This window comes from Conger conger, chromosome 7, assembly GCF_963514075.1.
Source record: "Conger conger chromosome 7, fConCon1.1, whole genome shotgun sequence".
Classification (NCBI taxonomy): domain Eukaryota; kingdom Metazoa; phylum Chordata; class Actinopteri; order Anguilliformes; family Congridae; genus Conger; species Conger conger.
The window spans coordinates 39,439,772-39,583,950 of NC_083766.1; the positions used below are offsets into that span (position 1 = coordinate 39,439,772).

The 144,179-nt window shown below is 40.1% G+C and overlaps 1 protein-coding gene across 4 annotated transcripts; it reads right to left on the minus strand.

The window, feature by feature from the left end:
- Positions 1–41,284: 41,284 nt before the first annotated feature.
- nrip1b (nuclear receptor interacting protein 1b) lies at positions 41,285–108,499 on the minus strand. Of its 4 annotated transcripts, XM_061250133.1 has the most exons (3): positions 108,274–108,499; positions 78,586–78,653; positions 41,285–48,530 (listed from the first exon to the last, which is right to left on the minus strand). In XM_061250133.1, the coding sequence occupies exon 3, from the start codon at positions 48,140–48,142 to the stop codon at positions 44,801–44,803; it is 3,342 nt and encodes a 1,113-aa protein (XP_061106117.1). In that variant the 5' UTR covers positions 48,143–48,530; positions 78,586–78,653; positions 108,274–108,499; the 3' UTR covers positions 41,285–44,800. The 4 variants fall into 4 exon arrangements, with proteins under 4 accessions (XP_061106117.1, XP_061106116.1, XP_061106119.1 ...); XM_061250132.1 differs by lacking the exon at positions 78,586–78,653; XM_061250135.1 differs by lacking the exons at positions 78,586–78,653; positions 108,274–108,499 and adding an exon at positions 66,270–66,358.
- Between the last annotated feature and the right edge of the window lie 35,680 nt (positions 108,500–144,179).

A 144,179-nucleotide genomic window follows, 5' to 3' on the forward strand; every position in this document is an offset into this window, starting at 1 on the left:
TATATGTTTATTTTTTTGTGTGTGTTAGTATAAAAGAAGATTTCCACATTTTTAGAGACATTTTTGGATTTCATTTAAAAAAGTAATACATTACTGTAACCAATTGACTATTTTTTACATAAAAACTTGATCAAGGCTGTCTGAGATCAGAAGCAAGGAGCCAACCAAAGTCTGCAGAAGAACTGTGGCAAGTTCTCCAACATGCTTGGAACAACCTTCCTGCTGATTGTGTTATAGACCTGCAGGACAGCATTGGCTATCATAGAGAAGTGATGCAGTTTTAACACTGAAGGGTGGTCACAAAAAATATTGATTTGATTAAGTTTTTAACTATTCTGCCAAATTACTAAAATGTAATGTAAAATGTATAGTATGTTTATTTAGAACCTTTCATTGAATTATTTTTGAAAGAATCTTATCTGTACAGAATGTTATACAGGTGCCTAAGACTTGCACAGTCCTGTTGGTCAATGTGCGGTAGCAGTAAGAAAGGCCAATAGGATGCTAGGATACATAGCCAGGAGTATTGAGTATAAGTCCAAGGAAGTTATACTCACAGTATACAATACTCTTGTTGGACCACACTTGGAGTACTGTGTGCAGTTCTGGGGACGGCACTATAAGAAAGACTTTAAGGCACCGGAAAAGGTTCAGAGAAGGGCAACCAGATTGATTCCATGTATAAAAGATAAGAGTTACGAGGATAGACTCAGGATGCTTAACCTCTTTAATCTTAGTAAAATGAGGCTGAGGGGGGATTTGATTGAGACTTTTAAATTCACTAAAGGGATTATCAAAGTGAATTATAGGGATTTATTCATTACATTACATTACATTATTGGCATTTGGCAGACGCTCTTATCCAGAGCGACGTACAACAAAGTGCATATCCATAACCAGGGATAAGTTCGCTGAAAGACCCTAGAGGGAAGTACAATTTGAACTGCTACCTGTACAACAAAGATAAGGACGAGGGCCAATTCTTTTTTTTTTTTTTTTTTTTTTTTTTTAAACAAGAAACAAACATACAGAGCAAAAGTGACCAAAGTTAACTATCAAAACACTGCTTACCTAGCCAACTAAAAAATACCGATACACAAAGCAAGTCACAGAGACAACAATTAAGGTTCACAGGGAGGTAGGGAGGGATGGAGAGAGGTGCTGCTTGAAGAGGTGTGTCTTCAGCTTGCGTTTGAAGGTGGGGAGAGATTCTACAGTTCTGACCTCAACGGGGAGTTCGTTCCACCACCGTGGAGCCAGAACAGACAGCAGTCGTGAGCGTGAGGTGGAGGTTCAGAGAGGGGGAGGTGCCAAGCGGCTTGTGGAGGCTGAACGAAGAGGTCTGGCAGGGGTGTAGGGTCTGATGATTTTTTGTAGATAAGCTGGGGAAGACCCCTTAACTCTCTGGATGTCCTTCAGGCAAGCAGAGATACGGGCTGAAACCTGCGTATCAGACGGCGGGAACGAGACGAAGAGTTGGGTATCGTCCGCGTAGCAGTGATAGGATAGCCCATGTGCAGTGATCACAGGGCCAAGGGAGCGAGTGTAAAGAGAAAAAAGAAGCGGGCCTAGGACTTTGCCCTGGGGAACTCCTGTGGCGAGGGGCCGAGGTGTCGATACCGAACCAGCCCAGGCAACCTGGAAGGAGCGACCAGAGAGGTAGGACTCAATCCAGTCCAGGGCTGTGCCACAGATGCCCGTTGCTGACAGGGCAGACAGGAGGATGGAGTGATCCACAGTGTCGAAGGCAGCAGAGAGATCTAGAAGAATGAGGACAGAGGAGAGGGAGGCTGCTCGTGCGGCATGGAGTGACTCACTGACGGAGAGGAGTGCAGTCTCTGTCGAGTGGCCCGATCTGAAGCCAGACTGATGGGGGTCTAGCAGGTTGTTGTTAGGGTGAGTTTGGTTAGCAGAACGAGAGGGCACAAATGGAAATTGGCAAAGGAGAAATATTTTTTCACACAGTGAGTGGTCAATGTGTGGAATAGCTTGCCAGTACATGTAGTGGAAGCACTTGGGGGTTTCAAGACCAGGCTTGATACAGTGTTAGATTCTATTTTGCTTTTAGGCAAACTGGGGTAGGAAAAGGCTAGCTTTGCTGGGCTGAATGGTCTGTTCTTGCCATTACCTTATGTTATGTTATGTCATGTTAGGTTATTATTTCCACAGATGATAAGGAAGATGGTGAGGGAGGCCATAAGTAACCCAAGGATTGCAGTTTAAGAATTGTAGAGATTCATTGCGTCATCAAGTCTGAAAAAGAACCATAAAATGGTACCTCCATACCAACAAACTCTTTGGAAGGCTGGCACAAAGACAGCCCTTTCTGATGACAGTAAACAAAACCAAGGTCAGACAGTCCAGGCACTGAAGCCAGCAAACAGGAACAAGTTCAACACAGGATAAGCAGATACATCGTAACTAGACAGGCGTGGGTCAAAACCAGGAGATCAGTCAGAGGGAAAAGGCCAGAACAAAGATGGGGCTTAGAGGAGGAGAGGACCATGGGCTGTATGGAGGAACAGAAACAGGGCCAAGGAGCGAGGAGCAGCCAGGGAAACAGGCAGGTAATAGGAACAGGAGCGGGCAAGTGACAGGAACAAGACTGGGAACAGGCACAGGCACAAAGGCAGTGCACAAGACAATCTTGCAGGTATGAAAACACATTACATTACATTACATTAGGCAGATGCTCTTATCCAGAGCAATGTACAGTTGATTAGACTAAGCAGGAGAAAATCCGTCCCTGGAGCAATGCAAGGTTAAGGGCCTTGCTCAAGGGCCCAACCGCTGTGCGGATCTTATTGTGGCTACACCGGGATTAGAACCACTGACCTTGCGTGTCCCAGTCTTTTACCTTAACCACTACGCTACAGGCCGCCCCAGGCAGGTATGAATACACAACTAACAAGGAGACTCAGGTGAGTGCAATGAAACATGAGTGAACACATATCAGGTGTGGGGGTTGTGGTAATGAACAGGGGAAACTAAAACAGAACACAGAACTCATAGAATACATAGAATACATAGAAACGGGGAAATTAGGAAACAGCTAGGGGAACAAAGAGGCGCAGGACAGAAGCACCTATCTGCTGTCAAATCTGGGGGTGAGTCATTGATGTCTTGGAGATGTTTTTCTGCCAGTGATCCAGGGGCAATATTTAACATCAATGGCACAATGAATTAACAGAGTACTATGAAATCTTATCTGACCTACCTATGACCAAGCTGAGACTTGGTCATAGGTCGATTGTCCAGCAGGACAATGACTCTAAACATTCATCAAAATCTACACATACATTGTTAAGTAAAAACAACATCCATGTTCTGCAATGGCAAACTAGTCTCCTGACTTAAATCCCATCAAAAATCTCTGGTCTGAACTGAAGAGGGGGGTATCCAAATGATTTTTCAAAATGTATCACAAATTATAAGAAAGGACTCATGGCTGTCATCTTTTCCAGAGGTGTTGGCACAATGTATTAAACCAGGGGTGTCAAATTTGTGCTAATTGTGGAACCAGTTTTTTTGGGGAAGTACATTTTTTATGGTTCATTCATGAAGCACATTACTTTACTCATGTTGAAAAATAAAGCCTATATCAACAACTGTGCTATTTATTTTAGTTTACAGCACTTTTTGTGCATAATATACTTAATATATTATATTCAGCCTTCATGTTACTCACCAGACATAACAGAATAAGTTGAATATAACTGTGGAAAAAACAACCAACTGTAAGACAAAAGGGTCTCTCAATATATCACTATGAGATCTACAGGTCAAAAGGTTAACTGGGGTTGTTTTTGAAAGGATGGCTTTGAAAATACTAGCAGTATGACTGGGGTGACAGCTACTAGATTACACTTGATCTGCTGCAGTGAGGCTTTAGGAAAATTACTGGACTGCTCAGGTCAAGACAGGGTGAATCTGGTAAGACAAAGGTCACGACCCCAGAGGAGAGGGCGTGGAACTCTCAAGGGGGAAACCTTCAGGGTCAGTGACCACTGAAGAATTTTATTGGTGGCGAGAAAAGACAAAATCATGTTTTTAATCTTTTAGGGTTTTTAAATACCATTTACTCACTTTTTCAATAAAAAAAATTATTGGTGTAGAATATTAGCTGGTAATTTTGAAATGGGGTGCTGAGGCTTTTACATGTATCATTTCTCCATACATATTGATGTACATGCTGATGTAGAGTTATATGCACACATTTTGGGGTCCTAGAGGCTCAGGCAAAGCAGGGCCTAAATTCTCAGAAGGGTTCCAAATGGTTCCTCTGTGTCCCCAGAGGAAACCAATCTAGCTCAAGCTTTCACACTTTTACATTTTTACACCTGTCACAGAGGGCTCGTCAAAGAACTAAAATGGTTTGCCAATAAAGAAAAGCCAAATAATCATTTTTTCTGAGTGTATACTGAATATACTGTATCTTTTATGTTTTAACGGTCATTTTAATATATGGACTGCGAAATGTCTGTCATGACAAATGGCAGTTCCTCATGCTGTATTTTCACTGTGTTTAGAACAGCTACTCTTATCCATTAGAAGCACTGACTCTCATTGTTGCAATGCATCCTGTTTGAATCCTGCCAGTCCCAGTGCTGACTGTTGCTGGGACTCCCACAGGACAACTATCCATTGATCATAGATTCACCAACGGAGGGAGAGTTTCAGTCACTTTTCATTAATTACCATCCCAGTTGTGTAACAATGCCTCCCCTGCTTAACCAGGCACCTTTGGTCTACCTGCTCCAGCTACAAAATATGGGAAGTTGGAAGAAGCAGCATTTCTAATCATTTCTGTGCTTGTCTGTGCTTTGATGAATTGATTTTTAGGGGATTGGACAGGGCCTTTAAGAGGATAAAATAAATGAATAAAAAAATATGTCCACCAAAACGTAGATCCAAATAATTTGATCCAAATATAAACTTTTTTAACACATACATTTATGATAATCAATGTATTACAGATTCCACAGGCATATACAAGGCCCCTGTATATATTAGGCCCCTCTATTTATGTGAAAGCCTTACAAAAAGAAAAATATCCAAGGCACCAGTAGGCTTAAGTATTTTAGCACCAAGTTATGTATTCTCATATTTTAATTTACTCTCACTAAGCATTTCTTCTTAAATGTGGCAACTAATAAAAGCTACTCTCATACAGATGTGTGCAGATAAGAAAGTTCTGTTTATCTAGCACAAGCTCTGTGGGTAACTGGGTGATATGATAAGGTAGGAAGCACACCTGTGTGTTGTGGCTTGCAACTGAAATGCCCTCATTTGCTATTTGCAGAACAGCAGCTGTGACAGCAGAGAAGTGCCTCGATCTATAAACTATGACACAATTAAAATTATAGTAAGAGAGGATTGAAATAGCCAGTTTGAGTAAATGTAACAGGGATCTGAGTTCTGTCATGGTCACAAGCTCAAGGGATAGGAATTCCCTTCAGTAGATCCTTTTGAGGTTCCATCCTTCTGAGTGCCGATCCAATTTTCAGATTTGGATTTTAATTCAGTTTGTATGATTGCTGACTGAACCGTTTCCCCTCACTTAAAGTTCATGGTCATAAAAGAATATCAAGATGTTAAATACAAAGCCTCTACCATTTAAAAAGGTATTATTTCAGAATCACAGACAAACGGATAATTGTCAAGATTTAGCAAGTAACCCTGGTTTAAACCTGTGACTGATTAGTTCAATTTTCTCTGTTTTGCAAGTGACAGAAATTACGGGTTATTGGTAGTTCAAGTCTGATAGCCATCTATGGGATGGAGAAGTTCACAGCAGGAAGAAAGGTCAAATGAAGTTTAAGAAAAGAGAAGTCATTGGAAGATCAAATAAAGACTGAGCCCGGATGGGTGGGAGGGGGCTGTGTACAGTACCAAAAGTGCAAAAGTGCAGAGCTAAACAAACCCTCACTGTTCACCCGAGCACACACAGCCTCTGTTCTCAGCACTCAAACAAAACAAGTTTGGATATAACCTCCGCTCTGCCTTTGAACTCTCCAAGCCCCTCTCCTGAAAGCAAACGGTCGCAACATGTCTACATCATTCATGTCAGAACATTTCCTTGATCAGAGCCACAGTGCCTTGGAATACAATGGCCCTTCAGTTTGTGACTCACAGCAGTGCAGTAGTAGTAAACAGTTCATTGTTGATGTGGAAAAAATAAAATGGACGTGGAACCATGACAATTGTGAGATGAACCCACCTGCTGTTTGTAGATAACAGTCTGTTCTGTTAGAGTCAACAGCCTGTGAATAAGTGAATATGGTTGAAATGCAGCCGTGTTTTTTATTTATGATCAGCACCAACATGATCTTGCACCAATTTTTCATGTCCTGGAAATCGCAATAGCAACAGAGGTTATAGTTAGGGTTCAGGTTAAGACCGTGCTACCCACTGCACCATCCGTCCCACCCGTTTACTATTGAATACCACCAAAATATATATATATTTTTTAATCAACAGTATTTTTACTGGTTTTTAATGTCAGACACTGAATGGGGTCAACTTGATCCCAAATATAACAGGGGGGGTTAAAAAGTGTTGTTTTCAACGGGTTGCTGGTAAGGACCCAAAAGCAGATGCAGACCACAATCAGATTAAGCACTTCTCACTGGAGGCGTTTATTAGAGGCAGGCATGAACCAGTGAAGATGGCAGGGAATTGGGGGGCGAGCAGGCAGGCAAACTGGCTGGAATCAGCAGGACGGGGGGAGACAAGGCTGGGTATGGAGACAAACTGAATCGCTCACAAGAACTGACAGACGTGAAAAGGCGCTTGACTTGGAAAAAGAAACTTCAAGGTCTGGCAGGGAAGGGAGTGTGAGCTGGGACTAAATACTGAAATGGACAGGTGTAGGGAATCAAACTAATAACTATGTGTAAGTGAATGCTCTACATGTGCCAGTACTAATTGAATGAATGATTGAGGGGTGAGGAATGTGATGAAAACTGTGAGTGCTGAAAAAAAAACTGAAATCAGTGCTGATGGAATAAATGTGTTGCCGCGTGAGAAACAGGGTATCATCACACAAAGAAAACTGTCAGATTCGATTTTGGTCAAAAATGAGATAAGCACAGATTTGGAATCTTCAAATACTCGTCTATCTCGGCTTTAAATCCTTTACGCGTCACAAATATGAAAGAAATTTTAAAATATAAAATCTACCCAAGTCAGGTCGCATTTCCTTTTGGTCCTCCACATTCTACTTTACTGGTGCATCAACTGTAGCTTTGCAAAAATGGCGCATATGTTAATTTACCTTTCCTAAGCCCCGCCCACTATAGCAACCATGGTCAAAACATTCCTTCAAGATGGCGCTACCCATAACATAAACTAGAACACAGAGAAATGGCCACCAGGAGTTATACGTATACGCCAGAGATGTTCACCAGTCCTCAAGAGTCCAAATCAAGTCTCAAGTCCCTGGGCTACAGTCCAAGTCAAGTCACAAGTGTCCAGAATGATGCAGCCTAAACAACAGTATGGCTAAAGAAATTCATCACAATTCCTATGTTAATCGAAGATATAGAAACCAGAAGTGTAGAAGACATATTTTGTATATGGCATCAAGTGTGTGACAACTGAAGAATCAGTGTTATCGGGGGCATACAAAAAGATGGTTATTTTATTTTTTATTCGTATATCAATGAACTACCACGCATGAGCCAATGTTTTGGCTTTGCCAAAACGTCAGATAAAATAAATAATCATTCAATTTTTTTAGGAATCTGTGCGACTCATGTGACATAATGTAATCATTACCATGGGCCTGTAATATACAATGAGGGTCAAAAACAAAATAGGGGCCAGTTACATGGACACAGATTAAGCTTAATCCTAGACTAAATGCATCTTTGTATGGATCATCTCCAAGTAAATTTAGTCTAGGACAAGGCTTAATCTGTATCTGCGACTTAATTATAGCTTTATTTGCAAACAACGTTAAAAAGTGTTTGAATCACGTTGCAGTATAGCTTTATTAATATACTCTTCCTTTCAACTTTTTAAATGAAAGATTAAATAAATGCTTAACAGTTATAATTTTAAAAAAATCAAATGAGGCTAGATATTGTTTATGCAAGAAATCGGGAGATATTTCTTTGCTACATTTACATTATGCTATAGGAAAATCTTGAATCCTAAGGAATGCAATTAACCAATGCATAGTAAAATTATAAATAATTTAAAAACCGCATGCAACTACAGTACATGCCAAACTCAGGTTCTACAGTAGATTTTTGAGACGGGTGCATGGGGGTTGGACCCAAAATGCACGACTCAGAAACAATAATCGGATAAAGTCCGGTCTGGGCTTTATTCAGGATGAATCCCAGGAGCGTAGTCAAAACAAGTCCATACAAGCCAGACAAACAATAAACAAACAAAAAGCACGGTGCCGAGGGAAGAGGCAAACTCGTAGTCGGTAGATGTGCAGGGAGGTCCGGTAGCAGGAGAGCTGTCAGCGGGGCAGAAGTACAGGCGGACGGCAGGCAGGGTCGTAGTCGAGGGCGAAGCAGAAGATGATAACCAATCAACATAACAAGGTAAAATAATCGTAACTAAACATAACTAGACATGATAAAAAAATTAATCGTAACAAGAAACAAACTAAACAACATGACGAACCTAGACTAACATAATACATGATAAGACAATACGTGACTAAGACAAAATGAATAAACATAAAACACTGCAAGACAGACCTGAAACGTGACACTTTTAATGTTAAGGTCAATTACAAACAAGCTCTCGCAAAAATACAGTTCATATTTGTATGACACTGGAATACCAAACAATGTCCACACAACTAGTAGACAACGTCACCTAACAAGACATTCAAAATCACTCGCTGTCCTGCTTGTATATCAATCTTAAAGACCATACTGAAAGGTTTTTTTAAAAATAATTTTTATCCAATTTTTTTCCCTTTTTCTCCCAATTTGGTAGCCAATTGGACCCCATCTGATTCAATTAGAGTTAGTGTTAGATACACCGCCCACACCCCGTCCCTCGGCACCCGATGGGAGAGTGACACGCCTTCCTCAAGCCGTCTCACCTCCCAAGTCGTGACCATGATTCCGAGGCGCTCGAGGTGCTTGTTTTGTGTGGCGATCTACTAACCCTGCCAAGTCCCTCCCTCCCTCTGGAGCAGTGAGTTAATTATTGCTGCTCCACGTGAACCGACCAAACTTGGCTTTTGGCAGGACCGAGAATTGAACCCCGGTCCCCGGTGTGCAACTGCAGCAAACTGCAACCGCAAGTTGCAAGTTGCTGCACCCATTACATGGCCATTTTACTGAAAACAGCTGCGCAGTGTGAACTACTTGATAATGAAAATGTACAGGGCTTTTCAAGCCAACCTGAAGACATTGTTTTAACGTTACTGTAACTTACACTTGTGGTTCACTAGCTTGCATAGCTTTTCAATATCAACCATTTGAAATGCAAGCCAACATCGCTACAACTTTGAAGTCAACAAAATAAGAATATATATGCTGATTAAACGGTGACAGGAACATTATACTGAGTTTGAAACACGTAATTTGGCCAACACAACAGTTTAGCCAAGTAACGTTAATGCAACAGTGAACAGTGGTGGGATCAGTTTCGATGCTGGTAAACTGATTTACCTCTCCGTATGAGTTTTCAAATGTCTGTTGCAATTTCATGTGGTTGCTCCTGCATCTTTTATTTTAATTCTGGACATTTTGCTCGTGGCAATCATTTTGTTTGGCTTGATGAGACTGAATTATTTAAACTCAAAGACCACAACATGTGGAACTGCAATCTTAGTGAGCTATGCTGAAAGAAATACAGGTAGGGTTACTGAAAGGCGCATGGTGTGGTGCGTAAAACGATGCTGGGTGTGTTTTAACTAAGAATACCATATAAATAATTTTAAAATAATAATTCACGTCGTCATTTTCACGATGGCATTTATTGTTCACGAGTCCATTTTTGGAGTCCATTTTTGGAGTCCAAGTCGAGTCTGGAGTCTGTGTATGTGCGACTTAACTTGAGTCCGAGTCACTGACTCGAGTCTCCATCTCTGATATATGCGTGCATAGTTTCTGGTTTCTGGAACCACAAAATATTGTACTATTGAGGTAAATTCGTCAAATTTATCAAATTATTGTGATATTGATTTGAGGCCCAGCTCTAATTTACATTTTAGCCCATAACTCCTGAACCATTTTCCTTTCCTTAGCTTATGCCAAACAAAATGTATATTTCCGATTTAATTTGGTTCTGCCAAAATTTTCAGCCATTTCTTTTTTTTCAAAAACTAATTTTTTCTTCTATAAATTTAATTAAACTTTCACCAAATTAGATATGTATGTATTTATGGGATAAATTCCGATACAATTCATCACTTTTTTGACGTTCCAAACAATGAATTGTGTGTTGTGGGCATTGCCATTTTTTCTAATGCAGCTGTAACTCGTGAATCCTATATCGAGTCGAAATATGACCAAACTTGGCACGCATATGTACTCCATAATTTTGTGGACATATGCCAATTTTGGCATGGCATGGCCAATAGGTGGTGCTAAAAATAGCAATGAAGTAATGCCTATAACTCTTCAACCATTTGACCAATAAGGTTGAAATTTGGTATCTTTCATCTCTGTGCAAGTCTCCAACAGATACCTTTAAAACATGGCTGCCTTCATCCAATCTGGTATCAGCAGCCATTGCTTAGCAATGTCTAAGCATCATGAAACTTAGTGTATATGTTCATGTCTTGGCTTGACACCACTCTGTAAAATTCAGTATCAGTTAGGGGGCGCTATAGCAGCTATAGAAATTTAAATGACAGTATTATTAGTACTTATATTTAAATATTACTCTAAACCAAGACACTTATAGGTTTGAATCTCCTTTGGCAGAAGGTTGTCAATTCCCAGTGTTATAAATCAAAATAAAATGAAAAGCAAGAATCAATAAATCAAACAGGTGAAGACTTACATCTTTTGTTTTAAATGAGCAATTCAATGTTCAGGTTCACTAATTTCACTTTAATTGAAATGAAAAGGTTATTCATCACTGAATATATTATTCATAATATTTTTCTATTTTCCAAAAATGCAACTTTCATAAATTAATAATTATTTTATCACATTTGTTTGCCTTCTGCTGCAAACAGTCCACCTGTTTGGACAAGGCATAGGCAACTGTTGCAAAAAGACACAACTGGAAACATTATAAATAATGAAAGCAAAATTTAAAATTGGTGAAACAAGGAAATATCCATCAATGTTCCAAAGTTTTACTGTTATGTACGGTACGAGGACCCAGACGCAGACCAGGGGGTAATCCAAAAACGTAGTATTTTATTCCGAATTCGTAGCTAGGAGATCCAATACAAAGACAAAAACAGAAGGCAAAAGAACAGTTGAGAAAACAGGCAAAAAGGTCAAAAATCCAGAAAATCAATAGACGAAAGTACAAAAGGGCGAAGGCAAAAACCAAAGTCACTAAAACAAAGCAGAATGTCAAAAACCAGAAGGGTTCAGAAGGGCAAACAAAACAAGACGGTAAGGCAAGCTCGGAAATCAAAGGCGAAGGGATGTCTTTTGGAATCTCAAGCAATAGGCTTACAGGTAATTCGGCACTATGACCGACACTGGTTGAAACAGAGACTGAGGTTTAAATACATGAGGGAAGGTGACAATCTAGGTGGGGCTGGGGGAAAGGTGGGCTAAACAAATAGACAACAGGTGGGGAAACATAATAGGGTAATAACATAATAACAGGAGGGAGACGAAAACGCGGACTGGATGCACGTAACCAAACATACGGCTCCGGATTAGGGAGTAGACATTTGCATAGATTGAAGACATAATGATAGTCAGAGACAGGTGCGAACACTTCGCTGAAACTAAGCGAGTAATCAGGGATAGCATAGGGAGGCGGAGTTATAGAACAGTGCAGAAAAACTAAGAGATTGCGTTAGTGAATTAGTTACGTGAATACTTCTAAACTACCCAATAAAAGTGACTGTTAGTTAGTTAGTTAGACAGACAGTAAGTGTATTAATTGGATTAGTACTGTACAATAGTAAAATAGTAAAATAGTGCTTTACAACATTTAACTACCAAAAGAAGCAGGAAGTAAGAATCACGAGTTTGGAAGGAATGTTTGAAAACCCGAAGCTACCATAAACACCCGAATAGTGGACGCGCAGACAGGGGAGTGACTAGGCTGGTAAACATTCAGATGCAGACATAACAGGAGATGACAGATGAGAACTGTAATGGAAAACAATAACCAAGGATGTATGAAAAATGAATAAATAACAAGAATAAACCTAAATACACACAGGACAGATACAGAAACATTACATTTACGGATGACAGTCTATAATCCCTAGCCCCCAAAAGTGTCCAAATCTGTGACCTCTGAAACCTTATGTACCCCAATTATGTTGAACACTGACTTTGCTCCATCCAATAAACAACATTGACAAGTAAGAGTATCACACATCAGGTTCTGACTTAGCAGCAGAATATTATCGGTCAAGTTTGGTATTTGCTGACAATGCAGACATACACTGATCAGCCACAATATTAAAACCACCTGCTTAAACCAGTTTTTTCATGATTAAATGTATTAACATATTTAACATTATTTGGGAATAGATCCCATGCATTTTGAAATATGGTCTTAATTTTATTTAATGAGTTTTCAAGATGTCCATTTTAATTTAGAAATTGAAATTTTGAATGCAACTTCCGATTATCTGCTTATATAAGTACACATATAACATAATTAAATATTAAGGGTTTAATATTAAACAGTTTAAAGCATTTTGAATCATGAAAAATATGGTTTAATGTTGTGGCAGATTGTCTAAATGCACACACTGATCTCTCATTCGTGTTCATCTTAAAACTAGCTAGTAACTTTAAACTAGCTAAACTCATCTTAAAACTTTAACATTTGAAAATACAGAACCATGGAGACGAGCCATGCAAGGGTTACCGTACTATGTTGCAGATTTAAAAAATACTGTGTAAGTTTTTTGACAGTGCTACAGTTTCTGTTCTGGCTCTGCAGGCCAGCTTGTAGGGTTTGAAATGCCTAAGAACGGGCAGAATTACGTGGCTGATGGCATTTCCACTTGCATGATGGTGAGATCACCACAGGTTTGTCCATTTCTGGACTGGCAAAAAAAAATCTCACACCTCAGTGTGTAGAATCAGTGAATCTTGAATGTCATGTGATCAGATGCGCATCTTCTGATGGACTGTGAACATAGTGGCTTTTGCCAAAGAATGCAACTGGTGTTTAGGGGTTTCTGCCAACAAATCGTGTTTTTGAGGGATGTGTGGGATTTAGCAGTTTTTGAAGGACAAGTATTTTATATAATATTATCGTGTTATCGTTTGAGGAAAACCAGTGCATATAAGCTCAATCACAATGTAAAGAATGAGAGCAGCTGAAAGTAAATCCTAAATATAACATATAAGAAAAGAACAGCAGCCAGCAACTGCAACAGGAGTTTTCAGAAACATCTGTAATGCAGTGAAGAACGAATGTAATTGAATGAATAGTTCTTCCAACAATTCTCTATAAAAGCATGAAGCATGTTACAAAGTGCATTGATTGCATTAAATCACATGCACATACCACACGGAAAAGTAAACCTGGCGCACACCTCGCATCCGGGTCCCACGGGCTATATTAACATATAGGTGGAACCAAGGTTACCTGACGCACACCTAGCATCCGGGTCCCATGAGCTACATTACAAATAATGATGTTCATGATCAGTTTCACCTTTTATTGTAGACTAGTGTTAGAATATGGGTTGGGAAATGTAAGGGCAGCCTCAAGCTGTGTATGAAGGTGTTGGCTTTATATATAATTGGAATACTTTTTTGGGGAGGCCTGGTGTTTTGAAAAGAGAGGTATTCACCCCTCGTGGGAAGGTGCCACTCTTATGTCTAGTAATTTAGCATATAGTCTCAGAAATTCAATTTCCTGACAAACCAGAGCCAAGGCTAGGCAACAGACCTTCTGCCATACACAGATTTCTTTTTTTCTTTTTTTTTAGATATTTTTTAGGCCTTTTTCAGCTTTATTGGACAGTATATAGTATAGAGAGACAGGAAGAATGGGAGCAAGAGAGAGGGGAAGACATGCGACAAATGTCGGACGGTCGGATTCGAACCGCCGACGCCGCGGCTCGCAATGAGCATGCGGTCAGTGCTCTACAGGCTGCGCCACCGAGACACCCCTTACACAGATTTCTACTTGGTCCCAAGAACTGTTGCCCAGGACTGCAAATGCTTTTATTAATAAACTCCCAGGCTCATTTGTGCTCTGTGGGGATTTTCTTGGCTCCAGCCAGAATGCATACACAAATGCAAGCATTAACTCAATTGATCAGCTGACCAACAACATTAATTATGTACTTTGCAGAACCCTAGATATTATCCCACCTGTTAGGAAGAGGAAAGTCTGCCATAAGAAATTATCACCTTGGTACAATGGCCATACTCGTTCTTCTACCACCCCTTATAGAGGGTCTGCCCTTCCATCCACTCAACACTTGGGTGCAGAATCTTCAGAAGGGTGGCCTATCTGAACTCTTTGCTCCAATAGTTCTCATTGAGTTTAATAATAAGGGGGATGATAAGGGTTAGATTGACGCCTTGACTGTAACCAGTGGTATAATTAAGTAGCTTCCTTTTTTGTAGTATCTGTACTTTATTAAAGTATTTTAATTCTTTACTTTCACTCAGCTACATTTCAGAGTAAAATATCCTACTGTGGCATGAGGGTACACAGGAACAGTTGGCTAGTATATAAAGGCACTGAATAGTTGTAAAGGCACTGAATAGTTACATTACATTACATTAATGGCATTTAGATGCTCTTATCCAGAGCGACGTATGCTAAAGGCCAACCTAGTTATCACCAATAAGTAGCCAACTACACCACCCTGGGAATTTCACCCAGGGAAATCTCAGAAAACAGGCACACAGGCATGTGAATACTAAGAAACAGGAGACATGATTACCTCAACCAAAAGTATTTTTTATTAAGTATAGACAAAGGAAATGCTGGACAAGGAGATTAATTTAGTTTAGGGGGGGACTAAAAGGAGGCAAGCATGATTACATAGCTATATGGCAAATTCTTTCTTTATTACAAAAATAGTACCTCAAGTACAGCACAAAAATAGGTTTTTTATTAATAAGTTAGGACAAGTTTAAGATTTAGTTTCACTTCCCAGTCTACAGACACTATAGTTGGCCATACATATGACCACAAGGGAAATTAAATTCAGTAAAAAAATGTTTGTTAAACATACAAGTTAACTAGCTGATATTAGCTGTTGATATTTGTTTCTAAAGCTGGACAGGGATGTAACGTTACAAGCAATATTGTGACATCCGGGGGTATGAGCCGGCCAACCAGGGGGCTCCCAGTGAGCTACTCCCAGGTTGGTGAAATTTGTTAATTGACTAGCAAACGATGTCAGTGTTTAATAAAATCTGTGCATGTATGTTAAAAGTGCATGTTACCCTGTGTGGGGTTCGGGGGGCGGCTGGGGGGTTATCGGCCCAGCCCCCATAAAAACTTTGTCCGGTGTTGAAACCTCACTGCCTGATCACGTTTCCTGAGCAACAAAACCATTGAGCTTGAATTCATAGTCTGTCAGTTTCATTATGGAGCCCTACCATGCTACATTGATGTCAGAAGAGGGGATGAAATTGATTGAGGAGATTGAAGAATTTGTCATCAATACACAAGACCAAGATGTAAGTCGGGGACCCCAGCAGTTTGCCATCCCAGACTTGCCCTATGGAGCAAATGGACATAGGCGTCGCTAACGGGCACACTTAGATTGGCAATATACTCCGGGCCTTTGTCAAGGCCACATAGAATCGGCACCCCCGCCGCCGCAATCGACAACTCTTGCAGCTAAGGGTGACAGAAGTACAGCACCACCGGCTACCCCCTCGATTGAGACTGTGCAAGCGGTGCAGGACCTGTGACAGCATAGCTGCGACGGCCTTGACCCCAAACAGCAGCAGCTCTGCGCCCTTCTGAAGGTGTTTTTCGACATCGTCGTGGCCCGAGATGAGGACTGCACATGAACCTGCCTGGTCCAGCACCACATCGACACCCGCACTACAGCCCCCATCCGGCTACGCCCCTATCGGCTAGTGTCGTGAGCCCCGGACCCCGTGCCGAGCTCAGACCTCACGTTCCCACGAGCAGTACCCCACGAGGAGGTGTCTCGGGGACGAACTCTCTTTTCCTTTAAGTACTTTCAAACATCCTGGAGAACTGGTAAGTTCTACTGAACTTCCAGCCCAGTCTCGAAGTGAAGTGGTGAAGTGGTGTGATGCAACGCTGTTATATGCCTGTTGTATGGGATGTGCACTGATGTGTCCGGTAAACTATACTTCTCCTGCCAGTCAGAGGACCCGCTGCTTCTGTAGCGGTACGTGTACTTCCAGCAGTCTTCGAACACGTCGGGGGGTTTGCAGTGCAGCCACAGCATGTGCCTCTCCTCACTGACACTGAGGTTAGGGGGGGGAGGCTTCAGGTTCTTGCGTGGGTCCAGCAGGAAGGTGTTCTGTAGCGTGGAGGGACCCCGCGTCCCATCTGTTGGCCGCCAGGTGCAGTTCATGGCTCCAAGCATGTCGTCACCAGCTTTTCTGTACGATGAGGGATGCGCATGAACACCTCTTCGCTATCAGTCCTGTTGCCACAACTCTTGGGCTCTATATCCATATCCTGGAGTGGCGCACAGAGATAGCGCGCCACTCCAGCTTGATTATAGTTGTCCTGCGTTGCTCTCTCCTCAACAGCCCTTAGATATCTTGTTAAGCGAAATCCTAAGAGGCTTTTTTAACGTCTAAAAGCTCACTCCTTATATATCCTGAAAGTTGTATACAAGTGTACTTATTTTGGTAAGACATTCATCACTATCTCTTATGCAACTTTTTTAATGAGCCTATTCATCACTGTTATCTGTCTCACTGTCATAGTCTCTCCTTGACTCTCTCCACTTTGACATCATACAAGCCAGCAGTAAGTGCCTTCCACCAGCTCAATACATTCTTCAGGTGCTCTTTCTTGTGGCGCCTTAAGGAATCTACAAAGGACATCCAATTAATAGCCGAGTGTAATTCATCACCCAACTCCTCATACTCTTTCATTTCCCAATCGTCCACATTGTTTTCCTCATCTCTTTGCTTTAACCAGGCCTTATGCTCCTCCCCTGTAGGAGCAAGCCCACACTTCTCAACCAAGAATGTTATTATACATTCATGTTACGCATGGCCTCAGTCAGACCTTTAGCCTTGCTCCTTAGTACCCTAAATCTAAGTCCTCCGACTTCAGACTCCTCTGCTGACAAGTAGGGCTGCTCATTAGCTCTGAACCACATATTTTTCCTCTTACGGGCGTTCTTACTACCACCTCAATGGCGTGTGTGAGGGGTTAACAATGCATTCGTGCCCAACCCATCTTCCGTCAATCTCTTATCAGGCGGGCCTGGGCCTAGGGCCGGGTCCTTGACACTAGCACTAGCAAAGCAGCAGGCGACAGAGCAAAAGATACATGAGATGGCAGCAGCAGGCATCATCAAGCCCTAGGCAGCCCCAGCCATAACTTATTCACCTTTTAGTACCCATTGTACTGGATCTTAATATTCTGAAATGCCACCTGGTTACATTCTCCCCTGCATAAGTCACCGTCCTCGGTGACTAATTTGAGAACTGTCCCAAAAGAGACTACCAAAGTTCATGAAACATGAGAGGCTAAACCTGTGTTAACAGTAACTATACTACATACAGATTTGGGCAAGTTGTAGGGATTTGTGTGCAGTCCTGCAGTGGCTCTTGTGCTCCGCCGCACAGAATGAGGGGCACTGATTTCAACATCTACAGCCATTGGGTCCTCTGTTGTTAATGCCTCGACCCCTCAGTTCCTATAACAAATGAATTTATGTGTATAGGCTCAAATTCCAGATTATCTGTTTTTTTAATCTATTTTTTCTGGCTTACTTAACACATCATGGATACAGTTCTCAGAAACATCCTCGAGTACAACAAAATCAGGTTCATACATTTCATTAGAGATGTGTGTCTCCATCACCTTAGGATTACTACCCTCTGGACAATGTTCCCTCCTCACACATGGTTTTGCTATAGGAGGTGTACAAGGCCGCAATTCAGTCCAGTGTACCCTTTTGATAGGTCCGCCCTCTAAAGGCTCAACTGTATGTGTAGTTCCTTGAATATCAACCACCCTGTACACTATTGGCCTGAATCTTGTTCCTTCCTAGAGGCCTATGGCGCAAGTACACTGTCAGCCCTATGTTGACCTTAGGACAGAAAACCTTTTCGTTCAGCCTTGAGATCCTTTCAGAAGCCTTTTGCTCTGAATACTCTTTTGCTCGTGCGTGTGCTTGTCTAAGCCTTTCCTGATGAATGGACAACCAATCTACTCTTCTGTCATTTGGGGCAGTGTCTTGACCTAACAAGGCATCAACAGGTAGCCTTGGCTGAACCCCAAAGAGTAGGAAGTGTGGTGAATATCCTGTAGTGGAATGAGGGGTGACATTATATGCATAAACCAATTCAGGGAGGTGTTCAGTCCACTTCCTCTTCTTTTCAGGAGGGAGTGTGCATAAAAGTTCATGGAGGGTCCTATTGTAGCTCTCACATTGAGCATTGCCCTGGGGCCTATAAGGTGTGGTTTGAGTCTTTTTAACGCCATAAAGTTTGCACAACTCTGCAACGACTTCACTTTCAAAGTTTCTGCCTTGGTCTGAATGTAATCTCTCAGGTACCCCATATTTCATGAACCGTTCCTTCAATAAAACCTTAGCCGTGGTATCCGCTTTCTGGTCCTTGGTGGGGTAGGCCTGTGTAAACTTTGTGAACACATCGGTAACCACCAGTACATTCTCACACCCATTAGCTGATGGTTCTAATAAGGTGAAATCTACTGCTACCACCTCAAGGGGTCTAGAAGCCATAAAGGCCCTAACAGGGGGATGTATTTTCGGCTGCGGCATCTTGGTTAATATGCAACGTTGACATTTCTTTATCCAGTCCTCTGCATCCCTGTGCATACCAACCCAGAAACACCTTTGCTTCAGCAGACTAATGGTGCGCTCAATTCCCTGATGTCCCATTCTATCATGAATACTGTCCAATATTTGTTCCCGGAGACAACGAGGTAAGAGTAACTGCCAACACTGACCATTTCTGGGATCATCGACTACTCGATACAACAACCCATCTCTCACTTGAATCAGATTCCACTGTTTGAGAAGACGCTTTACAGGGGCTGTTAAAAGTAGTCTTTCTTTGTAGCTAGGTTTTCTTTGACAATCCCAAAACCTCCTAAACTCTTGGAGTGTTGTGTCACTGGATTGAAACTCTATGAATTGGCTCTGGGTGTAGCCTGGGAGAGTATAGGTATTGCCTTGCATATCTGTATTTACAGCCTCTCCAGATTCCAATGCACGGATTTGTCTCACCCTGCAACTGTGTAAACCTGCCACCACAAGATCTGGGTCCAACACCGCTCCTCTGTCCATCATATTACAAACTGCCACACAATTATCAAATTCCACATCCCCCTCGGTGTCAGGCTCCCCTGCAAACTCCTGCCTAGACAGGGCATCTGCGGCAGCATTACAAGAACCAGGCCTATATTTCACTTCAAAATCAAAAATGGATAGCTGTCCTACCCACCTTTGCTCTACTGCACCTAGTCTAGCTGACTTAAGATAACAGAGAGGGCTGTTATCCGTGAGGATCACAAACTTCACCCCCAGTAAGTAACTCCTAAATTTTTCAACTACGGCCCATTTTAAGGCGAGCAACTCCAACTTCATACTGCTGTAGTTGCGGTCATTCATTTCTGCATTACGCAACCGCCTACTAGCATAGGCTATGACACGCTTACGACCATCCTGCTGCTGATATAGCACTGCCCCTAATCCCTGCTGACGTGCATCAGTCTCTAATATAAACAGCAGTGTGAAATCAGCAAAACCCAATATGGGAGCAGAGGTCAGTTTTTCTTTCAGGTCATCAAAAGACTTTTGACAGTCATTGGTCCACAAAGCACTAAACTGAGGTGACGACCTTCGCCTGCCATCCTGGTGACAGTTGTTCACCAGATCATGCAGAGGGCCAGCAATTTTAGAAAACCCCTGAATAAATTTCCTATAGTAGCTGCAGAATCCTAAGAAGGACCGAAGATGTTTAACAGATGTGGGTGCAGGCCAATTTCTTACTGCAGCTACTTTGGTCGGATAAGTGCCAATGCCGTCAGCAGAGACCTGGTGTCCTAAGAACTGGACTTTGTCCTGCAAAAAGTTATATTTTTGTATCTTAACCTTCAAACCTGCTGCGGCTAACCTTGATAAGACAGTCTCTATTCTCTCCAGTTGCTGTTTGAAGGTCTGTGAAAACAGCAAGATGTCATCAAGGTAAACCAGAATGACTTGAAAAATGAGATCGCTCATGGTAGCCTGCATTAAACGTTGAAATACAGCAGGCCCATTACACACCCCAAACGGCATCCTAAGAAATTCAAATAAACCGAAAGGTGTGGTGAAAGCTGTCTTGTGCCGATCTCGTTCACTCACCTCCACCTGGTGGTACCCACTGGCCAGATCAATGGTTGTGAAAAACCGTGCCCCTCGTAAAGCATCAAAGCTTTCGTCAATCCTGGGCAATGGAAATGCATCTCGCCTAGTCTTTAAATTCACCTTTCTGTAATCAACACATAACCTTAAAGTGCCATTAGATTTGCAGACGACCACAATAGGAGAAGCATAAGCACTCGTGCTTTCTTGAATCACACACTTTTTAAGCAGTTTTGTGATGTGTTCTCTAACTTCACTGTACTGCGTCGGTGGAATTCTACGGTATGGCTGGGTCACTGGTATGTCATCTGTCAGATGAATTTCATGTTGTACTTTATCAGTGTAGCCCAAGTCATCATCATCAGAGGCAAAAACAGATGAATACTTCTCCAACAACCTTCCTAACCTAGCCTGTTGTTCCGGGGTACCCCCAATAGTCAACTGGTCTACAATAGATGCTCTTCCAGATGGCTGCACATCGGTGTGAATACTAATCTGCTCTAGGTCTGCCGAAATACGCACGAATTGTCCGCATTAACAATATTTGCAGGGGTAAGCAGGCCCACTCTGGTTCTAGGCCACAGCCAAATGTCCTCTGGTGACGTGTTAATGACTTGAACAGGAAATTCCTGGTTTCCAGACATCACCAGTGTTGGCAACACCAACAGGCCCCCAGGTAATGGTGTACTCACCGGCTCCAACAACTGAGGATATCTGTTGCCCCCTGACTTTGCAACGCCTCTAGCCATTACAGTAGCTACAGATAGGGCTGGTACATGAGCAAAGTCTCTCCCTGAGATACGGGCAAATTAAGTCTGAGGTACAATATCAACAGACTGCATTTTCTGAAAGGCCTCTCTCCAGTCAGAGTCTAGACGGCCGTTAAGTGTTGTGTCAAATTCAGCATGCGCAATTTGCCTACACCTGCTGATAATATTCATTCCAATCAGCCCCGGTGTGGTAGCTGAACTTGAGGAATCTTTTACAATTGGAAATCCACAATTGGGTAAAGTCATTCCCATAGCTTCCACATCTAGTTCCAGATAGCCTAAGTAAGGAATGTTCAAACCATTGGCTGCAGTAAGTTTTAACCACCCAGAAGTAGTCAGCATGTGCTGATCTTCCCCTGACAGAGTATGCTTAAAGTAGCTTTCAGTGATAGTGCTAACCTGGCTACCAGTGTCTAGAAGGCATGGTGTCGTTACCCCTTTGATTTTTTAATTCAACCACCGGACATTTTCCCACTGCACGTTCTAATAGTTTGCTCCGGCTATTTGTGTTCAATGAGCCATTTGTCACCCCTCGCATTACCTGACTCGTAGCAACCGAGGGAGTCAGTTTCCCTGAATGCTAACGTTAGTGGGTTGCTCGTTAGGCCTGCGGACACATGTCTTGGCCATGTGTCCCACCCCATTACACCTAAAACAGATAGGCTGTCCATCCTCTGTAAAGCGTGGCTGCATTCTGGGCTCTGAGGTCTTCTGTATACCTGCTGTGTCCTAGACATGGTCAGTTCTCTAATGGCTTCAGTGAGTTCAGATATAGCAGCATCTTGGTCCATTAGCTTCTTCTCTTGTCTAGATACTACTTCCAAAACCTCCTCCAAGGTAGAAGACGGGCCCTTACTAGCACCAACTACAGAACATAAAGGCTGGCTAGTGACCTCAGATGCTCTGGACTTAGTCACTCTGGGAGTGGCAGTATTCTCCTCCATTGCCCATAACTCTGCTTCTCTGCGGACATCCCTGATATCTGACTCAGGCTTCTCTCTTGCCAACTTTCTGAGTTCACGCTTTAGTGTTGAATCATACAAGCCCTCTACAAACTGGTCTCTCAGCAGAATCTTCTCATTAGGAACTAGATCTTGTGACTGTTTAACAGCAGCATGCAGAAGGCTGGATAGAGCATGGGAATAATCACTAAGTCTTTCACCTTCCGCCTGTTTGTGGTTGTAAAAAGACTGCGAGTTGGGTGGCACTACGTTTCTCCCCGAAGCCCTCCCGAAGACATGAAAACACTGTGTCAGGTTGTTTAGACTCATTCCCCACACACATTCTGACCTCTTCAAGTGCTGGGCCCATTAACAAAGATATAATTAAGTCAAATTCCTCATCAACTGTTTGGCCTCGGGCTCTTAAAGCCCTCTCCACCTCCTCGATGAACTGTTCAACAGCCCTCCCATCTTTGCTGTAATCACTACTAAAATTCTGAATTTGGCGCTCTCGTGGAATGTATTTGGACTGGCATCCCCTGTACCAGGTCCAGCACCTGCTCCACTATCTGGTGAACTCCGGCCAGGTTCATTTTCACTATCGTTGGTTATGCTTAAACTCTTACCAATCAAAAATAATAATAAAAAAATACTCAGTCCTTAAATGAAAATAAAATGTCCCAAATATTTAAGGATATAGCCTGAGGCAAAGTTCTGTGGGGTCTGCTGCACAGGGATCCACTCGATGACCGGCTCCAAGGCGTGGACGTCTGTGCAAGAACTGGCGTCTTGTCTTCTCCTCTCCGCACGGCACCTCCTGCGCTGTAGCTTCCCGAGCACGAAGACCGCCTCCTCTGTACGCAACACGCTCTCTCCCACAGCCCTGGAATCCTCTCGTGGAATGGAACGTCCAGCACAATCTTCACCACTGCCGTATGTATTGTTAGGATAGCTTATCGCAATGCATAAATCGGAAGAATTGAGACCCCACTCCTGGTACCAAAATGTGTAACCTGAGGGAATCACTACCACCACACAGGACACAAAACGTATCGGGGTTCTTTGTCTTTATTTTCCCATCGTTACATTTGACTGCCAATGAGGGCTAGCAGTATGAAGATGTATTGTAGCTTGTTTGCTAAAAGCGTTTTATATTCATACAATACGGCAGTGGGCTTGCCTAAAACCAATACCAAACAAAATGAACAAAATAATACATATCAATATCATGGTAACGACCACTGCATAAAAAAGTATAAGAACCCCCTTTCAGTTCATTCAATCCTTGGACCATGCACCCTTCTGCTTACTTCTCACATGAAGATATCAAATGAAAAAGACAGATTTCCCATGAGCACGGTAAACTAATAAATCACACAAGTAAGTATACACTCTAGAACAGGTACAGTGACTATCGCCTCCTTCTGGGTAAACAGTTAACTGAAACTCATCACTGCGCATTACATGAAATCAACACAGCAACAAAATGACAATCCATCCATCCATCCTTCCATCTGTATCTGAACCCGCTTATCCTGATCAGGGTCGCAGGGGGGCTGGAGTCTATCCCAGCATACATTGGGCGAAAGGATTCGAACCCAGGACCTCCTTGCTGTGAGGCGGCAGTGCTACCCACTGCACCATCCGTGCCGCCCAAAATGACGATGTAGGCCTTTTATATTAAATCAACAAAAATGCAAAAACTTGTGTGAACTTATTCACCTTTTAACAGAAACCTTAGAATCTTGACTTCCCAATGCATCTATTGGCACAAAATATCTTGTTATCTCTTTACTCATTAATATGTGAGTTTTACTCACCACAAATTCCGGCCCATCTCATTCATATTGAAACAAGGTGATAATTATTCTCTACTTTAAAGCACAATAAAATTACATACAGAGGCATAGGCTATTCACTTCTTTTGAGGTAAAGATTTTTCATCACGGAACACGTTTCATTACACAAATGACTGGACTTCAGCTTTTGCATATATTGTAGGAATGCAGAGATGACGAAGACGCAAACAACTCATCACGTACCGACACGGCCGAAGAGCAGTGTCATTTCGAACAGTGAAAGGATCCAGCTGAACTTCAAGAGTAAGTGCATTTCTTGTGTGTGTAGAGCACACACTTCTCCATCTTCGTTTGAATATTCAGTAACATGCGTGTTTGTAAATTCCCACACTCTAACCATTGCATCTCAAAATAATACATACGTGATGTGTAGTGGCGTATCCAAGATTCTAAAACTGGGTGTCCCCGCACAATCGATATTACTATACTGTATCTACGTTCGGGGAAATAGCAGAAACAAATAACTTGGCTAAACAGACCTACTCCAAGAGCAAGTGTATTTCTTACGATCATATTGGTAAATACATGTCCTATATTTCAACTTCTATCTGTGTTCGACTGAATATTCAGTAACACACGTTTGTAAGTTACCACTCTGTTCTGAATTTATGAATGATTCTAACCATTACATCTCAAAATAATACCTCTGCATTTTCGTCTTAGATGGAGGTTAGTCTGTAAAACTTTGTTTGTAGGCTATATGATGTAACTGTCACATTTCCAAACAATTTTTGCTTTTATTTTATTTTCAGAGATGAAGATGCAGAAGAAACACCATGTACACTATCAACTGAGGATCAACTCACAGAAGGTACCCAAGGAATCTGTCTGTGAATGGCATCTTAATTGTATGTAGTTTGTGTGGTGATTTAAATAAATGCTTCAATAAAAAAAGTATTTGTTTCTGTCTTCTAAATGGTTCTTTCCTGTGTTAGTTTATCATTGTTTATTATCATTATTCTTGTAATTTATTATTTTTCATATTCATGTCTGGTGTTCTGTTTATATTAATCTTTGCACTCGTCTTCCTCTGTGATGTCTGAGTCTGAATGTTTACTAGCCCAGTCACTCCCCTGTCTGCGTGCCCCACTATTCGGGTGTTTACGGTAGTTCTGGGGTTCAACCTTCCTTCCAATCTTGCATTCCTTACTTCCTTGCTTTCTCTCCATTTCATGTTTGTACATAGCACTAATATACTAATCCCAACTAACATAGAAGTTGTACAGTACTAATTATACTAACACACTAATATGTTTGTCAAACTAACAAACTAACATTCACTAGTTTTGGGTATTTGTAATTTAAATCACTTAACTAACTTACTAACGCATCTCTAGTTTCAATTCTGTTCTGTTACTCCGCCTCCCTATTCTATCACTGATTACTTGCTTAGTTTCAGCGAAGACACCGGTCTCTCCATGTCTCTACATCTTCTGATTCTGTGCTATTGTCTACTCCCTACTCCGGAGCCATTTGTATTACATGTGTGTCTTTGTGAATCCAGTCCGTGTTTTCGTTTCCCCCTCGTTATCGTTATAGGGCGGCCTGTAGCGTAGTGGTTAAGGTAAATGACTGGGACACACAAGGTCAGTGGTTCTAATCCTGGTGTAGCCACAATAAGATCCGCACAGCCGTTGGGCCCTTGAGCAAGGCCCTTAACCCTGAATTGCTCCAGGGGAGGATTGTCTCCTGCTTAGTGTAATCAATTGTACGTCGCTCTGGATAAGAGCGTCTGCCAAATGCCAATAATGTAAAATTGTGTTATCACCCTTTCATGCGTCTCACTTGATGTTTATTTGTTAGACCGCCCTCACTCCTCATTCCCCTGTGTATTTATACCTGTCCTTTTCAGTTTCACCCTGCTAGTTCATTTTGTCCTGTTTTTTGAGTCCAGAGCCCTTTTTTCCTTCCCCCCAGTTCTAGCCTCCTTATTCCCGAGCCTTGTTTCCTGAGCCTTGTTTTTTTTCCCGTGCCTTGTTTGTTTGCCCTTGCCGTGTTTCTGTTCTGTGTTTGACCCCTGCCTGCTTCCCTGGACTCTTCTTTGGTTGTTGTGGATATCTGTACCTCTGCCTTGTTGGACTGACCCCCTGGTTTTTGACCCTGGCCTGTTTTTTGACTCCACTCTGTCTGCCCCTGCTTTTGCTATTAAACCTGCCATTTCTTCTTCATCCCTGTCTGCTTTTGGTTCCTCTGTTCCCCCCGGCGTAACAGCTCTGTCTTTGTCTTAGAGCCAGGTGTGAAAAGCCAACTTACCTGGCAGGACTGCATACCACAAAAATATTTATTGAAGAAAGGCCATTAGCCTGTGTCAAATGGTGCCTAAAAAGTAGCAGTGACAATACTATGTTTTTGTAATTTCTTTTATATGTATAATTGGATATGCTACAATATTTTGTCATCTTTTGATACGCAGGACCTAGATGAACGCATTTCAGTGATCCAAAATGTTTGTTTCAATTGGTTAGTGCAAGTTTTTACAGCATTCCTGTACGTGTTCAAAACTACTGTTTACAATTTGTGTGATTCTAGAGAAATTTACAACAGACATATGATTCTGACCTGCCTACCATATTATTGTAGCTAAGTTTGTGCTGAAAACAAAGATATGAAACACTGTATATAAAGTTGATTAAAATGACACAAATGGCACAGTCACTAGTTTTCCTCATTTTGCCCTCATACCCCAGAGGATTAAACTTTGCTATCACTGCAAACCCGCTTCACCGGCTCACAGACAAAGGCGGCCAGTACAAGTGGGACGATGCCTGCGCCACGGCCTTTCCCCAGCTCTGCACTGGAAAATATGGAAAATACTGTCCTTACATGATGCAGAAAAGCTAGTTCATGCTTTTGTTACTTCAAGATTCAATTACTGTAATGGTCTTTTGTCTGGATGTGCAAATTCCTCTCTGAAAGTGCTCCAGCTAACTCTAAATTAAGCAGCTCATATGCTCACTAGAACAAGAAGATTTAAGCATATCAGACCAGGGTTAGCTTCACGTCACTGATTGCCGGTTAAATTCTGAATAGACTATAAGATACTGCTTCTTACCTTTAAAGCCTTACACGAACTTGCCCCTTTGCACTTAATGATTTACTTCTACCTTATATTGCCTCACAAGTGCTCTGTTGGCAGGGTGCAGGCCTCCCTGCGTGTAGATGACCCTATCTTTTGAGTATACAAGGCACTGATTATTGATTTCTGTTGTAATATCATTGTAAGAGCAAAGGACTTTTAGTGAGCAAGCTATCGCATGTGACATGCACTACGACCTGCCTGCATATGCGCGCAATTCGAAAAGTTTCCCAGAATTAATTGCTTCACATGGATTGTCTCAAACTGTATGGAACGGAAAGCTTGCTCCCTTTAACTGAAGAGATTACAAACTCTTACGGTGTTGTTGGTGCTGTTACGGTGTTCTTACGGTTGTCAATCTTTAATGAGTGTTTATGCTTTCATAGTAAGGTCTATAGGCTATGTTAAAACCAAGTCTACTCAGTTTCAGGAATAAACGCTACTTTTATTGCACAAACAACATCAGTCTTTGAGCCGTCTTTCAGTGGAGCTAGCTACACTGCGACATGGCTCAGGCAGTAAGAGCAGTCGTCTGGCAGTTGGAGGGTACACCGCTTTGGATAAAGGCGCTATATAAATTCCAACCATTTACCATTTAGCTAAAAGTACCATAGGTGGTAGAGCCTTTTCCTATTGTGCTCCTCTCCTGTGGAACATGCCTGTCCATGTTTGGGGTGCAGACACTATCACCTTATTTAAAGCTTGGCTCAAAACATATGTTTTTAGTCTGTCTTAAAGTTGCGGGGCAGGAGTGGGTGGCTAGCATAAGCTATAGAGTCTCTGGTGGACTTAGCGGTCAGGGCTGTCACTGGATCATAATTGGTAGCGCTGTGTTAAGCTTAACCAGTCATGGTCTGGTGACTGTCTCAAGCCTGCCCTCATGACTGTGTTGGCCCCTGCCTCTGTTTCCCTTAGCTATGCTGCTATAGCCTTATTCTGCTGGGGTTTTACTATTGCATGCAGGCACCCCTCTCTCTTGCCCTGCTTGAACCTGAACCATCTTTCTTTCCTCTTCTCCCTACTCTGGGCACCTCTTACATTTTAGTCATTTGGCAGACACTTTTAATCCAAAGCGACTTACAAGCGCATAGGTTCTACCACAAGTTACAGCATCACATCCACAACTAGAAAAATTCATAGGAAGTGCTATTTTAAACATATAGTCATCATAAGTGCAATTTTTTTTTGGGGGGGGGGGGGCGGGGGAATTCAGGAGGGAGGACTAAGGTAGAGATTGAAAAGGTGTGAACGTGTGAAGGCGTGAACGTGCAGCTCAAACGGCAGGTGCTTGTAGTGAGGGAACCATAAGGCGACCAGAGCTGGCAGACCGGAGTGGTCTAGCTGGGGAGTAGGGAGTGATCAAGGATTGTATGTAAGGTGGGGCAGTCCCCTTAGCAGCCTGAAATGCCAACACTAGGGCCTGGAATCGGATGCGTGCGGCAATAGGAAGCCAGTGGAGGCCAATAAGAAGCGGGGTGACGTGAGCCGACCTGGGCTGACTGGTGATCAGGCGGGCTGCAGCATTCTGGAGACTCTTGGGAAGGAGACTCATGTGGAAGTAACCTTAATACACAATCTGCCACGAGGATCTCTGACGTAGATCTCTGATAAGGGTGTTAGCTCCAACAGCGGTGTATTGAGACATAGTGCAATATGTGCAATAGCACATATATGTGCAACAGCTATGATGAAAACAATCCAATCCGGCCAATCTGTGTTGGAGATAAGGCTTGTTAAAGGAGTGTTGTCACAATTTTTGACTTGAGCTTATTTGGATAAAATGCTTAAATTATGTGTGTAGGTGTAATGGGTTACAGGTTACCAAGTACTAAACACCCTAACTAACGAATCAGCTAGGTGAATGTGCATGCCCGTGTCTGGTTTACTGATGCGCATATCAATAATTTCTGGGGGCCTATAAATAGGCTGCAGTAACTTAAGGTAAAGAAATGCCGTACCTGGTGGTGGTTCTTGTTCCTCCCTGTTCCAGTATGCAAGTTCCTGTCTGACTTCAAGGTATGTTGCAGTTTGCTCTGTTACTTGCAGCCACGTAATGTTCCATGTAAGCCTGATGAGAATTTTTATTGTAGGTCGCCATAGACGAGGTGGTGGAGCTTGAGACTCTGCACGCGCATAGCCTATTGAGGTATTTCTTTTAATCTTTTCATCATTTCGCTTCCTAGGTAATGTCATGGTTAAAATGCGCTATAATATTGCGTTTGCAAGAATGCGACATTGCAAGGGCACTAACAAATATTTTTCTGCCATTGTAGGATATTGCTGGCTGCTGTTTTGCCGACATTCAAAATTTGTGTTTATCGCATAGGCTCATTAAAGAGCTAAGGAACGTGGATAGCGGGGCTCCAGTTCTATTAATACGCCAGTAACTGGCTATGTGGAGCATTGGTGTTTTTAAACTGTGTTATACCAACCCTTTCCCTGGGGTTCTGTATTCATGTGTATTTTTATTATATCCTTATTCCTGATAAACCAACTGATCGAGTTGGGGCTTTGGGGCGGCTTACTGTTTGTGTCGCAGTGCGTGGTTTGGGATCTGGTTTGGCATGGAGGTTGCTACGGCGCCGTTGGAAGTGGTGCCGTTCTTTTCAGTGCGTGTTATAGCGTGTGTGTGTAGCAGTAGAATATTTGTTTCACTGTGTCCGTATCTCACTGATTTACAGTGCATGTGTATGTACGCCTGCTGGCACCTTCACAAGTGAGTGACCTTTTCGGTTCCACTTCCGGTAAGTCCTCCACCCTCCACGGACCCGTACCCGCACACACCCAGTAGCGCCCCTAGCGGCGGGGAAGACCTACCTAATTTGATCATTTTTCGGGATCCTGTGGGTTTTTGTGTGGGTTTTCTATTGTGTTTTCTTGGATTGTAGCGAATAAACTTTTATAAACTGTTATTATTGAATCCACGTCTCTGCTTGTTCATTTAGTTGAACACATCTGAGTGGGGATTGATCACCAATCCTCAATTCTTACAACTATTTCCTTGGGCATAATTCCCAAGGTGGCGTAATCGAGTGGTGTTATGCCACGTCACATAGGCATTTTTTAAATCATTGTCAGTGTAGCCATTTCCTAGATATGGGCCAAAACTTCTGAAAACAAACACATCCAGTGAGCTTTTCCAATTTTGACGAAGAAAAAGGAATTTACAGTCAATAATTGCATGAGAGAGACTGACAGCGAAGGATGAGGCAGCCGAAGCCAACAGTTTTCTAGCTGCTCTGACCGCTTATCATTAGCTATTTGAATGGGTACCTCATGGCGAACGACTGGGGAGAAGTGTAAGAGTTGTGCTGCCATCGTGTGTAGTCTCAGCACGTCAAAGATACCCTTCTCCCAATGGTCAATATTTAGGATTTCTGGACATAATGATAAGCTGTCAAAGCTGTTAGCTTCGTCCTCAACTATTGGACGCTGAGGGAACGATTGCAATGTAATTAATGACAGTGGCTCTGTCACATTCAATGGCTAGAGAATCGCCAAGGTTAATTTCTCGATGGTTGATGCGCATTCATTCCCATATAGTGAATTGATTTTAATGAGAAATGTAGTTGTTCTGCTTTTCTGTTTTTTCTTATTTAACTAAATTGGGCAGCTATTCACATCGGCTACATCATCACAGTTTGTAGTTTAGCTAGCTAGCTAAATTAGCTGGTTACAACTGAACCAGAGCATCATTGCTTAAGTTACATTAATTACATTAAATTACATTACATTACATTAATGGCATTTGGCAGACGCTCTTATCCAGAGCGACGTACAACAAAGTGCAAAGTGCATACACATTGCCAGGGATAAGTATGCTGAAATACCTTAGAGGGAAGTACAATTTCAACTGCTACCTGCACAACAAAGATAAGGACCAGGGCCTATTTGATAATTGTAATTATATATATATATTATTTATTTATTTATTAATACCGCAACACGCAAATATATGGACAAACCTCTTACCTAGCCAAACACCGCTTACCTTGCCAAACAAAACTATATCACAGGTATAGACAACAATTAAGGTTTACAGGGAGGTAGGGAGGGACAGGGAGAGGTGCAGCTTGAAGAGGTGCTTGAAGATAGCAAGAGATTCTACTGTTCTGACCTCCACAGGGAGTTCATTCCACCACTGTGGAGCCATAACAGACAGTAGTTGTGAGGTGGAAAGTGGGAGGTGGAAATTCAGAGAGCGGGAGGCGCCAGACGGCCTGTGGTGGTTGAACGAAGAGGTTTGGTAGGCGTTTTTTGTAGGTAAGCTGGGGCTGACCCCTTAACTGCTTGGAAGGCTAGCACCAATGTTTTGAATTTGATGCGAGGCATGATAGGCAGCCAGTGGAGAGAAGTAAGCAGGGGGGTAACATGCAAGTGTTTGGGAAGGTTGAAGACCAGACGAGCTGTTGCATTCTGGATAAGGGAACGAGTGTAAAGAGAGAAAAGAAGTGGGCCTTGGACTGCGCCCTGGGGAACTCCTGTGGCAAGGGGCCGAGGTGTCGATACTGTACCAGCCCAGGCAACCTGGGAGGAACGACCAGAGAGGTAGGAATCGATCCAGTTCAGGGCTGTGCCACAGATCCCCATTGCTGACAGGGAGGACAGGAGGATGGATTTGACTGAAAACATCATAGCTGTTAACATCAAATGTAAAGTGAGCGAGCAAAACACAACAGTAGACGGTCAGATTTATTGATGAAAGCGATGCCTGCAATGGAGCCGGAAGAATGACATAATGATGGCTGATTGCTGGCATTGATGGCTGCAATGGAGCTGTGCCTTAACTCGGCGAAGTCAGAGCTGGCCGTCATTTTCCTGGGAGTGTCATGTGATCGCCTGGATAGGTGGCCGTCCAAAAACCAGTCTAGTTTATTAATTCACACAGACACGGTTGGTTCTGTAGATTATCAATGAGAATGCTTAGCTACGGTTTAGCCCATTTTTAAAAGACTATGAGCATTACGGTGCCTACTGGCACCGTAGCCTTGATGTTCTGATAAAATGAACTCCGTATGAAACGTGATCCCATTGTAACATCCCCCAAGTTTTTTGGCTAGGCGAACGGGGAGCCTCCAGTGTTGCCATGTCCACGGTTGAAAAATTCACAGCCTGAAAATGGGAGTGAAAATGAAAAAAAATGTTAAAATAAGATCTCTTTTATCCATTTAAAACATCTAAATGGAACATTATATTTTGAGTAGATTATGGGATGGAAATTTGGCAGGACCTGGCAACCATGGGAGCCTCTCTTCTTGGCAATGCTTGCTCACCAACCCAATAACTCTAATGACTGTGTCTCCAAACACATATTTTCTAAATAAATGCTGTTATTGTCCCACTTTTTATTTTGTGGTAGTTACCCACATATGAGCCAATTCCTTCCATTTTCATAAAAACATGTTACGAGTCACATACGGGATCCATTTCAGCATACAGTGTAGACTAAGTGAAACGCTGACCAATCGGCCCATATTGTTTACAGTAAATTGAGTCTTAAAGGGTTTAAAAGCTGACTTGAAGCAGTTTTTTTGTGCAGACAGGGTAATATGATATGACATATATAGTGAGAAGATAAGATATTCATTAAATTTCAGAATTCTCTGGTTAGCAGAACACTACTAACACTTAGCTGGCAATGGCTTTGAACAGTGAGCTAGTAGTAGCTAACATTAGATCTAAACTCTCAACAGAAGATGTTGGTGTTGTATTGTCGTATTAACTTATAGTAAATGTTACTGTTACTGTGTGGAGGGGAAGCTGCTGCTAATGAGAGACTACAAACCAGGCTTGCTAATGCAGCTCAGCCAAAATTGTTCACGCAAACACACACACACACACACACACACACACACACACACTCACACAGTGTTTTATATAGACTGTCAGTCTATATCAGTTTTTAATTAGTGTTGAGGTTAACCAGATAAAGATTTAATAGAGATTTGCCTACATGACAGAGTGCAAAACTGAAGTAGTTGTGCTTCAGGTGCTGTTAGGAACATTGTGAGCTGACACAGTCTTTTAAACAATTGACATGAAGCCAAGTTTTTTTGTGTCTGGGATCGCCAATAAGCAATCATAATCATTAAAATAATCATATTAACTTCTGGTGGAAAAGTGTAAAGTCGAATTCCTTCCGACTTCATAAAAACTTGGTATGAGTCACATACCCAATCCCTTTCAGCATACAGTGACATGGTAACCCAGATAGCATGTGACTCCCGACCAGATCTGTGCCAGTACAGACTTCAGGCCAGAATCGGGGAAGGTCGGGCCTGGAGTTCATTGCTGCCTGGAAATGGTGATCCACTGTGACATTGTGGTGGGAAAGCCGTTGCTAACCAAAGACTACGAACCAGGCAGGCTTGTACACCTCAACCTGCATAACAGAGTGAAGAGGCGTTCGGACCATTGTAAGCTAATGGACTTCCGAACACAGTGCAGTTGTTTGTCGGTTTCTCTATAAATATTGATCCAGTTCACACCAATCAAAGTGTTTTAGTGTCTTGGGTAATCAATAAGCAACCACATTTATCGGGAGAAAAACTACCCATGAACATGGTGAGTTTACATTATGGGTAGCGCCATCTTGAAGGAATGTTTTGACTAGTGAACGAATGGATCTTTTCGACCGAACCTTTCAAATGAATGAACTGAGCCGAGTCTTCTCCATGAAAGATTTGTTTATTTGGCTCTCTCCCCAAGTGCTGAGATCTGCCCGCTCCACTTCCCTTGAGGGAACAAATGAAAGAGCCACTGAGCCGGTGAACCAGTTTGTGACGGAAAGGAGGCAGTGAACGAAAAGCTAAATGAGCCATTGAACGAGTGAACCAAATGAGCCATTGAACGAATGAACGAACAAGCCATGAGCTGGTGTTGAACTGAAAGTATAGCGCAGTTGAGTAATAAGACGTAAGGTTAATGCCGTCAGCAGGCATTCCACGGACCAGCTGAATAGTTAGGATATCACAGATAATATTTAGCTAAATCATGTTGTCTTTTAATTTTCTGTAATATAGTCAGCTAGGCTATGCAATAAAAGTGATGAATGGTTTTTCAAAGAACACAATGTACATTGTGTTGTTTGTAGGTAGTATTTTGTAACGTAGCTAGCTATGTGTAGGCTGTAATAATATATTTCAGGCAGTGTCTTAATTGCATTCAAGTTTAATTTTAGCTAATGTTACATTATATACAATGTAATTGTAGCTTCTGTAATTTAACTTTAACATCAATGTCTCATAGTTTACAATTTCTTAAGAAAATAAAAACGTTTATGAATGCTATTCATAGCTGATGTATCATTTGGTCTACTAAGCAGATGGCTTTTCTACAGTATTATCCATACTGCAAAGCATAATTAAACCAATCCAACCCAGAGTCGCTTACTGTCTGGGTGCAATCCAAAAAAATAAATATTGCGTTAGTTTTATTTTCCTTGGATTGATAAGCTAGGCTACAACTGGCATCAACAAATGCTGTCTAAAAGAGGGGTAATGATTATTATGTATCAATGTCTAATTGCTGCTATTTTATTACTCTCATATTCCACTGTTATTTATTTCACAATAAATGGTGGATTACATTTAAAGGGACACTGACTTAGTCATTTGTTGTTGTAACCAAATTAATTCATTTGTTTTCAGTGCATTATCTAAAAATACTGATTGATAAATACAGTGGTGTGAAAAAGTGTTTGCCCCCTTCCTGATTTCTTATTTTTTTGCATGTTTGTCACACTTAAATGTTTCAGATCAAACAAATTTAAATATTAGTCAAAGACAACACAAGTAAACACAAAATGCAGTTTTTAAATGAAGGTTTTTATTATTAAGGGAGAAAAAAAATCCAAACCTACATGGCCCTGTGTGAAAAAGTGATTGCCCCCTAAACCTAATAACTGGTTGGGCCACCCTTAGCAGCAACAACTGCAATCAAGCGTTTGCGATAACTTGCAATGAGTCTCTTACAGTGCTGTGGAGGAATTTTGGCCCACTCATCTTTGGAGAATTGTTGTAATTCAGCCACATTGGAGGGTTTTCGAGCATGAACCGCCTTTTTAAGGTCATGCCACAGCATCTCAATAGGATTCAGGTCAGGACGTTGACTAGGCCACTCCAAAGTCTTCATTTCGTTTTTCTTCAGCCATTCAGAGGTGGACTTGCTGGTGTGTTTTGGATCATTGTCCTGCTGCAGAACCCAAGTTCGTTTCAGCTTCAGGTCACGAACAGATGGCCGGACATTCTCCTTCAGGATTTTTTGGTAGACAGCAGAATTCATGGTTCCATTTATCACAGCAAGTCTTCCAGGTCCTGAAGCAGCAAAACAGCCCCAGACCATCACACTACCACCACCATATTTTACTGTTGGTATGAAATGCGGTGTTACTTTTACGCCAGATGTAATGGGACACACACCTTCCAAAAAGTTCAACTTTTGTCTCATCAGACCACAGAGTATTTTCCCAAAAGTCTTGGGGAACATCAAGATGTTTTCTGGCAAATTTGAGACAAGCCTTAATGTTCTTTTTGCTCAGCAGTGGTTTTCGTCCTGGAACTCTCTTTCTTATGGTGGAGTCATGAACACTGATCTTAACTGAGGCAAGTGAGGCCTGCAGTTCTTTGGATGTTGTTGTGGGGTCTTTTGTGACCTCTTGGATGAGTTGTCGCTGCGCTCTTGGGGTAATTTTGGTCGGCCGGCCACTCCTGGGAAGGTTCACCACTGTTCCATGTTTTCGCCATTTGTGGATAATGGCTCTCACTGTGGTTCACTGGAGTCCCAAAGCTTTAGAAATGGCTTTATAACCTTTTCCAGACTGATAGATCTCAATTACTTTCTCATTTGTTCCTGAATTTCTTTAGATCTCAGCATGATGTCTAGCTTTTGAGGATCATTTGATCTACTTCACTTTGTCAGGCAGGTCCTATTTAAGTGATTTCTTGATTGAACAGGTGTGGCAGTAATCAGGCCTGGGTGTGGCTAGAGAAATTGAACTCAGGTTTGATAAACCACAGTTAAGTTATGTTTTATCAGGGGGGGGCAATCACTTTTTCACACAGGGCCATGTAGATTAGGATTTTTTTCTCCCTTAATAATAAAAACCTTCATTTAAAAACTGCATTTTGTGTTTACTTGTGTTGTCTTTGACCAATTTAAATTTATTTGATGATCTGAAACATTTAAGTGTGACAAACATGCAAAAAAATAAGAAATCAGGAAGGGGGCAAACACTTTTTCACACCACTTGTATGTAATAAACCTTTTTAATTCATGGACTAGATCAATTTGGTCTAATGTCAGACAAATGATAATAGAGAACGCAGCAACAACGTTATAGAAAAAAAGGCATAGGCTATACTTTATTTAAATACAACAATTCATAATACGGCACTGTCATGATCTGTGTTTCCCTGTCTCTGTTTCCTCCATGTCCCAAGCCCTCCAAGTCCCTAGCGTTTTGCCTTTTGTTACCGTCTGTGCTTTCCATAGTGTTTCTGTTCATTCATTGTCATTCATTTGTGTCACCTGTTTTCACTTCATGATTGTTGTACAAACCTGATTCTCATTTCCCCTTGTTATCCGTCTTATATACACTCACCAAGCACTTTATTAAGAACATTTTTACTTTATTACACCTACTTATTCATGCGATTATCTAATCAGCCTATTGTGAGGCAGCAGTGCAATGCATACAATCATGTAGACCATGGGTCAGGAGCTTCAGTTAATGTTCACATCGACCATCAGAATGGGGAAAAATGTGATCTAACTTTGACTGTGGAATGATTGTTGGTGGCAGACAGGCTGGTTTCAGTATATCAGAAATTGCTGATCTCCTGGGATTTTCACACACACTAGTCTCTACAGTTTGCAAATAATGGTGCAAAAAACAAACAAAATAAATCCAGTGAGCAGCAGTTCTGCAGACAGAAATGCCTTGTTAATGAGAGACGTCAGAGGAGAATGGCCAGACTGGTCAAAGCTGACAGGAAGGTGACAGTAATGCAAATAACCACACATTACAATAGTAGTATGCAGAAGAGCATCTCTGAACACACAACACATCATAACTCTAAGTGGATAGGCTAAAGCAGTAGAAGTCTAAAACAAAAGTCTAATAAATACCCAATAAAGCGCTCACTGAGTATATAACCTTCATTAGAATTAACTGCTGCTTAATAAATAAAATTGGTCTTATTAACCTGACAGGGGTGTAATATTAGGAAGGACAGCTCCAGTAAGAGAGGTGGGGGTGTGGATGTTTATGTAGGAGAAAATCTTAATGTGCAGGAGATTCCAGAAATTGACCAACTCATGCCTAGTGAGGATATTTGGATTAAGCTTTTTGGGGAACTGGGTTTTAACAGTGTGTTACCGACCATCAGCCCCAGACAATAATATAAATACAATGCTCTTTAAAAATGTAAAACAAGCTTGTCAGGGAGGTGAGGCTATTATCATGGTAGATGTCCATCCATTATCTGAACCCGCTTATCCTGAACAGGGTCGCAGGGGGCTGGAGCCTATCCCAGCATACATTGGGCCAAAGGCAGGAATACACCCTGGACAGGTCGCCAGTCCATCACAGGGCACACACACCATTCACTCACACACTCATACCTATGGGCAATTTAGACTCTCCAATCAGCCTAACATGCATGTCTTTGGACTGTGGGAGGAAACCGGAGTACCCGGAGGAAACCCACGCAGACACGGGGAGAACATGCAAACTCCACACAGAGAGGCCCCGGCCGACAGGGATTCGAACCCAGGACCTCCTTGCTGTGAGGCGGCAGTGCTACCCACTGCACCATTCGTGCCGCCGTATGGCAGATATTAACTGGAATTAGTAATAGTGAATTTTGTAATATGCATGCTAAGGTAAAAAAAAAAAACTAAGGTTAATTATAAGGCTATTTGAAAAGCACATTGCACAAGTAGCAAAATGTAATCCCAAGCCTTTCCGTGTTGTAGTAGGAAAAGGGAAGTTAAAGAGAATAAGAATAACTAAGGAGAACTGTTGTATAAAAATAAAGATATTGCTGATGCAGAAATGACATTTAATAAAAAGCTCATTATCAAAATGAGGACAGTAGGAATTACAGAAACCATCTGAGTGGGTTTGGAACTGGTAATGGGCTAGAACACAAAGAGTAGTAGTAGGAGGGACCTTATCTGAGCAGGGTAGTGTGGGAAGTGGAATCCCACAGTGCTGATGCCACTGCTCTTTCTTAATTATTCTGCATGAAGGAATGGTCAAAAATCCCTCCAAATGTGTCCTCTAATGTTATTGCAAATTATAGGAAATGACTCATGGCTGCAATCTTTGCCAGAGGTGACAAATTAAAGCACAAATTAAACTATGCCAATAATTGTGGAACCAGTTTGGGGATTCAGTTGAATCATTAATAAACTACACTTCACTACATGTTGGAAAATAAGGCTCATGCCAATAACTATAATTTTTTTTACTTTACAACATTTTTTGTGTACATTTATCAAGGCTACCAATTATTATGGAGCCCATTGTACAGTTTCACTACCTACCTAAAAATGCACAGACGGTGCATGGTCTTCGAACTGTGCAATAGCGCAGCTTTGGATGTGAATAGCTAACACATTGGTTTTATAGTTATGGAATTAGTTAATATTTTAATATTTCGCAAGTTCTTGTTGCTAGTGCCATCATGTAGCAGTCAAGTTAGCTATTTTCTCTATTCTATGCACCTATATCAAGCATTAACAAAAGTAATGGAATTAACTAGGCTAAATGTATTTATTTATATAGCACCTTTCAAGCTGAGCACAAGGTGCTTTAACAAACAAATAAAAATCCAATAACAGCTAGTCTATATATTAAACAGAAGATAAAACAAATAAAAATAGCTTATCTATAGAAATATGTCATCAATTTAGTCTTTAAAGAAGACACGGACTCAGCTGTTCTAATGACCTAGGGGCTGTAACTGAAAAGGCACAATAACCCTTTTTCTTCAGCCTAGGCTCTTAATAACGTGGTTTGCTATGAGATTAAACCCACCTTGATTTTAGATTTTTCTCTCTCTCGGTGTAGTCTACTGTATGAAAGGGTATATGAAATTGCTGGATAATTTTTTGGATAAGGAAACCATGAAAATCTTAGCATCAGTTTTAATTCAGCTTCAGTTTGACTACGCATGTACTACATGATACAGTAACACCCCAATCTAAGAGGTTAATAAAACAAACAAGGAAAAAACAAAAACAGAGGAGAAATTCCAAAATACTCCCCAAAAAATGCAGTGCATCCAAGTAGCTCCCAAACCCAACCTGTCCGCAACTGAAAAACCCAGGCCTCTTTCATAGGCCAATAATGGCGGTAATTGGCCACAGCTAAATATGTGGGAATGTGGGTAGGTATGTATACAAGTATGCATGCATGTACAGTAAGGATGTGATGGTACAGGGTACCTTAGTCATCTGTGACTATCTTTGTCTGCCTTGTAAGAGGACAACGGAAATAAGTTATCTTTTAACTTTGTGTAAGCCTCAACATTTTTTAAATGAATATGTATTTGTATAATTGACATGAATCAAGTGCCTTCCATTTTTCTAGTACACATTTCCTTGATTTCTCAGACCTTGCTTCCTTTCTTTGTATCGGGTGGAGTTAGGAGCAAGGAAATGAAGCAAGGAAGTAGAAATAAGTGATTGGAATTATCCCTGGCACAGAGGGGTAACATTTTGTGAAACATTTGTAAAGATGCCTGTCACAAAGTAAAATATTCACTATTGTATAAGAAAGATTATTGAGTTTATGGGTCGTAGAGGCAAAAATGTCAAGCAAAGAAGTTTGACTGTTGTGGGATGAATGGGATGGCCAGGCTGAGAATTCGATTTTGGGACCTGATTATAACACATCCTAATGGTCTCCTCAAGGTCTTTTTTATGTCCAGGTTATGTGTGGCCTGTACTATCCATGTAAAATGTACGAATGAAGTTATTGTAACAAAACAGGATAATAATAATAATAATAATAATAATAATAATAATAATAATAATAATAATTTGATGGCAGTAGGTGAGATATAATGGGGAACACAATTGTAGTTCCTGGACCCGTACACAAAAAACGCTGCTTCCACCCCCTCTTGACTTGCTTTGCTGATGTGACCCAGTAGAGAAAGACGAGCATCACTCTGCTCTATTTTTTCCCTGTGTGGACGTCAAGTCATAGCCAGTGTAGCAGCAGGAATTAAGGTCACAACTTAAAGCTTGATTGCAAATGTAGGTCAGCTGAAAGCTTCATTGTTGGTTTCAAGTCAAACCTTCTACTGCCTGCTGCCTTTCTGCATTGAAATTTAAAGGACTATAATCAGTTCACTCAGAACCTACTGGCTCAGGTTAATTTTTGACTGACAGGAATTGGGGCCTACATATGAACAGTCCCTGTTCTCAACAAAGACAACAGACATGTCTCTAGTTTTACAGGATTGCAGAAATTAATGGAACAGGTTCGATCATATCTCACCATACAAGAGTAATTATATAATTAGGCATTAATTAAAAATGAGCATTTTAGAAATAACAATATATTCAAACAATACAGTGCCCTCCAAAATTATGGTAGAGTGACATTAAAAACAGCATATACACACTCAAAATGCCTTAAGTACATATGTATGGCAATTACATATAAACAAATTTCATTCTCTTGTTAACATACTAATGGAGGGCAGTGTATATACATGACAATATACATATACAGTATGAGACATTATTTGATGAGAAACCAAGAGGAACTTTATTTATGAATTGATATTATCCATTTTTTATAAATGATATAAGGGTTTATGACATCTAAACGGGTAAATGCAAACAGTAAATTAATACAACCAAATACATATCATGTTTTGTTTTGTTTTATGCTTGAAAATGTTGTCCTGTCTACTGAATCAAAATATCACTGTCAGTGAGGAGACGATGAATAGAGAGGAATGAGAGGGTGGAAAGGAAACATTTATTCAAACTGAGCATTTTAGTACTTTATTTCAAATCTGTGCAGGTGAACATCAAAAATGAAAAACATAAAAAAAATGTTTCAAGTTGCCGCATGTAAAGATCTGACCCTAGATTAGATTTTGAAGCCTAATGCATGACAACTCACTACGCTGCCCAATTCTTCCTGAATTTGCACTGTACTAAATGTACCATACGCAAACTGGTAAGTCTCATTTCATGCTGATAAAAAGAATAATAAAAACAGATATCCAATGCACATTTGCTTTCAGAGTTTAAATATTTGCCCATCAGTCTATAATTCAATTTTAGCAACTATTCACATTTTAAGTAATGAGCGCTCTGTGATAAAAGACCTATGTTAAGACTTTTACATTTTCCTCACATCCAGAATTGATACACATGGTCTTCCCATGCATTTGCATGCAACAGGCAGCAGTGTAGAGCATTAGACGTAACACAACATGTTGCCGAACAAAGATTATCATAAGCTTACAACATGTAGACACATGCAAAAAAGAGCATTTCATCCTCTGTCATGGTATGTACATTATTACACAATTTACATTGGTTTAGGGAATCAAAAACTATTACATTATGTTTTTCTTAAACAATACAAAATAGCTATCTTTCATAAGGAAAGTACTATTTACACAAATATATGTATATATATAATTTATCTTTTTTAAAACCACTCTAAACATTATTTAATATAAAGAACATTTACAAATAATATAGAAAAAACAATAACATCACAATTAAGACTTTATTGAACCAAGTCAGGCAAATTCAGGTGTCATACAAAATGTTGCCACTTGCTTGTTTTTGATTTGCCAGTGTACTCATTCATAGCGATATCATTTTACTCCTATACGAAGAGGATCAGATCTGGGCTACATACAGATTGCTTTACATACAGATATTACCTTTCATATTGTCTTAATGAAGAGTGAATAACATGATGCTACATAGTGTACCTCACAAGCCCTTTCACATATGGCATTCAAATTCTAGCCTATTGCCTTCTTAGGTACCAAGTTAGGTAGGGGAAAAAAGTCAGTTGGGGGAAAAAAGTGTGATAAATTTGTTCGGTTTCACATTGTGCTATCCATTTGCAAGGTTCAAATGAACATTTTTCTGATGTGCAAATACATGCAAGTGTCATTTTCTTCATCAGAGAAAATCCTCTTCAAATTCATTTAATGAGATTTATGAAGAACATCTGCAAATATTTGCATGTCAAAGAACAAATGTTAAATAAACTCAGGACACAGGTTCCATATTACACTACATTTCCCAACATGCAATTATGTAGCTCAGAACTGCAAACATTCTACAAGTTTATTGTGTAAGGAGGACTGCCAAGGCTCAGAAACAAAGGAATTACAGCTAAAACATGCGTTGTGCATGCCATCTACACATGCTATGGTCACATTACAACCCCGCTGTCTGTGAAAGTGTAGTAGTGTGCAATTAACTATGAATGTCCTTTCTTGTACCTTTATTATTTATCAGCGATAAATGTGTATTCTTATAACAAGTATTCTTGAAATTACTGAATTCAACAGTAAAATACTAGAATTGTAAATGGAACTGTGGGAGTGTGTTCAGCACCCTGTCTTTTTCATTAGAGAGTTATCAGAGAATCTCAAATGCACCTCACCACTGACCTTGAGAAGTGCAGACTACAGCAGTTCCAGTTCAAAATATGTTTGCAGCACAATTCATTTGCACATCCACCTTTCCATTGGGATTCAAATGCATTTGATTAAGTGTAGTTTCACTATGGATGCAGTATCTGACAGTGAAAGTGCATTCAGATGCTGTTAGTACATTTGAAAGAGCTCACAGGGAAAAGGCTAGAGTTTGAATGCCATAGATTTTGCCCAAGTGCCCTAGTGAGCACAAATGAAGGTGCATTCAAATTAGATGGTGAATGAGCTCTCTAGGTTTTAATCCTACAAGCCCGTTACCCATGGTATCTATTCTACATTGTCTTGAATGCCATTTTATAACCTGGGCCATGTGGAAATGTCACTGTGTGTTTGGAAAACAATTCTTCACAATACAGCCAACAAAATAATAATTTAAATGCATTTCTAAAGCAAAAGGTCACAACACTGATATACAAGATATCTCATGACATGCCATTAAAACACCTTACAACACCAAGAGGTTATTTATAAACTAAATTAAATGTTTGTGCTGTGTGCAAGAGGACTGTTAAACCAATATTTAATAATGCTTAATTCAAACATTGCTGAATATTAATAAATGGTCAACTCTGTCCCTTGATTGCCATTGACACTGATTGTATCTCTGACCTTGTCGAAGTCAAGAATGAGCAGTCCATTCATTGAATGCTGGGCTTCGCAGGTCTTATATTTATCATTCATTTTGCAACAGACTGACTCATGGGGTGGTTTCAAATAGACTGAAACTCTACAACTTATGGAAAGTGGTACCTGGAGCTTTTCAAATTCACTTCAAAAGCTCAAGCTCTGGACTTCACCTCCTGTTATGCTCTTTGTGAGATGTTTTGTGACTCTGGTAAGTAGAAACATTTGAATTCTGACTGGACACGTTGATGACATTGAAAGTCTGCATACAAAGCAGCCCCTCTATACTGTCCATTCCAGGGCTACATGCTGTTCACTGGTTTCAATGACAGTGAGGAGAAATCAATGGTCCATGCATGATCTTTCTGGGCAGTGGACATTATTGAAGTATTGAAAAAACAGATGCAGACTACATCCATATATTGTCAGGGTTAAATGGCTTGAAATGTTGGCCTTATCACAGTGATTCTGCTATGCATAGTATATACATGAGTCTCTCATATGGATGTGGTATTAATGATTTGCTGTCCCTCCCATTGCCTGACCTGTATGAGTTTGAAATGGTTTTGAACTACTACTGAATATGTCTCTCAGACTGTAAATGTGAAAACATGAAATACAAAGTAAAATGACTTCACAACTGCCTTTATGGTATATGTATTTATGTATTTGGTCTGAACCTCTTCCAATAACTGTATTAGACACAATTTGAAAAGCAAGGAGACATCTACCTATATTGAAACATTACTGGAATGATTTACTTGATGTGGCAGCATGACGCAGTTGAAGTAACATGTGGAAGTGTAAAGTTTAGGTGATCCTGACCAAATCTGGGGAAATATATATTTTTTAAATCCTCAAAGGCATTAAGATTTCATACAGTTTCAGTTCAGACAAACTTAACCTTTAAAGATAAGACATAAGCCAGACAAATACTAACAGATTACGTACAAAAGTAAACCATTTTTTTTAATACAAAATACACTTTGGGTTCCCAATGTCCAAGTCATCATTATTTCATTATCTCCATGCCTGAACTAGTTACTTCTTTGAAAACAAAACACAAAGTAATAAAATCAGTAAACTTCATAAAACATACACAAACTGCAAAGAATGAAACAGTCTGGAAAAGGCGTTCCCTTGTCTTCATATTTAACAAAACTATAATTTTTCCAGAGACCCATTTACTTGCTCGCCATCACGGCCATGTGACTTGTTCTGCAATGGGGAGTGATGTTTCCAGCTCAATCTGTGGTCAACATCCCCCCTGTCACCCACAGACTCCTCTTTCACCTTTATCCCACAGAGCTCTGTGTCACCCTGCTCTCTGGCCTCTTTTCGCATGTGAGAATAACCTTTCTGGAGCATGTAGTATAAGATGGGGTTGGACTTAGTCAGGCGTGGAGAGTCAGGGTAGGAGTCCTGTTTCTCTGCACCACTGATCAGCCACTGGATGGGCCCCTCAGTCTCTCTTTTGACAGGGATCAGATTCAGTTTTGGAGACTCCTGACATGCTACATGGGAACCCCAGGATGACCCTGTCATGCTGGTGCTTGCCAGGGCTGTGGTCACTGTTCTGAATTGGGCAGGAACCACTCCTAGGGCACCAGGGTTCCACTGAGAGTTCATGAGCTCAGGATTGTAGTCTGACTTCTTTGTGGCATTCCCATTTGCTTGGTATTTAGCCTGTATGGTGGAAGGACTGGTGGAGGTTCTTGGATGGGAGAGGTCCTTGAGGCAGTTGTCAGATAGGAGGAGCTGCTTCAGAACATTGAACCCCCGCCCATCTTGCGGAGGGGATGTGCTCTGGGGATGCCTGATAGGAGCATGGGCCTCTGGAGGGCTCATTGGCTTTCTTTGCTCAGGTGTCCCGGGGATGGAAAAACTGTCAGTGGCATCCTGATGAGTAGGTCTGTCCACTGTTCGCAGAAAAGGGTCACTGATCAAGTGATCCTCCAGTCCCACACAGAGCTTCCTCTTTTTTGGAACAGATGGACCCTGGTACTCCCCTCGCTCTTCCTTCATGTTACTGACATGTAAATCCATCAGTGTGTCAGCTTGGAAGTTCCTTGGCCGGTGCTTTAAAAGCTGGCTGAGGAGACCATCTTTTGGGACACCTTCTGTAGAAGAGGGCTCTGCTTTTACATCTCTCAAGGGAAGAGACATAGGTCTGAGTCTTACATGTTCCCTGTGCTCAATTTGACATTGTTCTGCCTCTTCATAACTGTTGGACAGATGACCTTCCTCTCTGGGTTCAGTCTTGATCTTAAGGTCCAACAAAGGTCCACTGGGAGTATCACAGACTAGCAATTTGTCAGCCTGCTTTTCTAAAGAGCCCTTAGCTGCTTTTCCATTCTGCTTGGCACTGGGTTTGTCTTTATGACTGGCAGTCCCCAAAAGAAGCTGCAGTACTGTGCGTCTCTCCAGAAGATTCTCAATCTCAGATGCGAGAGGTGGTGACTCAGACACAAATGGAACACAGCTGACATGGGATCCCTCTAAAACTGGGGTTCTGTTGCGTTGGATTGGAGCAGTGAGTCTTTCCAGCAATGTCATGGGCTTTTCCTGAAGTTCAAGGCTATGCCTTTTGCTTGGGGAAATTAGGGCTTTTGGTGGAGGGGAAGGAGATGTGTTTTGTAATCCACATTGCGCTAGGTTCTGTAGTAGTTTACTGGCGCTAAACGCAGGCTCTTGAACATTTTCACCTGAGCAGGACTTTGATTTGCACAGATCCAGTGGGCTAGACTGGACATGAGCAGAGGCATACAAACTGTATGGAGATGCAGTACCATTTATGTCCTGTCCATGGGACAATGAAGGCAAGGGAAGATGAGTAGTCAGCCCAACTGAAGGACTCTGCATCCTAGTTTCCTTACACACAGCAGTTGGGGTCAGTCGACCTGCAGGTGCGCTATTAGGTTTAGTGGTTATGTCATGCCGTAAATCTGGATTATCTGCAGTTTGGTTTACCTTCTCATTATTTTTGTGATCCAGAAGCAACTGCATGAGGGTGACCTCATGATGGGATTTTATGTCTGGGCTGTTCTTGAGCTCTCTGGACTCAATCAGCTGCAACCCTGGAGTCTCCGGCTTCCACTTGTTTATCAGAGACTCTGTAAGTTTGTCCAGAGACGAAGTGGAGGACATTGGCACCGAGCCACGGATTCGGCTCTTCACAGAGAGATCAATTGGAGAGCAGCTTGAGTAAGAGCTCTCAGCATCGCTGCTGTCTTTGTTGAGGCTGTTCTCATGGTTGGAGTATTCACTGTCAGACAGCAGGGGTGATCCATGGCTGGGGAACACACTGTAGTCTTCATCCAGGTGACCACTGCCGTTGATTGGCTTCTGTGGATTGTGGTTGTTCAGAAGGAGCAAGAGCAAGCTGCTGCAGTTCTGAGAGGGCCTGTTATGTTTGTCAAATGGCCGTTTTTCCCTGAAAGGATGTGGACTCCGTGGGGAGCTGACTGCCCTGCTCTGTCCTGGAATGGGGGTCGGGCTTTGTTTACTGGAGTCTAATGCAGGTGGCAGGAGTGTTCCCTTTTGTGCATTTAAGGAGCTTAACATGTCTGGGGCCATCTGAGGCTGGCCTATGTTGGGCAGGTTCTTATCCTGTGTTTTCTGTGTGGCAATAGCTGCCAGCCTCTCGCTGGCAGATCGGGCAGATAATTGTGCTTTTAAGGCCTGCTCTCGAGAATACTGCTGCAGATGAGCTTCACTAGAGAGCAACAGGGCCAGTTGACTGCAAGCCACACTGGGCTTTGGGGAGGGAGTTGGGCTGGACCTGATCTTTACCAGATTGGCAACAGCTTTTAGCCGTGCTGCACAAGAGTCAGAGGCAGCTGGTTCGCCGGTGGTCTGCGTTGCATGGGAGGACTCGGAGAGCCTCTCTTGGCTGGGCTGCCGATGGTGAGGCACACTGTTATGGTTCTGCAGCTTGCTTTTCTTCATCAAGCCCTTTAGGCGACTGGAAGCAGTCTCATAGCATTGGAGGGCCTCCTTGTTAGCCAGGGGGCTCTCTTTGACCTGGGCATCCTGCTCCTTCACGTTCTGCGTGATCTGCTTTGACATCGCCACACTCTGCAGTCGTGAGCTGAATGACTGGAGCAGGGATGCTAGCATGGTGCTTTCGCCCTGAGGTGAGCCATCTAGGGCTTCAGTGTGGTGATCGCTACTTTGGCCATTGAGATTCCCTGCAGGTGCCGGTCCCCTCTGGCTCTCGGGCTCATTCCAGGCTTCGGAGTGAAGCAGCCTGGCCTTTCTAAGGTGCTGTGTGGCTCCACTGGGAAGTAAACGCCTGCTCTCCTGTTTAGTGCCATGATTTTGCTGCTGGTAAGCCCTTACATCCTTGTTGCCCTGTTCTCGGTTGCTATGTTCTGCCTCAGATCTCCTTGTTGCTGTGGCCCCTGGCCCCCCTGCCACTGGATGCATTAGTAAACCTTCCAGATAAGTTAAAACAACAGAATCCTGGTGCGTCTCAGAGCCAGGCTCTTCCCCATGAGTCATGTTCAATTTCAGGCTCCGTTCTATGGTTTTTTAAGGTTTCTTGAAGAAATATGTCAATGCTCAATGGTAAAATTTACCTTCAATTGTAATAAATGAAAATCGGAATGGGGTCTCCAGTATTACAGATGCCACAGATTCATTTGATGTAGAAACTCAGGCATAAGTAATGCCTTTAGAGGGCTATCCAGCTGGTATTCCTAGGTGCCAGCAAAACCTAGATGGACCTAGGACTTATTCCAGCAGCCAATGAGGAGTCAGAAGGATTACACCTAGGCCCTGGTTGATGCACTGGGATGGTGAATGTTTGGTATATCCGTTTGGAGGCTGTGGAGGCTGTGGGTGCAGATTTTCAGCTCTTTCCCAACCTCAGGCAGGGGCAGATGGGATCCTAAAAATACAAGAAAAGTGAAGATTTAGTCACAGACTTCTAAAAGAGACCATAACTTTTATTCCTGCTTCACTTGCTCATGTGACAAGCATATTTAAGATGAGAATGTTCCATTTAAATACTATATAAACATATTATCAACAGTTCCAACATAATTTAATCAGATTTCCATGATTAAATTATAAGAAACATACTAAAAGCATTTTGGCAAATATAGATTTTCATTCTGTGTAAGGTGGTAGTCACTTTAATGTAAGCATTTACATTTACTTTATGAGAGCAATGAAACAAATTGACTTCAAGAAAATACCAAAAATGCTTGTTTAAGGGAAAGTGAGTACCAGCTCCTGATTGGGGGGGCCACTCACAGAATTTAAGGTGGCAGCTTTTTATTCAGGTAACAGTGAGTTTTTGCTCTGTACTCCAAACACACTGGATTTGAAGTGAACCAATGAATATGAGGTTACAGTGAATATTTTTAGCACTGACTTGAAGGTATTTACATCCGTATTAGGTGGTCCATGTAGGAATTCCAGTGTTTACTTTAGGCTATGCGTTAGGGAATAATGTTAGTGAATTCAGTGCAAGACTATGCAAAATATTGGGTCTTTCAAGCAACACCAATGGGGTTTATTAGAGGTAAACAAGGCAATAACTTAATGGAAATGCAACTTATTAGACAATGCATATAATTTAACATTACAGATTTCCCAACTTGACCACTGGGCTATGATTTATGATGGTAGAAAATAGTCTATTGCTAAAGCCAAGAACAAAGTTTAGCCATAGGCTACTAGCTAAAATCCACCTGTTACTGCCTTGATGTTCACAGTACAACAATACATTTAGTTTTGCTGATTTGCTTATTTCATATGCAAAGGGCAAGGCCCACAAATGCAAGTCTCACACAAAACTGTCACCTCCCATTTGTCATAAGCATACCAGTCAGGGCTACATCAGGGAAAGGATTTTCTACAAGTTTTGATTTAGTTTAGATTTATCTTAAGCTTCAAGTGAAGAGACTGTTCAAATGTGTTGGATGTACATTGCACTGTGCTTTTCAGTTTTCCTCAACCTTAATATAACTCTACAACATATACCTTTTTCCTTAAAAATGTATAGTCAAATTAATAATGGACACCTACAGAACAAGCACTCCTACAAAGCCAACTCCAGATATCAAAACTCTTAGCATGTATTTAAAGAAACAGGCTGTAGAATGAAATAAAAATGTGTTTACTGTGTTGCCTATTACATCAACATGATAGGCACATGGTTTCCTTTTAGGGCACCATAATTCTCACCATGTGAAAAGCAATAATACTTTTGAAACAATTACATGACATTAAGACTGACAGCAATTATTGCATCACTGTCTAGAAATATTCAAATAAACATTATCTGCAGCTATTGAAAAGAATTGCATTTACTGAAGTCTATACATCAAAAGCTAAAATAGCAATGGATTCATGGTTATCCACTAGCCATGACACTGCACCAGACTGTTGAATCAATGAAGATAAATTAAATCATAAGGATGATAACTACATCTGTGGAGCAGTGATGGCAGCTCTTGAAGCACAGCTAATAAAAAGCACAGCCCTGCGCTGCCTGGATGTCGCTGTACAGGAAAGGCATGTTTTGCGTCACATTGTGTGGCAGTTTCTGCAGATAAAAGTGCTATCAGGTCAAGCGCCCTCTGCCACAGCTCCTGCTCTGCAACCTGCACTTCTCTAAGGCCATGTCAAGATGCAAGCAGACAGCAAACCGGTGGAGTGTGCCTTCAGCTTCAGTGAAAAAGAATCAGTTAACAAAGGCCAGTGTTGCATTCATTACTATTCTGCTCAGTATATAAAAACTGCTCCTTTATTAATAATGATATGTTCATATATAAAATAAATACAGGTTATTAGATATGAAACATTGACAGAACATACAGTGGCTATTTGCAGCACTAAAACAGGATGACAATATGTGTTAAAAAATCCAGAATGACAAGTGTACAGATACAGGTACAGAATGACAATGGGTTCTAGAATTATTGGCACCCTTGATAAATATACCTAAAAAATACTGTAAACTAAAAAATAATAGTTACTGACATAAGCTTTACTTTCCAACATGTGTAAAGTATTGTGCTTTATTAGTGATTGAACAGAATCAAGCAAAGTAAATAAAAAATATAATTCCCCAAAAACAGTTTTCACAACTATTGGCTCCACTGGATAAATACTTTGTGCAAATGGTCTTTGACCATTCCACCATGCAGAACTTTTCAGAATCATTGATATCTTTGGGTTTGAGCTTATGGACCTCCCTCTTCAGTTCAGACCACAGGTTTTTGACAGGATATAAGTCTGGAGACTGAGATGGCCACTGCAAATGTTATTTTCACTTAACCATTTCTGTCTGGATTTTGATGTATGTTTGACTCATTGTCCGGCAAGACAATCTACCTATGACCAAGTCTCAGCTTCCTAGCACAGGCAACAAGGTTTTCCAAATTTCCTGGTACTTTGTGGATTTCATTATTCCGTTGATTTTAAATAGTGCCCCATGACCACTGGCATCTCCAAAACCTCTATGACCCACCTCCATATTGACAGTAGGTATGATGTATTGTATGCATTCCTCTTTTGTCCCATGTGGATGGTGTGTCTGGCCAAAACATTCCATTTTGGTGTCATCTTCCCATAGCACTCTCTTCCAGTCATAATTCCAATGATGTTTGGCAAACTCCAGATGCTTGTTTTGGTTATTGTGCTCAGTAAGGGCTGTCTTTTTGCCACCATTCCAAAGAGTGCATTGGTATGGAGGTGCTATTTTATGGTTCTTTTTGAGACTTGGTGACCCCCAGATGCAACCAATCTCTGATATTCTTAAACTGAACCTTTATGGCCCCTCTCACCATCTTCCTCACGTCTGAGGGGACAACATGCACTTGCCTCCCCTCTCTGGCAACCATTTCATATTTTTTAAATTTTGTATTATTGCCCATACAGTGCTAAATGGTATATTTAACCGGTTATGTATTTTTTGTACCCATTACCAGACTTGGGACAGTCAATTACCATCTGTCTCTTCTGAATTTACAGTTCTTTGGCATTTCCCATGCTGATGGATGACGAGATTTTGCATGTTTGTTACCTTTTTATACTCTAGTGAAACGGTAAGTCATGGAATGTCACAATTTAGTTCCTTTCGACTGAGATTAACTAAATTATATATAATTTTATTGACTATTTCACTTTGTTTCGTTTTAATTGTTCGGTGTACCAATAATCTTGCCACCAATGGTTTTAAAAAAAGAGATTACTTAACAAAAATAAAAAATAAAAGTATATAGTTCTCTGGAGCCCAATGTATATGTGAGGGTGATATAGATATCTTCACCTGCCTACAAGACCACAACCTTTAAGTAGAAATAATTTAATTGTCTGAATAATATGCAAATGTAGAGGGGAACCAAAACAGGTTGTCAACTTTCAAGGGGAAAAGGTGAAAAACAGTAAACAATTCTGGAAAAACAGATACACAATAATCTTATTTACACTTATCCTTGTGGCCTTGTATTCCTGATAGGTCTTAAAGAATTTTTCCAGAACCTGTTAAGGAAATCAGTGGGTCTAATTGGTCATAAAGCTTCAGCTTCAATGAAAAAAAAAAAACTTTAAAAGGGTAATTCTGAAAATTCTTTCTCAAGATCAGCTAAGACTCAATCTCATAGGGAGCCTGGCTCTGAGGTACAGTTTCAAAGAATGCAAATGAGAATTGACTTGCAAGGGCCTCTCCCCAGTCACTGAGACAGTCTGATCCAAGTGCTGAATGTGTCCAATGGTCATCTCAGAAGTGGCTGTCACCGGCCAACATCGACCTTTGCCATAGCTGACATTGGCTTGGAGGGACAGGTGCCCTGTCAGGCCATAGCTTCATGGGGTAAGGATGTACACCTCAAAGTGCCACCCTACCATCACACACAATGCCAGTGCTAGAAGTTGCCAGAAATGGGACCCATTTAAAGGCTTCATTGCCAAGGCCACATCCTTATAGATCAGTTAAATCTGACCTGTAGAATCCCTGGCCATAATGGCCTAATGTTTAAGCTCTGCATGGCCTTTGTTTAGTCCTTTGCAACTATCATGTCTGTTCTTTAAATATTACACACTAGGCTTGACTACTTGATTTCGGCAAATGGTGACATTGCATACCATAAAAAAAAGACTGTGTCTGCGTCTGTGCAATTTTTGTGCAACATCCATTTTTCCAGGGGAATTATTTTTGGTCAATTGTTTTTTATATAATACATACCCACAGTGAAAGTGTGGCAGATTGTTATTAACGCAGATCCACGCGATGGCATGTGCTGTTTCAAATGGTACATGATAGGGCATGAAACTCAAAAATATATTAAAAAGTTACAATGTAACAGCTTCATTCAGACTTACCATAAGCCTCAGTTTGAGCATGCTGTATAAATAAATATCTTGTTTAATTAGGTTTCATGACATTTAAATTTAATTAAAGATATAACAATAATATCTAAGCCAGTATTTACGTTTAGTTTTCTTGCTGTTTCCTTCCACTAAGCAGCATTTCTCTGCTATGCCCACTGAGTATGTACTTTATATCAGTTTGATGTCCTTTGGGGTGGTTCAATATATACAATATATACATATCCTTTAAAAACTTTTAGAAAATGGTTATCTCAAAAACCAAAAAAATCAGTGAGCACAACAACAACTACAACAGCTATGAAATATTACTTCAGACATAGGAACATCCCCTTTTCTGCTTATAAATATAGCAGTGGACCGATATGGGTTTTCTAATGGCTGATGCTGATGCCTATATCCAGAGAGCAGGGTGGCCAATGGACGATATAATGCAGATATATTGATTTTTGCTTTTGCCTAATAACATTTTTAAAAACAACAAATTTTATCATAACAAATGACACAAAACATTTTAGCATTCAATGAAATACAGCCATCTGTAATTAATAAAAAAACAATATACAAGGTCAATATTCTGATTAAAAACTAAGGAATCTCATGAGTAATTCCACTATTCCATGCACATTACAATGTAATATAAATGGTTATCTTATCCAGTAACAGCTTGTATTAGATGACATTTTCATAAACTGAGATAGAAAAATACATATCACAGTCTGTATTTGGGTTAAAAACAAAGAAATGTCATGTATAGTTCCCTCCACATCTTATCCAGTAACCGGTTGTATTAGATGGCAGTGGCGTACCGTGCAGTAGAACTAGGGTATTCAGTAACATTACCTTTCAACGTAAGTTTCGGTTTACTTTGCCTGATTAACGATTAAGTAGATCAATTAAAGCCATTTTGCACCAGTGTGATAAATTTAATGTCATAAAATTGGCTAAGGTTAAGAAGTGCAACTGGCTAAGATGCAGCGGACTTGCGGTTGTAGTTCGTTGCAGTTGCACACCGGGACTGGGGTTCGATTCCCGGTCCTGCCAAAAGGGACTTGGCAGGGTTAGTGGATCGCTGCACACAACAGCACCCCGGGCATCTCGGAATCACTTGAAGAAGGTGTGTTGTGCTCCTTCAGGCGGTATATCCCCCAGCTAACACTAATTGGATTAAATAGGGTACAATTGGCTACCAAATTGGGAGAAAAATGTAAAAATCAGAAATAAATTTATAATAAATAAATTGCACTAAACTTTCTGTAACGACATGTAAAGCTATGCTAATGCGGCATTTGCCATCATTATCATCATTATTGAACACTGCAGTAAGGCTATTTCTTTGTCATTAGAATTTATTCATTGTTAGGCTATAGGCTACCTATTGCTATTGATTAATATAACGTAATGGGCTGTAGCTTTCAGAATGGGACTGGCGTTTAAACCCATTTTCAAAAAACATTTCCACCGAGCCAATATCGACATACATCGTAGTCGTAGAACTCCTTTGTTGTACAAAAACATATTAAATTAATTGCTTTGGCCAGCATAATTAGCCTAATTATTATCTGACCTTTATACATTGTCTCTTATGGGTTAAAATTAAGAATTGTATTAAGATGTATTTCTGAGTTGTATTAAATGACCTTGACGCACAACTGAAACAAATGGTTGAATGCTAAATAGGGTAGTAGTAATATGTCAAAAGTAATCTTTTAAATGAGCAGGGTTCAGTGTTTTTGAAAAAAAAGCAATGTCATGCAACATCATTATTCTATGAACATAAAAATTACAATATAAAAACGTGGTGGTCGACGGTGACTGAGGAATCGCTGGCGAACATTTAGCCACTAGCAAAAGTGTGCATCTTTGGATTCAATTCATTTACCTGTGGATAGCAGAATTTATGGCCGGTCACTCTACTTAAATTATTTGCAAATTCACAGGGGCCACTTCAGGCAGGAAAAAAATGTATTCCCCGAAACCAACATGAATATCACATAAATTAACGTATTGTAGACAAAAATATGTATCTGATGTGATATACTGTGAGCATTGTTTTAGTGACTTTTATACTCGCATTTTCCTAGTGTTCCATCAATGATAAGAGTCAATTAAGTGTTTCATTTGAGATTTATTAGTATTCTCACATAGTAGCAGTTAGTTGTTGTAAGTTTGACCACCACTGCTGTGAAGTAAAAAGTGTATTTTTGAGTTCACATGCACAGACAGCAGTCTACATTCTCCAGGTCCATTTTGGCCTCCCTAGCATTAGCTAACCACATACGCTGTTAGGAATCCAGCCGACTTTCCCTCAGAAGATCAATAGAATGTTAATTGAGGAGAATCTCTTTCAGTAACAGTAACAGCTAACGTTACCTTGCAAAGCAAATGAGGACGCAAGGCGTCAACTTTGAAAATACACTGTTGGAATAATCAAGTATGCTGCGCAAAAGCTTATATTTAGCTGCTTAGCAAGCTCTCAAATGTTATGTTATATCAGCTTGCATTGGGTAACATTAATTTCCAACCAGGAATCACATTCTCACTAAAAGACCGGAATTAATCGAATTATACATATAATAGACATTGTATAGCTTAGCTATGATACTAAAAATGGGCAATCAAATACAAAGCTTTGAAAGTTTATAATAGGCTTCAGTCCTACCATTTTTTCTCCAGCACATAAGTGCATCATTCTGACCAGGTGTTTAGTATCGCTGCGGACTTTCCTCTAGACGCGGTAACGTTGATTTTTAAATTGCTCATTTGAACAGCAAGGGTTAGGGCTTGAGCCAGTTTGTTTGTCTGTTACCTGTTAATCACTTCTACTGGTTGCATACCTATAGAGTGATTGAACATTTGTCTTAAATAGCTTAAATAGCTGTGGAATTTATCAGTAGATTAGCTGTGATTTCATATTGCTTGTGAGCAATTGTAGGCCATTTAAATAGGCGTGTCAGAGCGTCGCTCCGTCCCAGTTTGTGATGTTATGTTTCACCCCATCCCAGTCTGCTCTCTCCCTCGAAGACCCCCTCTGCGACGTGGGCCTCCACGGCGTCGGAACCCCTCGAACCTCAGCTACCCCCCGCTGACCCCTTGTGAGGACTTTGCTGTCACAGGGGGACAATGGAACTGCCAGTCTGCCACTCGGAAGGCTGACTTCATCCCTGCGTATGCCTCCCTCCAGTCCCTACAATTCCTTGCCCTCACAGAGACCTGGATCACACCTGGCAACACCGCCACTCCCGCTGCCCTCTCATCCTCCTTCTCCTTCTCGCACACTCCCCGGCCTTCCGGCCGTGGCGGTGGTACTGGTCTTTTAATTTCCCCCTTGTGGAAATTCTCTGTTCTCCCCCTCTCTGACCTGTCCATATCCACTTTTGAATTCCATTCTGTTGCAGTATCTTACCCTACTAACCTTTTCATTGCAGTTATCTACCGTCCTCCAGGGCCCCTGGGAAACTTCCTTGATGAGCTAGACACCCTTCTCAGCTCCTTCCCTGAGGATGGCACCCCACTGATTCTCCTTGGAGACTTCAACATCCACCTAGAAGCCTCCCAGGCTGCTGCCTTCCCACCGCTAATCCACTCCTTCGGCCTCTCCCTGCAACACTCTCCTCCAACCCACAAGGCGGGCAATGTCCTAGACCTTGTCTTTGTGAGGAACTGCTCATGCTCCGATTTAACGGTTACCCCTCTGCACACATCTGATCACCACTTCATCTCATTCTCCCTCCCTCTTCCTCCCCATCCTCCTCCCCCTCCTCCCACCCACACTTCCTCAGCCTGCCGTAACCTCCGCTCCCTCTTACCCTCTTCCTTCGCCAGCACCGTCATCGCCTCACTCCCCCCTCTTGAATCCTTCTTCAAACTCCCCACTAACTCTGCATCTGCCACCCTCCTTTCATCTCTCTCCTCCGCCTTTGACTCTCTCTGTCCGCCTGTCTCAAAGCCACCTCGCACATCCCCTCCCAGTCCTTGGATATCTGACACTCTCTGTACCTCCAGGGCCAGCCTCCGCGCAGCGGAGAGGAAGTGGGGGAAATCCAGAGACGCTTCAGACCTCACGACTTACCAGTCTCTCCTGGTGGCATTCTCTTCCGCTGTCACTGCCGCCAAAGCAAAATACTTTCAAACACAAATTCAGAACTCCGGTTCTAACCCCCGGAAACTTTTCTCTATTTTCTCCTCTCTCCTCAATGCACCGCCTCCTCCTCCTCAGTCCTCCTTTGCTGCTGATGACTTTGCTGATTTCTTCGATGAGAAGGTCACAGTCATCCGCAGATCCTTTACAACCACCGCCCCCCTCACTGTGCCCATCCCGCCCTCTAGGCCCATCCCTTCCTTTTCCACTTTCTCCCCCCTTACAGACTCTGATGTTTCTCAACTCCTGCTCTGCCACCGCCCTACAACCTGTGCCCTTGACCCTATCCCCTCTTCTCTTCTCCAAACTATCACACCTGACATTCTCCCATTTGTCACCTCCCTTGTCAACTCCTCCCTGTCTTCCGGCTGTTTTCCGGCATCCTCCAAGAGGGCCCACATCACTCCGCTGCTAAAAAAGCCTACTCTGGATCCCTCCATCATCCAGAACTACCGCCCAGTATCTCTTCTTCCTTTCCTTTCTAAAACTATAGAACGAGCCACTTCTACTCAACTTTCTTCTTTCTTTTCTAACAACAACCTGCTAGACCCCCATCAGTCTGGCTTCAGATCGGGCCACTCGACAGAGACTGCGCTCCTCTCCGTCAGTGAGTCACTCCATGCCGCACGAGCAGCCTCCCTCTCCTCTGTCCTCATTCTTCTAGATCTCTCTGCTGCCTTCGACACTGTGGATCACTCCATCCTCCTGTCTGCCCTATCAGCAACGGGCATCTGTGGCACAGCCCTGGACTGGATTGAGTCCTACCTCTCTGGTCGCTCCTTCCAGGTTGCCTGGGCTGGTTCGGTATCGACTCCTCTGCCCCTCGCCACAGGAGTTCCCCAGGGCTCAGTCCTAGGCCCGCTTCTTTTTTCTCTTTACACTCGCTCCCTTGGCCCTGTGATCACTGCACATGGGCTATCCTACCACTGCTACGTGGACGATACCCAACTCTTCGTCTCGTTCCCGCTGTCTGATACGCAGGTTTCAGCCCGTATCTCTGCTTGCCTGAGGGACATCCAGAGCTGGATGGACAACCACCATCTAAAGCTCAACCCAGGCAAGACTGAAATGATATTCATCCCTGCTAAAACCTCTCCCCATCTGCATCTCTCCATTTCCCTCGGGGATACCACACTCACGCCGTCACCCAGTGCAAGGAACCTCGGCGTGGTGATAGACAGCAGACTGTCCCTCTCCGAGAACATTGTGGCGGTGACCCGGTCATGCAGGTTCTTCCTATACAACATACGGAGAATCCGCCCCTTTCTCACCCCCTACTTGACCCAGCTCCTGGTCCAAGCGATGGTTCTGTCCCGCCTGGACTACTGCAATTCCCACTTGGCTGGCCTCCCAGCATCTGCCATCAGACCCCTCCAACTCATCCAGAATGCAGCAGCTCGTCTGGTCTTCAACCTTCCCAAATACTCATACGTCACCCCCCTGCTTACTTCCCTCCACTGGCTGCCTGTCATGGCTCACATCAAATTCACATCTAGCCTTCCAAGCAGTTAAAGGGTCTTCCCCAGCTTATCTACAAAAAATCATCAGACCCTACACCCCTGCCAGACCTCTTCGTTCAGCCTCCACAAGCCGCTTGGCACCTCCCCCTCTCCGAACCTCCACATCACGCTCACGACTACTGTCTGTTCTGGCTCCACGGTGGTGGAACGAACTCCCCGTTGAGGTCAGAACTGTAGAATCTCTCCCCACCTTCAAGCGCAAGCTGAAGACACACCTCTTCAAGCAGCACCTCTCCCCATCCCTCCTTACCTCCCTGTGAACCTTAATTGTTGTCTCTGTGACTTGCTTTGTGTATCGGTATTTTTAGTTCCTAGGTAAGCAGTGTTTGGATAGTTACTTTGGTCACTTTTGCTCTGTTTCTTTGTTCTCAAAAAAAAAAAAAAAAAAAAAAAAAAAAAAAAGGGCCCTCGTCCTTATCTTTGTTGTACAGGTAGCAGTTGAAATTGTACTTCCCTCTAGGGTCTTTCAGCGAACTTATCCCTGGTTATGGGTATGCACTTTGTTGTACGTCGCTGGATAAGACCGTCTGCCAAATGCCAATAATGTAATGTAATGTAACATGGCAGCACATTTCCAACTGTTCTGTCTGCAGAACGGCCAATGCTGATGATCTCAAAATGCCAGACATCGGCCCGATTAATCGGTGCATCAGTCGACCACTCTATAAAAGGTACCCTATGTTCCAGTAATAGCTTGGTGTTGCTGTGAACAGTGTTTCAAAAGGGGAAATGACCATCAAGACTTACATTGCAATATTAGGGTGCAGGCTTTGCTCATGCATTACATCCCTCATGGCAAATCCCATTATTCACAAGCAAAGCACTATAAGACCTGACATGTGAAAACAGAAAATATGTGGCTATTACAAATTCCTGTGGTGCAAATACTGAAAATGAACTGTCTGTGGTCTAAATCTGTCCTTTGGATGTAGATTGCTTTTGAGCCTCTGTGCTGCTGGTAATTACACATCTTTAAAACACTAAGGAAAACATCTGAGGGAATTTAAAATTATTTTACAGACCAGTGGTCGAAAAAGAAGTAGCATCACTACAAGAATACACCATGTACTGCTACAAGTGTCCTTCCTTTGAGCAACTCCATAATAGAAGGTCCTAAAAATGATCAGAAGCTGTTAGACACTCCAGAATGAATAGCAGAGAGAAAAGGGATGATTCACATGAAAAAGGGGACCAGATACAAATGGCAGGGATTTCATATCCAAAGCCAATCTTCCAACGCTCACATGAAAGGTACAAGATGAATTGCCCCCCAAAAAATAGATAATAAATTACCTCCATTGTCCAGGAATTGTAATCCATTTAAGCTATTTAAAATGCATGATAAAAAAATGAAAAAGCTACAGGACCCACAGTTAAAGTCAAGGTCATTCATGCAGGCTTTCGACTGGATGCAACAGCTGGCGTCCATACAAAGCTCTTGGTCTTAATAAAAAGTGACAAACCTGCCCTTGCTGTGTGTATTGCTAATATCCGAAAATTCTTGCTTAGCAGATGTGTCCAGTGCATTAATGGTGCGTCAAGGTTAGAGTTTAAAGGAGAGACAAGGGCTAACATTATTAGATCACATAATCTATATACAGGTTTCAGCATTACTGTACAGACTGACAAGTCACAATGCATTATGACCATACAGTCAATGCATAGCTTATATTTTCATTACTACAAGTTGAAAGGCAGAACATATGACTAAAAAAACAACAAAAATATAATTCAGTGTCATCAGATATCAAGTACAATTTTTTAAACTCACAAGCACATATATATATATGCACACACACACACACACACACACACACATAAAATCAAGGCCCAAGCACTTCCGCTGCACTGATCATTACACCAACTGATTGCGACTACAAACTCAACATAAGGGCACATCAACATGACCTACATTCCCATAACTGAACCTGCCAGTGCCTACACTTCTGGAGCAAAGGTTCCAGAAGCCTTACATAATGGTGGAGCATTCCACTCCTGTCTATCCCAACAACATAATGTCATCTCCACCTCATCAGAGGCAGAACTGTGGGCACATAACGATCAGGTACCTCCCTAGAACCTTGTTAGAGGACGATGGGTTTGAACTTCAAGGCGGAGTGCTCTTTCAGGCCATCTGAAAAGGCCGCAGGAGAGAGTCTCCTAACTGTGCGATTGAGGCCCTTGACAGGCTGATCCCACTTTCTTGCCTGCTGTTCATTCAATTTTCAGCCAGAGCACATTGGGGAGTAAGAGACTGATAGATGTGAACAGCTTACTCATTTCACCAATACAGAGACTAACAGATGAGGAATTGCTTAACTTACATAAGGCAACATGACTTTGCACTTTCCAAATGTCCTCTAGAATGTCTCAGAACATTAGGATCTAGCCGGTTAGGAAGATGCGCCAAATGTAACTATAAGTTAGTGCTTGTCATAAATATTTGTGCGGTTTTGTAAAAACCACCCAGAACTCTTTTCCTGAAAATTCTTGAGAGAATAATGTAAATGGACTAGAGCACATGATACATGATACTCCTTTGTAATCTGAGGCCAAGGGCGAGTGTACTCATGTTCTGAGTTTCCTTTTGGCTCTAACAGTTGAGCTGAACAGTTAACTGAAACATCTTCACCGGTACTAACCCTCCATTTATGAAGCTTTATATTTTGGCCTGTTTCTGAAAAACATTTGAGCATTGCAACACAAATGATTTGATTTTGACAAGTCTGTGTATTTCTTCCATTACACAATATCCTGATGCACAGCGTCAATGAGTTTAACAAAAGTAAAAACAAAAAACATCAGTTTACAAGCTATTCTTAACAATCTAAACAAGGTTAGGATATTCTATTTTAGCTTAGTTCCATGCATTCCCACAATTACTACCTCAATGGCATAGCATTTATGAATTTATGAACATAGCATAAACTGAATACATTCACAGCAATGCTACAGCTTATAGCAGATAAATACAGCAAACACTGAGAACCCCATTAGCTTTAAATCAGGGATGTCAAACTCCAGTCCTGGAGGGCCGCAGTGTCTGCTGGTATTTGTGGTTTCCCTTCAACCAGCAGCCAATTAAGTCCTTGAGAACAAGGTGGGTGGTCTCTTTAGCCAATGAAAGACTTGGAAATTAATCTCTCATGCTGACGCACACCAAAAACCAGCAGACACTGCAGCCCTCCAGGACTGGAGTTTGACATCTGTGCTTTAAATGGTTAATTCTGGCTATAGCCTGCTTGCTATAGATTTACTAGTAATCACATATGTCATAGCCATGTTAAATCAATATGGATGAATTGAATGAAAAATGGATATTTAAAAAATAAAATGACCACATTGGAAAGAAAATAGAAGTTCATGTAAGCTCATGTAACAACCATGGCAAAAGAATAATCTCAGAAAGTGTGTCTAACTCGATAATGCCTACTGGGAAACATGTAGAAAACCCCCATCTTAGTAACACACAGAAAGCACATTACAATTGGCCTTTGTTCACCCTCTTTCATAGAATGGGTCATCACAGTCTTTGAATGATACTAAAAAGCACCTAGACACATAAACACCCAAGCTATTCTAAGATAACTAATTATTTAGTTGTATGTACCAAGCAATCCCACATTTAAATACTTAGGGCCAGATTTACGTACACAAAGCTTGCAGCACAAAATGCGGCCTGAGGATGGCGTGTTGGTGCGGTCGCAGTCTGCCTGAAATGAACATCTTATTTATGAAGGCTACAGCTCATTAAGCAATCAGCAAATGGGTCTGCCTACAAACCACATTTTGGAAAGAGATCTTAAACAGTGCAGTTAAAACAGGTGTTAAGTGCATTGAGTATCTTCACTGTGCGTGGCGATATCAATGTATCGGCTGCCATGTAAAACCATATCCAGTGCAGGACAAAATGTGGACATATTCCAGCTGTGGCGGCTATTTTCTTTTGAATGAAATGTGAGATGTAACTGTTGCCAAGGTAGAATGGGAACATTGAGTGGGAGGTACCAGTACATCTTTTATTTCTCCCAGAAGCGTAATTATTTGTATGTCTGTGTGTTTGTCACAGAAGTTGCATGGGTCCTTTAATTCCCCGCTTCTTTTCTGCGATTGTTTTGGAAGATAACTAATGCAAGCTCCTTCTGAGATGGACAAAAGCGATTCAAAGCAGCATATCAATGCATTTAGCTTACTCATATTTTTTTACTCACGGCAACACTGATTTTTTTAAACCTCAGTTACTGTCACTACGGTTGAGCACGTTATTTCAGTCACTTACCAACGCTGTGTATGAGATATTGGTGAATTTAATCAATTATTTTGTAAATAGACAAACACCCAGCCTGAATTATTGCTTGGCTGCGATCATTAATTAATATTGATTATTAATAATCTGTTTGATGATTTTGTGCTGTTTGATGCATGTTTCCTGGGCACAATGCGTCATATGTGCGCCTGAAAATCGACGCAAAGGCATAGTAAATCTGGCCCAAAGTGAAGCTTTCCAAGCAAAGACATTGTTATATCGTATAATAATATGTGAATTATAAAGTAAACTACTATTCATTTTTTAATTCTAAAAGGGAGTTTCAGAAAAGAACATGGACTACTTAAGAAAAGAGTAAAATATTATTATAGAGCAGCAATGTAAGATATTTATGTCACTTTCTTACTGTGGTATGAATCAGTGCAAGAAACTTGTAAATTTAGGCAATTAGTATTTTTCAAAATTTGAAAATGTTTTACTGACAAAAAAGGAATGCTTCTGGTTAGTGAAACACCAAGCTACATAATATGCTACAGTGTTAAACTAAATCACTAGAACTATCAAACACTGAACACATAAAAACTGCAAATGCAGGATGAGACCTTAGCTTTGTCTAATGAAATGTCCCCTTTTTAATATCTTTGAGAGCATCCTTTAAACCAAACTGACATTATTAATTGAATCTCTTTAATCAATTATATGCACTTAACCGACTAAAAGATAAAACGATTAAGTATAACCTTTCAGAGGAAACTTTGCATAGTATCATTCCAGTTGGCAGTTCTGTCCTGGAGCACAAGCCAACAAACCCCACAGGACATCACAACCCAATGACCTGCGTTCCTCCGCCTCAGGCAGTACCGTGCACAAATGCAGACACCAGGGTGACCGCGTCTGCTCACAAGCTTATGCAGGACACTGGTCCATAGTACTGTGTGTCACAGCTCAAAACCCTGAAAACCTGTCTGCACCAAAGTCAAACCAGAGGTCTCACAAAAAGTCCCCTGCCCCCCAAAACCCCCTGTTTGCAGTCTGGGTAGGTTGCAGGATGTGTGGCCACTCAGGGCCATGGTTTATTTTATTTCCACGAAAAAAGTTTCCGCAGAAGATATAGAAGCGAATGTAAAAATGTATTCTTGAAAAGGGCTGAATTTAGCTACTGCGCCTGACATACCAGTCCAAAATATATTGTACTTTCTCTCTGGTTCCTTAGATTAACATTCCACATAAATAAGTACTTCCTATGACAGTATAACTACAATGTCATAAAACGGAAGTTGCTCAAAGATCATGCTGATTAAGTGAACTAAAGAAGAGATGGAAGATCTACTTTTCCAGAGGTATTCTGAGAATGTTCATGTCCAGGTCAGCTTTTGCCCCTAAGTACAGCTCACCCTCATGATATTGTATAAATAGCACTGCGATGAGGAGCAAAATTTACAATCCTGGCTCTGCTTTCACTGCCACCATCCACATAGTTTAGAAGATTGCAGAATGAGATAACTACATTTCACAGCTCCACAAGCGGTGAGGACAAAGCCTGAATATTCCTTCATAAAGCATCCCTTTAAAAAATTATTACATTTTTAATATGTATATACAGTATATCATGAAACTTATGACAAAATAATTGATCCATTAAATAGGTTGCACTAAGTTACATTAAACATACATTTTTGCAATGGTAATTAGAATAAATCTGTGAATTCCTTTCGCAAGAGCACGAAAGTAGAAGCAGAAGATGCCATGAGGGCCAGTTACATAAACCTTCCATGTTTTCTGCACGTAATGCGAACACAGAGACCCAATGTGCAGCCTTACCTTTTTTTCTCCTGAGCTGAGATGCCAAGTGCAGGTACAGTGTGGTAATCAATTTGCTCTACAGGCAGGAATGCTCCACTGGAATACTAATGTGGCTCTCTGTCTCTCTCTCACTCCCTCCTCCCTCTCTCCTATAGTTTGACACCCCTCCGTGCCCCAGTCGTGAACAATGCGAGGGGAGGGCGGACTGTCTTCTGCCCAGATAACTGCTGCCACTAATCAAGTCTACGTGTATCAGGGCATGGGATTAGAGAGCTCATGCAGCTTGACTCAGACAGTGAAAAGCAGCTACACACAACAAGGTCAACAGTAAACCTTCAGTAACCCAGCCATCCTTCTTTCTTTCTCTCTCTCTCTCGCACACTCCCTCTTGCTGTCTCTCTATGTGTTTCTTTCACTCCCTCTCCCTCATACTCCTTCACTCACTCTCAATCTCTCTCGGTCAACACACACAGACATGTGCACATACACACACGCAAACACACACAAACACTGGAGTGAACTAATTCATCAGATTTTAATCAGAATTTACTGCTGATGGATGTGTAGCTTCAGGGAATTAAACAGCCTCCTAGAAGAATAAAACCAGTGAGGTCGCACAGGGGGTAGATGGTCATAAAACCAAAATAAATATTGGGAGATCATGACAAAACAAAACAAAGGACGTCACTAAGTACTTTTCCTTGCCCTGTCACATTAATACTGTACTTTGTTATTTTATTTAGCAAAGACGATGTTCATCAGAATTAATGCACCAGAGGAATATAGGAAATTCAGGAAATATAGGAAATTGTCTTGCTACTGCCCTTCTTGTCAATTACTGGAATGGTCAAACTGCTGATACAACACAAATGAGAAAGATATAATTATATAATTCTCATGATGACAGTGGTTGAACATTCTTTTATGTCTTACAAATGCTTAATTTAAAAGACTGCTTTTTAATGCTCTACTTGTTTGTGTGAGACAATCACATTACCACCGGGTCTTTTCTCTAACGTTTCTTAGCACCTCTTTCATGTTCATTTGTTGCAGTTTTTCTTACACTTGCCTGAGGTACCGTGAAGTAAAATTCCATGTTCACATATTAGCTGCCATGACAGTCAGGCAAAAGTGTGGCACTTTCAGCACAGAATTTGCACCGCATGTTTTGTTATGTACCCAACAAGTCTAATTACTTGCACAATCTGACCATTTTTCAAGTAGCATGATTAAAGGAGCCTGGAAGAGCTAATGCATTACCTACAGAACTAGTTAGCTGCTTGAACAGACCAGAATCCAGGCTAGGACAGCAGAGGGAAAAAAACACAGCCAAATGAAAAATAACTTTAAAACAGCACACTTACAACTAATTCCCTCTGCTTCTGCTGACTATGGCTGAACTGTAGCCTGAATACAGACAGGAGTGTGGAACTGTAACAAAACACCCGGGGGAGAAAAAAAGGTTGGAGATTGTGCCAACAGCTCTACCCTTGACATACTGACATCAGGCTACTGTCATGTGACACTTTGTCATCTGCCACCTGGCAGAATCCCCACCTTCTCACGACCTCATCCTGCAGTGACCTGCACTGCTGAGCTTGTGCGAGGCCCCTCCCACCCCTCTGTGGGAAGGTCGAGCAGGTCACCGTGTCCTCATCTGTAATCCTCTGCCATTCGTCAGCAGCCGGGCTAAAGGAGGCAGGCTCACTACACGGGGAGAATGCCCAATTAGGCAGCTGTCACACAAAGCAGACGCTGCAGAGCCATCCCTTGTTGAACGGAACAGCAGCTGCGGATGCCAATTACGCCAACGTTTGGGGGAGTGGGGGGGGGGGGGGCTTCCACCAACCTAGACAGTAGAGCTTGCAAGAAGGCTAATGTTACAGTTTTTGCATTTGTCTTGTTTGAAAATGAACAGCTGATTGAAAATTAAAACCTTTTGCTGAGCGTTGAAAACAAAACTGTCAAGTTAATAAAGAATGGCCTCTCCGAGCTGACTAACAGGAACAGGAGCACTGCTCCATTGTAGTCTTTATCCCCTGTTTTCACCCACAGTGTCTCTCTGCTGTCTGGGGCCCAGAAAGAACTGCCTATAAAGTTCCAGAATTAGACAAGTTTAATCAGAGATAAATGAGACCCTGGAAGGCAGAAGGTGCTGACTTTGGGCAGAATAATCTCGCCATTCTTAATTAAATGACTGAGGAAAAGCCAGTGCATTAAAAAAAGGAGTACGCCTGGGTTTCCTGGCTTTTCCCCAGATGAGGAAAGCAGTTAATAAGAAAACCTCACACAGCCCTCTTTGCTGTGATCAGCGCAAACGTGCGACAGAGAGCCGCAGAGGAATTTTCAAGGAAACTCAAAGGAGGTGGACCACAAGTACACAGAGCGGTAGCCGTCAGCCTTGTGACAAGGGCAGACGCTGGGGTAATTCATAATACACTCATTCAGCTCTTTCTGCTAACTGGAGCCTCATACTCCAACCGAACGTGGTTGACCTGAAACTGATGAAGACACAGAAATCAGGCTAGTGTCTTTAGGAATTTCACACCCCCCCCATGTTTTATAAATCTTTGCTAATTTATTAAGAATCTAAAACTGAAATTTACATACAGTCCCCTCCAAAAGTAATGCAACAGCAAGGTCAATTCCTTTGTTTTTGCTATAGACTGACGACAATTGAGTTTGAGGTCAAATTATGTACATATTTCCAAGTATTTTTATCTGGATTTGTAAAACAGCTTAGAACATATCACCTTTTGTATCAGACTAACCAATTTTTAGGTGAGAAAAAGTATTGGAACATGTGAATGACTGGTGTTTCTTGTTGCCCAGATGTGTCCTGTTAAGATTGATTGGTTAAACAATAAATAGTTCTGAATGTCTACTCTTCATTTTAGCCTTGGGTTTTGCCAGTGAAGACTGCATTTGTGTTTGAAAAGATGAACTAAAATGAAAACCAGAGAGCTGTCTTTTGGAGAAAAGCAAGCCATTTGGGGCTTAGAAATTGATCAGAGCCATTGCAAAAGCATTGGGGATAGCTTGTGCAACAACTTGGAATGTCCTAAAGAAGAAAAAAACCATGGCATACTGCACAACAGACATCGAACAGGTCGACGAAGGAAAATAACAGCAGTTGATGACAGAAATATTGGGAGCGCTTTGAAGAAAAACCCCAAAACATCAGTTAGTGACATCACAAACAATCTCCACAGGGCAGGGATGAAGGTATCTCAATCAACCGTTCGAAGAAGAGAGCAGCAATATAGAGGCAGCAAACAACTCATCAGTAGTAAGAATCTGAAGGCGAGATAACAATTTGCAAAGAAATACTGAGATGAGCCACAAAAGTTTTATGGACTGATTAGACCAATAATAACCTCTACTAAAGAGAAGATTAAAGGGAAACCTCCCCCTCCCCTGAAACAAATGCTACAAAACATTAAGTGTTATTTACTTTCATTTACTTAAATACTATCTGTTCCAATACTTTTACTCACCTAAAAATCGGGTGGTCTGAAGGTGATATGTTCTAAGTTGTTTAACAGAGCTAGATAACAATTCCAGGAAATAAAAGCTGAGATTCAGATCAGTCATGTACATTGACCTCAAACTCAATTGTCAATGTATAGCAAAAACAAAGGAATTGACCTTGCTATTCCAATACTTTTTGAAGGGACTGTAAGTATTCAGGCCCTTTGCTGTGGCACTCCATATTGTGTTCAGGTGCCTCTCTGTAGACCTCTGCGATAAACTTGTGGCAAGGAACAGAATCCATTTCTCAAGCTTTGAGTGTTCCTAGGACCAAAATGGCCTCAATAATTGTGAAATGGAAGAAGTTTGAAACCACCAGGACTCGTCGTAGAGTTGGCCATCGAGTCAAACTGAGTAACCCGGCAAGAAGATCCTTGGTCAGGGAGTTGACCAAGAATCTAATGATTATAAAATAACTTGAACATAACAGAGCATAACATAAGGTAACTGGGAGAACAGGCCATTCAGCCCAGCAATGCTCACCTTTTCCGACCCCTAAGTGTACCTACTGCTTGGTTTGCTTAAAAGCTATATTGTATCCAGCTAGCGTCATATCAAGCCTGGTCTTGAAAACCCCCAGTGTTTCTGCCTCCACTATATGTCCTGGCAGGCTATTCCACACATTCACCACTCGCTGTGTAAATAAATACTTCCTAATATCTGTATTGCCAATTTCCGAACTCACACTGAAGCATTGCCTATAATTCACTTTCTTTATCCCTTTAATGAATTTAAAAGCCTCAATCAAATCCCCCCTAAGTTTCCTTTTACTAAGCTTAAAGAGATGAAACATCTTAAGTCTATCCTCGTAACTTATCTTTTATACATGAAATCAATCTGGGTGCCCTTCATGGAACCTTTTCCAGTGCTTATAATGCGGTCCCCAGAACTGCATAGAGTACTCCAAGTGTGGTCTAACAAGACTATTTCATAAGGTGAATATAACCTTAAGACTTATGCTCAATACTCCTGGCTATATATCCTAGCATCCTGTTGGCCTTTTTTACTGCTATCGCACACTCACTAGAACCTGAAAGGCTTTGGTCAACTATTACGCCCAAGTCTTTTGTACCCCCCATAAAGTAATCCTGCCTTATATTTTAATTTCCCATGTGTAGAACTTTACATTTACTTGTTTATTTAATTTCATTTGCCAGGTTTCTGCCCACTTCTGGATTCCTTTTAAGTCTTCCTGGATTGCTTTAGTAGATTTGAAACTGTTAAAAAAAGCTTAACCTCCCAGTTTTGCATCATCTGCAAACATTCTTTCAATGCCTCTGTCAAGGTCATTTATGTAAATGAGGAAGAGCAATGGCCCCAGCACCGATCCCTGTGGGACTCCACTTTCCACAATACCCTGCTCGGACAAGGCCCCTGCTACAACTACTCTTTGTGTTCTGTCCCATAGCCAGTTCTGCTATGCTTTTTGGAAAAATCTAGATATACAATATCATAAGCCCTGCTATCATCAAAACATTTGGTAGCTTCCTCCAAGGATGCCAAAAGGTTTGTTAGGCATGACCTACTCTTACGAAAACCATGCTGGCTATTTGCTTCCAAGAGGGTGAACCCCCCCAAAGTGCAGCCGAGAGCTTAACGAAGGAAAAAAAGGGGGGAAATTCTCTAGATGGAAGCCACTCGTGAGTAAAAGTTTGCCAAATGGCATTTAAAGGAATCTGAGAGCATGAGGAAAAAGATTCTCTGGTCTGATGATCCAAAAAATGAACTCTGTGGGCAGAACTCACAGCACTATATATGGCAAACACCAAACACCAGGCATTGTTCATCACCTGGATTAATACCATCCCTACGGTGAAGCATGGTGGTGGCAGCATCATGCTATAGGGGTGCCTCTCAGCGGCAGGGACAGGGAAACTGGTCAGAATTGAGGGAAGGATGAATGCAGCTAAATACAGAGAGACCCTTTAATAAAACCTGCTCCAGAGTGCAGACGACCTCAGACTCGGGTGACGTTCACCTTTCAGCACAACAATGACCCGAAGCCTACAGCCAGGACAACGCTGGACTGGGAGTCAAGTCTCTGACTGTCCTTGAGTGGCCCAGACTTAAACCCCATAGAACATCTCTGGAGAGACCTGAAGTTCACAATGTATAATGCTCCCATTCTTGTTGAGACTTACCCAAGACTCAAAGCTGTAATTGCTGCCAAAGGGGCTTGAATCTGAATAATTATGTACATGAGAGATTTCTTTTCTTTTTTATACAGTGGCAAAAGATTCTTTATTGAGTGTAGATTGATCAGCAAAAGTGGCAATTTTATCCATTTAACATTACATCTACAATAGAGTATGAGTATTCATTACAATTTAATGAAGCTAGGTAAGCCATTCACATTCCACAAGGGTACAGACACAGGGCCCAACAAGGGCTTAAACATGCAACCTTATGATAGCCTTTAAGCCTACCCCCTTAAACTATACTGCACTTCTGCTTTCATCCTATCAAGATGACAGAATGGGTACAAAATGATCATTGTGAACAGATAAAATTTTACAGGGCAAGAGAATGAATTATTTACTTGGGTGGATTAATTGTTTGTCTCAGCCAACAATATGTATCAAAGGTCACAGAGGTCCACCCAGTCTTTAAATCTAGATTTTAGGGAAGTAATATCTCAACTTGCATTGCAAGAGGAGCAATGGGGATTTATTCTGCAAATCCTGTCTGAGCAGAAAGTTGAGTTGAGACTGAAAATAGATACGTTTGACAGCTAGGGCTAGTATTTTCTCTCACAGCACAGAAACACCATGAATAATCCAACATTTCTCCACCATCAACTCTCCTGACCCAACTATTTTGTAGAGCTGTTACATTAATTACCTGAAATAACTTTTGCCTGTGAAGAAAAACTGCAAATACCAACCAAAGATACAACTTAGTTTGTGCGATGGCCAAAACAGAGATTACAGACAGAAAAAAATGAATGCACTTTCAGCAGTCACATAATAATATAATCCTGAGCAGTGAATCTGATGAAAACAGCAGAACTAGGTATTGTTACGTCGGTAAAAAAATGTGTAGCAGCCAGACAGCCCACTGAGCCAGTTGTACTTTGGTCATCTACCTCTCTCGCTCTCATTTCAATTCAATGTGCTTTATTGGCAGGAAATACATAGGTAAATATTCCAAAGCAAACATGAAACATACAAGTATATAACAGCATGTAAAAGTAAAACATGAACAATGAAGTCAAGTTATAATAATTAAAATAATAACCAACAAAAACAACAACAATAATAAGAGATTAATAGGATCTGTCATTGTCTTCATGGTCACTCACTATCTCTCAGGCTATGGCAGGCAGAAAAGTATTGCGCTGCCAGGGTTACGCATCTCCCTTCCTCTCCTAGGAGGATGGGGAGTTTCTCACCAGGGAGATTGGGCAAACCGCTGCAATTTTACTGAAGAATGTTTCAGTTTCCTATTTTTACAGTGTACTAGAAAGTGAATCTCGGTCTCCTCTTTGTTGGCACTGTGAGCACAGCCTTTCCTCTTTGGGGAGCCAGGTCTGCCTGTGCAGACTGGTCTTTATGGCCAAACTGTGCTCACTGAGCCTGTACATTATCAATAGTATCCTACTTTTCTTTCTTTTTTTTTGACTGTGGTTAGGAAATCTGCCTAAATGTATTATCTTTTTAGGGCCAATTAAGTTAGGTTTGGGTTTGAGTTTTTCAATCGTTGTGATATAATTTAGTTTACGATAATGTCCTTTTTCCATGTTTTGGTGGAGTCGTCTTCAGGATGATTGGTGTTCATAGGTGTTACTGCAGTAAGCCTCAGGACCGACTGACTGACAGGACTTCTCTATGCTCAGCTCTTGCCTTTTTATGGCTTTGTAATGGTAAGTGCTGGGGTCGATGTGGCCAAAACTTAATTGCTTTTTTCAATGTTCATTAGTAGTGGATATTGGCCTAATTCAGCCCTGCATGCATTATTGGATGTTTTTCTTTGTACATATAGCATCATTTTTATAGAATTCTGCATGCAGGGATTCAGTTAGGTGTTTTCTCCATTTTTGCAACATTATTGTATTTTTGTACAATACGTTCAATTACAGTTTTAAAGACCTGTAGCCAAATTTTAATTGGAACGTCAAATTGTATTCCCCTTTTAATGGCATAAAAAGCCCTTCTGGCTTCCACAGCAAAGTTAAAACTTCAAGATGAACTAATTGTGAGGCCTCAATAAGTATAATTTGTGCAATGTTCAATTTAGTTTGATCCTAAATTAAATTAGTATTTATTTCCCTGAGATCTGGGTCCTTTCAGAAAAATCTCTCTCTCTCTCTCTCTCTCTCTCTCTCTCTCTCTCTCTCTCTCTCTCTCTGTCTCTCTCTCTCTCTCTCTCTCTCTCTCTCTCGCTCGCTCTCGCTCTCGCTCTCGCTCTCTCTCTCTCAATGATGGTGATGAATTTCACAGCATCTCTGTTCCCCCCTTCCTCTCCCCGTTGTTGCTGAATGTCACGGGGCGAGCGCGTGTGACCTTGAGCGCATCACTGGCACAGCCAGAGCCGCTCTGCCTGCAGGCATCCTTGAACTGGATCTGCAAGACAAAAACCTTCACACCCGCCTGATAGACATCTCTCAAATTATTATTATTTTTTTTTTAATCTGCACTGCTCTTATCTGTACCCCAGTGGGGGGAGGAGGAAATTATCAGGATGCTGTATCCTTAACCTTTCTACTGTCTGGCCAGTACATTCTTAACCTCCTCGCGAAGTCATTTGCAATTTTAGGAGTGACGTGGCTTTAGCCCCAGCTCCATAGAACTCCACGAATCTGGTTGACATCATTAATGGAATTTTGGCGATACACTGGGTTACAGTTCATTTTAAATACTACTGAAAGGAAATCATGAGATTCACAATGTTTGAAGCTGGCTAAATCACTGACAGGCCATGCAAAATGCTTTGAGCCCAATGAGCCTTTATGGTGTGAGAATTAAGAAAGGTCCAGAATATTATGCTTTCCCCCCAAAATTTGAGAAATATGGCATTTATTAATGTCAACGAATGCCTATTCCTTCAAATATACAGTATACAAGTAGTATACTAAATAAAATCAGTTTGATTTAGTTACTTTGCAAAAGTGATGTTTTATGATGTGACTTGTGAGACTGGTTTCATCAGTGCCTATTTGGGGTAATCAAGGAGGTGGGGGTTGCACTATGTTCATAAGAACACTTACTGATTAGTGACAGGGTAGGCCCGACACTAATCACTAATCAATAACAATGAAAAGTAATTTTCTGTTTGCTCACTGCCATTTTCATGTTGAAACTGCAGCACTGCACTAATCAATGTGATGCTGTTGATAAAGAATTACCCCTAAATGTGCAAATGACACATTTAGTAAATTATGTTTTGGTTAAACTCAGGTTTTACAGCCAAAGGTTTTACAGCCAAAGCATTCAATTAATCATTCTTAGCATTTGTAATGGATTTGCAGAGTACATTTCTGACTGTTATTTGCATTCCCGATCGGGGTAGTTTACAGATGCGCTGAAACTTTTGTTGTGCATATTGCCAGTGTGCCAGAGTCCCCTAGCCCTGCTCAAGACTGTAATGTTATCACATGTCGGTTACCAGCCCCCCTGTGACCAGCAGCTCCTATCGTGCTCACAAGAGTGCTTTACTCCTCAAAGGAGAGAGCATTTCACCAGAACAGGAAGAGGAACTTTTTAAAAATTCTCACATCAGCTACAGATGTGTCTCCAAAGGTGTTATGCCTATGGAAATAGCAGTTGGAGACAAGGTCTCTTGAGCCAGTCTTCATTTGCAGATTCTGGTGGCTGCCATTATGTGCGCCCTCCTGTATTAACACTGACAGATATTTCATGTCCCAGTATGCTATGCTCTCTCTGTAGGCTATATTCCCAAAGGGTGTTCCATTTGTCAAAAGATAGGAGTGTGATAAGAGCACGGAATGGATGTCAGACATTTAATTCAAGAAATAGCCATGATTTCTACGTTTCAGTTCAATACTAACCAGTTGTAATTGCACCTAACCCCATATTTCTACCCTTCTCCTCCCTTCTAGACAGGCATATCAAGTCAATTGCTTTAATACATAGAGCGAAATAAATACACTTAAGTCACCATGATCAACACACATGCACAAACTGAGCCATTCAGTTTCACAATCAGTTTGTAAGGAACAAACCTTAGTCAGTGAACCCAACCTACATCTTCTGCAAAGCTTGCAGACTGGGCCAGCCAGTAACTTCATTAGTCTTAATTTAGCCTGCAAAATTTAAATAGGGTTTGCTCCTGATGCCAAAGGATGTCAGATAAAGGATTAGGTTGCACACAGCATATAAAGTGAACACCTGTCAGGGACCCTGATAAGCAGCAGAGGAGCTTTCAGAGTAGAGGTGAAGGTTTCAGAACAAGGTCAGAACACTGAGCTCTGGTCCTCCTTCAGACAGTGAGAGGCGCGAGAGGCATGCAAGGTATCCATTCAAACAGATATGAAAGTAAAAAATGCTGAAAAGTACTGAAGGGTGGAGAATATCTTTATTATGACTTATTAAGTATGTATTTTTAATAGGATTTCAGTCTGGATACTGAGATGGCCGTTGTATTGCATGGTTGTTGTTTACTTATCCATTTCTGTGTGGATTTTGATGTATGCTTGGAGTCATTGTACTGCTGGACAATCTACTTATGACTCAGCTTCTGAGCAGAGGCAACCAGATATTCTCCCAAGATTTCCTAGTACTTTGTTGAATTAATTGTGCCATTAGTATCAAATGCTGCCCCTGGACCACTGGCAGAAAAACATCTCCAAAACATCAATGACCCACCGCCATATTTGACAGTAGGTAGATGTGCTTGTCCTTATAAGCATTCCATTTTACCACCAAACAAGTTTATGGTGAGTATGGTCAAAACATTGAATTTTGGTTTCACTTGACCTAAGCACTCTTCCAGTCATAATTCCAATGAGGTTTGGCAAACTCAAGATGCTTGGTTTTGTTTATTGTGCTCAGCTGTCACAATCTCTGCAATTCTTAAACTGTGATCCTAGGGTTATTTATCGCCTCCATCTTCCTTACTGTCTGTGGGGATAATATGCACTTGGAACCTTTTCCTGGCAAGTTTGCAACAATTACATATGTTTACACCTTTTTATTATTACAGTGCTAAGTGGTATGCTTAACCATTTATGTATGTTTTTGTACCCATTACCAGACTTGTGATGGTCAATAAACATCTATGTCTTCTGAATTGAGAGTTCTTTGGCTTTTCCCATGCTGATGGTTGACAAAGGGATTTTGCATTCTTGTTACTTCATTTTTATACTCTAGTGAAACAGGAAGTGATGACAAAATGATGCAATACAGTTCCTTTAGACTGAGACGAACTAAATTAAAGTACAATTTTATTTGATTTTATTTAGAATAATTGTTAGTGGTGCCAAACATTCTGGCACATTCTGAAATGACTAAATGAAAAACATTGAAACATGAGAGTAAATGTTTTGAAATAAAAGTATATAGTTTTCCCTTATGTTTGAACAGAAAATATGCATCATTATCAATGTTGTATGTTTGAACACAAGATATACATCATTATCAATGTTGTTTATTATATGCAGCCCTTTTCTCCATTTTTATGAAGGGTGCCAATAAGTGCCCACTGTATATTCAATCATTTCATTTGTTACATTTCACAATATGCTTTTGTATTAACCATTTGAATAATTTAGAATTATGCATGTCAATAGTAAAACCAATCATGTATCTGTACTTTTCAATTATAAGAAGCACGGACTGCCCCTGCTCTTTAGTTCGGCTTTGTCCAGTTTTTATAGTGGAAATGGGGAATGGGGAAATGATTGTTGGGGTCAAACAGGGTGGTTTGAGTATCTCAGAAACGGCTGATCTCCTGGGATTTTCACACACACTAGTCTCTAGAGTTTGCAAAGAATGATGCAAAAAAACAAAAAAAACAGCAATTCTGCAGATAGAAATGCCTTGTTAATGACAGACGTCAGAGGAAAGTGTTCAAAGCTGACAGGAAAGTGACAGGAATGCAAATAACCACACATTACAACAGTGGCATGCAGGAGAGCATCTCTGAACACACAACACATCATAACTCTAAGTGGATAGGCTACAGCAGTAGAAGTCTAGAAAATAAGTCTAATAAAATACCTAATAAAGTGGTCTGTGAGTGTATATCCGGTTACCATAGTGATTGAAAATTGCAGGCAGAAAAAAAGAATGAATGCAAAAAACATCTATTATAAAATGAAGTCATAACTAGGTAAAACTATCCATTAATCCATCCATAATAATTAAGTGATTACAGTTAATCTTGGAATACATTCTACACAGTACATTTCGAGATTGGTCCCAGATGAGTCATACTGCCAATAGCATGGGAAGAATCTGCAAATCTTAATCATGCTCTCTATCCATTTATGCGACTTTAAAAATGCAGTATGGGTATTGTCACAGTGAATGGGCATTCCTTGCAACTACCACACTACTATACACAAATACATTGTTTTGTACAACAGGAACAAGGACCCCCAGAAACCAAACATTGGTCATATAGATGTGGTTATCAGAGGCTGGAAGCTTAATGTTGGCTTGGAGGCACAAACAAAATGCCAGGGAGATTAGCCAAATAAACTGAATTTATTAATGCCACAACACTGTAGTAATTTCACTGAGAAACATTACTGAATAATTTTTTGTTATTATTCAGCTGGCTGGAAGATGTAAATCAAGGAACTATTCACACACACACACTTCTTGTATTAAAACCCAGGACCGGTATGTATAAAACTTAGGTCTCAGAAGTGCATCAGAATTCTGATTTTGATCTAAAAGTAAGAACAAGTACAATTGTATTCTTGTATTAATGTCATACAAGAAATTCTTGTATTAATGTCATCTTTTCAAAGATCGGATACTATAATTAGTAAATAAAAGTTTTGTATTACATTAGAGAAGAATACAGAATCATGAGTGGAGGCACGAGAGCACATTCCTAATTGTTCCTGTTTAAAATTGTAAGGTGGCACAACATTTTGTGACAAGAAAGAAGCAGCCCCTTGTATTTGTCAACATATCTTCCTTTTTAATATAACTTGAATGGAGGCATGAGCAAATTGCAGTTCATGCAACAGGACGTTCTATGAAGACTTGCAGATTCCTGGGTGCCATCATTTAGTTCCACTTTATAGCAGCTGAGCGTGCTGTGAATTGCTGTGAACTCATATCAGCACCTAAGAATGGCTCTTACTCCGCTAAAAATGGTCTTTTTGGTCTGTTATGCATAGTACTGAGGTCCTACTTTTTGGTGAGAATTTTTTAACACCTAATTCAAAGTTTGAGACCATTCTTAGGAGTAATTTTGAGCGGCTTTATACATACGCCCCCTGATTAGCAGACCAGGTTTAAGGAGCTACAAAATACCTTTTTGCAGGGATATTTTAACAGAAGGAATGCAATGTTATGGCTGAAGTGGCTGAAGTGTGGAGACTTAAGGCACACATTTTTCCCATTTCACTACAGAGAAGACATCTTGCACGTACTGCTGCCTATCTGTTCAGCTGAACTTGACATTTTTTGTGAAACTGAGCATCAAAAATATCTACATCAAGCAGAAGCAAGAACAGCCATATGAGAAGAGAAAACAGAGCAACCTCCGGAAGAAGGACTATCACCCTAACCCACTCTACAGGCCAAAGTGTGACAGGAGTTAGGGGAGGGAGACCTTTCAGCACAGCATGGGGCAGCTAATCTACAGCTCATTTACAGCTTACTTTCTACAATAAGACAAGCCTTTCACAAGGTGGAGGCCTTTCACGCTGACCCCATTCCGTGTCACTATGTGTCACGACAGGACCCCACACAATGCGCCCCCACCCTTCAAACCCGCCACAACCCCCGCTACGCAATCAAGTCACAAACAGCTCTCCCACCTGCCCCCGCGAACTGTGAGAAAAATAGGTCACCCTGACCCACTTTCCGGAGAGTTCTGCTGAGTCTGATCAAGCAGTTCTAAAGAGACTAACTTCATTAACCCCACATATGAAAGAGCACCACTATAATGGCTTCAAAAATTGTCAAAATCCTTATCAGTGATCTGGCGTGTAAGCAGCACCCACCTTAACTGAATACCACCCCAAGCCATGGCTGGTGGGCCAAAATTTCACAGGGGTTCATGCTTGCCCTTCCTTATTCAGTTTGAAGGTGATTACATCTGCTGATTTTATGTTTTTAACATCATATGAAAATCCTTGACAGCTTCTTCATTTTTGCAGGACCAGCCTACATTTCACTTTGTCTCTTACTGACTGACATACCTTGTTGAAATATGAGAAGGCCTATGCTGTATGTATGACGAAGGTTCTGGTACTGAAGATTCAGAAACCTGTAACAAGATGACAGAACAAACAGAGTCGCTGAGTCGGCTTACACTTCAAATGCTAGCAATTCATAAAACAGTGGAGATAGCAGTACAAAATATCAGTGTCTCAGCACTCTTTTAATTTGAACAAAATGCTTCTATTTATGAATAGCTGGAAGTTTTTCCGGTAGCCCACAGGTAGAATGTGGAAAAATGTTCTAGCTATTAAGTTTGCTGTTGCAAACCTTAGCTAGCAAGCTTGCTAACTATTAGATTGTATCTAAGATATCATTTAATATCATGTTAGCTAATTGTTATCTTCTGTAATATGCTAGTTTGGATTCCATGGTGCCTGGGCAGCTATAGCTTTCTTAGTTTCTTTCTAAAGTTAGCTTAGTTGGCTACCACCTAGGTTAGGCAAATAGCTATCTAGCTACCTCTGCTCGTTGAAAAAACTAAAATTCTGTTGTAGCAATAAATATTATGTGTATTTTATATTGAATGTTACAGCTGATGGAACAATCATGATCTTACAACAGTGATACAGTTTCTGGTTTGATCACATGAGACTGAAAAAGCAAATAAAATAAAAAAATCTATTCATGCAGTTCAGTGCATTTCATTAAGAACTAATATATTATTTAAGTACACCAACAGCTGAAATGTGAATGTTTGGACCCAACGGTAGTGCTTTTGTTATTTGGCGCTTCTGCCTTGGCAGATTTTTAGTTTTTTCCCCACATTAATGTCCACCAGGCATATGTGAGCTTCTGGTGCATTTTAATATGTTAAATTAATCCCTAATAAATGGCTTTATTCTTAAGCATTTTGTTAATGTTACCACATTATCTTTTAGTAGTGCTTATTATTTCATAGTGCATAGCTAGAGCTATGCAAGTCCATCATCAAATAAATGGATGAAAAGGGGTTAGGAGCTATAGTAGCATGCTATTGTTCTACTAATTAGCAGCAAATGTGATGGTTGGGGCTAAGCAGTTGTTACCTAAAATTCTCCTTTACTCTGGGGAGGGGAGATAATTTTTTTCAAGAGTAGGCTATTTGGGACACACCCTATCCCAATGCCAGTAATTTGTGTGCCGCCGTGAGAACGGGTGTGGGAATGGGGGGTTCGCGTCATCGCTTTTGCACCGCTGATATTTTTGCTATTCTGTTTCCAAAAAGTAATACTGTATTCATGAAAAGTCATGAAAGGAGGCAGCAGTATGTGCTACATTGCAAACAATTAGCCTACCTAAAAAAGTAACATATTTAAATGGATCAGAAAAACATCTTCATGTGTATCTTCAAAGTATCTTCATGTTTCAAGTTTGTCAACATAAAGAAAAGCAGGTTAAAAGCACGTTATTATTTGCTTTAGCCTATCTTACCAAATGGTTTGTTCATCAATTAACAACTTTGACCACAGTCTTTAATTTTATCAGCTCAATCGTAATGTCACTGGACATGTTTGTTTTGAGAACAGGCAGAGGGTCAGTCAACATGTCAGTGAGCCTTTTTCAATCATGGGAAGGGTTTTACAATGGTCTTGTAAGATTTTTTAACACAAACATCTTACCTATTGTACTTTTAACACTCTTGTCACATTGTAGGTTATCTACTGTTCTATGGTGCAGAAATTTACGATAATTGAATTGCAAACAATGAAAGAAAATGGTTGAAATGGTAGGCCAAGGCAAATTAAGTCCATCACACCGGCAAGGGTGGGCTCACAACAACGGTGAAGTAGAGCGCTCACATTTGCCACCTGGTGTTGGTTGCGTGAAAAGCAAACCCTAAATCACTGTGGATAATGGCCAATCTTGCTACAAATGATTGTTCTGCCTGTTAAAGGCCGAAAAGCAATGTGACTGCCCGTATGAACCAATTAAAATTTTACAGCAGAAGCAAACCACCAAATGAAATATGAAACCACTGTAGGAAAGACCAGTGTTCTGCAACCTCTGTTCTTCCAGCACCTAGCAGTACAGATTCATTCATTACCTCAGCAAAACAAATCATCTCTAACTCGCCCTTATTTCACAAACATTCCTACATCTTTTAGTAGCCTATTGAGATGGAAATGCTTGAATGATGGAAGTGCATTTGCAACCTCCTTAGCTACATCAGGGTCCAGCTAAACTAGGCTCGCCTGGTCCTGTTTCTTGAAGCATCTGCATATTTGTTTTGTGGTTTCACTATGTCTGCTTTTTATATGAGAACACACGTAGCTGTTGTTGAGTGCTTCACAATTTATTTTCTCTACCACATGCTAATTCGTTTTCACAAGACAAGTTAATGGTCAGATATTGATCTTCCCCCATATCCACAAAAGTGTGATGTGTCTTCAAAGGGATGGCAGCTGTTATTTCAGTTACAGGCATACTTTCATGCATGGCAGCGAGGGCCACTGAATGAATCCTAGGCGTCATTAGAAATAGAAATGACCAAGGGAATAAAAATAGACTTTCGCAAACTGGGAGACTCACATGTGCTGCACAGGGTACTTGCATCTGGTAATCTGTTGTCTGCATACTGGCAACCCCTACAAACCACAGCATGGACCTCAATATGATGTTCAGTTTGGGGTAAATAAGTCAGATCTGAATTCACAGCTAATGATAAGTATTCCTTTGATTATGATCAGCTCCACAGATCAGAGATAAAATCAGTGTCTTTCAAGTTCACTGGGTCTCATTTACCTTTCTTAAATTTTTCTTAAAAAAGTAACGTGGAATCATGAATAACCCAGGCAAATCAGAGGATGAATCCAGTGACTGTTAAGCCCTCCAAACGCTGACAAAATTCAAGTGCCGGCTTCAAAGTGTTAAACCAGCAGGCACTGCGTTGCTTACTGCCATTACCAGGGTTTTTAGAGCATGACAGAGCTGACCAATGTGGCAACAACAAGCCTTTCAAAGCGAATCCCTAACCCCAAGTGGCTAAATAGTGAACTCCAATGCCTGCTTGCCAAAATAACTTGAACTTGTATGTGAATGGTGAAAGCCCCAAAAGTGGAAATATAAGGTCAATAAATGTTTTCATACAAAGATTGCAGTTTGACTAGTTAGTCTCATCCCATCTAATCTCTCCCCGAGACAGATTTTTTAAAATAACTGCGGCAATATTCCTAAATTTGGGTTAATTTCAGCGCATGCAATGTGGCTTCTCACATTATATGATCACATAAGAAACACCCACCCTGGCTGCTTGGCACAGAGTGCTTCTGTGGTAACTCTGTTTTACTCTGTTTCACTGTTTTGTAAAGTCCAAACATCACATCTTCACATCTACGATTATTTGATGTTATCAAAATATTATTTGGCTAATAGTAACTCACGTATATTCACGTAGTCTACAATAAACTTGAGATTAACCCAGCATGTATTAGATAGCTTTGGTTTATTTGCTTTTGCCTTAAGTAGATTTATGAATGCCGACTTGGCACTAACACCATGGCATTTTCGTGTCAGGCAAGGGTTTGTTTTTAGCTTTACTACAGTATGTAGCAGTAACTAGCTATAACCTCCTTGGTTTATGTCATGGTCGGGAAGTACTCCGTACATAAATCAACAAATTACTTCTCAATTAACTAAAACATTCTCAAACAGCTACTGACTTCAGGACACCAGTTACAACACTGCTTTAAGCTAATAGCAGTACACTCTAAGTAATAATAATGCTGTACTAATACTGTAGGGAACCTGATTCCAAATAATTATGTACTATGAAACAAAATATTACAACAGTAACAGGATTGCTCGCTAGAAAACAAGTAGCAAGGAAAATAAACTAGCTTGAGGAATACATTTTAGGTTGTAGTTTTGTATGTATAGCCCATAAGCTTGATACCTCACAATTTTGTTCTTATCTCCATAATACTTTTTTACAGTGGGGTGCAAAGATTTGGGTACCCCTAGTTTAAATGTCTGTTACAATGAATGTGAACGAATGTGAACGAAAGCAAACCTGAACACTAAATGGTAAGCGTTAAATATTTCTGCAAATATTAAGGCAAGATTGCTTTTTATTTTCATTTGTTAACTGTCAGAAAGAATGACCTCAACACAAAATTAAGCTTTTGAAGTATGCAAAAGAAACCATTGAGAAGCCTGAAGCCTTTGGAACAATGTGCTTTGCCTGACAAAACCAAAATGGAATTTTTTGGCCACCACCAAAGAAGGTATGTTTGGAGAAAAGCCTTTGTGCCTTGCCAACTCTGAAGCATGGATCCATTATGCTGTGTGGCAGCTGGGAACACAGTGCGAGAAATTCAAGAAATTCTAGAGGCTAATGTTCAATGGTCAGTCCAGACATTGAAGTCGAAGAGAAGTTTGGCATTCCAGCAAGACAGTGATCCAAAGGTTTGAAGGCTGAAGGTTGGAATGGCCACCACAGTCCACAACTTGAATATTATTACAAATCTGTGGAGAGATTTCAAACATGCAAGGAGGCCGAAGAATATTTCTGAGCAATAGGAGTTTTGCCAGGAAGAATGAGGAAAAATTCCAAAAGCGAGAATTGAAAGACTCTTAGCTGGCTACAAGAAGCATTTACAACCTGTTATAGTTGCCCGAGGAGGAGTTACAAAGTACTAACTGACAGGGTTCTCAAACTTTTGCATAGTGCCTTTTTTATTAATTTGATTTTTTAAATAAAAAGTCATCTTGCTTTCAAGTTTGAAAAATGTGTCATGTTAAGCGTCGTACAATTTAGAGGTCCGGGTCACTTCTGTTCACTTAGATATGAATTGTAAAAGGCTTTTTGACCAGGGGTGGCCAAATCTATACACACTATTGTATCTATCCTTATTTTATTGAAAGGGTGGGGAGATAAACTACTTAAACAGATTGTTAGACTTCAGTGAACAGTTATTGTGTGAATAAATAATGAAATTAACTGTCACTTTTTAGAGAGTAAGGATCACTCTGATCAGCCAGTTCCACAGACAGCAGTAGGTCAGTCAGACTTGCAGCAACCTCCATCATCTACCTCACAATATGATCTACAGACACAGCCAGTAAAATAATATCTTCATCTGAAGCGCTTCCAGTGCTACACGAGTACTTCATGGAGGCTATGAGGCAGAAAACCTTGCACTGAAATTACACACAAGCTGAAGTTTGCTCAACCTTATCTAAATTAGAGGAAGACAGATTAAAGGGGAATGGAAGTCCATTCAAGCACAGTTGGCTTCATGACAGAGAAATGACATTTTCAGAAGACACAGGTAACCAGAACCAGTAGCTGTCCATTTTTTGTAATGTAGTTAATCAGCTTCATTAGTGTTAGACCAGTACAGTCCTCTCAGAAAGTAATGGAACAGATAAAGTACTTTTTTCTGAACAAAATCCCAGAGAGTAGAGGCTATTTAGAAAGCAATTTCTTTTTACTTTCCAGAAGAAAATAGTTTAAAAATAATTCAAGTATAGCCTACCACTTTAGGATGCAGATGTTATTATAAATTGTATTGCTTCTGCAGCCTATCTGCACTATCAGAGGAAATTTGTGAGAGGTATGTAGTTGTCGCAGGTTTATTTGTGATTCTCAAGTGACACATTGTGGAGTGAAAATCCTTGCAAATCGCGTTCTTGAAACTAGCCCCAGAAAGGTTTCTTTCTTTTTCAGGACATTCCAAGTTGTTGTACAAGCTATCCCCAATGATTTACCCTCTTTTCTAAGCTTCAAAGTGGCTTGCTTTACTCCCAAAGACAGCTCTCTGGTCATCATGTTGGTTTATCTTTTCTAACACAAAGTCTTCACAGGCAAAACCCAAAGCTAAGACTAAGAGAAGACATTCAGAACTATTTATTGTTTAACCAATCAATCTAACAGGACAAATCTGGGCCACAGGAAACACCTGTAAGTCACATGTTCCAATACTTCTGCTCACCTACAAATTGGGTGGTCTGATACAAAAGGCGACATGTTCTAAGTTGTTTAACAAACCTAGATAGATAAATAAATAAATAAATAAATAAAAGCTGAAATTCGGATCTGTCATCTGACGTATATCTTTGACCTCAAATTCAATTGTCTTCAGTCTATTGAAAAAACAAAGGAATTGATCTTGCTTTTCTCATACTTTTGGAGGGGACTGTATTAAGGACGTTCAAGACTTCTGTGATGTGATGAGGGATTTGGATTCACACATTGGTCCAGGTGGGGCATATGGAGAAGACAACATGGGAAATTTTGTGTGAGCAATTAGATCTAGAGGAAGGCATGGCAGAGTGGAGAAACTTCAAGTACATGCTGGCCAAGCGGGAAGTGCCTGCAGGTATTTTTAAAGGGGTAGGAATCTCACCTGCTGGTTATATCCTAAAACATATTGTCCTGGAGCAAGCTGTTCTCAAGATCAACTTCTCCATCCTTGTTGCTATGGCCACCATATGCTTGTGCCAGCCTTTGTCCAATGCTGTAGTTGAGAAGGGAGGAAGTGCCATAAAGCGGATAAAGACGAGAATGAGAAGTCAACTGAATAATGACATGTTGTCTACTCTGATGCATGTATCTTTGAATGGCCCAGTCATTAGATCTGCTCAGAGCCAAAACCTCATAAATGAAGCTGCACCTGGAGAGAAGCCCATGTCAGAAATCTCCCACAAGCCAAAAGGTTTCCCAGAGTCAGTGGAAGTGACCATACCGATGTCAATATCAAGAAAATGGTCAGTACTGGAGTGCAAGTCAACCTCTTTGGCAAGTTGACAATATGAGGTTTATTATTGGAAGAATAAACCCCTTGAGACTGAACATCTCGTTTTCAAGGGGGTCCTTAAAACAAATATACAGAAAATAGCAAAACAAAGGTACACTCACACATACATGGAAAAAAAGAAAAAGAAAAGCTCTCCCAGGCCGAGCCACTCCCTCACCCACTAAGAAATGTCAAAATACATACAGAAGTAATACATGCAATAAATGTACACATACCCATAGAAAACTATAAACATGCATTTACATGCAACTACATATTTAAGAATTATTTTCAATGTCTGAAGTATATTTAGAAGTAGGAGCAGTAGTTTTTTGAAGGTAAATAGAAAGAGACGCCTTAAAGAAATGAAAGGAGGTAATAGATATAAGCAAACTGGGCAGGTTGTTCCAGTCAGATTGAGCTTTAAATTTAAAGTAACGTCGTCCAATTTCTTAAGAAATTCTAGAAACTAAGAAAAAAGGATATTCGGTATGCCTTAGATTGTACTATGACCTATAGGGAGTTAAAAATTGTTTTCAGTAATCAGAATAATGAAAGAAAATACATTTAAAAATAAATGGCAACCAGTGAAAATGTCTTCTTGAGCTAGGTGTTAGCTAACCAATTTAGCGGCTCATACATAAAGCAATGATGGGTTCTATAATGACACCTCAAAACATATCTACAGAGACTATTGTAAACTACATTGAGAAGATGAAGATTTGTTTCTGAGGTGTTCTGACAGACAATTTCTGCATCGTCAAGTATTGGTAATATCACCTGTAATTATGTTCCTGACATGAAGCAATTGATAGAGCGATATAATATTCTCAGGCTGCAATTTATTTTCTTTATCTGAGTCAATATGGGGCCTAAAAGAAAGTTGAGAATCCAACCAGAGACCCAGATTCCTCCACTTTCTCGAGTGGTGTCCCATCAAAGAAATGAACGGACCAATTATTACAAAAAATTAAATCTAGTTCCAAACAACATGCTATTAGACTTCTTCCTATTCAGCAGAATTCTGACCAATTTTGAAAGGCATCAAAATCAGCCTGTAATGTACACTGAAAAGAATTTGAAGAATACAATGTAGTGAGGATATGAATTGAACCAAAGTGAAGAGTATTTTGAGAGGCCAATAGAATAAAGTTTATCAAGGAGGATTTAGGGATCAGCCATATCAAAAGCCTTACTAAGCTCTATAAATATTGCGCCTGTAGGCATATTGTTGTCCAATGACGAGGATACATCATTGGTCAATTTTAAAAGAGCAGTGGTTGTAGAGACGTTAGGTCTGAAACCAGATTGGTATGGAGATAAGATGTGAAAATCATTAACATATTGAGATAGTTGGTTTCACTTTTCAAATACTTTTGCTGTACTCTTAATAATGGAAATAGGTCTATAGTTATTAAGTTCAAGAGGATCACCACCTTTATGGTAAATGGTAAATGGTAGGCATTTATATAGCGCCTTTATCCAAAGCGCTGTACAATTGATGCTTCTCATTCACCCATTCATACACACACTTGCACACCGACGGAGCATTTGGGGGTTAGGTGTCTTGCTCAGGGACACTTCGACACAGCCCAAGCGGGGGATTGAACTGGCAACCCTCCAACTGCCAGACGACTCCTCTTGCTGCCTGAGCCATGTCGCCCCTAGAGATGTTATGCTAGAGATGTTCCAATACCATTTTCCCTCCTTGATACCGATTCCGATATTTGAACTAGCATATTGGCCGATACTGAGTACCGATCCAATACCTGTGCATTAAAAACTGGAGTACTGACTAATTTTATTTAATTTTAATTTTTTATTTTGGGCTATCTCAATATTTAAATGTCAACACTGTAAGTCAGATAATGGCCTAATTGCCAAATTAAAGATTTACATTTACATTGACATTGTGCAGTGTAACCTCACAGTTGCAGAAGTTGTTAAATCCCTGTAGTTTACTTCCCTCTTCCCTATGGCTTCTGAATGATAGACTTCATTGGCATGAAATCTGTAAATACGCTGCTGTTAAGAACTTTGTTAGAAAATGTAGTGGTCACCCAATATTTGTCTATTTTACCACAGGCGACTGGTCTAATGATTTTATGCCAATACAGGTCTCTACAATTTGAGATATTTCCATGTAACGGTAAAGTTTGCCAATGCATTTAAATGGCACAGGACAATCATGGTGGTGAGTTTAACGTGGTCCCTATATTTACTTTCAATATCTGATGGATAAATAGCCTAATGATAATGTATTGCTTTATTTATTTTTATGTAGATACCGCATAGTGGAAAGCGGTGTTCAGTTTGCCGGTAGTTTGAATTTGCGTGTCAACAAATAAACACAGATGAAGAAACGCCATACTATAAGCCATAAGTGAACAAACAGCTACAGATTTAAAACACACAGAAATTATTTGATAACTATAGTATTTTAGCATTCAATTCAAGTGGAAAGCTACGTTCTGTTTGCCGGTAGTTTGAATTGGCGTGTCAATAAATAAACATGGATTTTCTGTGAAACTTAAGAAATGACATATGTTACAATAAGCCATAAGTAAACCAACAGCTACAGAAATTCTTTGATAACTATAATACTGTAGCACTCAATTCCCAGTGCTAGAATTGCTATAATACGCCTGATGGTGATCGCACATTTATTTTAAACTGAGCTTACCATTTCAGTTTCAGAAAAAAATTATCGCCTATTGGTTAGCAATTTTTTGTAAACATTTACAACTCAGTTCCCCTTTGCCTTGATGAACCTGAAGAAATTCTTGTTTCTTCTTCTTAATTATAACTCTGTTCACTGCTGGTAATTCAAATCACGTTCAGGAAAGAAAGAGTACTCGAAATTCAAGGGCGCAAGACAAGTTCAGCTCTTTATTTGTGGTTCCAGGTAATCTGTACATTCTCCCGAGCTTTCTCCACAATCTTACACAATCCTTACTGGGAATGCCACAGTTTATATGCATTTAGAGATATTCAATTAATTATCAGAGTAGGGAAAATCAAAGGAATGTGAGCTGCAGACAAAGGAAAAATGTTGGCTGAAGGTATTAGCGATCACAGAGGGATCATTAACAACTTCATTATTAACTCTAATATGAGTAGTATGGCTTTTGGTTCTGTTCCAAAACTGTTATTAGGTAAACAGTCTTTGTAATAGTTAGATTTAGCGTTTTTTGTTTTGGTTGTATGTGTATTCTTTAAATGTTTATATGCATTCCAATCAGCAGGATCCTTTGTCGAGCGATATTTTTTCCAGGCCTTATCTCTGTTTAAAGAGACTTATAAGATCACCTCAATTGTTGTCCAGGGGGCATGTTTATCTGTAACTTTAATAAACTCAGTGTAAAAGAGATTCCACGCATCATCAGCAAAAGGTATCAGATGAAACCTGTCCCAATTTATCCTGAATAAAAAGTTAGAGGATTAATATTTTTACATTGTCTTATCTTAATGCATTGTGATGGAAGACAAGGTACTTTCATCTTCCAAACACAAAAAATAATGGAGTGGTCACTGAAACAGTCAGATAATACCCCAGATTTTATAATTCTATCAGGATGGGTGACACAAATCCAATCTAAAAACGATTTAGACCTGTGATCAACTCTGGTAGGTTTACTTACTTAGTTAATCATAGACAAAATATTTGCATTTGGAGGTCTGTAAATACTTCCTATAGTTAATTGCTTATTTTCATAAAAAATCATTTTAACAAAGATACATTCAACAGGTCTGTCCAATGTTCCCTCAGCCCTATATCCCCTCAGCCCCCTCAAGTGTCAAAATATTTAGTCATAGTTTTTGTCATCATGAATTCATTTTTATTTAGTTCTCTCGTTTTCGTCAGTGAAAAAATGTTGTTGACAACAAAATCCATTTTTAACACGGTCTTTATGTTGGGTCAATTTGAGAAAATTGTGATTACCTATTTTCACATCAACTGTATTAATGGGGGAAACAAGGTGGGTAAACTCTGTCGAGTGCCACTACACGCCTGGGTGGAGGTACTGATCTGAGGGCTGAGGGGACATAGGGCTGAGGGAACATAGGCAATGTCCCCATTAAAAATACATAGGATTCTCTTTTTGTATAACATGCTCTGAAAACAAATTTGATTAAATATATGTAGCCAGTCCTCCTCCAGCAACCCTATTAGAGATATTACTATTCAGCCATGTCTCTGAGAGTGTAATTACACATGGATTATTATAAACAAGCCAATCTCTAGAGAGATCAATTTTAGAGAACTTTAACGGTATTACAGTTTTTTTACAATCACTTCGATGCTAATCTCACGAGCATGTGCTCAATTTTCAAAACCTTAGAAACAACACTCAAAATGCTAAGCACTTGTAATACAGCCGGTTCGCCTGTTCAAAACATGCATTGTGCATTCATATACTTGATACATGGTTGGTTATTCTTGTGGTTCTAAATAAAGGGAATAGTGGAATAGTGGAAACGGTTGAAGAATCATTGAACAAAGAATACTGTAAAAAATATATAATTACAAAATACTGTGGGTTTGTTTCACAGTTTTTGTTTACAATTGCAAACAAGAATTTTTTGATACAGTTTACTTTAGAACTTTTCACACAGTTGGCACGAAAGCACTGTATGTGGACCAAACCTAATTATTTTTCATTGCTTTTACAAGATATCAGGCTGAACCACCAAAATCTATACATTTCTACAGTCCAATTTGCACATCACTGACAGAAAATAGTGCATCTACTGTAATGTCACTGGTTGTTAGTGTTTTTTTAGATCATTGTTCTATGACTGACAAAATAAATCCAGTCCTTTTCCTTTGAGACATGTTTGCAGTGGTTTGGCAGTTTTGGTGCATTTTGTGAATGAAATGAGCTGTTGTGCGAAGCTGCTTGCTGGTTCAGAGAGTTGTATGAAGAGTTTTGAAAACGTGAAGTGTTAGCAATCGTTAAAAAAAACTGTAATATAGCAACAAAATTATTGATACAGAGTGGGAAAGAAATCTTCAACTGCAGTGAAAGACACTGTCCTCTACCATGTAACCCCCCACTACCACCTCTAAGACAAGGCCACCTCTCTGAAGGAGTACTAGTCGTCTGCCATTCCATTGACCACCACTACCTCCTCTTCCTCCTCCTCTCACTGGTTGATCTCTATTCTAACATGGATCATCTATCTGCTACTGCACCTGCTGCACCGCCTATATGACCGCCACTGCGGAGTATGGTAATCACGGTTTAAATATTAACATGGCCATCGCTAAACTCACCCATGTTTTCACGTGTTTAACATTTCGAAGAACCGAGAACTATGCTCTGATGGCAATCTTAGACCTTAACCGAGTATCTTGCTAATCTGAACCACAGCCTGGAAAAGGTTATGGAATGTCACATTATAGAAAGCGTATCCAGCATCCAGCATTCCGCAAATCGAACCCACAAAGTATAGTGAATGCTTTTTGTTTTTGTTTGTTTGTTTGGCTCTAATATGCAGCTTTCATTGGCAAGTCATGAGGCTGCTGTAGCCTACATAATTCACAATTACGATTTACAGTGGGCTCAACAATGATTGGCACCCCTGACAGAAAATGAACAAACAATACAAAAAACAAACTCGAAATACCAACATGTGATAAATACTGTGCTATATACATGTTTCAATGGAACCAACAAAAATCATTTACTGATTTAATTAAAAATCAATTTCCTCCAAATCAATGTTTCACAATTATTATATATATATAGATTATTGTAAATAACACCTACCAAAATTAAACCAGGTATTAAATTCCACTTATTTAAGTTTATCTATGTGTTAAGGAACTGTATTGAGTGATTACATCACTTCCTGTTTCACTAGGGTATAAAAATGAGGTAACACACATGCAATATCCCTTTGTCATCCAACACCATGAAGAAAACAAAAGAATTGGCAGTTCAAAAGAGGCAGATGGTCGTAGACCTTCATAAACGTGGTAATGGCTACAAGAAAATTCACAAACGATTGAATATACCACTGAGCACTGTCAGAGCAATTATAAAAAAGTTCAAAATATATGGAACTGTTGAAAATCTCATGGGTAGAGGACGCAACTGCATCTTGCCCCCCAGGATACTGAGGAGAATGGTGAGAGAAGCAACAAAATCCCCAAGGATCACAGTGAAAGAATTGCAGGCCTTGGTGGCATCTTGGGGTCACCAGGTTTCAAAAAGCACCATCAGACGCCACCTCCATAACCACAGCCTCATTGGAAGGGTTGCCAGAAGAAAGCCTTTTCTGACCACAAGACACAGAAGAAAGCGCTTGGAGTTTGCCAAACGTCATTTACATTATGACTGGAACAAGTTTCTCTGGTCAGATGAGACCAAAATTGAACGTTGAACAGCATCGGTATGTTTGGGGTAGGAACAGAGATGCATACAAGGAGAAGCACCTCATAACCACAGTGAAATATGGTGGTGGGTCAGTCATGTTTTGGGGCTGTTTTAATTCCAGAGGTCCAGGGACACATCGACACAGCCTGGGCAGGGGATCGAACCGGCAACCCTCCGACTGCCAGACGACTGCTCTTACTGCCTGAGCCATGTCGCACTAAGTACTAGGTGAAGGGTGCCAATAATTCTGAAACCTTGATTTTGTTGAAATTTATTTTTTATTAAATGATTGTTATGATTTTGGTTGTTTCCATTGAAACATTAATAAAGTACAGTATTTGGCACATGTTGGTGTATTACCTTATATAATTATATATATATTATTCTTTTTTTTTTTAAGCCTGTTTGTGCATTGCTGGGGAGGGGTGCCAATAATTCTTGAGCCCACTGTAACTAGCTACGGAACGGCCGTAGCCATCACTTATCTTCCAGTTTAGTTTAATCGGAAATATTCAAAAGCAACAGTCCTCCTATCATTGGCATTATTTCTCCCAGTTCGGATACTTACCAGCATTGTTAGACATTCATGGAATGCATGGGGAAAGCCTAATCCTAAACCTAATCAATATAATCCTGTTTAAAAATGAATTGGGCTTGTTCATACATCATAGCATTACTGTTCATTTGGGACAAATTCCAACAATGTGACTGTTTAGTAGCCTACATTATAATTCACATCTGAAATAATAATTGCACAATTCAATTAGGTTTATGTAAAACGGTCCAGACACATGGACGTAAACAATTTCTGTGGCTCCATCCATTACTTATCACAAGCCTGTTTTTGAGACCTGTCGGTGTAGTTTTCAGCGCAGCATGTTTATGCAAATGATAGAGACTTGCAGTCGGGAGAAGGGGACCCATTTATTGCTACTCTGTATCTTGCGATAGTCTTTTGTGAGAAGTGCTATACAAATAAAATTTTTATTTAACATGGGCTTGAATTCCAACAAATTAGCTAGTTGTCCACTAAGCACATGAGATGAAGAGACCCGGCAGTGATGCAAACTTTCCAATTGTTTTCCAAATTTGTCCACACATCTACATTGCCAATTGATCCCTCTGATACACTTCCGGTGAGTGCACCTGTTTGTGGTAGTCGAAGTGCATGAAATTCATGAAATCGGGTGGAGAGCTGCATTCCACTCAGGAAAATGTTGATATCATGTCATGCTTTAATCTAATATGCAAAAAAAAATCTTTTGCTTTCAAGGCAAAAGCCCTGTTGCCATTATGGGAAACATAATACATTTTCCTTTGTCCATCAAGCGTGTGCCAATCTGGTTTTTCGCACTCCCAGGTGCAAAGTAGACTACAAAGTTTACTTTGGGTATTGCATTCCGTAAAAGCCAGCTGATTACTGTATGTTTTCATTTTCTTAATGCTGTTCGCATGGAGTTGTAAGGCTGTTCATGTATGCATGTCCTGAAGCATGTGTACATGAACAGCCTTACAACTCCACCCAGCCAATTATCCTTAGCCTCAGGGACTTACTACATCTTATTTTGCTTTCGCATGGTCTATCGTAGCCATCATCCAGAATGTGGACTGCTCGTGCAAGTTTCCTTTAAAAGACATACAGTACTGTGCAAAAGTTTTAGGCAGGTGTGAAATGCTGTAAAGTAAGACTGCTTTCAAAAATAGAAATGTTAAGTTTATTTTTTATCAACTAACAAAATGTAAAGTGAAAAATGTACACTTTGCCTTCAAACCAGCATCAATTCTTCTAGGTACACTTGCAAAAATCAGGGATTTTGTAGGCATATAGTCAGGGGTGTGATTAACCAAACATGAGCTAATGATCATCAATTTAATATGTAGGTTGAAACACAATCCTTAACTGAAACAGAAATAGCTGTTAAAACTGGGTGAGGAACAGCCAAACTCTGCTTCCAAGGTGAGGTGGCTGAAGACAGTTTAATGTCAGAGGTCATACACCATGGCAAGACTAAGCACAGCAACAAGACACAAGGTAGTTATACTGCATCAGCAAGGTCTCTCCCAGGCAGAAATTTCAAGGCAGACAGGGGTTTCCAGATGTGCTGTCCAAGCTCTGTTGAAGAAGCACAAAGGAACGGGCGACGTTGAGGACCGTAAACGCAGTGGTCGGCCAAGGAAACTGCAGCAGATGAAAGACACATCATGCTTACTTCCCTTTGAAATCGGAAGATGTCCAGCAGTGCCATCAGCTCAGAATTTGCAGAAAACAGTGGGACTCAGGTACACCCATGTACTATGCGGAGAAGTCTGGTTAGAAGTGGTCTTCATGGAAGAATTGTGGCCAAAAAGCCATACCTCTGACGTGGAAACAAGGCCAAGCGACTCAATTGTGCACAAAAACACAGTTCTCTGGACTGATGAGTCAAAATGTGAAATATTTGGCTGTAGCAGAAGGCATTTTGTTCGTTGCATTTCTGCAAACATCATCATCATCGAGTCTGTCTGGGATTACATGAAGAGACAGAAGCATTTCAGGCTGCCTAAATCCACAGAAGAACTGTGGCTAGTTCTCCAACATGTTTGGAACAACCTACCTGCCGAGTTCCTTCAAAGACTGTGTGCATATTGATTTGATTTAGATTTTTCTTCTGTTCATTCACTTCTTCTGTTCATGCATTTTGTTAATTGATCAAAATAAACTATTAACATTGCTATTTTTGAAAACATTCTTATTTGACAGCATTTTTTCCACACTTGCCTAAAACTTTTGCTCAGTACTGTACATTTTTGTACGTTGTACACTGGCACGCTTGTACACTAGCATGGTTCAGTATCATGTCAGTCAAGATCAAGAAACTCCTGCCTGATTTTCACCTGAACAGCCAATAGTTTGTCTGGGCTGGTCTGACACTTGTAGGGACACACTTTTTACCGCAATTTCAAAATTCATTCATTCATTGTTGGTATGGATATCAGCGTTTGCTTAATTTTAGTTCAGTGAGTGTGAAGTTAATGCACAAGGCACAAGGCACGAGGCTTTCAACAGGTCATTTTACTGCAACCGGCCAGTGGTCTGATTTTGCAAGGCTGCATGAGCTCTAACTTGTTTACTGCTTATGAAAAAGTGTTTGCCCCCTTCCTGATTTTTTATTTATTTTATTTATTTATTTTTTTTGTTTTGCATGTTTGTCACACATAATGTTTCAGATCATCAAACAAATTTAAATATTAGTCAAAGACAACACAAGTAAACACAAAATGCAGTTTTTTAAATGAAGGTTTTTATTATTAAGGGAGAAAAAAAATCCAAACCTACATGGCCCTGTGTGAAAAAGTGATTGCCCCCCCTGTTAAAACATAACTTAATTGTTCAATTTCTCTAGCCACACCCAGGCCTGATTACTGCCACACCTGTTCTCAATCAAGAAATCACTTAAATAGGACCTGCCTGACAAAGTGAAGTCGACCAAATGATCCTCAAAAGCTAGACATCATGCTGAGATCTAAAGAAATTCAGGAACAAATGAGAAAGAAAGTAATTGAGATCTATCAGTCTGGAACTCCAGGGACTCCAGCGAACCACAGTGAGAGCCATTATCCACAAATGGCGAAAACATGGAACAGTGGTGAACTTTCCCAGGAGTGGCCGGCCGACCAAAATTACCCCAAGAGCGCAGCGACGACTCATCCAAGAGGTCACAAAAGACCCCACAACAACATCCAAAGAACTGCAGGCCTCACTTGCCTCAGTTAAGGTCAGTGTTCATGACTCCACCATAAGAAAGAGACTGGGCAAAAATGGCCTGCATGGCAGAGTTCCAAGACAAAAACCACTGCTGAGCAAAAAGAACATTAAGGCTCGTCTCAATTTTGCCAGAAAACATCTTGATGATCCCCAAGACTTTTGGGAAAATACTCTGTGGTCTGACGAGACAAAAGTTGAACTTTTTGGAAGGTGTGTGTCCCATTACATCTGGCGTAAAAGTAACACCGCATTTCAGAAAAAGAACATCATACCAACAGTAAAATATGGTGGTGGTAGTGTGATGGTCTGGGGCTGTTTTGCTGCTTCAGGACCTGGAAGACTTGCTGTGATAAATGGAACCATGAATTCTGCTGTCTTCCAAAAAATCCTGAAGGAGAATGTCCGGCCATCTGTTCGTGACCTCAAGCTGAAACAAACTTGGGTTCTGCAGCAGGACAATGATCCAAAACACACCAGCAAGTCCACCTCTGAATGGCTGAAGAAAAACAAAATGAAGACTTTGGAGTGGCCTAGTCAAAGTCCTGACCTGAATCCTATTGAGATGCTGTGGCATGACCTTAAAAAGGCGGTTCATGCTTGAAAACCCTCCAATGTGGCTGAATTACAACAATTCTGCAAAGATGAGTGGGCCAAAATTCCTCCACAGCGCTGTAAGAGACTCATTGCAAGTTATCGCAAACGCTTGATTGCAGTTGTTGCTGCTAAGGGTGGCCCAACCAGTTATTAGGTTTAGGGGGCAATCACTTTTTCACACAGGGCCATGTAGGTTAGGATTTTTTTTTCTCCCTTAATAATAAAAACCTTCATTTAAAATTTGTGTTTACTTGTGTTGTCTTTGACTAATATTTCAATTTGTTTGATCTGTAACAATTAAGTGTGACAAACATGCAAAAAATAAGAAATCAGGAAGGGGGCAAACACTTTTTCACACCACTGTGTATATATATATATATATATATAAATTGAACTTGCAGTGCTGTATCAACCTATATCCATTAAACATAATTCTCTTGCCTCAATGTTTATCAAACACATATCAGCTGATTTTTGGGGGATTCTTTGAGGATAATTCAGTGAGCTTCTGCATCCTATGTACACTGTCTCGCTGTTTCATAATATGCTGGTGGATTGCCAGTGTCCCAAGAAAAAAAGAAAAACATAGAAAAAACACCAGTTTTCCAGACGTGGGCATGTCTAATTGCTAATTGCCATGTAAGGCAGTCGGGTGGATTTCACTGTAGTCGTGGACTGCAACCTTTTCTGCATTTGCAACCAAGTGCAGTGGATCACATTGTAGTTTTGAAAACCACAGAATGCAAGCAAGTAATGTTCATGGACATGTCAAGGTCCTGAAAACCTTGCATCTAAAATGTTTCCAATGAGTGCTGGGTTATGAGAATTTAAAAAAATTCACAATTCACCATTGTGTGACTTGCACCTATGTATTGGGAGACCAGAGAAACCGGGGTTTCGCACAGGCATAGGGCATTAAGACAAGTACATAGTCAATGCAACTGCACCCCCAAATGAAACATTATATCCAGATACAAACTGGGGCAGAATTTTAGCTGTTCACTACTTGGATAAAAAATTTGGATACCTGAAGCGTAAAACAAAATATAACAATGAAATTTGTTTAAATGGTTATTTCAATTGGCCTACCTTCATTTCAAGTTAATCAGTAAACTTAATAAAACATTCAAAACATAAATGGAACAGGGATTAATATAAGTGAAACAAAATCACTGTGGCTCCAAACGTCCAGTTCAGCCACTTAATTCCATCCAAAATGCCAAGTGGAACGATGCTGTCAAGGCAATATGATCTGGTATTTTTGTATTCAGAACACCAGGGAAGGGCTGTTGAGTACTGCCAACACAACATAGCTAATAGGGTTATATGATATCTACAGTGTAATCTGTGATAGAGGCTGGCATATCACCACGTTGCTTACAGGTAGAATAAAAACTTGATGGGAGCTCTCTGGCATAGAATTAGATGAGAGGATGAACCAACCTAACTAGATCACTGCACTTTAAAAAAATGACACTGGTTTTCAGTTCAGATGCTATCACAACCACACTGATAAGGTCAGGCCACAAATACATACAGGGGGCTTAGAAAACGCTACGTCAAACCTGGATGCCTGAGCCAACCTCATATGTGAAAAGAGCATGATATACACATTGTTGCCCCTTCCAATTGCACACGTGTCACAGAAACCTGCTTTCTGAAAACCATGCAGTCTTAACTTCCACGGAATGATAAGAAACCATATTTTAAAAGCCTTTATCTGCTTACACATCCATTTCCTATGGTTCTGAAACCTTCCACATGTCTCAGGTTAACCTCAGGTCTCTGAACATTTAGCCATTCCGTGTCAACTGAAATGAAGTGCACCACAGCCTCTCTTCAATTTCTGATTTTTTTTTCGTATGGCGGAAGGGGATGATGAGGAATTGAAATCCTGAAAATTTGAGCTTCACATGCTGCTTCATTTTTGTGCTAGAGCCTTGTAAAATTTTGGGGGCCAACTCTAAACTAAAAAGTGCCAACTGCTTTGTTGTTTATGCTGCATTGTAGACCTGTGTTTGCTATTCTTTTTTGCTGCTCTTTTGCAGTGATGTGTGGGTTCTTCTGAGCATTTCTTACCATGTTTCAGGCTGAAATCCTTCTTGGTCTTCCAGAACTTACCTTGACTTCAACTATTCCATTAATCTTCCATTTTCTAATAATGTTTCGGACAGCGGAAATAGATAGTTTGAAACATTGAGAGAGTTTTTGTAGCCTTTCCTTCTTCGTGGAAATTGCATTGCATTTGGATACTTTAGAAGGCATTTATAATTTATAAATTATCAACATTCAGCAACAATCTTGCTTTAATGTTTATCCCTGTGCCATTTAGAGTTCAGTTTTGCTTTCGATCACATACAGATTAATTGTAACAGACATTTAAACCAGATGTGCCCAAATCTTTGCACCCCACTGTATGGTGGTTGGAGTGCTGCTTAACATCAGTCTCGATGATCTGATCAAGGTCAGGTTGTTATTTCAAGACCAGAAAAAGACCTGCTCTTACAATTGCCAGTGGTAACTAAAGATCGTATTTGGTTTTCTGGGGCCAAGATGTATTTCTCTTCAGCATTCGGCCAAGGGCTCCCAGATAGGCCGCATGGCCGACAATATTTAGCCAAACAGGAAAAGCTCATTGAGATGAAAAAAAGTGATTGCACTGCTCTGCTGATGGATATGAAATCCAGGGAGCATACCTTGGTTCAAACAAGGGAGAGCACTACTGCTACTCAAAGGCTAATTCAAGGGCAAAGGGAAGCTTTAACATTGCTGCTACTTCTCTGTCAGTATATAGCATACAATATTCACTTTTTATCCTGTCATTTCATGCAAAGATCTGCATCCTAATATCTGGCCTAAAAGTCATGTCTGTGTACAAGTTGCTCCCTACTTTCTGAGGAAATCCAGAAATATTATTTTGTATTAATTGCCTTTATTGGTTGCTAAGCTTTTCCTGAGGTCAGACCTATACAACAAACTTGTTCAGTGTTTTGAGCACTCCTTTCTTGTTTTTACACTTTACACTTTCCAATGTTAACATTGAGCAGATATTTTGGCTATGCTAAGTGCCTGGACTGAATCCCTGGAGTGTAATCCTACACTACATGTACACTTGAGCTTGAAAGATCCCATGTTGCCCGGAGACAGCCAAGGACTCTGATCAGGCCTTGCCTTCTTCCATTCGTCAGCACTGTGATTCAACAAGCTGTGTACCTTACGCACCTCTGTCAGAGTATTTTTAAGTTTTACAAGAGCAAGACATTTATTTCAGTCAAAAACAACCCATCATTATTGTATTTTGTATAGTGAAATATACAATTACATTGTCACAAAGAGAATAGGAGAAAACAATGAAAAGAAATGTAGATTATCCCCTGACCTCTTATCAAGTGATCCAGTAAGACTAACAAGTCCTTAAAATATCCAATGGCACAGTTTAGTCTATATATGGAATTTAGGACATTTGCTGCTTTTAGAAGAGAAATATGTATAAATGTAAAATAAACATAATAAAACTTACACCAGTATCTTCCACGCACTATCTAAAGTAAATCCCTTCCAATCATTGAAAAGGGCTCACTGACATGTTAACTCACCCTCTGCCTGCGTTTATAGTCAAATTTATAGTTAAATTTGGGTTTCAAAATATACAGTTGACGGATCGACACTCTGTACCAAAACATTGTATAGCTGCATAATAATTCAAGCTCAATGGTTGAAAATTGGTTCTAATTGCCACAGGCAATGGCATGGGGGTTTCAACGGGGGTTTCAGCCAATGGGAGTCTCAACATCAGCGCATTCATAGAGAATGGGGAGGGATAAACAGTGTTGTGGTTTGAGGGTGTTTGTTGCTGCAATTCCTCTCTTGACCGTTTGAAAGTCTGAAATTACTTATTGTACCTTTAATAATGAGTGTCATGGTAAGAAATTAGCAACTAATTAAAAAACTTTCCACAAACCTCTGCTGAAATAATACATACAATACCTCACAAGTCCCATGTTACATTTCAAGCTCTAAACTCTAAACAAGCTCAAATACAGAATATGGGTTTATAGAATGGTCAGTGCTGTAGTATGATGGTTACCTCTGACAACTGTGGTATTATATGTGAGACACTGGGGTGATTTTGTTGAATGAATCTGCTTAGAGTGAATGAAGTTTGTGAAATGTGTCGAGAGACCATAGCACCAGCTTATGCGACAAACTCCGATGGTTCTGTGATCACATAAAGACATGAGTGTAGAGGTAAAAGAAGTAGCAAAAGTAGTCCCATAGTGAACATTGTCTCTTGGTTGGCAGGATAGTGCACGGTTTCTTGTGGATTAAAAGCATTTAGTGTTCTCATTGGTGGAACATGCAGTCAAGAGGTTAGGCTTTTGTGTCAGGCCTCTATCATCATTTTCTATTCTAGATAAATGATCAAGTCTTTAGGCTACAAGAGCTTGGTCTCTTGGTGCTTCATGCAACTATCAACCCCCCCCCCCCAAAAAAATCAATCCAGTTTTCTCCTGTGCAGGTATTATCTGAAACAAACAGCTCCCAATGACTCAGAGAATCAGATTTCTTGAACTGCACAGACAAATAAAGGGATTTTCCCTGCAATTATTCAACATACATAAATAAACAAGGCTACATGTCCCCTCCATCTGACTGTCACCTCGGTTTAGGACGGCCGACTTTGAGAAGTTGTTTGGCGACATTGTTTTCAGAGCACAGAAAGCTTCCTTGCACTCTGATCAGGCAAAACTAAAGTGGATTTTTGGAAATCCTGGGTGATATCAGCAGGACCTTGCTGGGCAAAAAGTTGTTATTGTTTATTAAGAAAAATAGCTTCTTATTCACATCTTAAAACTATTTTTAAAACATACAAAACTATAATTTACTCAGAAACATCATCTACTATATAGTGTTAGGTTGAGTACTCTTACATTGTTGTTATGAGAAAGTTAATTTCTCAATTAATGTTTCAGAATAACATTAATTGAATGCATGTTGTCTGTGAAGAAGGCATGATGCAATAAGCAACTATTGAACAGGAACATGTACCGAAACAGAACTGAATGCAGGCCACTCCTATATTAATAGGATGGAGTTGGCAAAAATATACAGAAGGCTGCTAGAGGCTGGCTATGAGAATTGTTGAGAATTTAAAAAATCCCAGAATCAGCTGGTTTTACCCACAGTTATTTTTTTATAAATTGTAAATGGAATACACCTACGTGGAAATAAAAAAAGAAAAAATTGCCGATATAATTCCAATGCACATACTGCCGTCTTGTTGTGCAATATATCAATCTTCTCAGTTATTCATAAATTCAAAAAAATCCTTTTTAGTTAATTGCTTGGCAGATTTAATTTAAAATAAAAGCTTTTAAAAGAGAAAGCTGTAATTAAGTTTGGATATCTTAACCTCACCCCCCCCCCCCCCCCACCAACTCCTCTTTGCAAGGCAGGAGCAAGTACGTGTGCAGTGTCAGATCCCTGCATTAAAGTCAGATCATTACGTAAATCTCTCCTCACACAGCTTATTGTACCAGACACTGTGCCCTTGCCCATGCACTGAAGGTTCCCGAAAGGACAGCCAGCTAAGAAGTTGTGAAGGACATCCCCTCTGATAGGCCAGCACTGCAATGGCCTTGGACTTTGAATTCTTCACTAGACAGGCTCATACATCAATCCTTCAGCTCTCACGTACAAACCTGTAACCTTCACACAACTCAGGATCCGCCAGGAATGACAGGCATTTCAGCCAGCTCTACTGCTCTTTGAGCTTCACTGGATATAACCTAGTTAAATTAAGGCCTTGTTGAATAACAGTCCTAAGTCCACAAAAATCCGAATGCAGCGTAGCATTACGGAGGCCCTGTAATCATACTCTGCAACCCACTGTTTCAACCTTTAGCCTTCTGTACTTGAGAACATTGCGGAAGACACACAAAAACAAATATGATAATCATGGTCAGAGGGTCAGCCAGCAGATCTTTTCATGACTTTGTGTCGACACTGACAAGTCCTTCAGTGATTTTAATACTTATCACACATTTCCACCTTCCACCGAAAGCCTACCTTTTCCCAACATTGGAAGGTAAAAGGAATTAAAACAAATGTCTTGTATATCCGATTCATCGATCTATTTTATCTGTGTTGAGGCTGTATGTCACAACTCAAGGTCTCAGAAAAGGCACCTATACAACAACTACAAAACTTAAGTATGAATGTACCCATATTTTTGCATTTTGCATTTACGTGTACAGTCATGCATGTTGTGCAGGTAAGTCATGGAACAAAACATATACCTCAGCTGCCTCAATGTTATAGATTAAAATGTAATCTCTGTCATGCACTTCAGTTCCTGACAGATGAGCAGGAGCAAAAACACATACTTTCAAATGGCTTACCCCTCAACCTCTGGTTTTAGTTACATAATGTATTAATCTGGGATCATTTGCATAGATTTATATTTTCTAAGTCAGAAACACCAGCAATTTTCAATCACTATAGTAACGGGATATACTGTTTGAAAGAGATAAAACTCACAGTTCTATTTGTATAACCTACTTTAAGATGCCATTACTTTAGCAACAACAGATCTTTATTTTGTAATTATGTTGGTGGTAAAACTTGTATGGAGGGACCTCACCTTCTCTGCATTTTGGAAATCCACATGCTACAAAAAATAGGTAATGTCAGTATCCTTATCATGACAAGTGTCCAGCGGACCAAATGCATAATAGTTCCTCATTAGAAAAATGTGCGAAACTCAGAGAAACATTGATAGAATGTCCATTGTTTACTTAGAATTTCTCTGGAGTAATTATCATTGAATACTTCTGCAAAAGTACTTGTACATAGAAATGCTATTATCTACCTCTCTCAAACACAATGAGCCAAAGTACAACCGTCTCTGATCAGTATTTGTGACGTGGTTATAGAGTATATGCATTACCCCCATCCATGTTAAGACAATTCAGTAAAACTTCAGCTCATCAAAGAACCAACTACGGGAATGTTATACAAGCAATGACTAAAAAGCATTTTAGCAAATTAAATTGTGTTTCCAATGGTGTATAATTTGTTAGGCTTGCATAAGACAAAACAGCATACTTGCGTAACAAAACTGGAGCTTTTTCAATACGAACTGTTGCGCATGGGCAAAAACATTTCTTGAGATTTTATGCCAAAAAAGGCTTGACGTTTCACAACAAAAAAAGTATTTTGTGATGCCTACATCTAAATAGAGGACTTCCAAGGAATCTCTCGTATGAGCATTTCTGAGGAAGACAGTGAAAATGCCATTGCATGTGAAAGTATGGAATGAGCTTGACTTGTTGATGGGGGTTGGGTATTTGACAAAAACTTAAATCAATGGACCTCAATTAATATATTAGTATACAAGGTATTATTGTGATTATTGTACTCATTTTTTATGATCTTCTCGACCTGTCTGAGGATAGCTACAAGGAGAGGGAGTTTGAGACAGAGAGTTAGGAGAGAGTGACAGGCAGGGGGAGGTACTAACACTTTTTTCAGGATAAAAGGTGTTGTATAGTTTAGTTAGCAAAATGCAGTATCTGCATAGGTCTGCATAAGACCCATAATATAATGTAGTTTCCATGTGTCCTTTTTGGAAAACTGCCTAGACATAGATTGTGACTAGGGTCCATTGTGTTTCTAAGTGCACCAGCCACAGCTACAATAATCTGTATCCAGTCAAAAACAACAAATCTTTTCAGTAAGAAAAAAAACTATGGGTCACGAGTTATAGAGGAGGGATAAAGATAGTGGTTATCCTAATTTGACGCACTATGAGGAGAACATTTTCAACTGGTTGAAAATAGGATGAAAAATGTATCAAAAAATTAATAAAGAACAGAAATATGTAATACTTTCCTCTTGTTTTGCAAATCCCCTCTTGTGAAAATTGCAGCCAGAAAGTGTGACCGACAGCCAGAAAGTGTGACCGACCACCATGTTACTCCTTTAAGGGGTTAAATTACCTGACCTGCATTTCCATTTACCATTACCTGCCTAATTTCTGCAAAACATAAAGTATAAATAATTAAGCACAGAGAGAAGCTACAAGGAATCAATCGGATGTGATAATTGCAGAGCTGTCCAACAGGCTACAGTAGTTGCCACCTCCCAGGCCATCCCACGACTTCATATCATTGTGCATGCTACAAGGCCATTACAACAAGGACACATTTACCTTTCCTGCATCACTGTCTGATTTTGTTTGCTTCCCTTGTGGCCTTCGCTCATTTCCATAAGTACAGGGTTTAAAGTCATCAGCCCATCTCCTGTTGTACACATATCGGTGTGATAGCCAAGCAACAAAAGTAATTTTCACTAGGCAAGCAGTCAACTATTTTTAAAACTCTGGATAGTCTGGATTGTTGCCAGAATCACAAATGTTTTAAAACCATTACACAAGAATCATTCCGGTTTCAAGTCATTCCGGTCTCAAAGTCACAGTGCTGTTATTGTGCGTTTGCCTGGCATGCTACGTGAGGAGAACAGGGCCAAATTCATACTTCATTAAATCATTTGTGGTTTATGCATAACAACATGTATTAGTATTAAAATCATCACATTTAGTACATATTTATATAAAGTCAAATTTTCAAGATACCTCTTTATATAGGTGCCCTCCAGCACCCTAACCTGTAGTATCAATTGACAAAATTATCTTTCATGAAAAATTTCTGAAAGCTAGAAATACACATAAAACAGCTACTGAACAGAGCACAAAGCACAGGTGTGTTCCCTCTAATTTCAGGTAACACCAATTACATATTCAAAATAAAAAATATTTTGAAAATGTTGGCTTATGATAGTATTGCTTCTATCCATCTTTCCATTACATATCACACAGAATCAATGTGTAGCTAATCTCCCCTTAACCATGTCCCATAACAAAACATCCAGTCTGATTTGAACAACACAATTCAAGCCATGATAGATGCAAATACATTGCCTTAAGATTCCACTTTTGCATGATGTATGCTACACGGGGTAGTCAACCAAGCTGCAATGGCGACCACTATTTTTGGTTAATTGGTACTACTGTACTTGGTTAAAAAACTTGTATTTAGGCTTTATAGATTTCAATCTACATTCACCCTGTAGGAGACAGGCATAAGCCAAGCCTGGAACAGTATGCAATATATCTACTCTGCCTGAATCTGCAAGTTAAGGACTGCTCCCTTTTCCACAAATACATTCAGTATGATTAATTTCTGCTTATTCATGGTTTGTTAAGCTTGTAAAGGCACAGACAAACCATTAAATATTATCTCCAAAATAAAGCATGGCCATATGAATCAGAATCATTTCAGAGGAAAACTGCATACAGTAGGCCTACATACCAGGGATCATGAAAAGGATAAAAAGAACTTGCTAGAGCTCTAATTGAGGTCACTGGAATACTGCATATTTAAGTCTGACTGTCAGCCTCTCCTAGAGAGAAATTAAATCTCAAGTCTTGAAGACCTTTAGAAGGCAAAATGTACTGACTAACCAGGTCAAATATTTTTTGAATTGTCAACTTCACATATTCCCACCTAAAGTGCACAGACTGACACAATGTTTGTTCCAGTTGCTCAGTGGTACATCTTCACAGTCCACACCACCAAATCCACTTGTGTTTGGTGGTATATGAAGCCCACTGATAACACATAACAGTGCTGCCCCAATGCTTCCTTGAAAGACATTTCAAGGAAACAAACACACACAATATCCTGCACCCTATTATTAACTACTATTATCAACCACGCAACACCACATAACCATTTCTGGGCCCAAGTTATCCACTATTGCTATCAGAAGTATCGTTTTCTTTAAATTCAATGATAATTATTTTTTAGGACTTTACTCTCACCATTAGGTGAGCCGAATATGGAATACTATTTACAGCTGGTTGATAAAAAACAAGCAAGCAGATTTTACATAGGTGTTTTTTTTATCTGATATTACATTCTCATTGTGCTCAGGGTGAGCAGTCATCTACAAATAGGCATGTGAAATACCTACATGCAAAAACTGGGGTGGTGTAAAAGTTACAGTACATTCCTATTAGTAGGGTAACAAAAAGTCAATTTCTGAATTGAATAAGAAATGCATAACCAGTAGCCTACAGCAAAGTAATTCTATCACAGTACAAAGCTTTACTGTTGGTCTACTGTAATGATGGAGTACAAATATGCTATGCTGATTCAAGTCTTACTGACTAAATAACAGATAGCTGCTAGTTAAAAAATGTAAGCAAATACTACAGACTAGAAGAGTACTAAGGACAACAGATGCGCAGACACAAATAGCAATCTCCAATCAAAAGTTAAGTTTAAGACTTCTGCTGTTGACAAAGGAATTACTTGAGGCGACGTAGAGGCCAAGTGAATTTATGTTTTCAAAACCTCATAGGAAGATTTACACAAAGAATCAATCAATCAGGCTATCTACAAAGAGCAGCAATGTAGGTCTCCTTGCATAAACAACACTGAGCACACTCATTTGTTGCAAAAGGGGAGCTAGACAGCATACAGAGGAGCACCTGAACCAACAAAGAAAAGCCTTAGCATGACCTTTCCCCAGTGACTTTTACGACCTTTTGAATTCGACCTTTGACTTCTCTGGCCTACTCTTTGATTGGAATGAGAGAGAAAAAAAAACATAATAACTCCAAACCCTGCAAGTCCAAAGTCCACACAATTTTGCGTTCTGTATTCAAAAACCAAACAAAGCGAAGATGGTATCAGACAATTACAATATAGTATCTAGAAATTAGAAATTAGAAACAAATAAACTTACTTAGAAGTACATATATACAAAATCAATGTGCATTGGAGTTGTGGGAGTAATATCACAAACAAATGGCAAACAATTCTCAGAGTGACAGATAATCAACTAGAGTCTATTTAATTGACATTTTTAAGGCATTCAGCAGAGCAATTTACAATCTTTTTACACACGACAATTTCCACAGCTGGCTAGTTACTTAAAACAATGCAAAATAAGGACCAGCAGCTAAGCAGCAGCTCAAGAGTACACCAGCAGTGCCCCAACTGGGAAATTAACCTACAACCTTGGAGAGGCAAGTCCAGTTGCCTAACCGTGATGCTAATCTGTCACTCCAGGATTATTTTAATTAGGATTTTAATTTATTATACTTATAATTGTAATTTATAAATTATGTTGGGTTTAAATAAATGTTTATACAATAAAACACCATGATCATATCGACATCATGATCAATAGTTTACTATTTTAATGCAACAAACCAATCACTTACATTGAGGAAGCCTACTTTCCACAACATACAAAGTACTGAATTCTATTACAGTCACTTAGCCTTTCCCAATATGCAATGCTAATCAAGATAACAGTGAACACGAAAACTGTAGCTATCCTGACCACGAAAATGAAAATCTGGTGAGCATTTGGACAGCTGTGGGGGAAAAGAGACCTATTAGCCGCATATATGTGCGTGCATGAAACTGTGAATTGGAAAGGTGCCTCCAATTAATAGAAATGACTTATGTCATTGAAATAAGTCTGAAATATGATTTACATGTGGGTAAAAAACCTGTAATGCTTATGGTGAAGCAATAAAAATAAATACATAAATATATTGTATAACTGCAATAATATTTAAAAATGAATCATTTTAACTAGGAAGTTAGCTAATGGGCCAAATTATATATATTCTATGAACTGATTTAGCGAATGTTCTGCTATGAGGCGAATCGAATTGTGATCAATATAGTCACAGTCGTGCGAGCGACTGCCGTAGATGGACAGAAGTGGAAATTAGGTTATCGTGGCATAGCCTAAACATTCAAAGCACGCTGAAAAAAATGACATCCGAATAACATGTTCGTAATAAGCTACATAGTCGTCGAGTAGGCTAGTTCATACTCTCCAAGAGCATTCACTACAGTCACTTAAAAAAATACATATTTTTATTTAATATTACATTATGATGAAATACAAGAACAAAATGGAAACTACCATTATAATACCACTGGGTGACACATCACTTATTCTCCACTTTAGCGCAGCGCTTCATATTGACATATGCACTCTGGTGTGCGTTATATTTTGATTAAAAATAAATACTCAGGAAATGTACCAAATCTATAACATACAACAAATGAATGGTGCTGATCAGAGTTTTAGAGACTCCTAATTTATCTGCTTGCTTTGTACATTCAGTTCCACACGTACCTGCTTCGGGAGGACGTAGACAGCACTCCAAGGGAAATATGCTGCATCTTTGGAAGCGGGGAAATCCTTCGACAGTCTGTGGTTCAGTTCGCATTCGCAGATATAATTAAAAAGAATATATTGGTTATATTTCAGCAAAACGGCCAAAAGCTTTCCAAACGAACCAAAAAATTTTCCTCGCTACTCTAGATTTTCTCATCGAATCAATCAGGCTCCGCACCCTGTAGTAGGGTCTGACGGAACTGTTTATTCTAGGAATCCCCCAGCACTCGAGAACTCTGCAACGTTCACTCCTCCTCTCCTTAGCGTCGACACCACACTTAAAGGTGCAGTGACATTACTGGCCTGTGACACTGTTTCCATGTCGTAAAGTAGGTAATATTAAGCCTAATGTTTTTGTTTTTTACCGGGCAAGATGAAACAGCTCTGGGGCAAGTTTAAACAGGGTCAGAAATTTTGGAAAATGGACTGGAAAAAGTCTTACATATTCATTTGATAATTGCTCTGTATAAATAGAGTTTTGTCATAAGTAAGTCTCAAGTCTTAAACTTCAAGTCGCTAGTGAAGTCCCAATTAATTAAGTGCAAGTCTCAAGTCAAGTCACCAAGCTCAGGTCAAGTCAAGTCCCTAATTTCAGGTGTCAAGTCCTCAAGCCTCAAACGTAGGGTGGCAATTTAACAATTTTTTTTCAATTCAAGTAATATTATATTGTTTCATTATAATAGTACATAAATACACCACACAGATAATGTTTGCAATAATTGTTATTGTTTTCCAATTTGGACAACAGTTGGATTTTATTAGATTAAAAAATAAATAAAAGGCAGCGTCACGGAGACTATTTGTACCGGTGTAAATAGCTGGACTGTGTGGCAGAGGCTACTCACACCAGCTCCGCCCATGGACTGAAGTAAAAAGAGCGAGTGAGGCTTACTCAGTTAGCCAGCTTTCTGAAATACCCCAGATGGCTCTAATCAAAGCCTATGCTTAGTATGTTTTATGTTGGGTGCAGTATACTGTGTGTCATGCTCTGATCACCATGACTGGAAAGTTATTCACCTGAGAAATCAATTGTAATGAAACTGATCCTCTTTAAAAACATTATTTCAATTGCCACTGTAAAGAACTGTAATATAGGAATTCATAGGTATTCATTTTCATTAAGTTTCTTGAAACATAAATGTTTGTAATTCAATGGAGAACAATCTTTCTGAAGACAGTATATAACTAGATTAACTAGATTTGAACCATGGATAGACTTTAATACCATACGTGAAAACATACACTGCTAATCCCTGCTTCCTAAACGTCAGGGCTACATCGCCCAGACATTGTTTACCCACTGGGCCAACATAATTGAACATTTGCTGTTCGGAGTTATGAAACAGAATATTCAAAGTTTCATTTTATTTTTAAGATTGGGACGATGTTTAGGCAATATAGCCTGGTGTATTCAAATTGGGCGGATCTTGTCTGTGTGTGTGTGTGTGTGTGTGTGTGTGTGTGACCGCTCACATGCTACCTGTAGCAAACAAACGTACTTCTTTTTGTGGCTTTTCAAATGACACACAAAGTTTGACGTTGTTGCAATCCCGTCTGATATTTTTTGATTTTGCAAACAGCAGTCCTTTTTTCCCCCCCAACAACTTCAAATTTTGTGTAGCCGTAAATAATGATTTTCGGAGTCACCCCTGCAGCTGCAGTTGCCCCGAGTTGAACTGACATTATTTTTTGAGTAACATGATGATATCTCCAATTAGAGCTGAGTATTTGTGTTTTCCCACCCATCTTGATTGGCCCTCAGCAATGCTTATGCATATGTCCCACTGGAAATTAAGAATAATTGCCAAAAAAGTTTTTTTTTAAATAAGAGAGAAGTGCATCTGGCATAAACATTGAGAAAACAGTCAGTCTCTTGAGTCATCAAGTCTCAAGTATTTTTCTTTTTGGCAAGTCAAGTCTAAAGTCATCAAATTTGTGACTCAAGTCACAGTCGAGTCCAAGTCATGTGGCTCTGTGTATCAATGATCTATATTTTGCCTATATTTTGCCATATCGCCACATATGACACCAATAATGTGGAATGAATGTCTCGGAAGAAATGGATAAGGACGAAGAAGCATGAACATATTTATTCAGTGCTAGCCTCCCTGCACTGGCTATATATCAAGTATAGGACAGATTTCAAAGTCCTGCTTCTGACTTTTAAAGCTCTGCATGGTCTTGCACCAGTTTACCTAACTAACCTGCGTTTACCCTATAAGCCCAAAAGGTCACTCCGTTCTGAATTTGGACGGTACCTGGTAGTCACAAAAATACTGACGGGTGGTAGAGCATTCTCTTACAGAGCCCCAATACTGTGGAACACCCTTCCAAAATTTTAAAGGGAGTCAGACACAGTCTCAATATTTAAATCAAGATTAAAAACACACCTTTACAATCATGCTTATAAGCAGTTATAGCTTCATGGGGTGGTTCTGGAGGTCACCAGGTAGGTATGTGTGGTACATTCTGTTCTGTGCATGAGGAAATCTTATTCTTATGTACTAATACATTTTAGTGCCTAACCTCTGCTAATCTCTTGCCTGCCACTCCCCCAACCCCCCAAAGCTCATGGACCACTCAAATCACCCCCTGGAACCCACTTTAAGGTCATGGACTGCAGCAGCCCTGCTCCTCCCTCATCCAGCCCACGCTTTGACACATCCTGGAGCTACAAATTCATCCCCATACCCGCTGAACTCCAAACCCTACACCCATCCATATGGACTTTTTAAGTTTACCGACTAGTTTCATACATTACATTTATAGGCCAGCAGAAGATAGGTATGCTCCTTAGCCGGGTTCCTCCAGAGATTTCAGGGTTTTTCTCCCCAAAGGGAGTCGCTTATGCTATTGATATGTTTAATTCTCTTCTGTGTTACTCTGTAAAGTGTCTTTGTGACAGTCTTCTGTGAAAAGAGCTATAGTGTCAGTTTCTGTATTTTTCAGTCTTTGCCTAAGTATTCAGCGTTTCCATGTTTTGTTACCCTCTGTTCACACCGTGGTCAGTTTCCCACACCTGATTACCATTCCTGCTTGTTACCCGTGTTATATAAACCCCTGTTTGTCTAGTTCGTCACCAGATTATGTGTCTATACCATACATCAATTATTTATGATTGATACCCGTTACGACCTGTTTTGTTTTCGACTTTTTCCTGTATGTCTAGTTTTGATCCATAATTTATTGACCTGTTTTTGTTTTTTGACTTTGTTCTTTGGATTCTGTTTCTGTCTGATTTGCCAGTTTGTTATCCACCCTTCGCCTGTGACCACGACCCCGTTTTGGATTATCCTTGTTGTTCCTGTTTGCTGGTGTATAACTACAAATTATTCCCTGCTATTCCTGTTGGCTATCGAACCCTACCTGTCTGACCTGCCTTTATTTTAATAAAGACTCGGTTTAAAAAGCTATGCCTTGGTCTCACATCTGGGTTTGGTGTTCTACAAGCCTGATACTATAGAAAAATAAATGTAATTGAATTGAATTGAATTGGTCCTCAGCCCCTGGCTGCAACCTTAGTGCCGCACTCCCGATGACATCGTGGAACAGGTGGCACTGGAGCAGTTTATAATGGCGCTCCTGAAAGGGACCTTTGACTGGCTTTGGTGCCAACAACCAACCTCTCTGAGTGCACCCATCCAGTTAGCGAAGAATCAACATGATGAACCTCCCTCTCATGCCCCGTGCACCTCCCCTTTCCACCTCCCCCTTGTTCCCTGTCTTTACCCCACCCCAGCCCCAGTTCCCTGTTTTAACCCCGCCCCATCTCCAGTTCCACGTCTTTAGCCCGCCCTAGCCCCAGTTCCCTGTTTTAACCCCACCCCTGCCCCAGTTCCCTGTTTTAACCCCACCTCAATCCAAGTTCCCTGTTTTAACCCCACCCCTCCCCAGCCCCCCATTTCCCTAAAGGCCATCCCTGTCCCACCCGGCCCTTTGCCCCCACTGTTAACTCATGTCAGGTGAGTGACTGACTTCGCCAACTAGAACAGTCGAGGGATGAAAAGTCGAGTCACTGACCAAGTGATTAAGATTGATGGGAGTGTAATGTTTCTGTATCTGTCCTGTGTGTATTTATGTTTATTCATTTTTCATACATCCTCGGTTATTGTTTTCCATTACAATTCTCATTTGTCATTTCTGTTATGTCTGCGTCTGAATGTTTGCCAGCCTAGTCACTTCAAACATTCCTTCCAAAACCCGCGATTCTTATTTCCTGCTTTTTCTTGGTAGTTAAATGTTGTAAAGCACTATTCTTACTAACTACTACTAATCTAGGTATTGTACAGTACTAATCCGATTAATACACTTACTGTCTGTCTAACTAACTAACTAACAATCACTTTTATTGGGTAGTTTCGAAATATTCATGTAACTAATTCACTAACGCAATCTCTTTTCAGTTTTTCTGCACTGTTCTATAACTCCGCCTCCCTATGCTATCCCTAATTACTCGTTTAGTTTCAGCGAAGTGTTCGCACCTGTCTCTGACTATCACTATGTCTTCAATCTATGCAAATGTCTACTCCCTAATCCGGAGCCTTATGTTTTACATGTTTGGTTACGTACATCCAGTCCACATTTTCGTCTCCCTCCCGTTATTATGTTATTATCCTATTATGTTTCCCCACCTGTTGTCTATTTGTTTAGCCCACCTTTTTCCCAGCCCCGCCTAGATTGTAACCTTCCCTCATGTATTCCCTCAGTCTCTGTGTATGCCCCGTAAGCCTAATTCTTGAGATTCCAGAAAGACACCCCTTCGCCTTTGATTTCCGCGCCTGCCTTACCCTCTTGTTTTGTTTGCCATTCTGATTTTCTGGTTTTTGATATTCTGCTTTGTTTACTGACTTCAATTTTTGCCTACGCCCTTTTGTACTTTCGCCTTTAGATTTTCTGGATTTTTTACCTTCTTTCCTGTTTTCTCGACCATTCTTTTGCCTTCTGTTTTTGTCTTTGTATTGGATCTCCTGGCTACGATTACGGACTAATAAACTACGATTTTGGATTATCCGTTGGTCTGTGTCTGGGTCCTCGGCACCGTACATAACAGGGAGGCTACTCGACAAGCAGATGGCAGTGTCATGCGCCTATGTTTGTGTAAGTAAATGCGGTTTCATTTTTTCTCCTGTGTGGGAATCTAGAAAGATATTCTAACAGATTAAGGCAGCTCCTTTATTTCATGGACAGTGAAAAAGCGATACAATTTCTTGGACGTCAGGTCCATTCAAACCAGTGTCTACTACCCTCAAACCAATGGGCTGGTGGAGCGGTTCAAGAAGATGCTGAAGACAATGATTCGTACACTTGTTTCCACTGATATCTGAAGTCCTGGTATTACTTGTGTCACCAGCATGCAAATTACTCACCAAGAGGCAAGTACCTTTTGAGGTTACATGGCATATAGGGAATGTAGACTATGAGGTTATTCGTTCTGATAGGGGAGGGAAAAGTCAGATCTACTATCTCAGTTGAGGTCATTCCTGGGGCTAGCTACTAATATGGACGATTTATTCTGTCTCGCTAGTCCCTTGACTCACTGACCTCACAAGTCAAAGCTTGGTGAATCCAACATTTCTTACCTTTTATATTTTTCATCTGATAATTGTCCTGTAGAATGGTATATTTTGTCTATACTAACTGCTTATGACAACAATATGTAATGAATGTCTCAAACTTTACATTGTAATGTTCCCAATAATGCATTTGCTGGCTAACTGATGGCAGATTAAGTGCATTAATCAGGCAATGGCCCGATTGCAACAATGAGCTCTCGAGTTCCAGTCCACCTTTTTATACTAATTATCCATATTGTATGTATATGAACTGAGCTCATAATAAGACGACAGAGCCACACAGTTAGACCATGTTAGTGGAACGTGGATATTGTTTGTTTGTATCTGTAATGTGGATAAATAAACCCTTTCTTTTTCTCTTACTAACAAGAAGTTAGGATATAGTTTTTTTCTTGAACACGGGACACAAGCCAACTGAAGTTTCACCTTATCACGAACATTGAAATCTACAGTCATTCAGTTCGCCACTGAATAGCGGGCCATACATATTAGAGTCTGAGTCTGGTCAGGTGGGTGAAGACAATGAAACAATCTGCATTGTGAGGGTAGGGTAAGACTTTAAGATTGGAAAGTCTTGGAAAAATCTTTTTTTAAAATCTGCAAAACTCAAATTAATAAATATACCATGTTAACTGCCCCATTCCTTAAAGGAAAACAATTATTAAGGAAAACAGAAAATTTAGTTTGATGAATTTGTCAATATTTCAGTGCTTAATACATAAGTATATTGTATATATATATATTGTAAAATACATTTCATTTTTCAGTTTTGTTTATAGTTTACTGGTACTCATTTTAAGACAATGCTGTTTGATTCATATTATTTGTTTTCTCATTTGGCTTCTTCTCCATATTCTTTGAATAAATCTAAATCTAAAACCAGGGTCACAAGGCAGCAATTTAAACTATCTGGCCCCAGTAACCTTTGAACCTTTATGACCTTTCATCTTTGAACTTTTGCATCAAATGCCCTTTGAATGGAAATGTAATATCCACCCATTCATTAGTTACCTCTCTAACCTCTTTCTCTTCAAGCCACTCAAAGGAACATGGTTCATGCATCTTTAACCTTTGAGCTCTGAACAGTAGGAAACCACTTGGAAGTAAAATAGTTTCTAGTTATTTCTAGGTTCCGTAAAAACAAATGATCAGATATGATGAAAACCTTGATTAAATCTGTGCTCATACAATGATGAAAAAAACAAAAGAATGTTTTAAAAGATGTTTTTACAGTTTTTAGAAGATTTTACAGTGATGCTGCAATTCATTAGAAAGGTTACATATAGATTATCTTACTGTATATACTTCATGGAAAATATGTTTATAATTACACAGGCTGTTGTTTGAAACTGTAGGAGAAAGGCTGTGCTAAAATATCTTAGAATGACCAGTGTCCAAATAGTTTTCCTCCACATCCTGGCAGGTCCAGATCATATCTATGTTCTTGAAGCAAGAGGTATGTCTCTGTTCACCCTACCCTCAGCATGTTTTGTCCTTGTTGTCCAATCTGAAAAACCTGAAATGGAAGGTTGGAAATTGGCCACATTCAGCAGAATGCCATAAATTAGTTTCCACTGTACACAGATAACATTTAATATATTCAAAAATCAAAAAAAAAAAAAAAAAAATGTATCTCCCAGCAGGATATGTTGTGTTTATAAAAACTGAACTATAAAGAAACACTGCTGAAATAGAAATAATCTGCGTTCAACTGTATCATGGGAATAGGGGAGAGCAGGGCATATTTTCACTCTCTTACATTTCTTGGGCGCAGTACATCACAGTGGAATACGTGTCATACCAAATGAAAGAATGAAGTCTCAGGCACATATTTTGTATTAATCTTCATATGTTATTTCAGGACAGAGTTATAGTCAGTTAAGTAGAGGGTGTGCATTTCTGACCACTTGACCCATTTTTTCAACAAATAAGAACACAACCAAATCACTGTGAATCTTTTTTATTTCATTTAAAATTTAGAACTAAATATAACAAAAGGAACATGGGGCTAGATCTAGGAGGTGCTTTGCCTCTGCAATTGCTGGTACCCCCATTATTGTCAGCAGTGAATATCCAAGTCCGCCAACAATCCCCATGACAAACAAGTACAGAACATCCCCTTTTCCCACATATCCTGTCACTAATCTCTACAACAAACTACAGCAGAACAGTGTGGAATGTGACAGGTGTAGTCTACTGACTAATATATCTGACAGAACTCACATTCACACTTCTGGCACATATAAATTGCCTGCCCTTGGGTAAAAGCATCAGTTTGATAGTCAGACCCAGCTAAAAGCCTGTCTTGTGTAGTCCAGGGATAGGACTGCTGCTTTAAACTATATGTATATACATAATAATCCACTTACAGTAACATTTGTACAATTATAAGAGGCCTAGGTGCTGATTTCACAACATCACAATGATTATTTTGCAAGTCAATTTATAGTGGGGAAAAACTTTAGTTGCAGCATAAAGTTATCAAAAGACACCCTCTCCTCTACTAAAAATATAATTTTGAACATTCAAACCTACATTGTATTTGGTCAATACTTCATGTTTTATACTCTTATAATGATTTTGTAATCTTTCGTAATCTTTTATCTATTTTTACATAGATAAAAATTACTTTCTCCTGGACAAGAGTCTCATAAGGTATGTGTACAAGAGACTTTGGACCAAAGCACCTGATTTCTTTCAGGGAAGCAACAAAGGGTGTTAGCTGACATTAACCTTTGAAACCCTATATTCAGATGAAATGACTGTTAAAAGGAAGTGCAAAGGTATTTCAGAGCCAGCAGGTGCAAATAGGGATAGGGAGAGATGGAACCTCACACTGGAACATGACCTTTGGACATAAATACAGGGTAGCTGGTTTAGTCTCAGAGGCTGGGAAGAAAAGTGGATTACTCATTAACAAGTTAAATGTGACTTTGTTTGGGCTGGTAACAATGGACAGGAAGCTGTGGTTGCCACTGTGAAGTAAGTATCAACAAACTGAGCCAAACATTACAGTGGTTAGGTTGTTCTGCACAAAAAGACATCATATGATACGTTGGTTTAGTGATGTTTCAAAGACTGACATTTTTATTTGTTGCTGTTCCAAAGCAAACGATCTTTATTTGTATATAGGTTCATTTACCATAAAGATAGAGGAATATCTAATGAATAAAAACCCCAACTGAGCCTGGAATATGGAAACAACTGGAAAATAGGAAAATGGTGGGATGCAGGAAAGAATAGCTCATTCATCAGATAGCTTATTAAACACAATTACGTGCATTTCTGTGTGTTTGATAACTTCAGTGTTCAGATGAAACTGAGTTCTTCAGGGAAAGCATTAAATGCTCAAGGAAGATGCATCTTTGGATCTTTCAGGTTAATGTGTTTGTATTAGTCCAGGCACACAAATGATTAAACCATTTGTATTGTAGAGTTACCCCTGTTATTTCAGGGGATAATCAATATGCACTGTTTATGTATGCACTTCATGCACAGTGAAGTTCACACAATAGAAATATGCCATTATGAGTGCCCAGGAATTGGCAGGAACACTGATGGAATCGTATTTAAGAAGAGGAGCTTCAAACAATGTATTGTATGTTACAAGAGACATGTTATTAATTTCTAATCTTCTAGAGGTATCCACATACTAACTTGTATGATATTAGTGCATAAACAGACTTCATCTCAATCATCTCAGTTTATATTTTACTATTAGTTAATTAATCAGTGTATTTCAGTATAGATTACATTTTTTTAGTGTTACTTAACCTGGTGTTTATTGTTATAAATTCCAACACAATTCAATCAGTTTCATGTTTTTATATAGTACATTAATGAATACATTCATATGGATATCCATATAAGAATGTTTGATGCTGCTTTCAGGTGACAGTTTATCTATTTATATAAAATAATTCTATATAAAATATTGTATGTTAAGTACATTATAATCCATTTTGAAAAACACATGATAGGTATAACAGGATTTAAAAATGAGTCACATAATTTAGTTTTATGGGTTAACATTAGGAATTCAGTGCTGGACCCATCATAATATTGTGAAGGATGCATTTTTGCATCAAGGTGCGACATAATGGGGAGTGCATTTTGTCTTCTTATTGTCCAGTGTTTATTTAGGTATTTCATTCTAAAATGAAAGTGAACACAACAGTGCTTTGCATTGGAATCGTAAAACAATTTTATTGACAATGATTTCACACTCTATATTAACTTACAGACACACACACACACACATACACACTATGAGGTTGAGGAATGGCGGAGAGCCAGGCGCAACTAAGGGTAATCCCTAGTAAGCGGGCACGCGAACGTGTCCGCCACTAAACCCCGGGAGGTCGAGGAAACAAAAAACAACTCGGAGACAGCTCCGATCAAATAAAGAAAATAGCCCCAAAAAACGGCTAATGAAAATAAAGCAACCCTTAAAAAGCAGGGCGAATACCACAACCAAAATGAGGGCTAAAAAGCGAGCCCTGTAACCCCGGACCGGGGATCCCCAAAATAAAAGTACAACCTAGTATAAAAGACTAGGTAAACAAAATAAACAACCGTGAGGAAGGTGTTCGCAGTGTACACACAACAAGCAGAACACCTTCCTTACCTTTTTCTTTTATTTTTTCTTTTAAATTCAAAACCCACAACCAGCACAATACCTGACTCCTTTGACAGTGAGTCTACCGTGTGCTTACCAGCTTGGTGGCAGAGCGAACAGTGACACCAAAGCGTCAACCAATGGTCAAGGAGGGCTTTAAATACCTTCTGGGGGTAGACACCCCGTTGACATTAATGAGCACCAGGTGAAAATAATAAACCACAACCGGTACTACCTCCCAACCCTGACACCCACACTGCCAAATGACTGAAGCTAAGCAGAGACTAAGTTGCTGCTGGAAGTGGTGTTGGTGGGCCACTAGGGAGTGATCTTCTCTTTGGTCAAAAAATATCCCCAATGCACCAGCGAAGTGATAGGGATACTGTGCTGTAGGAGACGCCATCTTTCAGATGAGAATTCAAACTAAGGTATTGACTTACTGCGGTCATTAAAGATCCCATGACACTCTTCACAAAGAGTAGGGGGTTCCCCAGCCTCCTGGCTAAATGGCAGTCATTGCTTCACCCATGGTGGGCGCTACACATTGGCGGTGGTTGAGGCGAGTTTCCCCCTCATCACTGTAAGCGCTTTGCGTATCTAGAAAAGCGCTATATAAATGTAATGACCTATCTTTTTAGAGTGGCCTAAGTTTCTTTCAAAAAGAACAGAAGTCATCTCTCCATCACTGTGAAAAATATGGAAAGCAGGTCAAGGAGGAATGTGTGTCGGGAAGGGACCGACCACAGCAAATCATGCAAATGTTGACCTGCCTCTTTGTGGTGCTTTATTCACTACCCATAAACGCATTGATCTTATTGACCTAATTTGTGCTCTTTGACTAATCCCAGAGTACTACACATGAGGTCTAGGAGGAACGTGCTTCTCTCCCCATCATTTGAATACGAGATATTTAAAAAAGAATCCCCAGGAAGAAAGGGTACAGACATATAGGCTGATTTCACAGTTTAACTAGAGATAACCTGATGGATATTATTTCCAAAGCTCACACTGCTTCTTTCGACATGATTCTGGTGCATTTCACTTGTATTAAAAACCTCATTAAATGTAGGCTCCTGCACAACAAAATCCACATAAAAGTCCAACACCTGCTCCTGACCAACAAGCATTCTTTGACATTCTTTGAAGTTTTTCTAAACTTTTTAATAACTCTTCACACAGTTAGCATTTACAACAAACCACAAATTATTTTTAATTGCTTTAACTTTGCTTTGAAAATTCTTCATTTTTTTTTTTTGTTTATGGAAATAGCACAATTTCCTTACTCTATTTAAAAACCGATACACGTTCAAAACCTAAAATACAGTTCAAATAAATAGCAGTGCGTTAAAAAAAGTTAATAAAGTGCAACTATTTTTTAATAGCTTTTAGTTCCATATTCCAAATGTGGTAGAAACATTACACATTCAATTCCAAATCAAAGCATTAACAAATTTTTATAAAGTCTGCGTTATTCTTTTACAGGAAGCAAAGAAAAGGTATATTAATCTGTTCAAAAAAATGGCAGTGTTGACATTTTTCTCTTCAAACTCAAACATTACAGTATAAACTGAATAAATCTTTCAAGATTTAACTTCGCTTTAAATTACTGAACTAATATTTAGTTGTGTTGGGAGACAGACGAATTTGTGTATTGGACCACTTCACATATGATAATGACCGCTATCAGTTTCCAGGTCCCCCCTCTGGGGATTTTCCACTGGACTCCAGGGGGGAGCGGGGCAAGGCCTCACAACCATTAAGGATTTGAATGGCCCAATCCGACGTGCTCGGGATAGGCGCAATTCCTTACCACCAATCAGAGGTTACACTTGCATTTGTAGACATATTTGAATATATGCAAATGTAACAGTATAAATACTCCAAAACACCATTGCTCTTTGGAACATTTTCCTGATTGTAATAAACTTTCCTGTTTTCTAATGACGAACATCGGATCTGCTTCTTCCTGTGACAACGGTCATCTTACTGGTTCCTGGTAAAACTTTGTTTTACTAACAGTTGCATAACCATAGTTTTTGATAATTGCTACACATCTGTGTTGCATCGAGTCAACCAACTTCTGGCACCAAGAAACAGGTATTTCAGCCCAGGATGAATGAACTACAAGTTTTCAATAGGGTTGAGGTTGGGGGATTGAGCTGGCCACTCCAATACCTCAATCCTTTTTGTCTGGAACCTCGCTTACTCGTGTGGTTGGGGTCCTTTTCTTGTTGAAACACCCATTTCAGGGCCATTTCCTCTTCGACATACAGCAACATAATCTCTTCAAGTATTTTTGATCCATGATCCCTGGTATACAAACCCAACACCTTAGTATGAAAAACATCCCCATACCATGATTTTTGCGCCACCATTGTAGGGCCCTCGCACGGGCCACCAAATAACATAGGGATTTTACTGTCTACGAAACCAGGGCGCCAAATAATGTAGTGTAGCAGTATAACTGCAAAAAGTAATCAGTCTCATAAAATTACTGTTATCAGAAATATCTAACCACAAATTTAGTATTTTAATTACCAATATCAATGGTTAAAACATACCGATAACCTGAAGGTTGGAAGTTCTTTGAAAGACTGCTTTAACTTGGCTCTCATGTCTATGTGACACCAAAACAGACACCAGGTTTAGTAAAATATATTTATTAAACAGACGTACAAACACAGAACATATATGAACTAACGGGAAGTAGGGTAAGTTAGTACGATATGTGTATGTGTGAGCGCATGCAAGCGTGCCTGTCCCTTGTACAAAGGAAAGGTGGGAGTAGCTAGCTTGGGTAAACTAGAGTTCTGGGTGCGTTAAAGAGTATTAGTGTTAGCTGTGAGAAGAGCGACTACTAGTGTAGTTTACTCTATATATGTGCGAAAGACGGCGAATAAATTCACATACATATACGGCTAACAGAATACATTCAAATGATAAGACAAAGCAAATATAGAAACACAGATTCACAATAACAGTTAAGACTAAACTAAACACTGGCTATGCCTGAATGTTCGTTGTCTTACTGAGTCCATACACATTGTTGGATCCAAAAGACGTGCTGTCCTTGTAGAAGCCACGATGGTGTTGTGAATGATGTCCTGAAGAGGTGCGCAAAGATGGGTGTTCCCGTCTCAGCCACACATTGTTGTCCAGTCCGTTTGGTTTCTGAAAAGATTTTCGCTGATCCTTTTTCCGGGTGCAAAAGTCTGTTGCTGTTGTTCGTTGGTGAGCTGATGTAGCGGTCCGCATACACCAGTTTCCACTCACAATAGGCCACTAAGTTACCGCGAGGTAAACTAGGTGTGTCCGTAGGCTTGGTGGTGTGCTGTGCAGAATTCAGCCTCTGTCTGAGTCTCGGAGCAGATGAGGTGAGGAGAATGGCCAAAAATGGTGCATCGAAAAGAAGTGAGAAGAAAAAAGGGGGCAATCCCGAGAACATGCCTTGCTCTTATATGGAGAAAGTTTATTGCACCCGCCATTGGCTGAAGCCAGCTAGATGTCATGCGGGGTGGACGTCGCGGAATTGTCCTGTGGGATTATGGGAAATGTGGTTCCTACACCATGCTTCACTGTCTTCACAGTGTACTGTGGCTTGAATTCAGCACCCGGGGGTCGTCTGACGTACTGTCAACGACCACTAGACCCAAAAAGAACAATTTTACTCTCATCAGTCCACAGAATGTTACGCTATCTCTCTTTGGGCCAATCGATATGTTCCTTGGCAAATTTTAACCAATTCTGCACATGCCATTTTTTCAACAATGGTGCTTTACGGGACTTCGATCAAATGTCTTCTGACTGTAACAGCACTTGTAGGCCATCTTTGATCTTTCTGGAGCTGATGAATGGCTGAATCTTTGCCATTCTGACTATTCTTTGGAGAGTTTTCTTCTGTGAGTTTTGGTTTTTTGTTGCCATTTTAAAGCATTTGAGATCAGTTTAGCTGAACATCCTATAATTTCCTGCACTTCTTTATACGTTTTCCCCTCGCCAATCAACTTTTTTATCAAATGACGTTGTTCCTCCAGAACGGCCCATTTTACTTAACAATTCAGAAGGAAATATATTTTATAACAATGTGTGATTTGCTTCCCTTCTTCCTTAATAAAGGACAATTAATGACACCTGTTTTTCAAAGAATTAATGAATTCTCTAATTAAACTCCAGACTACTATTATTTTGAACACGCCCCTTTCAATGAATGAATCAATTACTCAAAAAGCAGCATGCATGTCATAACAATTGGGTCTGTTGTTTTTCAATTACACTACTACATCTACAAGTAAATTACTTGCCATGCAGAAATATCACTACTACTAAAAGCAGTGGTTCATCAGGTTACTGATGTTGTACTGGTATTTTTTTAACATGACTGTAGGCAAAAATGAAAGTGAATAGTAATTTGCTAAGCCACACATACTATATTTAAATGTTTTCATAACCCTAAAAACAGTGCTGATTGAAGCTGAAGTGGATTGTGCTTCTGATTGTAAATTGGTTATTGAATAGAACAATCACAGCTGATTCAATTGAGACTTGCTCAGGTGTTGTGGGAATTTCAATTTCATCTTTGGAATAATTTTGTTCAAGATAAACCCAAGACGAAATGCAAGTGGGTGAAAGGGCTGGACAATGGAGGCGGAGAGGAGTACACATGGAGGATAAATGCTCGACATACAGTGTCACCGGGTCATTGCCAGGGATTGATCAGGCATGCTCTTTTCTCAGTGTACAGCAAAAGAAGACATTTACATCACTTTACTGCATAATTTCCATCACTTGTTTCTGTTGCATATAATGCGTTACATTCCATACAGTAAAGATGTGCCATTCTGTGTTGTAATGGAAAGTTTGTAAAAAATAAAAGTAAAAAACAAATGTATACATTGACTACAATTTCAACCAAAGTACTACTTAAACTAATTACAAAAACAAATGGAAAACTAGAGAGCACAACATTTACTACTGCAAAAATAGTGCATCTAGTGTAATGCCACTGAAATGAACTGTTGTTCCAAGTTGCATGAGTTATATGGTGAGTTTGGAAAAATGAACTCAGTTTTGAACAATGCTTGTTAGTAATTGTAAAAAAAACTGTAAATTAAACTGACAAAAGCCATCAAATAAATCCCTACAACACATTAGGAAATGCAGGCCATCATATAGCCTCCACTATTTGTTCCTGAATAACCAAAAAATATTGGATGAAGACTTCCTTTGACATATTCCATATCCTTTCAAAAGGAATATGGTAGGCTTGTTTTGTTCATATTTTGTTGAATCAAAGTATGGGGACAATGCTCAATGGTTGAAATGCTCAATCCCTTGAAATATACCCTCATCTTCATATGTCTGAATTCCCCACTAACAAATAACATAGTTGGCTCTGACCATGTTGACCTGTTCAAATTGTCATTCCATGAGCAAGGACATGGTCAACTAGAGTACAACCTATTGCCCTTTTTATGCATCCTGAGGTTATGATTGGTGTGTTATCCATGTTTCTTCTCACATAGAGAAGTAAATTGAGTGCAGGTTGTGATGACTTGAGTATATTGAATGTCAGTGATTCCTAAATTAGAACATGGTGCAACATGGTGCTTTATGAAGATATTTCTGCAGAGTGGGTGAATAGTGTTTATGGTTTAAAAAAATTAGTCTGTCCTTTTGGGAGGTGTTCTAATGGTTTGAAATGGGATGGAATGGTTTGGAATGTTTTGACTATAGAACCAGTTTTAGTGTATAAGTCATTGAGAGAAACTGTAACCCTCTTTCATTAAGCCCTCATCTTTTGAAAGGTACAGCTGTAATTACAGAACTGGAGTCTAATTAGAGCAAAGTTAATAATTACCCTACTGTGGTTGATTAGGTCATCATATCCATCATTGTCTCTCTTGAGACAAACATAAAGAAATGGTTGGCAAATAATGACAGTGTTTTTTTACTGTGTTTCTCTCAATCACTTACACACCAAAACTGGTTTTACCGGAAGCAAAACAAAACCAAACCATTACATAAGCTGCGTAAAGGAAAGAGTAATTTCTCAGAACTATGAACTATGAAGACTATTCACCAGTTTTCACACATGTTTAATGTCAAACTGCAATTGTCAACATGGTCAAAGCAAACAATGAGAAATTCAATTCTATTTCATAATTTATTTCAACTCGGTTCACCCGATTAGATTGTTGACGTTTTGAGATGAAGTCAGGACGTTCGGTTTCATGAAGGGATTTCACAATTTAGACAGGCTTGTAGCTGGGACAACAGTGTCATATGCACAAATCTGCAAAACCCTAGGTTTAAGGTTAAGTTTCAGGATAACATGTATGTAGCCAATAGAAACCACCTGGTGAAATCACTCAGACAGCAGAAATAAGCTCAGCTTTTGTAAGCGAGGTTCTTGTCGATGAATGAGGGAGCTTTGTAAGAAGAGCATTGTTTTCCCTGTTCTAGCGTTTTCTGTTTCCTGCCTTGTTTCTGTGTCTCTTGTCCTAGTTCGCTTTCCATAGTTATTTTTTCGCCTTTGTCTCGTTACCTGTTGTGTATGCCAAAAGTACTCCATCAGAGTGTGTATTCAGCACAGCTGACAACATTGTAAGCCACACACAATCTCTTTTGAAACCAGAGAAAATGTATATGCTCGTGTTTTTGTTGAGAAACCTAGAATAGAATATCTTTCGTTTATCTTGAGTTATAGCCCAAGATACCTTTTGCTTTCCGTTTTTTTAGTTCATTCACCATTCATTTAATTAATGAATTTATTAATTGCGTTGCCTAACTTGCCTATTTTGTTATTTAGCCTGTTTGGCTATACAAACTTGCACGGTGTTTCTGTTCATTCATTCTGCCTAAAAAAGCCACTAATAATTATTGTATACCTTTGTAATACCTACCCTATGTGTGAGAATAAGTTTTGGATCTTGAACTGTATTATCTTTTTTCTCTTCTCTTCTTATATTGTTCATTATAAAATATTACAAATGGCATTTGTTATCGCAGACGAATCCAGCCACCTCCTGGCAGGAGACTGTACAGCAGCCTCTAACTGCATTTGATACTGCTCCTGACATTTTTCTGCATGTAGATGTTTGTTTGGAGTGTTTATGAGATTTATGTTCCTTTAGCTGTATGTGTAATGAAATGTCTGTATCTTATAGAACAGCCTGGAAACCAGACCCACCAATAGGCCTTCTGCAGCTTTGCACACCACAGCTTCCTTGTAGAAAATGGTCATGAAAGAGCCATCTGTTACGTACGGTACTGAGGACCCAAAAGCAGACCAGAGGATAATCCAAAAACATTGTCTTTATTCAGTCCAAGGTCACAGCCAAGAGATCAAGTGACAACAGCCAAAACAAAAAGCAAATAAATGTTGGGATCGGTAAACAAGAAATCAGAAGGCAAAGGTACAAAAAGGCTAAGTCAACGTTGTAGCAAATAATCAAAACCAAATAATCAGAAGGGCAGACTAAACAAGAGGGGAGGGCAAGGCAAACACGAAAAACAAGGCAAAGGATTGCCGTAATGAATCTTGGCTCTGAGTTGCGACCAACGTTCTTACAATGAACACTGCGGAGACAGAGCTTTAAATACATGAGGGAAGGTGACAATCTAGGGGCTCAGGAGAAAGGTGGGCTAAACAAATGGAAAGCACATAATAGGATAATGATACAATAACAGGGGGAGACGACGATTAGGGAGTGGACATTTGCATAGCGTTGGAGACGTAGTGATAGTAAGAGACAGGTGTGAACACTGAAACTAAGCAAGTAATCAAGGATAGCATAGGAAGGCGGAGTTATAGAACAGCATGGAAAATAGGAGATAACGTTAGTCAGTTAGTTACGTGATTAAATCTAAACTACCCAAATTAAGTGAGTTAGTTAGTTAGACAGACAGTAAGTGTATTAATATGATTAGTACTGTACAATATCTAAATTAGTAGTTGTTAATAATAATAGTGCTTTACAACATTAACTAGTGAAAGAAGCCAGAAATAAGGAATGCAAGATTGGAAGGAACTACCGTAAATACCCAAATAGTGGAGCACGCAGATGGGGGAGTGACTCGGGCTCGTAAACATTCAGACACAGACATAACAGGGGATCACAAATGTAATAACTGTAATGGGAACAATAACCAGATATGCATGATAATTAATAAATAACATGAATAAACACTAAAACAGACAGAACAAACTCAGGAACATTACACCATCAGTATTTAACCAGTGCTGTTTCATTGTATCATTCCCTGCTGTTGTCAAGAGTGAATATTGTCAAGAGTATTAATTGTTGGTTCTCACCACAGAGGGCTTCCACGAGCGGCTCAGTCACTGCCTTTTCCTCTATATTTAAAGTCAAGAACTAATTCTGTGCCTTGGCACCATTTATAAGAGCTCTGTGTCATAAGGATTGTACCTTTTTAATTAGGGAACCAATTGGGCGAGGTGCAATAGAGGGGGGTGGGTGCTCTGTTAGCGCGTACATATACAATCTGATATCGCTTGGTCACTACCACCACTGTGATTGGAAAGATTAAGCCTTACTTGGGTAGTCTTGGGCAGTGGGCAATAGAATCAAGCAAGATTTGGCCTTTGTGTATTTTATGGGTTTTCTCCCTTCACTTGAGTGCAGTGGAGTATTGGTGACTATAATGGTGTGTAGCTTTTCTATTTATTTTAGTGTATAGATCCTTATTCCCGGATGTAGTGCCATACCATGTTGGAGTGCTGAGTCCGAATCCATTAAGTGTGCCATAGAAATAGATTTTCCTCTCGCTACTTGATTCATACTAGTACCTGATCTTAGTACTTTTATCCTTCTCCAAATTATCCCTGGTGGTCTATTTTGAATTATCCTTTTTGCAATGTGCATATATTTTTATACTCTGTGTCTATATTACAAATCATGTGCCCTTCTGTGAATTATGGATTTGAATTATTTCTGACCTGACTATGAACTTCAAAATAAAAGCCTTTCATACTTTTCTAAACATCAGCTACCATCTGCCTTCATTCAATTGAAACTGCTTGTGTAGGGTTTTGTTTTCCATGTATAATGGCTTACTTATCCTAATGTGTTTTACTTTCCCCCTGTATTTCCACAGTCATATAAGTAATCTTTTTTTGTTGAGGCCAGGGCTACCATTGGCACTGTTTTTAACAAAAACCTCGGGCCTGACCCAACCCAGAGCAAGAATACTTTTTCTTCCTTCTTACCTTTTATCTTTTTCTGTATTTATCCCTTATTTTAGTTTTGCTTCATTTTGTCTTAGATGTGTGTGGATGCAGTTGTGAAAAACTGTCATAAACTGTAAATGTAAGGGGTCAGCAAGGTGGTACTGTGTGTGACCTGTCAAGAGTGCCTTCCCGCCCAATGCATACTGGCATATCCTCCAGCTAAGTAGGAAAAGTTAAAGTTATAAAACTTATAAGATAAGTTTTCCAAGTATGGCATTTCATCCCTCCATCCATCCATTATCTTAACGCGCTTATCCTGAACTGGGTTGCAGGGGGGCTGGAGCCTATCCCAGCATACATTGGGTGAAAGGCAGGAATATACCCTGGACAGGTCGCCAGTCCATCTCAGGGCACACACACCATGCACTCACACACTCATACCTATGGGCAATTTAGACTCTCCAATCAGCTAACCTGCATGTCTTTGGACTCTGGGAGGAAACCGGAGTTCCACTGTCTTCTACTGTTTCCACTATTCCCTTTATTTAGAACCATAAAAACACGCTATATTAAAGTATTGTAAAAACAACTAAACAGTGAATCTATAGGTATCTTTTGTGTGGGCAATCTAAACTTACAGTATTCTTACAGTATTTCATGAAAAATGAGGAATTTGAACCAATGAGTTTGGAAGTGCAAGATTTCTTCAGAGACTTGAATGCACAATGCATGTTTTGAACAGGCAAACAGGCTGTGTTACAAGTGCTTACAATTATGAGCTCAAGCATGTGAAATTAAAAAGTGATTGTAAAAAAAACTGTAACATCAAATCAGAATGGGGGAAAAATGAGATTTTAGTGATTTTGACTGTGGCATGATTATTGATGCCAGACAGGCTGGTTTGAGTATTTCTGTAACTAGTTCTGTACACATGAAGAGAGTTCAGAGTGGATAGGCTACAGCAGTAGAAGACAATAAGTGTAATAAATACCTATAATGTCACGTTTCAGGTCTGTCTCACCATGTTTTATGTTGATTTATGTTTATTCGTGTTGTCTTAGTCACGTAGTGTCTTATCATGTATTATGTTAGTCTAGGTTCGTCATGTTGTTTAGTTTATTTCTTTTTACGATTTATTTTCTCGTCATGTCTAGTTATGTTTCGTTACGATTATATTACCTGGTTATGTTGAGTGATTATCGTCTTAGTTTCGCTTTGTGTTATGTTTCGATTTATGTTTATTGTTACGTTAACTGGTCGTTGTTATGCATACACTTTTACATGTTTTTCCGCAAACCTTGCGTTCCGCCTTTTCTCTCTCTCTCTCTCTCTCATTCTGTCCTTCACTCCCCTTATGTTTCTATTTGTCTATTTACTAAAACTACTAACGCTAGATCAGGATTGGGTAGAAACTAACAAGACTAATCATGTGTTCATGTTACCTTACGTTTCTCGTGCATGTCATTTACTAATTTACTAATGCTAGGGCAGGATAGGTTTATTACTAACGATTACTAATCTCCTTGTTAAACTTGTCATCCATCGCACCTGTTTTCCATTTCCTTGCTACGCTCTAACTAATTGTCTACACATGTCTACACCTGCATTTATAGCCCAGTCGCGCAACTGTTCACTGCGAAATTGTCTGCCTCTGTTTACCACGCAACTCTTGAGCATTATTTACTGTTTGATTACACGTTACGATCCACGCCTGTTTACCGACCATTGTTTATTGATTTCTGTTTTGTGACCATCGTTTGTTTTTTGACTTCGTCCTTGCCTACCGTTTTTTTGTACTTTTGCTTCGCTGATTGTTTCATGGTTTCGACTCCCGCTTCGTCCACGACTACGCCTCTGCCTGCCGTCCGTCTGTTCATCTGCCCCGCTGACAGCTCTCCTGCTACCGGACCTCCCTGCACGTCTACCGACTACGAGTTTGCCTCTTCCCTCGGCACCGTGCTTTTTGTTTGTTTACTTTTTGTTTGGCTGGATCTACGTGTATGGACTTTGCTTGTGTTGACTACTCTCCTGGGATTCGTCCCGAATAAAGCCCTGAGGGGTCTTTATATTACTATTGTTTCTGAGTCGTGCATTTTGGGTCCAACCCCCACGCACCCGTCTCATATAAAGTGCTCACTGAGTGCATATTCTGATACATGACACTGAATCAGTTAAACTGGAATCAGATAAATCACTTTAACCTTTTTATATTTTTGTGTGTGCATATATATATGTATGTGTGTGGGAGAGAGAGCAAGAGAGAGAGAGAGAGAGAGATATAAACTAATAACTTCATTTTGAAACATGATTGATATGCAACTGAAAAGCACTTGCTGAAAGTATTTGAATGTGTGTTCAAAGCATAAATAAAAAACTTCACCAGTACTACATACTACATATGAAAAACTAGACTCAAAAATGCCCTTTCTACATAAAAAAACTAAAATAATCTTAAAACCCAGCTCTCATGTGATGCATCTAGAATCAGATTTTCAATCATCAGAATGAGTCTTGCTGTTTGCAATTGGGGCTGCAATCCAATAAATAGACAGGCCATCTTATGTTAGGTGTAAGCAATCCAGAGGACAGAGAAAACAAAAGGTCAAGCAGCTTACTGTACCTTTCTTCCAGCCTGGCCAGCTCAGGATCCAACTACAGGTTACTGCAGTTTGTGCAGGGCTATTTACATTCAGTTGTCCTAATTTATCTTGATCCAATAATCAGAGACCAATCTGGAGTGTTTTAACTCTGGGCATTACTGAGTGTACAAAGGTCACATAATGTTGAACTCAAGTACTGTAAAACACCACCCAGCCTCAATACAAAAGCAGAAAGCAAATATAAATCTGGTTATGCACAGCAAATGTCAGACAGAAAAGATTGAGACACATGTGCAGCCTGCAACTCATCCTTGAAGTCAGCATAACATAATGTCATTACACCATTACTCAATTGACATATTAAATTGAGACAAAGGTCAGCATAGAAAGCATAACTGTTTTTTGTAGAGGGTGCTGAAAATTATATTCCCCCCCCCCCTTGTGCTTGTGAAGCAGCTACAGACAGCTATTCAAGAAAGGGAGAGAGATGCCAAAGTTTATGATGTTGTTTGGTGGTACTGACAATGAGGAGTCATCAGAGCCTATCATTCCAGCAACTAGAAAGAAAACAAAAATCATCTTGGCATTTTTCTATTCTGAAGACATTTTTTTGGGGTGTTTGCTAACTTTAATTTATTAAATGAAATAATAGATCTCATGCGCAGCAGTGGGAAACGATTGAAATAACATGTGCTTGTTTCAAAAAATCCGTTTGACGATACCCTTGCAAAAGAAATCTTTGATGACCGCTTATTGCCACTGATGTTACTGTAACGGGAGAAGAAGCACTGGGTATCAACACTTGTTGACAGGGGCCATCAAATATATGCATAAGAACTGACAAGGACTAGAACATTGATCCGAGCGCATTCCAGAAACTTCATTGTAGCATTTACTTTGTCTCCCAGAATTTGGCAATTGTCTATTGTTAAAATGTGCAGCATACACATGAAATATTCATACAAATCACCAGGACTTCACCCTTTTAGTTTTCTATTCTTCAAAACACTAGAAGAAACATGCAGAACTATGGCACAGCAACAGACCTACCTCTTTATTTAACGGCCATCCAATAAAATAACAGGATTTCATACAGGTTTTCTACTGGCAACATTGCAGGATATGTTTTTACAGCGCATGATCAGATAAAATAAACCTAAGTGTCTAATTAACCTCACCAAACACTTTAAGGTAGGTCGGGTTTGTTCAAATTGACCTGCCTGGTGGTAGTGTAGTTTCAGAGCATCATTTAGTAATTAGATACAGTGAGCATCATAATTAATTGGACAGTGACACATTTTCTTGTTATTTTGGTTCCGTACTCTAGCACTTTGAGCTTGAAAGGATACAATGAGCTTGAATTGCAGACTTTCAGCTTTAATTTCACATACATTTTTTTATTTTTAGCTTTAATTTTTTTCATACATATTGGATCAACTATTTAGAAATGACAGCACATTTTGTACATGGTCCCTGCCATGGTCTGTGAAGCCAATTCAACAAATACTTAAGGTAGTACAAGTATTTGATGAATTGGATTCACAGATGTATTTTGCAAGGCAGGTAATTCATTGTGTTGTTAATGAATGCAGAAAGAGCTGCTGATCTTGAATCCAGACTTTGCAATTTCGTTCGGACATTGTTGTTGGGGTGTGACAACATGAGGAAGACAGCATTGTCAATGCAAATGAAGCTGCCCATCATAAGTTTCTGAAATGCAAACTAATCAATCAGGAACATAGCAAAAACTCTGGGCATGCCCAAGTCAAGAGTTTGGTCCATTATTAACAAGAAAACAAAAGTCGAAAGAACACTGTAGTGGATGAACGGAGAAGAAAACCCCTCTGACAACAGCCCAACAGATCAAAAACACTCATGTGGATGCAGGTGTAGATGTGTCAAAGCCTACCATACATAGGAGACTACACCAGCAGGACTAAAAAGAGGGTACACTAGAGATGTTCACAAGTCATCAAATGCAAGTCCGAGTCAAGTCTCAAGTCTCTGAGCTAGAGTCCGAGTCAATTCCGAAGTCTTCAGAATGGTGCAGCCTAAACAACAGTATAGCTATAGAAATTCAGCACGATTCTTATGCAAATTGAAGATATAGAAACCAGAAGTGTAGAAGACATATTTTGTATATGACATTTCATTTATTTATTCATATCAATGAACTACCACGCCTGAGCCAACGTTTTGGCAAAGACTTTCTCAAGATGGCTGGAGAAAGGCTTGCCAAAACCTCAGGTGTGGTGTGGTAGGTAATTGATATATCAATAAATAAGATAAAATAAATAGCCATTGTATTTTTTAAGAACTCATGTGACATAATATAAGCATTATCATGGGCTGTAATAAAAGATGATGGTCAATAACAGAATAGGGACCGGTTACATGAACACAGATTAATCTTAATCCTGGACTAAATGCAGTTTTGTATGGATAATTTCCAATTAAATAACAGAATAGGGACCGGTTACATGAACACAGATTAATCTTAATCCTGGACTAAATGCAGTTTTGTATGGATAATTTCCAATTAAATTCAGTCTGGGACAAGGCTTAATCTGTATCTGCGACTCAAGAATAATAATTATAACTTCATTTGTAAACAAATTTACAAAGTGTTGAAATTTGAATCAGGTTGCAGTATTGGTTTATTAATACTCTTACTTTTTCATTTTAAAATGAAAGGTACCTGTTAAGCATTTACTTTAATCATTTTAAAAAATGTAATGAGGCTAGATATTGTTTATGCAATAAATCGGGAGCTTTGAGACTACATCTACATTATGCTATAGGAAAACCTTGAATCCTAAGGAAAGCCATTGCACTATTGCATAGTAAATTTATAAATCATTTCAAAACCACATGCAACTTCAGTACATTCCAGACTCGGGTTCTAGGGTAGCTTTTAATGTCAATCAATTACATCAATTACAAACAAGCTCTCTCGAAAATACAGTTCATATTTGTATGACACTGGAATACCAAACAATGTCCACACAACTAGTACATAACGTCAGCTAACAAGACATTCAAAATCACTTGCTGTACTGCTTGCATATCGATCTTAAAGATGATACTGAAAGGTTTTTAAAATAGTGCAACCCTTGATCAGGCTCCAGATCAAAATCCCATTACATGGCTGGTTTACTGAAAACGCAGCTGCTTGTGTGAATTACACTGACAATGAAAATTTACAGGAGCTTTCAAGCTAACGTGAAGAAGTTTGTTTTAAAGTTACTGTGGTTACGCTCATGGTTCTCTAGCTTGCCTAGCTTTTCAAGATCTACCATTTGAAATGCAAGCCAACGTCACTGCAACTTGGCAGTCAACAAAATAAGAAAATATGTGCTTCTGTTATGCTCATTACAGTGACACAAACATTATACTGAGTCTGAAACGCGTCATTTGGTCAACACAACAGTTTAGCCAAGTTACGTTGAACGCAACAGTGTGTAACCTAGACCACACTAAAGCGATCACTAAGGGTCTGAGTAACTAGGTCCGGGAGTAACCCGGTATTCCCCACTATCAGGTATTCAAATGAATGAATGCATGAGGAGACGGCGTACAAAAAGAATGCACTTTAATAGCTGGTGTATTTTGGTTGAAGTAGAAATATATATATGTATATATCAATAAATACTTTGTCAAGGTGGAAAAAGAGTTGTTGTCTGTCTCCTTGGTTATTTAACTCTGCCTTTTTTATGATTACGCTCTGCCTGTCCCACATGTAGCTGCCTGCCTGGATTTTGACCATTGCCTGTTTTTTGGGTTACGTTCTTGTCTGTCCCTTGTTAAATAAAGCCTGCCTTTTGCACGTTACCCCTGCGTCTGCTATTGGTTGCACTGTCCCCGATTCTTGACACCTTTCCGTATGAGTTGTCAAATGTCTGTTGAAATCTGACGTGGTTGCATGCATCTTTTATTTTAATTCTCCAAAATTCACTAGTTGCAATCATTTTGTTTGGTTTGAGTCTAGAGTTCACTGGCTTGAGTCCCCATCTCTGAAACTAGAAGATACAAGCTGGATCAGGATGAAGGAGCAAGGAACAGGAACTGGGAAATAATAATAAGAGAGCAAGACAGTGGAATTAAACATACAAAACACAAATCAGGTGGATGGGGCATGGTACACAAACAGGGCAAAACTCAAAACATGAAATGGAACATGGAACATGGACTCATAGAAATACATAGAAACAGGAACCAGGAAATTACTAGACAGAGACACGGGATGTGACACAATGAGAGCAACAAAGTGGTTTTTGACAGCCAAAAGGTTGAAAATCCTTGACTGGACGGGTCAAACACTGGGTGCACCGCAGACTTCAAGCAGTCATTGCATGCAAAGGATATGTGACCAAATATTAAAAATGATTACTTGATTCAACGTTATGTTAAACTGTCCAATATTTTTTGATGCCGAAAATGGGGGGGACTATATACAAAAGGTTCTATAATTAAACTCAAATTAAAGCTTGACAGTCTGCACTTCAACTTCATTGTCATTCAAACTCAGTGCTAGAGTACAGACCCAAAATAACAAAAAATGTGGCACTGTCCAATGAATTATGGTGCTCACTGTAGCTCTTCTCATCATTTATTCAGTAGCCTACTGCTGTAACGCCCACTGTTGTAGGCAGGTTTGTGTGTGTGTAGGTAGAATGCCAAGTGTTTCTATAAATGAATGTATAAGTGAATGTCTGGCTGAATGTAAGTGCCAATGCATGTACCGGGAAAATTACATCGCGAGTCTAGAATAATAGCAGCGTAACATTTAGCATCCTGATACTTGCATGTAGAGTGAGAAACAAATAAGAGAGGGCTACTTTGATAGCATATCATAGCAGATGTAAATAATGCTTACTATTGTACGCTGCAGCCGCATGCATATGATTCAGTGACTATGGCATCCTTAAATATTGATTGAAATGTCTCTGCATCTAAGACTGACAGCATTAACATTAACCTCATATTTTAGATCTGCCTAGATTTAGATTTGCATACCGTGCTTTTGAGCTGAAATGCATAGAGGAAGTTGAAATGCACTTTGAAATAATACTGTCAAGCCTAAACAATAAGGAATATGGTATACTCTATGTTGATAATGGGGTGCTTGTCATTTCAGCCAATAAAATCCATCAAACAGACAGACAAAATGTACAAATTCAGTTCAGCAAAATGTAAAAATAAATCAGTCCTTAGTCCTAAATTGTAATTATGTGAACATAATTAAGCCTTAAATTAATCCAATTTATTTTTGTGAAACAACAAATAAAAAGTCTTATACGTATTGGATTAATGCAATTGTCAGCACCCATTGTTTGTGATACTAAATAATGATCATAATACGGAACACAGAAACAAGCTAGGCACTGAAATACACTGCTCAAATAAAATCAAGGGAACACTAAATGGACACATCAGATCTTGATGAACGATTTATTCAAGTTTAAAATCTTTACTGATGTACATTGCGTAATTTGTTGAGAGCAAAATGACGTAACAACGGTCAAAGGAAACCAAAATCATCAACCCATTGAAGGCTGGATTCAAAATCACACCAAAAATCTAAGTAAAAAAGGTAAATCACAGGCTGATCCAACTTGTGTGAATTTTATCACGGCAACTCATCATGCAACTCAGTAGTGTGTATGGCCCCTGTGTGCCTGTACGCACTCCTGACAACGTCTGGGCATGCTCCTGATGAGTCGGCGGATGGGGTCCTGGGGGATCTCCTCCCAGACCTGGATCAGGACATCAGTGAGCTCCTGGACAGTCTGTGGTGGTACTTGGCAGCATCGGATGCACCGATTCATAACGTCTCATAGGTGCTCAATTGGATTTAGGTCAGGGGAAGGTGAGATCCAGTTAATGGCATCAATACCTTCTTCATCCAGGAACTGCCTACACACCCTGACCATATGAGGCCAGGCATTATACTGCACCAGGAGGAGCCCAGGGCCCACTGCACCAGCATAAGGTCTGACAATCGGTCTGAGGATTTCATACCGGTACCTAACAGCAGTCAGGGTACCATTGGCTATGTCATGGAGGTCTATGCAACCCTCGAAGGACATGCCTCCCCAGACCATCACTGACCCACCGCCAAACCGGTTATGCTGGATGATGTTACAGGTAGCATAACATTGACCACGGCGTCTCCAGACTCTTTCATGTCTGTCACATGTGCTCAGTGTGAACCTGCTCTCATCTGTGAAGAGAACAGGGCGCCAATGGCAGACCTGCCAATTCTGGTGGTATCTCGCAAATGCCAATCGAGCTGCACAGTGCTGGGCTGTGAGCACAGGTCCCACTAGAGGACGTCGGGCCCTCATGCCACCCTCATGGAGTCTGTTTCTGACAGTTTGGTCAGAAACATACACACCAGTAGCCTGCTGGAGGTCATTTTGTAGGGCTCTGGCAGTGCTCCTCCTGTTCCTTCTCACACAAAGGAGCAGATACCGGTCCTGCTGCCGGGTTGATGCCCTTCTATGGCCCTGTCCAACCCTCTTTGTGTAATGGCCGGTCTCCTGGTATCTCCTCCATGCTCTTGAGACTGCTGGGAGACACCCAAACCTTCTTGCGACCGCACGTATGGATGTGCCATCCTGGAGGAGCTGGACTACCTGTGCAACCTGACTGGGCTGCAGGTACCGCCTCCTGCTACCAGTAGTGACAAGGACACTAGCAGAACACAAAACTAGAGAAGAATCAGTCAGGAAGGATACGGAGAGAGCAATTGTCTGTGGCCACCACATGCAAAACCATTACCTTTTTGGGGGTTGTCTTGCTTTTGCATCTCCTTTGCACCTGTTGTCACTTTCATTTGCACCAAAGCAGGTGAAATTGATTCACAATCACTGTGCTTCCTAAGTGGTCAGATTGATATGACTTGGTGTTACACTGAGATGATTAAGTGTTCCCTTCATTTTTTTGAGCAGTGTACAATCTCCGGTGGTTCCATAACATGGTTCTTCATAGAGTATATCTCCCTGTCTGTACAGGCGGAATATACACTCACTGAGCACTTTATTAGGAACTTTTTTATAATACTTTGTTACACCTACTTATTCATGTGATTATCTAATCTGGGAATTGTGTGGCAGCAGTGCAACGCAAACAATCATGTAGATACGGGTCGGGAGCTTCAATTAATGTTCACATAACCATCAGAAATGTGATCTAAGTGACTTTGACCATGGAATGATTGTTGGTGGCAGACCAGGTGGTTTCAGTATCTCAGAAATTGCTGATCTCCTGGGATTTTGGCCAGTCTGTTCAAAGCTGACAGGAAGGTGACAGTAATGCAAATAACCACACATTTCAACAGTGGTATGCAGAAGAGCATCTCTGAACACACAATGTGTCATTTGTACCATTTACAGGTCAGGTTTGCTTTTGTTCACTTAGATATTAATTGTACAAGGCTTTTTGACCAGGGGTGCCCAGATATTTGCACACTACTGTACAGGCACATACCATCAAATCAGAGCATGATACACTTTCATCAAATTGGTGAGATGTTATTTGAAAGCTAAAAGAATTTTCTTATTAGCTAGGGAGAATTGTGAGTTGACAGGTTGACAGCTCAATGAGAACCATCTCACGATAATCATATGCTCTGTGACATCATTTTGCGAGCAAAGAAAAAAACGTGTAGCATTTAATACAACAGTACAGCATACAGCACAACCAACTATAGAGATGGCAGAGACAATAAAGCGGAATGCCAGATTTACTTATCTGCAAAATGACACTTGTAAAAGCTCAGTGATAACAAGGCTGCCCTCGTATGGGATCCTGAGCATTTAGATGCTAAGGGGTTAAGTTAGGGCTGTGTGATTTTTGTGGATTTCAGTGTAAAGTGAATAACCTTTGTGAATTATTTAGTTTATTGACCTCTGTTGGGATTTCATATGAAGGTCGTTCCCTCCTGGCAGAATGCGCACTGGCAGGTCTTTAGGTGACACAGGCAAGGTCGCATATCTCTCTCAAGTTAATAATATATTTGTCACACGCTGTGTATTAGGTGGCAACTCTGTGCCGTTCCTCCACTTGATTAGTGGCAACAATAAGGGTTGCCAAAGATGACAAAGTAGATATTGGCTTAAGGAGATATGTCAAATGTCGCCCAGCATCTCATTCCTCTGCACTGATTTCATTGTTCTGGGATGAAGGTTAAAGCAGCCATTGAACAAATAGAGAGCAAGGCCTCTAGGCAGCCTCAGAGAGCAGAATACTGGGTACAGTTCAACCTAATTGTTGTGTGAGAAATGATCGTTTCATGCTATGGAGCTGTGTGTGTTTGTGTGTACAGTTGAGCATGTGTGTGTGTGCTTTTATGTGGTTGGTGGAGGGGTGAAACAGGGGCTAATTCTTGACCCAGCCATCACAGATAAGAATCTAGAAAAGCCATGTAGTGTTATTAACTGTTCCATTTTGGCTCCATAAAGAGGCACTTTGTACGAAAGCTTGAATAAATACTAGATTTACGTTACAATAAATTACAGTAGGTTTTCAAATATCACGACTGCTGTATTATAATTTTCAGCTCTGGGGCTGCTTAAAATGTACACCCCACACCCTCCCAGGTGATTACAGACAAAAGCAGCACATTATCAATGTAATTATATAACTGGGAAACTCCTGCAACTAAATTGCACAGTTCTTGTTTAATGTCCAAGACGTATTATTCTTTCCTTTTATGAAAGTAGCTGACTGGAGTCAGGGGTCAGGATAATTGGTGGTGCTGAGTGACAGATTAGGTTGGAAGAGGATCACTGCCTACTCAATAGATGGCTGAAGCATGGCACCACATTGCTTTAAGTGCTGCTGATGATACCAGTAAAAATGGTGCCAGCGTTACATGACGGGTTAAATGTAATAATGCTGAAATTGGCATCACACTTGCTCTCTCTGTGTAATGTCACACAAAAAATAAATTCTAAAACCCAGTGGGAGACAATTTGTAGTCCCATTTAGAAATCCACGCTGCTGGTGCTTGTGAAAAAGCTACCCTGAGCCTGTGGGTGTGGTGGAGTGGGCAGTGTGGGTGAGTGAGAATGATGCTGGCAGAAGCACAAAAACACAAAAAGGAAGGTGACAGAGGAGATTTGTCAATGACTAAAATTCACTGGGTCTCATGCAAGAACCAGTTGTATGAACAGACTTGTATGAGTGATTGAAATCATGTATGCAAATGAAATGCAGATCACCTGAGGCTTGTTTCATGAAAGTTGTGACATGCGAGCTAAGATCTGCAAGATGTGACAGATTTCTCCTGCACTTCTTGGAGCGTTTCACAAAGAAATCACAATTGCAAGCCTCAAACGCGTGTCACAAGCATGTTCATGTAGGCAATCAGTAAATTGGCTATTGTTTTCATCCGCTTGTTTCCTTTTCTATCAAAGTTTTTCATTTGTGCACAGCATTAGCGCTCCTCAGCAAAGTGGGCTGGCCATGGGTGCCAGACGTCGATAAAGGGTATCCCAAGGGTAGAAAATGAATCTTGCTTCAGAAAAAAATATATTTAGCTACGTTGTAAAATAAAAATGTCATTTTAATGGTTTGTTTTATTTGAACTATTATGTCTACCTGATACACCTAATATCATAGCCTACGCTTTATAGCATTAGGTGTAATATCCAAATGAAACATAACACTGTCACCTAGACACCAGCCATTAGCAACATTAGTAACTTCTGTGACGAAGACCTAAATCAGTTGCTTCAAATGTAATTGTAGTCATCCCGAGACTCTACTAGGGTGAAGTTAGTCACTTGAGCAGAGGAGTAGAATAGAGGAGGGTCCTCAGGCCCTCGAGTCAGACATTTCTGTCCCACGCAGAACCGGGACATGGCTGCCCAATGGCCTCTTCCCCTGGATCCTCATACCCAGTGACGACCTCCTCCCCGGCTGCAGCAACTTTACAACCAATTTTACAATCATTTTGATAAATTTACCAAGCAAAATCAGGAACTATTGCAAAACTGGAAGATGGACTGGAGTAAAACAGCTTTTCAGGCATTCTGTCGAATTCTGATGGTGCAGTGGGTAGCACTACCGCCTCCCAGCAAGGAGGTCCTGGATTTGAATCCCGGTTGGCTGGGGCCTCTCTGTGGGGAGTTTGCATGTTCTCCCCGTGTTCCTGTGGGTTTCCTTCCACAGTCCAAAGACATGCAGGTTAGGCTGATTGGAGAGTCTAAATTGCCCGTGGCTATGAGTGTGTGAGTGAATGGTGTTTACCAAGGGTGTATTCCTGCCTTTTGCCCGATGTATGCTGGGAGAGGTTCCAGGTCCCCTGCGACCCTGTTCAGGGTAAGCAGGTTATGATAAAGGATGGGTGGATGAAACCAAGAGTTTGATCTGAAACTACTGGAGTTTTGCACTCTGTTATGCAGGTAAATCAGTAGTTAATCTTAACAAGTCTTTATTCTTGTCATAGTTGGTGTTCTCATAGGTAATTTCCTTAAGTTATTTGAAAAGTTGCTTTTAATTTCTTTGCTGGCTGAAGCTGAGAACCATTCTCACAGAACCACAAACTGACGCTGAAAATATGTGCTGTGCTGAAAGCTTTTTGGTTAGTGAAATACTTATTTTGGTTGGAAAGCGGCATTGGAATTCAGTGGACCCAGGGCCACTTAAGAAAGAGAAGAGTCTGGATAAAAACATCCAAATTTCTCTCAGAATGCAGACAACCATGGTGGAAAATCCAGCTATGGAGCCTATGTGACTCCATTCACGTGTGAGAGAGAGCAACATAATCTGTCCCTGATTCGTCCACAAAGTTATTTTCTAATAACACAATAATTTTTTGAAAATCGGTGCATGGGGAGGCACTGCAACTACATTTTCTGTGTTGCTTTGAATTTCGAATTTTAGTCTTGGAAGAAATAATAGCCTACAAGGGAATTATTTTTTAAATGAACACAAATGAGAGAGCTGTGCTGTGTACTGTGTGTGTGTGTGTCACAAGTCATCAAATGCAAGTCAGAGTCATGTCTGAAGTCTCTGAGCTAGAGTCTGAGTCAAGTCTCAAGTTTCCATTAAAAAATAAATAAATAAACACCTCCCGCCATATTTAAAAATGCATCCACCTAATTCTACATTCTTCCCTCCATTGGACTTACATGGCACTACATGTGGTGAAACTTCTGTAGGGTTGCATGAGCATATTCCGTTTTTTCTTTCCAACTTGCCATAGCAACATTGCCCAAAGTTAATTTTGATCGAGGGTCTGTTGTTTTTTTAATTTACTAATGGTTAAGGTTAGGATTTGGGGAGCTCCATCACAAGATCTTTTCAATAGCTTCTGACGATACAGGTTAGCTAAATATATGTTTCCTAGCTAGCCATGTGACCAACCAACCATAGGTGAAAAATTTTGCTTAACTCTACTGTTCAAACTAGCTAACGTTAAAGCATGATCGAAGACCGTTACTAGCTAGCTCTGCCTATATTGGTAGCTATGATAGCTAATCCATGTAATTAGTGTAGTGGTGGGCAGTGAAGGAGAATGAACAGAGAAGATGGCATGCCTCATGCCAGAATGTGCCTGCTGTTGATAGCTGCAAATCTGGAGATAACGTTACATTAAGGCAATGTCATTTTGTAAGCTTGGTGGTGACAACAAGTCTGCTGTTCTTGGTTTAATGTATATGCTTTATAGGACTAAATAACATAGCTAGCTAGCAATAAATTGTCATTATAGCTAAATTGTCCTATTTACATAGCTAGCTAGCTAATGCAATTAGCTAGTAATATTAATGTTACTTTACCACCAAGCCAATATAGACTAGCTAGCTAAGCATATGTATCCGGGTGCATAAATGTAAGGTTCAACCTAAAGTACGCCCAGTCACACAATATAACAGAGGTCCCCTCTACAGTTTGTTAATAACAAGACAGAGACGTGGTCTAAGTTAAATGCAATTACTTTATTAAATCAATTCTGATGCTGGAAGGCAATAATGAGGTTAAGACAAATGCTCATATTTGTATAAAAAATATATTTATTTTGAACATCAATTTTACCAGAATAAATAGAGATAAAGTAGACTGATGTAAAGGTTAAGGATGGTGGGTGAGGACGCTGATGGAATGGGGCATACTCACCTTCAGGGCTCCCAATGTGTAGTTACAACCCAGAGCCTTACTGCAAACAAGGCGATACTATATGTGATTCAGGTGCCATTAACACTTACACACTAACACGTGAGGAGGGTACCCCTATTGACTAACCCCGCCACCAATCAACACCGAGCCCACCATACAACAAGAGACAAGTCCTAGAAGTCCAAGGAATAACCTAACTACAGCCTACCTATACCAGTTGCTTCAATACATGAAAATAAAGAAAATAAAGAAAATAGAAAGTCCGCCTCTAAGAAGCTACACCAAGAAGACTCCAGGCACGGAGGTGTAATATAGGCTACACCCCACGCGCACCAGCCGCTGCGCACATTAGGTCGTCCGGCCAATAACTAGTCTATAGCCGTGCAACACGGGACACTAGCGAACGTACTCGACAGCAGGCGGGTTCCGCCTGCCTGACAAGCGCAACCAAACAAACTTCAAATAAAACAACACCGAGGCAAAACAGCAGTGACTATTGCACCTACAAAGTGAAGAAAGTCACCGTTAATCCGGTATGTTATAATTAAAATCCAATCAGAATACACATACAGCAAAACGGTACATTACCAAACAATCCATGGAATTCAAAGCTGCGTGAGTTGTTTATTGTTTATTGTTTATTAAAAGGATCCCCGTTAGCTTGTGCTATGGCACTAGCTATTCTTCCTGGGGTCCACACACAACAAATACATCAAAAATAAAATGAAAATAAAAATAAATAAATACATCAATACAGTAACATAAAAACAATTAAACAAAAGAGAATTCAATTATTGATACTTAATAAATACAAACCATACAAAAATAAATACAAAGAGAGATAGATTATTATAAACCCATTACACTATAAAGCAAAACATCTCCCAACAAATAAAACAACCTAAACCAATACAACAGGTGCCTTTTGAGTTTCTGTTTAAAGGCTATCTTGTTCTTCGCCTGGCGGACTGCTAGCGGCAAGTGATTCCAAATTGTAATGGCTCTGTAAAGAACTGTTCTTTTTAGGAAGTTGGTTTTTGGATTGGCCTGTAGAAGATGACCGTTGCCAGCATTTCTTGTATTGTGGCTATGAACATCTATACAAAAAACGAATTGTTCTTTCAAGAACTCAGGCTTATGTGTACAGATTGTATTCCTCAAGAATGTAACTACACTTGAGGCCAGCCTCTTTTCAACATTGAGCCACAATAGGCTAGAGTGCATCTTATCAATGCTTGTTCTAACAGAGCAGCCCAGAACAAGCCTAGCAGCCCTGTTCTGAGCAACTTGTAATTTTGATAGCTCTCTTTTTGAAGCTGAGGCCCATACAACTGAACAGTAATCCAGGTGGCATAAAATTAACGACTTTGAGACTTGTTCCAAGATATGGGATGGTACGTAAGGTACACATTGTCTTCTAGAATAAATTCCTGCACCCATTTTTTTAACAATTCTATTAATATGCTCTGACCATGACAAATGGTTATCCAGGATTAAACCAAGTAATTTTACATTCTCCGCTTGTTCTATAGGTTCACTAGATACATGTAGATCCAATTTTGGCTTTGATGCAAGTTTGTGCCTCGAACCAAACACAATACTCTTGGTCTTGGATATATTTAGAACCTAATCCAAGCATACACTATATCCAACTCCTTTGATAAAACTTGATTGAGTTCATTGCATGTAGTTGCGGCATAGTACATTGTAGAATCATCAGCATACATCGTAATGCAAGCATTATTTATAGCAGAAGG

What these genes read in the sequence shown, in the direction of transcription:
- nrip1b (XM_061250132.1), bottom strand. Translation starts at nt 48,142, where the DNA reads ATGACTCATGGGGAAGAGCCTGGCTCTGAGACGCACCAGGATTCTGTT.